Here is a 144,179-nt window from a genome sequence, read left to right as displayed (position 1 = left end):
GACAACAAGTTGTGATTGATATTACATCTTCTTGTTACACAACACAAATGTGACGTGCATAAGTGCTGTGAACGTACAGTTTTGGAAGAATGTTTCTTCTTTTTCTTGGACTTCTTATGTGACTGATAGGAGGAGGCCTGGGGAAGCTGGACAGGATGGTGGGAAATGGAAGCAGGATTAAAACCGCAGAATTAACTGCTCAATACTTCAGAGTTGTGAACATGCAGGTGAAGATTCAGACACAAAAATGTTACAGTCACGTGTGGTCATATCTGATAAAATCCAGAGTACAGACCACACCCCCTTCATTTGTAATGTTGAGGAAACAATTCAAAACTTGTTTAGCTGAAACACACCACAGTGCAAAAACAAAAACGTCTTGTGAACTCCATTATGTGCTCATTTTACTTTAACAGGAACCTGAAAATAATGACATAGCATTCGTGCCCAAAGAAACATTTCCCACCCTGAGATTCTTACCCCGCCGTAAGCACCCGCCGCATCCAAATCCAACTGCCCAGACAAACAAAACCACCATCAGTATGAAGAACATTTTGGACTGTTTTATAACCTTAGACAACACATAGCAAGCACACACTCATATACACCTGCACCAAACACTCTGACCAACAGCACAGAAGGTTTGAAAGAAACTATAGAGTTACACCGATACTGACCCGTATGTTGCTCCTGCTCCCCACTGACATCTGTTCTTCATCATCTGACACTTGATGGATGAGAAAAAAAGGTCAAATTAGATGGACTCCACATTCAGCAAGAGTTTAAAGACATAAAATTCACCACTATGCACATAAACAGCACATCAGTGTACAGTGAGCCCCAAAATAAGTCTGACTTAAAGTATTTGCATTTGGAATAAAAAAAAAACAAACTTGTTGTGAAGTGTTTTGCTAGAGAAGTATTTATGGAAGGTTTAGAAGGACAGACAGTTAAAAGAAAGAGATACAAACCGAAGCATGTCTCCGTGAGACACGTGTATATCGCTCACTGTCCTCCTGAGGAGAGGAGAGGAGAGGAGAGGAGAGGAGAGGAGAGGAGAGGAGAGAGAGGAGAGAGAGAAGGAGAAGGAGAAGGGAGAAGGAGAAGGAGAGGAGAGGAGAAGGAGAGGAGAGGAGGAGGAGAGGAGGAGGAAGGAGAGGAGAGAAGGAGAGGAGAGGAGAGGAGAGGAGCAGGAGAGGAGAGGAGAGAGGAGAGGAGAGGAGAGGCGAGGAAATGAGAGGAGAGGAGAGGAGAGGAAGGAGAGGAGAGCGAACGAGGAGAGGAGAGAGGAGAGGGAGAGGGAGAGGGAGAAGAGAGAGAGGAAAGAGAAGAAGAGAGAGAAGAGAAGAAGAGAAGAGAGAGAGAGAGAGAGAGAGAGAAGAAGAAGAGAAGAGAAGAGAAGAGAAGAGAAGAGAAGAGAAGAGAAGAGAAGAGAAGAGAAGGAATAAGCAAAGTTGAGCTGTGGCAGTGTATGCAAAGACAGCATGCAAATCAGTAATAACGGATGCAAGAGCAATTGTGTTAAAAACAGACAAACCAAAAACTCAAGACATAAAACAATGCACAATATTTTTTGTAAAATAACGTGAAAAGCTGTAATACATTGACATTCTTGGGGGTCAGTAAGATTTATTTTTACTTTTATTCAGCAATGATGCATTAAATTCATCAAATTGACAGTAAAGACATTTATAATGTTACAAAAGATTTCCTTTTTAAATCTATATTGTTCATTTGAACATATAAAATATAGTTTTAAACATTGCTATTAAGAAATGTTTCTTGAGCATTAAATCAGCATATTACTTCCTGAAGGATCATGTAATGTAACACTGAAAACTGGAGTAATGGCTGCTGTAATTAAATAGCTTTGCTATCACAAAATGACATTTTAAAATAATAATTAAAAAAAATAATTCTAATATTTCACAATATTTATTATATTATATATATATATATATATATATATATATATATATATATATATATATATATATATACATATATATATATATATATTTTTTTTTTTTTTTTTTTTTTTTTTTTTTTTTACCTTTTTTTTTTTACCTTTTTTTTTAAACAATAAATGCAGCCTTGGTAAGCATAACAAGATTTATTTCAAAATTATTTAAAACAATCTTATTGACCCCAAATTTTTTAATGTTAGGGTACATTAAAATATCTACAAATGGCAGTAAACAGATGAACAATGGCTTATTTCATTTGTTGACAACTTGTGAAAATGCAAATCAGCTATGCAGAGTTATTGACCTAGTGTTGAGACACGCAACCCTGATATCCAACATTAAAACTCTGTAAATTATTAACAAACAGAACATGAACGTGTCCTGCATGCAATGGATCCCTATCATGCCAAAAATCACATGCTGATGAATTTAGAGGTCTAGAAAAAAGCACAATCTCAACAGTGAATGTACCATCCACTGCTCAATGTCCCCCCATTTGTTGTCCAGGTTATCCAGTCCATAGTATTTCTGTAAAGAGAAATGCAGCAGAACCCAGGAGAGAAAAAATAAGGAAGTTCCGGTGACAAGAATAATATAAAGATAATTACATTAGACTAAGAGAATTTGATATTAGAAGGATACATTAATATAGATTAGTGATGTCCAGAGATTGTGAAAAAGAAAAAAGATGCTAAAACCTAAGAAAAAAAAATCATGAAAAGAACAGAAACAGCTAAATAAGCAACAACTAAAGGAAAGGAATTAAAATATGCCCAAAGAAATGCTACCACTGGGATGGTACCCTTTAGAGCAGGGGTGTCAAACTCAATTCCTGGAGGGTCGGAGACCTGCAGAGTTTTGTTCCAACCCTGCTCCAACACACATACCATGTAGTTTTTAAATAAGCCTGAATGACTTGATTAGCTAGATCAGGTGTGTTTAGATAGGGTTGAATCTAAATTCTGCAGGGCTCTGGCCCTCCATGAATTGAGTTTGACCCCCCCTCTCTGCTTTAGAGGTAAGTAAGGTACAAAGATGTACCATTTGAAAGGGTACTGCCCCAGTGACAGTTTTTGTACATGAGTCTGTAGAGTAGATCTTCAGCATCAGATGTCCTACCTTCTGCACCTGATAAATCTACATCACAGGAGGCCAGCAAAACAGGATCAGATGAGCAAAGGAAAGAAAGCCACCAGATGGGGAAAGGAAAGTGGGGAAAAAGAGGGATTTGATTATTTGACACGAAAGAGAACTAACCAAGTGGAAGATTGTGTACTCAAAGATAATGGAATGAAAAGGGAAAGCTGTTAAAGGTTTAGCAATCTGTCAGTTCAGTGTCATGTTACCTAGCCTTACAAGTAAGCTTACATTTAGAGAAAACAACAACAGTTCACACACTTGACTCAAAGAACACATGAAGGTCAAGTGGATCAACAAGCAGCAAAACTCAGTGGCATCACAGATAAAATCTAATTGTCAGCCAGGAATTTTAAAAATCACACTGCAAGTTTATAAAAGCATCTGAATTATGTCATGCAATAAATTGTTCAGATATCTGAGAACAAACTCAAGAGTTACAGAAGGTCATGTAATCTGGTTTATGGGGTAACAGGATTCTTTCCACTGAAGTTTAAGGTTTCATTTAGCCCACTAATGATCAAACCAATGAACAGCACTGGATTAGTATAGCAGTGCAACGTTTACACTAACACACTTGTATACTTGTTCTTGACCATTACGTTTTCACGAGTAATTACAACATCAGCAGATAAGCTGAAGATTCTTAAAACATCCAGCTACCAACAGCACACTATGGTCACCACAGTAAATTTTGATACTTAAAAATGCACTAACCTCCTGCTAATGACAAAGCTAAACACTGTAAATAGATAAAACCTAAACAAAAGCAGTTTTCTAGATATAAAAAGACATCTCTTTAACAGTTTGTTGTACATTTTAATAATTAAATCAAACATTTTAATCTAATTATTATACAGTATAAACAGTGCAGTAGTGAACACTTTCACTACTTACTGAAAAACCTACAGAATCTCACCTAACTGGTTTCCCCAAGTTTTGATGAGTGGTTTATTCATCCAACATTCCTGTAACAAAACCTCTTCCTTTAAATTACCTTTAACACCTTATATATCAATTTAGAGACTTTTGCACAACATCAATGCTCTTTTATTTTTGCAAAACTCTGCACTCTCACAGAATTAGCCAAAGAAACTACGAAATTGTTAGGGTATTAGAAGAAAAGTTACCATGTACTCCAAAAGGCACAAAAGAAAACTTTTTTTAAAAATAAATAACCATAGCATGCATAACTGCATCTGGCACAAAATAAATAAATACCCTTGGTAGAATCTACATTCAACCTTCTGACTAGCACATAACAGTTTTAGAAGTGTTCATTAAGTCGACAGGTCATTGTCAACAAATAAAACCTGGAAAAAAAAAAACACACTTAATCAGATCACCTGATAGTTAACTTGTATAGTTAAAAGGTATCAAATGCATCAATAAATCTGTTACTTAATTATTAACACATTAAGTCAGTATGCCTTATCTTTCCATGCTCATCTACAACCTCACCTTCCTCAGCAGAGGGGTCTGGGGTCTCCCATTGATCACTTTCCTAGCCCTTCTATGCACTAATTGCTTCCAAGCTGTCCTGATAGTCTCAGAGAGCCCCCATCTACCTCAGGACTAAGGGAGACAGAGACTTTCTATGACTCCAAAGACATAATCTGTCATAAAATCCAAACCACATAGCCTGTGTGCGCTAGCTCATCTTCACAAAGTCCGGATTAAACTATTTTTCATCCCAGCATGTTCAATCTTAAATCATTGTGTTTGCGATCAGCGTAATGATCACAGCCAGACAGTGAGAACTGAATGGGAACTAAATCTGTTAACCCGCTGCAGGTACGGCTGAAAGCTCATAATCTACTTTAAGACTTGACTGGAGTTTTAAAGCCACAAAACACACACCCTTAACATTCTCACACACCTCCTGTTCAGACCGGGCTTAACTCTGAATGCTAACTAATCTGTCAAGTGTGACCTGGGTATACTTAAAGAATGTGTTTATCTTCATGACATAAGTCTGTTGCTTCTAAGCTCAGGTATCACAGTGTGGGTTGTCTAGTGGCATCCGATGGACCCAGAGTAACTTCGTTCATATGCACTTAACCAAATATCCTTAAATATCTTAAGGAATCTTCAACTCTTTTAAATTCATACTACTGAACCATGCCATTCTTGTCCCATTTACTGTGTGAAGTCAGCTGTAGCAAACCAGCATCAACAGTCACAGTGCATTAACACTAATTACCCAGAATTAGCCATGCGCATATCCATGAGTTGGAACCAAATGTTATACCATTTCTTTAAATCCAGCTCTCTTAACTATGAGGAATGTTCAGGCAACGTACTATTATAGTACCAAAATCCTGACAAAAGAAATGAATATATCAACATCTATAAAGTCTTTAAAGGCTTACAGTAAATGTAATGTAACTGAGAATGACCTGTAATCTTTTGCCAAAATTAGGGGTAAAAGTACAAAACCAGCAGTAAAGCTGAAAGGTGCTACAACAAAATGAGCATAAAGAAAGTCCACGCCATTTCTTTTTCATGATTGTTAAAGCTATTTGAATATATTCCTCAAACAACCTAATCAAATTAAATAAAGTGTATGTTATTGTATTCCAATTAATTTTTCCAAAGTGGAGGATGAGCCAATATTATGCCACACATGCTGTCAATAATCAGACAGTTCATGCAAAAATGTAAATCATGTGGTTCCAAGTCTTTATTTGTTTATTTCTTCCGTGGAACACAAAAGAAGATATTTTGAAAAAAAAATTTTTTTTTTGGTCCATACAATGAAAGCGAATGAGGTGCTTTATGTAGGATTGACACTGAGTGGTTGAACTTGGTATTGCAGTCCAAATTCAAAATAATGGAGAGGGTTTTTTTCACCTGGGCCCTCCTCCTCAGACTCGACACACAAGCAGGTCTCCAGATTGATGACACAAACAGGAACGGGCGCGCTTGACGATGAATGAAATACGCTGTGTTTTCTGCCAACTGGCAACCCGGGGTGCCAAAATACAATTGGGTGAATTGGCAGTGGGCGGGTTTCACAAACCAAAACAAAGACCGACATTCCGGGCCGGAACGCACATTTTCAAAAGAGCATAACTAACTGTAACATTGTTTTTCAGATAAAAAAAAGTATGTTAACTTAGCATGTTTCTTAAATATCTGCAAACATTTTATGGCATGTTTATGCTTTAGTTGAGTCTGAATCTTACATACAGCACCTTTAAACAACATTGGACCCCACTGACTTCCATTGTATTGGCGGTTGAAACAATTTTTTCATAATATCTTCTTTTATGTACTGAAAAAAACTAAAAACAAAGGGTCATATTGATTTAAAATGTAAAAGACCATGTCAATTTTTGGATTACCTCTGTAAATTGTATTTAACATGTAATATTTTTAATTATGTTATTCTTTGTAAAGACCCCAAAGGGCTCATAATGTAACCTGTAATATTTCCTGTAAGTTCTAATGTGGCAGTTCAGAAGGGCTCTTAAGAGGTCATGACCCAGGGGGTGATTAATTGACCCTGATCCCCATTACCCAGCCAAAACATGCCCTTCTAAGCACGGGGCCCACAATCATGATGAAGATTAAACAAATTGAACATAATTGGCTGACAGTGTTGTGCAGGAGCAAGCCAACAAGTTTCAGTTTTGAGATGAGAATCAAGAAGGCATTTTCTGCTGCCAGTTCAGTAGGAAAACACCTAGAAAATTTTAAATGCACAGAGGCCAAGACTGGATAAATATTATCAGCAACAACATTTTCAAAAATATCAATGCAATTTTAAAGTCCTACAGCTCAACACACTCTTGAACTGTGTTGGAAGGTTCTCCTCCTGTGTTTCAACACATTGTGTAATGCAGATTATTTACTTTGTGAGATGCTTTCAGTTGCCTAACGTATGACTCCTGTTAGTAAGTGTTGTGATTATGACACCAGTGAAAGGAGACTGTGGCGAGGGGGGCGTGGTTCAGCGAGGTCTGCAGCAGGAGAGAGAGGCAGGAAATGAGTGGTGAGTAAGTAGGTCAAGTGCAAATGATAAACACCTGTGTCTCATTTCAGTAATTAGTGTAGAGAGGCCGGATAAAAGCCACCAGGAATCGGAAAGCAAAGGAGAGAGGACCAGGCCTGGACTTTATTTTGTGTTATGATTTTGTTTGTGCTTGACACTGAATGTTTGCCGGTTCCCGCTTCCTTCTTCCCGATCTAAGAAATTTGTTACATTGGTGCCGAAACCTGGGAGGAAGGAGGGACATGCTGCCAGAGATCCCTCGCTGCTGTGGTGAATCCGTGGAGCCATCCAGCATGGCAGAGCAGTCTCCCGCCATGGACGCTCGAGGCGGTGGGCTGGAGTGAGTTGCCGGGGCATGGGAGATAGTGGCTGTGGGCTGGCTTGGACGTGGAGTGACGGGTGGGGTCGGTTGGGGTGCGTGAGGGTGGGGATGAGTATGGGTCGTTGTCCTGAGGCTGGATCCATCCGCCATGATGGGGAGTAGCAGGGAATGGGGGACTCCTGCCGGCTGCCCGAACCCGGAGGAGCCGCCGCCGTCCACCGGGCGGTGGAGGAGTGTCGAGCCGTCCACCGAGGGCTATCCAGTGCCGCCGCCAGGCATCGCGGAAGAGTTTAGCCAGCTGGTGGAGGGCCGAGTGGCAGTGTTTCTGGGAACCAGAATAATTTTTCCCCTTCTCTCTATCCCTGTCTGTCTGTCCTTACCACCAGGTATGCCACGGCCACCATGATTGGCTCCCCCGGAAGGGTGAGTAGAGCGCAGTCTCGTGGGTACCCCCAGCCTGCGAGGGGCGATGGAGGTATGTGACGAGAGGGGCGGGGCCGAGACCCGTGGGAACGGAGCAAGGACGGTGGAGTAAATGCTAATGCTTGACACCTGCGCCACTCACCGGTCTCGAGTCCCACGGAGTTCCGGAAGGATAAAAGGAGTGATGACAGTGTTGGACAAGAGTTTTTTTTTAGGCTTTAATGTTAATGTTATCTGTATGCACCGGAGTCTGAGAGTAACGCAATTTCGATTCTCTGTATGTATGTACTGTACATGTGGAAATTGACAATAAAGCAGACTTGAAACTTGAAAAAAAAGAGAGGACCAGGCCTGGATTTTATTTTGTGTTTTGGTTCTGTTTGTGTGCGACAGTCGTCGGTGAGGGGCTGTCCCACTATTTTTGTGTTTATTTCATTATTAAAGTTTTATTTGAATGTTCCCACCTCCTTCTTCCCGAACTGTGTTACAGGGACATGAGACCTTTCCAGAAGTTAAACCTCTTTATATCTCGATCTTACGGCATGTTACTGGTGGGCATGTCAAAACATCTATGTACTGGAACAACACTGTCATGCTATAAACAAAATGTCTGCAAAGAATAATATATAAATAAACATATAAATAAATACAATTTCTGCAAAGACTTATACTAGGAGGAAGCATTCAAAGGAATATTATATTTTAGCATAGCCTACAGAATATTATAGCAGACTTGAAAAGCAACCATGTAAAAGTTAATACAGAATCAAGACCAACATAACATTTTGGCATATGAAAACATTTAACAACGCCAAGGCCTAAGTTTCAGCCCACAGTGACTGTGTGTTTCTTCACCTCTTTCTGTTGTCTTTCCAGTTCTCTCATTCTGATCTCACGAGCTTCTGCGCGGGCCGCCCTCTTAGCTGCCAAACGGGCTTCAGCCTGCAGGGGGCAGGTGGGGAAACAGAGAAAGAGAGAGAGGTCACGTCATTAAACCATTAACATGAGCAATGTAGTAAATGCAAAATAAATAAATAAATAAAATTAGAGGAAGTTAAATCAACACAAAAAAACACTTTTTATTACATTTCTTGTAATCTAAATTCAACAGGAGGTTCAAAGGACATATACATGTCCTATATTACATGAACATGTTTATGTACCTCCCTGTTGTAACTGTATACTTCTCAGACTGTTTGTTTGTTTACATAAGTATACGTGTGTATTTGTGAGTTTAGTTTTTTACACTTTGAAAGTCCTTTTAAGGAAGAGACTCCCTGTAAGGGGGAGAGAGAGAGGAGAGAGAGAGAGAGCACACTTCCTTCCTGTAGATGACGCCACAAAATGTGCAACAACCAAAAAAGGAGAGTAAGAAACCTTTACTCCAGTATTTCATCATAGACACTACCCTCCCATAGTGATGTCTGCAACTGAAATCTGCCCATTTTCCCCCCAATCCCATACTACAAGTAATCTTTACACTAGAGGCACGACTGTGACATGCGCACATTCCTGAAGAATAAGTGATATTTATGTTTTAACAGAGAAAAATAAGCGTCAAAACAGTGGAACTACTAATCAAAGGGGCATGCAAGCAAAGATGTCAAATGTATTCCTACGTTTGTTAGCTGATGGAGAAATCCATAATGACGTGTTCCTGAGTAAATCTCACATCATATCTTAATGTCTCAGACTGAGGCCTTCCATCCTGAACACACACAGTAACACAACTTTCCAAGGAAGCAGCCGTTTCTCACCACAAAGGTCTTGTGTCCCTTTGCCAACAACGAAGTTCAAGAAATAGTTAGCCAAAATAAATAATTTCACAGCTTCAACCACTACTTGTAGTTCTAGCAGAAAGTGATGGCCTATTTTTGCATTTAATTTTGGACAAACCTTTGTCTTTTTTTTTTTTTAGGAGTGAAGGACAAGCTTCTACACATTTCAATTTAATATATCCCTTGCTAAATAAAAGTATTCATTTCATTCATTCATTCAAAAAATATATAGCATGTAACTGAAACAATCACACTTGCAAAGATATTTTCCATGTTGGCAAATCACTGCACTACTCAAATGACCTCAAAGCAGCAGCACGGGACAAGAGAGGACAAATAAACTGGGAAAATGTAACCTTTCTTATCCTTACTGAGTGGTGCAGTGCAGCTGACATAAAACATCAGAAATTAAACATCCAAATCCATATGAAACATCTCCTTTATATCAAATATCACTACAGTTTGTAAAAAGGAAATGTGTGACCATGTTATGTTGGTACTGTTGTAATGAAGGCAGCTAATTGTATAGAAGAACTGCCAGGGAGAAGTTACTACAGCGAACCCCAGCTATTAAGCAGCTGGCCTAACATAACAGGTTCTCACTAATGTCAACATACGTTTTCGACGAGCACAGCAATACAGCTTTGCATACATGCTTTAAAATAACAGTTACTTATTACCCAACAGGGCTTTGACTGTGCTGAAAATGCTGAATAATATTTAATTTGCAATAATAATAATAAAAAAAACCCACAAACTAAATATCAAGAGTAATAGTGCCTTCAGAAAACGTTCAGGAATAAATGCACTTTATATGACTGTGCAACTAACAGGGTAACCAAAACTATGCCTTTTTTGACCATAGCAGGAAGTCAGAGGGCTGAGTCATTCACAATTGAGCCTGAATCACACCCTTCCTGCACTTTAGCAGAACCAACCACTGTACAAACACCCATCGCTGCTCGGCCCTAATGTGGAGGGCATGTACATATGCACACAATATGATTTACATGAACCGAAGATAATCATTCATATAACTGAACCAAACCTTTTGTAGTGTATGTCAGTCAGTGCTTTACAATTCTTACAATATACCTAAAAACAAGGGTTTTGACAAGAAAAAAATTCATAAAATGTGTATAGGCACCTAAAAGAAGCAAGTTAGCATCCTTGAAAACATGCACTTATTCATCCTCTAAACTGAACTAAAACAAGCTCTTTTATCATAACCGATTAAGGCCTACCTTCTTGCAATTATCAAAGTAGACCATGATGTCTGTCACGGTGAGCATATTATAGCCTGGGTCGTCTGCATTTCCCCCCATCATTAACATTTACACACTCCTATCGCAGAAGAAGAAAACAAACTGGCCTATTTCACACACCTCTCTCCTCTCACTCTCTCCTCAACAGCTATTTTTAATGACCCAAATGGAGCAGGTTCTATCAATAAACCCAAAATGCTCTAATTTAATGAAAGTTCTGTGACACGGATGTTCTCAATGGGAATGAAGAGCTAGTTTCATTGCTGTCTGGAGGTGATCTTTTTTTGGAACATAAATCTATTGTTTAATTGCTCTAATTGGCCACAGAGTACATTGCTTCACAACGTTATTGTCAGTAGTTACCAATTTGAGACTTAAATAACTGAAAGTTGCAATTTCAAGGTGTAATTTTTTTATGTAGTATGGCCCCATCTTGGATGTACACAGTCTGTTGTGTCACAAATGAGGCCCCCAAGAGTTTAACCAACAGAGTTGAAGAATTATTGTGTTTTTGGAATTTTTTCGGATACAACCATATTTGTCACAGATGATTGTGGACAGGTTTACTAAATCTCTTTGTTTGGTGCCTTTTAAGGTAGACATGAAGGACAAGCTTTTCATTCAGGAGTCCCTGGGAGTTTGATGTATGCCAGAACAATTTAAGCCCAGAGTTCTTTTCTGTTGACATAAATATCACAGAAGATGCCAAGCTGTCCAGGTCTCTCTCTCTCTCTCCCATGGCCTCTTGTACCAGCATGCCAGGCAGAGCATGTTAATCATCTGGACTACTAATAGACTAGCTGTAACAAAAAATGAAGGGTCCAAATGGAAGATACGAAACACAAATGACTGGAAGACCACAACTGTTTTTGGACAGTACTCTGGAAGCAAAATTTACTAAACATGTTGACATTTAAAAAATAGACATTATTAACTCCAGAAGTATGACTTATATAAACCAAAAGGCCAGTTTAATTCATCTAAATGTGGAAAGCTTGGTATTAAAAAAATGTGTATAATTTTGCCATTGGTGTACACTGGATTAACGGTCTCCAGTGTGAGACATAAACAGTCTTTCTCACTTGAGTACTAACGTAAGAGCCAGAGAGTGGAACATATGAGATCACAGGAGACGTCTGCCCATATTAACACCTACATAAATTGTGCCAGCCTTCCATCTATGACAAACATAAACCAAACAATGTCTGGTCTGTTTGTGATGGGTGCATATTTTAGCAGATCCCTGAGTTCTGTGGAAGAATTTAATATCAAAAGCGAGCTTGGGCAAAAAAAGAAATCACCATGTAGGGCTAAAAGAATTTAGGAACATAAATTTGGGTCATTCCGAGGATGGAGAAAATAATGAAAAAAGGGAAAGAAAATAAGGAAGAGAGATGATAAGATTAAAAGACCATTACTTAGTGGTAATACATCATATCTAATATAAACCTCAGACAATTAAAATATACATTTTCGAAGTTAAACTAATAGTTGACTGAAAAAGGTAAGATGTAAAATAGTAGGCTAAAATGGAAAAGAAGATATTTTGAAAAATGCCTCAGTGTTTTTTGTCCATACAGTTAAAGTAATTGGGGTCCTGTGTTGTTTTGCCTCCAAATTGACTTCCATTATATGTACAAAAACAGATGAAACAGCAAAATATTATCTAATGCGTTCTGAAATGGCATATGAGTTTTTAGAGTTTTTATTTTTTTATTTGTTGTTGAACTATCCCTTTAAATACTTTCCTATCCCAGTTTAAAGTGCAGAGGTAACTATAAGTAAGCCATTCATATTGACTATTCAAAGAAAGCAAACACAGTTGTTCTGTGGTACTCTCAAAACATCAGTATTTGTTTGAGCAGATCAACATGTCCTGTTCTGTCTCAACCAGTGATGTTTGCATCATTATTTTGGCAATCCCTTAAGATCCCACTAGTGGCTCAGAAATGCCACACTTCACCATTAAATCCTGAGAAACCTGAGGCAGGGTGATGTTTTGATGGATGCCAGTGGGCCTGTCTCAGATGACTGCACACAGAGGCAGCTCTTCACGGAAAGAGAAGGTCTAGTGAGCTTGGCCAACACAGAACACTTGCTTCACTGACCACAGAGTTACTTAAGAGCAAGAACAAGCCTGTGAGAGAAACTCCAGCTTGTTGAAAGGAGGGAATAAGAGAAAGCAGCAAGATGGTGATGAGTCGAAGGTTAACTAGTATCTCATCTACTGGTCTCTGGGTTCTGAAGACATTCAGTGTGCTCTCCGTCTAAAAATGCCTGGTTGAAGGTGAACAGGGTTTACCCTGCAGAATAGGTGATAATGCTGTAGATTTCCTGATGAGAGATTAACCTCCGGTTTCACAGACAAGGCTTAAGCCTAGTCCTAGACTAAAATGTAAATCAGCTCAACGAAACTTGCACTGACTGATCTTTAAAACATCTCAGTGCCTTTGTTTTGTCTTAAGATGAACACCAGTAATGCTTATTTCTAAGGTATATGAAAATTACTTAAATGTCCTAATTGAACTATGGCTTAATCCTGGTTTAGGCCAAGCCCTGTCTATGAAACTGGGCCAGAGTTGACAAATTCCACAATTTTGTAAATTGTAAATGTTGGTATTATCCTACATTTTTGTGATTTCTTAAATTCAAATAAAAGTATTTGGAATTAAAGACAGTTAAACCAAGTTCTTTTTGATATTACGGTTCTAAGTGTTTTTGAACTCGTTTTTTAAAATTTCAAATAACAATAACATTTCTATTTCAGCATCTTCTATGACCCATGTAACAGAGGTTTTGATAGGAGACATTTCACTGTGAAAACAGAAGATGAATTGTATTACTTCATACAGAGGAATGCGCAGTGTCCTTGCAACTTTACAGAATTTTTACACATTAAGCTGTTTCACACCTACATTTGTCAAATAAGCAAACAACTTGCACCAAATGGCTAATCGGAGACAAAAGCAAGAGTCTGTCTAAATGTGCATTCCTTTCACTTTAGCACAGTCTTATCAGAACAAAATCCACAACATGAACTTGTACGCCAAGTTAATAAATCATGAAAAAGGGAAAGTTTTCTCCCTGTGTGTATTTAATGTAACTTAATGGAACACAAGTTTAACATAAAAAAAAAAAAGTTGTATGTATTAAGATTTATGTATTTTAACTACATTTGTAGTAAACTTTATGTGACAGTGAGAGCATAGGTGAAATACAGAAAAGGAAAACTAAACATTACAGGAGTTATGCCTATACGTAGATAACACTGGCACCATTTTTCACTACAATCTACTTAGGCTTACGGTTTTTGGAAACACCGTCCTGGTGTCTAACATTTGATATCAACAGAAAGTGTAAAACAGTCTATGACAATATTTTTGTCATAAAACACATGACTAAATATTAAGCAGTTATCGCAATACCATGATTTATACACAAACACCCTGACCAATCAGCATCAAGAGCACTAGAAATCTGGACTCTGCATTATTCCTTCAAATGGGAAGCGTCCCAACAGCAGAGAATAAACAGGAAAGCAATTGTGATAACAATCTACAGGGGCCCATTGGTGACATCAGAAAAAGGAAGAAAACCCTTTCTGAATCCTTGTCCTTATATGGAGAGGTTCCATTCTTGGTGAAAGATGTCAGTATGTGAAAAAGATCTCTGACTTAAGTGTGCTTGAGTTTGCTATGCAGTGTCTTGCTTCAACTTGTATCAACAGCTCTGCAACAAGGCTCTTGAAGAAAAAGGAATAGGGTGTTGTTGAATACAATCATTGCAAGTTTAACCTTGAGTTGCTAAGAGATAATCCTAAGTGAGGCAGCTAAATATTATGATTGTCATGGACCAGTGATAAGCAGGTGTTAATGTGTCAATGTGCTGCTGTGCTCTGTATTCATAAAACCATTTATGCGTTAGGGCACATGATCACATATTTTCATATCAGGACTCTTCTTCTGAATGCTGAAATATAAAATCAATGCTCATGATAATGAGTTTACGATTAGCAGTCAGACAGCTCTCATCCAAAAACCCTGAGCCCTGATTAATCATCTAAACACCCTTCAGAGCAGAGTCTGGCATCCTATTCTGCTTCTATCCATCTCAGTCATTGGATCACACTGTAAACAGTGCCAGCGAATGTAACTGAGTTTGCTAGTAGCTTCCAGTGGAGACGTTTAGAACATCATCTTTGGAAATATTAAGACTGTTAGCAATGAGAAATGTAAAACACTACAGTTCACACTACAGTTCAAATGTTTGGGGTTGGTAAGATTCTCTTAGTCTCTTAGGCTTACCAAGGCTGCATTTATTTGATAAAAATACAGTAAGAAATATTAAGAATCATTTAAACATCAAGAACTGACCTTTTCTATTTGAATTTTTTTTTGCCACAACTTTGGCGTTATGTATAATGATTTATTTTCAGCTGAAAGCTGAATTTTCAGCAGTCCATTACTCCAGTCTTTAGTGTCACATCATCTGATCATTCTAATATTATTTCATATATGGTAAATATATCTGCTCTTCATTTTTTAACACAATAAGATGGAGAACACTGGTTCAGCCTGGCATAATGACACTCTGCCAACGGCTTGACCTATAAATGTCTTTTTTGTGACTTTTGGTAGTGACTGAGTATTTATATAATAATTATTATACTGTATACTTAAACAGTTTTAGCCAAGAGTTCCACAAGTGGTGCCATTGTAATCAGCATTTACAGTGACACAAGTTACAGAATTTATACTAAAACTGTGTTAAGAATACATATCATAGATCAACATGAATTATCATAGACCTTTTATAGATCATGAACTTTTTTTTAGCATGTGCCAAAACTTTGGAGTTATGTAGTAATGAACTAAACACACACAGCTGAAAACAATCTATTTATGTCATCAGTTTGTCTTAACAGATTCCACAACTTGCATCTGGGTAAGTAGAATGACAAATAGAACACTGAATCAAAGTGTTGAGCAGCCATTGTTGAATCTGTTTTTCAGGAAATCCTCCACTGACTCAAGTTCTACTGTGGCCCTATCTCACACTTTACAGCTTAGCTACAATAGAGAGCACCAGAAAAATATTTAATAGATACCCAAGTGGCAGAGGATTGCCCTTTTGTAAGTGGGCAGTTTGTTTTCTGTAGCACATGGAGTCGACCTCTTCTAAGTGAACGCATGGATAAAGAGAGATTCAGGTGAAACACACCCATGTTGTCAAATGTACAATCAGGAGGCTAAATTCAGTTTCACAATTTCAGTATGAATGCTAAAGGATTACTGATGCAGATATTATCAGAATGTGTTTCCACTGCATCCATTATCAGATGCCTCTGTTCCTACTTCTGCTCATTGTAATGGCCCCACGAAACTTCATGTCTGGTCTTGAAGCTGCACTAACAGCTGGTCTCTGTGGGCCTTCTATTTTTAGGCCCAACATACCAGCTTATCAGAGATCAAGCAAGTGTGGAACAGCTGGATATGAAGAATATATAAAAATAAATGCAGGTAAAACCAAGTAGCAATAAAAATAAAAATAAATGCAGGTACCGGGTGAGTAAAGGTGGCATAATGGAACACAGGGAGTAAGTACTGAAACAGAAAGAAAGAAAAAAGCTATAAACCCTATAAGTCAAAGGAACATGTAAATAAGTAACCAATTTATGAATGCATTCAAAACTTTACGGTTGCCTTGAAAATGACAAGCACTTAGTAATAAAAGGGTTAAAACCACAGTATCTTGACATCATCTAACTGAAACCAAACCTGCTCAGAGAGAAGCTCTATTAAGACCTTGTGTGATCTTGCTGTTTAAATTTGCAAAGCCACTTGGGACCTTTAGCATTCATACTGAAATCGTGAAACTGAATTTTGCCTCCTGATATACATTTGACAACATGGGTGTGTTTCACCTGAATCTCTCTTTATCCATGTGCTCACTCACAAGAGGTCGACTATGTGCTACAGAATACAAACTGCCCACTTACAAAAGGGCAATCCTCTGCCACTTGGGTATTTATTAAATATTTTACTTTATGGATTATGCATTCACATACCAAGTGTTTACTGCAATTCAGAAGTTCCCATAAAATCACTGCATTAAATAAATTTAATGAATAATGTAAACACAGAGACAGTTTTATGCATACACACTCCCGCTTCTCTGATCTATCAGAGAAGCATCTATCATGCTTCTCTGGCTGTATTTCACACTCTAAACTGAAGGCAGTTCATGCTGACGGTAGAGTGAGAAGGCCTCTCTCCTGCCAACCACTGAGCATGTGTCAAACAGAGACATGCTTACTATTAATAGAATGAAACACTTGCTACATATACAGTTTAACCGTCTTTGAAAACATGTGCACTTCACATACAGTCATGACTTTTCACTATAGGTGTGCAATGAAGAAACAACATATACATCTGTTGAAAATCTGACTGGGCCAAAATCACTTCCTAAGCAGTCAAGGTTTTGTCTACCATGAACCCAGCACCTGTTCCAGCACATCAAACCCTGCTTATGTTGCAGACTGGTGGCACTTTCAAATACATTAGCCTACTGCCATGCTACATTAAAATAACACCTTTGATCAACACAGCTCAGAAACTTGTAGTTAGGGTACAAAAAACAGAGACAGGAAGCATGACTAGGAGAGGAAATGATCTACAGCTTGTAAGTAGCTAATATATATGCAATGCAGGGCCAGATGAAGGCAAAACAGGAACTTTTCCTTAGTAAGCCTGTTGTAATGTTAATAAGATACTCGTGAAACTGTGTAAAGTTCTTTGGTTTAATAAACTAACTCAGGAGGTAGAACCATGTGATTGTCTTGTTTTTCTCTAGAGTTTAAGTTTGCACATCTGCAACTAAGAACTTTGCAGTAGTTTAACTCTTAAGAGATCAATTTACCTCTTTTGCGATTACATTGAGGGCATCTTCCTCACCGGTCAACCCATTTTTGCTGGGGGTTCTTTTACGTCCTGGCCCTTGAGACCCCATTGGTAACCTTTAATATCCTTCTGAGAAACACACGCTCCTTTACGCGTGAGAACCGATCCGTATGAGAATTATTCATTCAATAAAGGCATAAGAAAAAGAAAGCACGTTTCCGACTCTAACCAAAAAAAACAGCAACGCTAGTCGTGTCGTTCGCGACGCGGTTCATTGTGTTACATCCGTCTTTTTCTGCACTCTTCCTAGTGCTGTACTCTGAAAGACTGAAGAGTCACCGGTGCTGAGAGCGCAAACGCGTTTTCAGGACACACGTGTCGCCGCTGAGGAGCTGCCAAAATGGCTGTAAATGATCTAGAGTTTGTTTGCTCAGAGTTGGGTTGTTTAACAGTGTGATACTCAGTATAACGTCTGGGATAAAAGTTTTCTCGCTTTAGTTCACAGTTGGTGAGCTAATGGATTCGAGCGTCTGTTAGGGGAGTTTGAGGGCTCGCACACCCTCCTTGCTATTTTTAATCATGGGAGTCTGGTGCTAAAAACAGAAACCTTATCTTGAACTTCTTAAAGTCATACACATGTGCTTACGCACATTTCGTAACAATAATAAAATTTTACACTTCATTCTGAAGATAAATAAACTCCTGGAGGAAAATATAATAAACCGGACTATGGTTTAACTGGTCTCAGCCTAATCGTGTGCGGTTTATGTTCTCAAGCAGATCTTTCAAAATAACAAACTAGACCAAGACGAGGAGACAATACAGCTGTTAATTTAAAAAAAAAAAATATATATATATATATATATGTATGTATGTATCAGGTATATCATCTTTATCAGGTATTAAGTCTTGTATGGCTTTAGTTGCTGGTGCATGTTGACATCTAGTGGTAAAAACGTTAACTTGCCAGTCATAAAACGATGGAAGTTTGCATGTTTCATCTAGTGGTAAAAAACGTAAGATGTTGCAGTCAAAAAATCCAGTTAAAAGTTTTGCTTCGTTGAAAAATTTTGCCCCTTTAGTTGCTGGTGCATGTTGACATCTAGTGGTAAAAACGTTTGATTGAGATTTGTACGGGTGATTGTGACTTTAAAGCTCACAGTTCGGTTTGTGTTTAGTAGATGCTTTGAGACCTGTGGATGGAAAACATGAGTACGTCCTTTCTGTTTCTGCAATTTTTTTATGCGTTTTGTTTTGTTTATTTAGTCTCTTCTGTTAATATTATTTTTCAGCTGCAAAGACGGTGTTGATCGTGTACGCGCACCAGAGCGCCGGATCTTTCAATGCGGCTGTTAAGAATGCTGCTGTGGACGAGCTGAAGAAACAGGGCTGCCGCGTGCTTGTGTCTGACCTGTATGAAATGAAATTCAAGGCCACGGCAACAGAGGATGATATTAATGGTGTGGGAGGCAGTGTTTCGTTTGTTATAATAGTAAACTAAGAACTAGTCCCTTATCAGAGCTCAGTGGCAGTTATTGCACGAATTTGTTTCTCAGGAGCGGTGAAGAACCCGAAGCATTTCCGTTATGGAAACGAGACCATGTTGGCCTGGCAGGAGGGGCGACTAGCTTCTGATATCGTAGATGAGCACAATAAACTAAAAGAAGCAGATCTAGTTATTTTTCAGGTATGAAGGTTCTTTTTAGAAATTTGTGTGGGTGTCCCCCCTTTTTCTCCATGTAAGTCTTTGACCATTTTTATTGTCAATTTCTTTTAGTTTCCCATGTATTGGTTTTCTGTTCCTGCCATCATGAAAGGCTGGATGGACCGGGTTCTTACGCTTGGTTTTGCATACACCTTGGAAAAGCGCTACAGTGAGGGCATCTTCAGGGTGAGGCCTTCCCATCATAAACCTCAGACTTGCATTAATCACGAAAGATCATCAAATGTCTTTAATGAAATTAGAGTGGGCTGTTAATATTGGCATAATTTGATTTGTTTAATTTCATGTCAGAATAAGAAAGCCATGTTATCCTTCACCACTGGTTCCCATGAGACCATGTTCAGCTCCAATGGGATCAACGGAGACATGAATGTCACTCTGTGGCCAATTCAAGTAAGAATTTTTTTTTATTTTTATTTTTTTTTTTTTATGGTCCCTAGCCCCTTCATCCCTTTTATGCTCTCACTCTGTAGGGTAAACCCTTTGAAAGGATTAGGGCATGAGGATGAACCCTGGAACACAGCGTTAATTTTGAGTGTGTGACATACAAACCTGAGACTCCTGCACTGATGTTTCCTCTTTTTGTAGAATGGGGTCCTCAACTATTGTGGCTTCCAGGTCCTTGCTCCACAGATCTTCTGGGCACCCACACATCTCTCTTCTGAGGCTCGCGAGGGCCTGTTGAAAGGCTGGTGCACTCGTCTTCAAGGTCTCCTAAACGAGGCACCTCTCACCTTCCCACCTGCAGACATCTTTGACGAGGGGAAAGGCTTTCAACTGAAGCCTGAGGTCCGGGAGAAGCAGGCTGATTCCCCTTTTGGTCTCACTGTGGGTCACCACCTGGAGAAACCACTGCCACCCCAAAGCCAGATGAAAGCTGGGGTGTGAGACCTGGTGCAGTGCTGTCCCCATGTGGCCATGTCCTTGTTTAAGTCTCAAAGCTGAAATTTAGACCTGAATAAATTGTTCATGGTTTGAATGAGTATTAGAATTCATTTTTAGTCAACGTGTCTAAACCCACAATTTGCTCCTTGTCTCTTTAAAAAGCTAAAAAAATTAGTGCACCCAAAAATGAAAGTTGTCACTTGTTTCAAACCGATAAAACCATTTAATCTTCAAAAAACACTTAGATATTTTGAACGAAACTTGAGTTTAGGTAACCAAAATTCAAAAGGTTGTTTAGGCATTGTTAAACTAATCAATATGAATAGAGTAAAGGGATTCTTTATATGACGAGGAGATTTAATTTGGGCTTTTATACATCTAAACACGCATACCTGGAGCAAGTCACATATGGTAAACATGTAAGCTTGTGTATTTCACAAGGTTATGTCAATGAGGTTTGTTTTAGTATGTGAGGTGCACACTTTTATTTTTGATGTGTGTGTTTAAATGCGAGTAAAAACCTAAATTTAAATCTCTGTATCTTCAAAAGTCTTTGATTAACCGCTGAGTTCATATGGATTGCCTTTATAACCTTTTTGGATGTTTTCAGTTTTGGTTAACTGGACTTCTTAGAATTTGTTAAATATATAAATTTGTGTTTTGAAGACTAACCAAATTCTTATGGTTTTGGAACAAAATTGAGGGTGACTAAATAACAGTTTTAGGTTTTGGTGAACTATCTCTGAATCCTTTAAGAGTGGGTCGGTTAGAAACCAAGAGAGAAGGTAATTTTGTGCTGCTTAGTCAAGGATGTCCCTATACTCTATTTTTTTGCTCCTTCAGTGGTCTCCCCTAGGGGCTTTTATCCAAGCAATTCTAAGGCCCCAAATATCAAGAACAATTGTTTGCTCTGTTTCAGAACAAGCAGCACCTAAATATGGCACATTTATCCAAAGGGTATTTGTCCCAGCTGTGCACCGATTTCCCATTTCCTGTGGAAATTCCTCAGATGGATGTCCTTCTTTTTTTCGCAGCAAAACTCTTCTGCAGATAATGCTTTGAAATCCTGCTGCGTTTTTATGATGTATTAATCTAAAACAGATCTTAAATTGTAATCTGGAAACAGGTAGCCATGCAATCTCAGAAACTTTGAGTATATTACTTTTACTTTCTTTTTTTCTATATAATTATTTTTCTTGCTTCCAGCTAGAGTGGGAAGAATAAACCATATGAAAAATATAGCTTGTCTGATCAGACATTTTAAACAAAATTGATATAATTGAAAAGTACTAAAAGAATAAAATGTGCGAGATAATAGAATCATGTAATATCAGTGTAGCATATTACCAATGTATTTATATTTATTTTTTTATCGTTACATAGTGTGTTTGCTATTTCACATACTATTATAAAAAAAACTGAATACTGTGCAGTAAGCAGTTGGGTATTCTTTCACAAACATTCCTTATTAAACAGAGAAATTGCTCAGGCCTGCATAGTGACCTCTTGTGGTGACATTGAGGCTATGCTAAAATATCCCAGGTTCAAGGTGTGGTTGGTTAGCATGGTCTAATTACTGAAACTGAAAAAAATAAGCATTTGTGGTTTAGGTGACAGACTTGATGCACAGTCTCCTGGGCGTAGTGTAGTTTTTGCATTCACCACACCTTTCCTGACATGCCAGTCAATAACAGACACTTTCATCACTCTCACATGCAGACCACAAGCAAGTCCAGCATTTAAATGCATAGGATGTTTTCAGTGAGAACTGTGCAATAATAATAATAAATATTTATAATGACAGTTGAAGGCTTCTAGTTAGTTATAATACAGAACAGATATAACAATGGTTTGCATGTATATCCTTAAATTAAGGCTTAAACTTAAATTCAACTATATGCACCTGCATGTAAGGCTTTTTGTGAGCTCTTCAATGAACTGTCCTTTTTTTTTTTAAATCATGACATTTTTTTCATGAGACCACTAACAGAATTGAACTGATTGTCAAAATGTATCAATTATGTGGTGTTTGACAATGGATGAATTACATCTTGATTTAGATGTAAAGCACATGATAGGATTGTTCTGTTTTGTTTTTTCAGTGCGCAACCCATAAGGAATCGCTTGTATCATGTTTCCATGACTCAAAACAAGGACCCAATTAGAGACTTTAAAACGGCACACAGTATTCAGCCATGTGCTTGCGGTATATCAAAGGAGCTTCCTCAATAAAGAGACTGTCCTTCAGGGAAAAACGTGGACGCTTGACATGAATTTGGGCTCTGTCCTCAGGGTTCTTAGATAAAGTCATTTAAACTCATGCACGGCCTTTCATTCAATTGATCCTAACGGTGATTTTTAACTTTTAGAAAATCAAGTGACAACAGCCATACCAAATTTGTAATTTGGATTACTCAAAGGGCAAAAGATAAGAACATTTTTGACAAATAATGGAAACATTTCTTTCTAAACAAAGGAGTGTTAGTGTTGTTTTCAGTTATTTCAATTTTTCATTGTTTTCAGTACTATTAAAGGGATTATTCAAAATTATAATTCTGTCATCATTTACCCTCATGTTCCAAACCTATATGACTTTTTTCTTCTGTGGAACACAAAAAAATATATTTTGTGATTTTTATCCATACAATGGACTTCAATGGGAACCAAAATTTTAAATTTTATGTGGTCACAGCTGTTAACACAATAAGGGGGAGCTTTCATCTATAAGTTTCAGAGTGCATTATATATTTAATTACAGTGCAATGCATATTGAGTCAGGCAGAACAAAAATAGCCAGTTTTACATTTTAACACCAATAAGGATGGCGTTTCCATAAATAGCACAGAATGGGAGTCGCATAGATTCCTATCTCCAATACTCCAAAACTGTATCATTGAGTTAACATGAGCTCCTGATGTCAGATGTAGCGTTGGCCATCCCCCACTGCTTTCAGCCCTGCATGGCACTGAGGCTTGAAACTGGAACCACCTGGAACACAATGGCGTGTCCTGAAGTCTGTTTTCCTCACATGATGGCACTCACCACATGTGCATATTTCACAGCGTGCTTCTTTCTGGAGGCGAAAGATGTTTTTTGATGTACGCTCCATATGCGTGATCTTAGTTAATTTATGGAACAGCAACTCAGCTGCTGTAGTGTGCTGAAATACAGGATGTTTTTCCTTTACTGAGTGAAGAGATTAAGTTAATAAACTCCATTCATGCACATGCAACACTAAATATGTTTAAAAGAAACTTGAAATTTCTTTTTTTACACTACTATACAGATTAGGGTTGTTTTTAAAAGAAGTTTATGATGCTCATCAATGCTGCATTTATTAGATGAAAAGTTCAGTCATTAAAAAAAAAAAAGAAGTAAAATGTAATGAACTGCTGTGATGCAAAGCTGAATTTTCAGAAACTATTACTCCAATATTCCTCGACACATGATCCTTCAAAAATCATTCAAATATGCTAATGAATAGTTAATGCATCCTTACTGAATAAAGGTATTAATTATTAAAAAAAATAAATTGAATAGTAATGTGTGTGTTTATTTTTTATAAATTAAGGTTTGCAACAAAATAAAGTGTGTGTATAAACAGTAATGTGGAATTTAAATTTAGAGTTTTCCAACATCCCATGGAAAGTTAAATCATTAACTGAAGATTTGTTGTAGCAATGCTGAATGTTTTAGAAATGTAAATTATATTTAATTTTAAAACACACCGGTATCATGACTGGCCACCCTGCTTATTGTTTGTAATGCAAAAAGGGAAATTATTTCTGTAGGACTACCGCTGTGTAAGCTGTATAGAAAACGAATTCATGTTTCATGTCTGTTGGTTACACCCATTATTCTGTTTTTCCCTCTTTTTAGTCTCTGAAAGTCTCAGACATATTAAAAGCCAAATTAGAACCAAGCTCCCTCTGTTTGTCTTGTACCAGAAAAATGATTTTACACCTCGTAAAAACGTAATCCACTTTACCACATTCCTTACCAACTTACAGAATTAATTATAATGTACTTAGAAATAATATATTAAACAGCTTCTAGTAAAAATATAATAGATGTAAAATAGTTAATACACTAAGAAATAAAAGAATAAATACTTTTTAATTTGGCAAAAACAAGTACAAATATATAAACAGAGAGTTAAGAGGCCATTTTATATCCTGTTACACACTTAATTATATATATTTTTTCAAAGCTGTAAATAAAATAAAGATTATTGGTGTACCTTTATGTCTTATACTTAAATATTTCATGTTTAATTCAATGGTACTTGGCATTTCTTTATAGTTATTTGTGAAATTTACTAGCAATATACATTTAAAAGGGGAACCAATTTCAAAAAACAAACAATTACTGTACCTACATAAACCATTTACTAATTCTGTAACCCGATGCATATCAGTTATCTGCTTGCAAGAATGAGTTGTTCAAAAAGATGACATGATCTCCTGTTTCTGGCCTTGACCGTGCAGCAGAAGAGGACATAGCACAAATAACACCTTTGGACAAGTTTAACCAGAGCAATTCAGCCTTCAGCTGTCGCCACAAGTCTTCCAAGTTTATTGAGACATCTGTGGGATTAATATTAACACCAGAACCTTTAGTGCAGTCACAATGTTGCACTATATCAGTGGGGAAAATGATGTAGTATTCTTGAACATTAACCAAATTAAACTAATAAAACCTCCACTGCAGGAAGTTATAAAGGTCCTTTTTTCTCAAGCAGTGAGTCACTCATTTTACAACATTTGTTGCTTAGCAATGGAGGATAAGTGTATGTTTGAAAAGCAGACAGAGATGTTTTCCTCTGTTCCAGCAGCTTTGGACCCCTGCTCTCTTAATTCACCTCTTTCAGTCTCTGTTTCAAAGCCTTCGCCAAAAGGAGCCAAAAGGTCTCTGCCTCGCCTGCGTATGTAGAAGAAAGCGCACATAAAGAAGTTGGCACAAGTGTTAATGAGAACCAGGATGCTTATCAGTGACTTTTTGAAATCTGCTCTGATACTTTTGACAGCTGGGGACAATGGATATCCGTGCATGCTGAGGCTGCCCTTTCATGCAGGTTATCTTAATGGAAACAATCACTCCATCAATACATGTCCTTCATAAGGTCAGATAGGTTATCTTATTTGATACAATTGCTGATTAAATGAATTTTGATGTTTTATTTCCATTTAGGGAGACTGAGAATTGGTAAAGACGCCATGCCAGTCTTTGTTCTGTGGTTTTGTAGACTCTTCCTGCTGCTGCTGCCGGTTTTGACAGATTATTTTTGAAAACCTCAGGTTGTCGTTTTGGGTGGTTATGTTTCATAATGTGTAATCGGGCGTGGGAAATGAGGGCTCTGAGGTGCCAGAGAGGTGCTCCACAAAGTTATATTATGGTTAACTGTGTGCGTGTGGGTGTATACAAAAAATAAAAAAATAAAAAAAACCTTGCAGTGTTTTTCCTTTTTATGTATTAATTTTGTGTATTTTACATATATTTTATTAGTAGTTTTTATGATTTTTTTTGCTATTGGTTATATTAATTATTTTATTTATTTATGTATTTTTATTTTATATGCCTGGAATTATAAATAAAAAACGTACTTTTTTATTTAATAAAAAATTATACTGTAACTTTTTTTAGACTGGTGGTGCAACGGTACAATTCCACTCGTGGCATGCATTTAGTCAGCAGTGATGTGTCTGAGTGTGTTCAGACTGAGGTGCGTTCGGAGGCGCTATTGTCAGGCGCAGATGGGCGTCACCACTTTCATTCACTCTATTTAAACAACCTGAAGCACAAGCGCCAACGGAATCACTTCATCTCATCGGCGGACAAGAACGAAACCGTGGATTAATACTGCGCACTGACCAAACTTTAAAGTCAAAATGACAAAGGTAAGAAATATCTTTTTGTCCTAATGAACAAGCAAAAGACTTGAGACGAGTTTTAGTTGGCTATATTAGTCACAGCACTGCCTGTTTGAGACACCTGCACTACACTAGACGATTTGTTAACAGCAAAGCAAGAAAAGGTTTTGGCTATGTTTTTCATGGCGCTGAATGTTTGTTTGGTGTGCTGATCTATAATATAGAGATCAGTGGTTTGGTTTCAGAAGTAGCCTACTTAGCTTGATTGAGAACTTAAATCACGTAACCATTATATATATATATATATATATATATATATATATATATATGTATGTATGTATATGTGTGTGTATATGTGTATATGTATATGTATGTATGTACCTCTTATACTGTATCATGGATCTTCACATCAATGCTACGGAAAGTTATAAAGTTACTGTAGATTTTACTTTTGAGAAAAAGCTCACATATGTTAGGCATTTTCATCAGTTCATTATGTCCACGGTCTGGCTTTATACATACTTTCTGCTTTCTATTTGCTGCCAGTAATCCCAGTCTGTCATATTAGCTCATGCTTTCAGATTTACTCAGTGCTTCATTCTATTAAACTGTTTACATTTGTCGAAATCCATAACCTCAAAATAAATAAATTCATTCGAAACGCAAGATTAATTTAAGGTGCAGGAAGATGGAATGAATTTAATTTTAACTGAAAAGAAAGAAACATTTGCTGCATTTATGGCCCGGAGAACTTGCACAGCTAATGAACAGAAACTACAGAGTACTAAAAAATATTTTTAACCAGTAATTAATTGGATCTTTATGCCCATCGCTATTTCAAAGATAATTTTGAGCAAATCATCACTAAATATCCAACAACCTGTCATCTGTCAAGAGCAGTGTCACAGGTTCAAGGCCCTCAAGGGGTCTGTTGTCATAAAGCATTTGACCTTTGACACTCCAGTGTCTCCATTGTGTACTGCTGTAAGCCCAGGAACCATTCAGATGTCTGTGAGAGTTTAAACGGTCAGTTGCAGTGCTGTGGAGCATCTATTATAGATATTGACAATGACACAATTAGAGAGAAGGCAAAGAGTGTTTGCATGTGTTTCTCCACATGTTTCAGTCCCTAAAAGATACATCAATTACATTTTGTGCTACGAACTTCCTAAACTATTTCCTCCTATAGGGTTAAAGCATATAAACCATTCTTAAACAAACAAACCTAAAAGCTTTTATCAAACAACACTATTGTGTACTTACTAAATGGAAAACAATTAGATTTCACTTTGTAATGAACTTCAAACAGAATACAGGTGGAGCAACAGGAAATTTACTTTTGTAAGGGAAAATTATCCCCAGTTATAACATTTCAGTACATAAACACAGTCACACAATCTTTATAAGTCATATACAACATAACACTAGACAGACTTGTTATATATTTTTATAGATTTACTCTAATTCAGAACAGCATTATACTGACATTAATATCCTTTGTGGCAGCTCTGCTGGAGATTGAAAGGTTCCACTAAAAAAAGGATTTAGTGACCAGAGAAAAATCAAGGGTCAAGTGTCTGTGACCTCACCAACCACATAGCAACATGTCTTTTAGAACGGACCACTTAGATGTTTAAGATGCCGTGACAAAATCCATAAACGGAAATTACTTTGCTCATAGAAATCACTGTGAAGTCACTGAACTAAGTCACTTTGATTTTTAAAAAGCAGAACCAGCTTAAAGAGTACTTTAACATGACTTGCTTGAAGCCAAACAGCTTTGGCCTTTTGAAGTAGTGTCAACTTTCTAACACAGCTGAACCATGAAATGATAATAGCATGCTGTGACAATTTCACAAAAAAATGCAATGCTCTAGTGCCATAGACAGGTTTGTCTTCCATGATTGAGAGGTCTTATGTCAATTAAATATTAATATTAAAAAGTTTCAATGAATGAAATATGAAAAATTTGTAATATTATAAATGTCTTAACTGTCACTTTTGATCAATTTAGTGCATCCTTGCTAAATAAAAATAATAATTTTCTTTAAAAAGTAAGTTGTCACAAACTAACCAAAATTTTTTTCATGGTAGTGTAATATTAACAAATATTTGAAGCCCTTTTTTTTTGTAATAAACAGCCAAAAGTAATTAATAAACATATATTATGATAATATAACATGCATACTGTAATACATCATAATTTAGTAAATTATCATTAATAAATAATAAGTAATTTAAATATCTAGAAAAAATATTCTTAAAAATCAATCATTGATATTAAAATATATTTTATTATATTTCATTGTTACATTTTGCATATATATATATATATATAATATATATATATATATATATATATATATATGTATGTGTGTGTGTGTGTGTCCAGGTAATATTTTACCCCAAAATCAGTTGACTTCATTGATATTTAATAACCTAATGACATAAACCTTATGCTAATCATAACTGAACTACATGTTGATGGGTGTTTAACTTCCGTTTCTTCTCTTTCCACAGTTGCAGTCTTCACCACCAAACGAGAAGATGAGTCTTAGTGCCAGTGAACTGACTGAATTCTTCACCATGTGGGAAGAATTAAACTTCACAGACGCCAGTGACAACAACTCGGCGGTGGAAATGCAAATGTGCCCCACATCCTTCAACCGTTCTGCTCTCCTCCATGCTATGTGCACCCTCTATTCCTTCATTTTTGTTGTAGGCTTGGCCGCCAATGCACTAGTAGTGTGGGTCAACTTGCGCTCGGAGCGTCATAACCATGACACACACTTGTATATATTAAATCTAGCAGTGGCTGACCTGTGTGTGGTCGCTACTCTCCCGGTGTGGGTGAGCTCGCTGGCACAGGGCGGTCACTGGCCGTTTGGCCAAGCGGCTTGTAAGCTCACACATCTACTCTTCAGTGTCAACCTTTTCGCCAGCATCTTCTTCCTGGCCTGCATGAGTGTGGACCGGTATCTTTCGGTGGTCCGCTCGGGGGAGATTTCTCACAGACGAGGACGACAAATACGACGTTTAGTGTGTGTGGTAACATGGCTGCTTGCTTTATTCGCCTCAATACCTGACACATACTTCCTGCAGTCCATCAAATCACTACACAGTCATGTGACTTTGTGTCATCCTGTATATCCACAGGACAACTCTTTGCAGTGGATGGTGGGCATTCAGCTGAGTTTTGTGGTTCTTGGTTTTGTCATACCCTTCCCCGTTATAGCAGTGTCCTATGCACTGTTGGCAAACACTCTGGCTTCCTCTTCCTCTCATTCCCCTTCAAATGGCGACCAGGATCGCAGCGTGAGCAGGAAGGTCATCCTCATGTACATTGTGGTTTTCATAGCTTGCTGGGCACCATATCATGCTGTGCTGTTAGCCGATGCGCTAGCAGTGTTAGGTGTGCTGCCGCTGGGCTGCAGTTTAGAGAATGGCCTTTTTGTGGCGCTGCACCTTACGCAATGTCTGTCACTGCTGCACTGCTGTGTGAACCCTGTTGTCTACAGCTTCGCTCACCGTCACTACCGTTATGACCTCATGAAAGCTTTCATCTTCAAATACTCCAAACGTACAGGGCTGGCGCGGCTCATGGAGGGCTCTCAGGGCACCGAGACAGAGTATGCAATGGTGGAAAACACCTCTGCGACTGTGAGCTAGGACCCTCAAGACCGCCACCATCAAGCCATGCTCTGCACTGCTTCAAAACATGAACTCCTCTGACATGTTTTCCTGAAATTTAGATAAACTAAACTAAATTATTTTCATCAAAATTGCAGTAAATTCTCAACAGTGACTCCAAAGATTTTGAATAATTAATTTGAAATGTGCCAAAGACTGATGGGATTTTGTCAAATCAGAACCTCTTTGAGATGTTTTCCTGAAATTCAGGTAAAATTGACCACGTTCTGTCAAAATTGCAGCAAATGCTCAACAGTGACTCCAAAGATACTAATCAATTCATTTGGAATGTTCCAAAGACTGATAATATATTTTAACATCAGAACCATGAACACTGATACAATGAATTGATTCCAAATTAACTGGCAGCCTAAATTTTACAATTTTGAACCACTTTAGAGAAACATGATTTTAGGTATAGCATGTTACAGCTTGATGCTGTATCATTCCAAAAAGAGAATTCTCCATAATTGTCTAATAATGACAATAATGATTTATAATAAATAAATAAATATAAAAAAATACAATAAAATAAAGAAATTGAAGCTGTAAATAAAACAAAGATTATTGGAGTTAGTTTTACAAAAAAAATAAAATTTTAGTTTTCTACTTCTAAATTTCATGTTTAATACATGTTACTTGCTGTTTCATCTTAATTATTTGTGAAATTTACTAGCAATTTCTGAGTGAAAATGATTTCTGCAACCTTTTTTTTTTTTTTACTGTGTAAGGTCAACGAAGAATTAAAATTGTGATAAAGTTTATAAATTTTTTTTATTTATAACAGCGCTCCTTTAAGTAACATAACAGTATAGTGATGTAGGTCTAGTTCTTTTCTTAAATGTGTTCCTATTTAGCGTAATTGCTACTGATTTAATTGCTTAAAGCACTTTCTTTGATAAAAGAGGGGCTTTTGTGTCTGGCAGGAGAATTTGCATTACTTTTGTTTTTTGAACAGTCAGTGTTCTCTGCAATAGCACATTCCAACATGTTTTGAAGAATGGAACAGGTCAGAAAGAATTAATTTTCAACTGATTTTTTTTTTATGTGCAACTGTGTTTGCACTTCACGTGTGTATATGATGTTTTATGACTGGCTGTCACCTTGTAACAGAGCCTCATGTGTGTACTTGGAAGGGCATTTATTTTTGTCTCTGATAGATATGTGTATATTTTAAATATCTGAAAAGTAAGTTAAGTATGTTGTTATATTTATCTTTACTTGCATCATATATTTTTGTTATATATAAATTTATTTTTTAGTTCTGTTGGAACACTGAATACTTAAATGTGCTCGGAAATAAATAATTTGATTCACAGTGCTTATTAAATAGATCTTGTCTAAGTGTAACTTAAGAAACAATTAAACATCTAACTTGTCTTGTTTAAATGCTTTTTTTTCTCACACACTTGAATATATAGCTTCTCTATGGTATCTGTTGGAATATGAGCATGGTTGGGTTTAACCCATGCGTGAGCTGGAATTAATATGGATTAAATCTAGTCATGCCTTTTGATCTTTCATTATTTAAATCAATACTGTAGTATAACTGGTTCACCATTCTGTTCAACAGTGGTGGCCCCTTTTTATTTACACCCTAAAGGCATCATAAAAACTTAAAGGTAATGATTACAACATATGGTTTCAAACAACAGTGAAGGAAGTTTTTGGTTTAACTAAAAAACATCTCAAGATGTCATAACTATATTAACTTGCAGTCAAGAAACCTTAACCATATTCTGTACATTCAATGTAGCTTAAATGTTAAGAATATGTAAAACATTTTGTAAATGTAAAGGGATGTAACTGGAAATACATAAATGACTATGGAAATAAACATATTGTCTCTCTAATCTCTTCTTTTAGTATAAGACGCTGAAACTCAAAGAAGCTTAATAGAATGCAATGTTCATTATAAAAATAAGAGAACAATTCTCAAGATAAACCTATATCTAAATTGTTATTATTTTGTGTTGATTCTTCTTAGTGTATGAAATTTGTCCAACTAATAATTAAGAAACAATACAACAACACAATCAAGACTCTACAGTGAAACTTTATAAAACTCTTACCCTTTTGTTTTCCATTGGGTATTTTTAATAGAATTAAACTCTTTAAACATTTACCAGCTTTTAGACAAACCAAAACCAAGCAGTAAAGGTGTAGCATATTAAGTAGAACTCAACAGAACCCTTCTTACATTGAATATTTATTTATTTATTTCCATTTTAGCCAGCTAGTTCTGAGCAGCATTTCCACATCAAACAGATGCAGGGGCAGAACAAGGACACTAGAGTCTGATTTATGCTGACCTGAACTCCTTGTGCAATCAAAGTCAAGTCTATAACACTTTCAACACTTTCCTGTATTTGGACACCTGCAAGGCCTGTGCAAAAACCCAAAACCCCCAAAAAAGTTTGCATTAGTGGCTGGCTCTAAAAGAAAGTCTTCTGTACACAGTCCATGGTTGTTCAAAAGCTGCCTTTTTATACAACATAATCTAATGCCTGTTTTTCAAAACTTGCTTTATAAACCCAAGGTTTCTTATATTACTTTTTTAAAACCCTACATAATATGAAAGCATGGCTGGCTGCTTAAAGTTCAAAAAATAATAATTATATTGTTCTAATTATTTAATCTTTCATAAAGAGCCACAGTCTAGTTTGCATGATTATGGATTAAACGCAAAGCCTAACTAATTCATTCAGTATGTTCCACACTTTTGAGCATCAAAGAAGATTATTGTAGTATAGTTGAAGAGTTTTCCCATAATTAGCAGTTTGGTTAATTAGCTCAGTTTGACCCTTCTTGAACTCATTTAGTTTTCAGTTAGTCTCTAATCTGTTAGTTCCGTTCTCACGCCAGTGATGGTGTGACACATTTTCATCCCTAAACATCCCCTGTGTCTTTCTCAGCAGCTATTAATTTATTTTGTCATGTTCAAAGTCAAATGTTCATGTCTGGAAAATTACACCACAGCACAACAAAACTGTCAGGCACTTAGACAACACAGCCAAAACTTCAAAAACATCAAACATCATAAAAATGATGCTTTATAAAAATTTATTCTTTAAACTCACACAGAAAAAGAAAAGAGACAACCAGTTTTAAACAGGTCATGACTCACAGCAGTTTTGTTTCTGTTTTACAGGGTCTCTGTTTACAGGCTATCCAAGATAGAAAAATACATAGACTTAGACAGTATGGTGATGTCTAATTACATATGATATGATATGATATGATATGATATGATATGATATGATATGATATGATATGATATGATATGATATGATATGATATGATATGATCACTCAGTATTAACCTTTTGTTTATGGAACTGAATATTACACAACAACAATATTACTAGTCTAATGATATCATTTATCATGTAGACTTCTGCTATTTCGTCTTAGACCTTCATTATATTTCAGCTTGGGCAGAAACAGTCTTCAGAAGACAAATATTGTTTTTCATTTTGGTCTCCTCCTGTGGTTTGGCTGGTGCTCCAAAAGGGATTTGAGAGCAAGGCTAAGAGCCACTGGTTCGTGCGGCTGAATGAGCAGCCCAGGATGATGTGGAATGTGAACAGCTGGTATTTCTAAATGTTGATTTTACAACAACGCTAAAAAGATTTGTCTTTGAGTCAGCTGATACTGTTTGTGAATTTTGTGTCAATACATACTGCAGTTGCCAAAGATCTTTAATTGGAGTGATCCTGTAAAACACGGACATGCATGATCAAGAAGATAAATATTTATCCTGCAAACAAACATAATCAAAACATCTCAAAACTCTAGAATGGATATACACCCCAAGCACACACATTAAATGGCACATTACATTAAGTATAAACACAAACAATCGTGTATTCACATTCTTCATCTCTAGTGTAATCAAATTCATCTAAGCCCTGGATTCCTCAGTTACAGTATCTTTTTATGAACACAATATGACTTCAATATCCTTACAGATAAAGAGACAATCCTTTGATTCTTCTGCAGGAACTGATAAGAAAAGGTTCTGCTTTCTGGCATTGTTGTTTGATGTCAGTTCTCAAACTTTTTAATGATATTATAAATTTCACATCATAAACTACTGATTACATCCATTCATTTGTAAACCCACCAAATAAATGGCAAATGTTTTTAATATGCTTTGTGTGTATGGCAGATTTAGTTGTGTTTACATCTTATTAAATACAGCTGATGACAGCTTGTTTTTACAATGTTCGTCACACACACGCAAATTCACATTCTTGTGGTAGTTGTAACTTGTAGTTATGTACTGCAGCAACTTGTTAGTAACTTGCATATTTAACATACCTAATGGTATCAACATTTGCATTTGAGGTATGATTGTTATTTTGTAAAATAAAACTTTTTAATTAGTCCTTATTTTACTCCAGAATTGAAAACAGGCTAAAATCCCATAGCAAATTCATGAGGGAACCCATAGCTTATAAATGCCTTCCAGGATTTTTTGGACTGCAAACTTAACAGCTCTGTACAGCTGAATGATAGATATTGTCTCTCAAGAGTTGGGTGGTCTTATGTAGCTCTTTGCAGAGATGCTGACTATATAGTTAAAAGGTTCTTGAGCAAGCTTATAGGTTTTAGTGAGAGGAATGGAAGAGTTATGCTGCAAGATGCTTCTAACAAACTTAATTTTCTATGCATCTATGCAAAAATTGTCCATTTTTATCCTTTCTTATCGTGTACTGAAAACATTAGATCTGTAGATGCATGTGGTTATATTTCTAGCTTACATATTACACTTGCAAATGATTAGAGATTCAGGAGGAGAAGATAAGAAGAAGGAGATAAAGACTTGAACATTATTAAAGGTGACAGTTTTGGCAGTTATTAGGTGGAACTTTCTGAGAGTGTCTCACATCTCCTCCCTAACTGCTAGTGTCAAGGCACCAACCCTGAGGTAATGTTCTCTCTTTTCACTTTTGCTTTACAAATATTGATGTCTCACATTACTGCCATGTCATCTGTGAGTTATAGTTTATCACTGGGAAAAAAATATGTTATGATTTGGAAAGCTTTATGCCATTTTAGTCAGAGTACTGGATTAAAATGAATGAATATGACAATGTATTGACTAAATTTAAAGGATTGTCTAAAAACTGACAAAATAAATGCTAACAAACTGTCCCAGATTCTCAAAGTTTCCTCAGGCAAAATGTTTTTGCAGGAACAGATACAGTAGTTGGTAAGGATGACTGGAAGATCACATCTCTTTAATTTCTTTCGTGTTTTGACTGAAGGGTCGTTATGGCTGAATCCTTTTCCACCATCTCTCTATCACCTCTATCACAGATGCAGATATCGATTAGCGAGTCCACACATGTACAGATGCATCATTCATATTACACGGATATGTGACAGTGAACTAGAGCTGAACTTCTGTTCAAAGGAAAACAGTTCATTTTCAGAAGGACTCTGAATCTGACTGACCAAGTTCACTATACAACATCCTAGAGATCTGTTAGCATCAAATACATTTATATTCTAGAGTTTGTCACTTACTCTAATAAGTTAGAAGGAAAGGGTCACAAACTGTAGTTATGTAAGAGTAACAGATAAATCAATTTTTAAAGGACAGACCTTTTTTGAGATGGAAAGACTCACAAGTATCAGAGACCTAATGTTGTCACTTGGGTTCCAGCCAAAGATGTCATCACTGCGTCTTCATTTTCATGTGGAAACATTCAACCCCTATAAGGATTCTAGAGATAATACGTGCCATGTGCCTGTTCATGTGGACAGACCTAGTAACGTTTACTTGCATAGTTCTAAAGTAGACTAAAGTAGTTCTAAAGAATTCAGTGGATGACTTCAGACTATCATTATGAGTAATATATTATTGTTTTGTGAAAAGGTCTGTATACTATCTCCACAGAATAATGAACTTCTATTTCTTGTTAAAAGCCTGGTGGCACAGTTAAAATCTCTTTAAAATATTTTAAACCCTGGAAGGGGAGAGATGTATGAAATGGTGAATTTCTCAGTTCCTCCATCATTGTGACCTTGAGCAATTCATTAAGTGATGAATAACTGAACCCACAGTCTATGAGAAATCAGTGAGAGTCAAGTTTCTCTCTGGAGGTGGGTGTGTGTGTGTGTGTGTGTTCATGGGCACAGAGTCTTTTTTTCACTTCCCTGAAATGTCAGATGTTCTCTTATAGACAAAGCATTAATTCCCACGGGAACATCTGGTCTGCTTTGGTAAAGGGAGCAGAACAATCCTCTGCCCCTTTTCACATTTACCACAAAAAGCTCATACAATATTCTGAATCAAATGTGTATAGGATTGTGTTTCACATGGAAACTGTAGCTTGATTAGTAAACCAGGGAAGCAGGTTTTTCCCACCCACTATTCTATTCTATTCATCCGCATGTGTCCCAAAGCGGATCCCTGAATCAGACAAAGACCCCATGATAACTCTGTGACTCAGCAAAGTAAAAAATGCTGTTCCATGTTAGGAAGCTACAGCATTTTAGAATCATCTTTGTATTCACGTATTTTATATCACATTGACATTTGACTTCCTCCAATAGTCATGTTTTGTCTATGCTTTCTCTAGCAATGCCATAACTGTGTGACCCAGCACAACTCTCATACAAACACTTCAAACTGCCATATTTCAAAGAAACTTGAGTCATGTAAATAACAAATTCACCCCAACCAAAGTGTACTTTTCTAAAAGGATAGGCCTAATTTTTTTTATAATTTCCCCTTTACAAGCTACACATGTGTAAATCCAAGTCCGAATCATCCAAATAAATGTGTGATTTTGTATAAGGATAGGAATAATTTTTTTTTTTATTTCCCCTTATGTTTACACATACGAGGAATTTGTTTTCGTGACAGAAGCTCCGCAATGCAACAGAATGACAGCGACAGAACAAAAAACACACAATAAAAGAATAAAAAATACAAAAAATACAAATCAATAGGTAAGGAATGACAATATACAAATTGACAATTGTATGGCAGATATATTACGAGCAGTTATGTATGTACAGGTATATTATGTGCAAAAAAAAATAATAATATTTAAGTGTACACTAGGTATGTGTGTTAGATAATAAGTGTATGTGTCTGTAAATATAAATAGTGTAATGTGTTCCACAGTTATTATCAAGTGTTCATTAGATGGATTGCCTGAGGGAAGAAACTGTTCCTGTGTCTGGCCGTTCTGGTGCTCAGTGCTCTGTAGCGTCGACCAGATGGCAACAGTTCAAAGAGGGAGTGTGCTGGATGTGAGGGGTCCAGAGTGATTTTGCCAGCCCTTTTGCTCACTCTGGATAAGTAAAGTTCTTGAATAGATGGGAGGGTTGTACCAATGATTCTCTCTGCAGTCCGGACTACCCTCTGTAGTCTTCTGAGGTCAGATTTAGAAGCTGAGCTGAACCAGACAGTTACTGAAGTGCAGAGGACGGATTCAATGATGGCGGAGTAGAACTGTTTCAGCAGCTCCTGTGGCAGGTTAAACTTCCTCAGCTGGCGAAGGAAGTACAACCTCTGCTGGGGCTTTTTCACAATGGAGTCAATGTGAATGTCCCATTTCAGGTCCTGAGAGATGGTGGTGCCCAGGAACCTGAATTACTCCACTGCAGTCACAGTGCTGTTCATGATGGTGAGTGGGGGGGAGAGCAGGGGTGTTTCTCCTGAAGTCCACGATCATCTCCACTGTTTTGAGCGTGTTAAGCTCCAGGTTGTTGAGAGTACACCAGACAGCCAGCTCTTTAACCTCCTGTCTGTAAGCAGACTCGTCACCGTCCTGAATGAGACCGATGAGTGTGGTGTCGTCTGCAAACTTCAGGAGCTTGACAGAGGTGGTCCTTAGATGTGCAATCATTAGTGTACAGGGAGAAGAGCAGGGGGGAGAGAACACAGCCCTGGGGAGCTCCAGTGCTGATTGTACGGGTGCTGGATGTGTATTTTCCCAGCCTCACTAGCTGCTGCCTGTCTGTCAGGAAGCTGTTGATCCACTGACAGACGGAGGTGGGCACGGACAGCTGAGTTAGTTTGGGCAGGAGGAGGTTTGGGATGATCGTGTTAAAGGCCGAGCTGAAGTCCACAAACAGGATTCTCACATAAGTCCCTGGTCTGTCTAGGTGTTGCAGAACATAATGCAGTCCAATGTTTACTGCATCGTCCACAGACCTGTTTGCTCTGTAGGCAAACTGAAGAGGATCCAGTAAAGGTCCAGTAATGTCCTTCAGGTGGGCCAGCACCAGTTTTTCAAATGACTTCATGACCACAGACGTTAAAGCCACAGGCCTGTAGTCATTTAGTCCTGTAATTTTGGATTTTTTTGGGATGGGGATGATGGTGGAGCGTTTGAAGCATGAAGGGACTTCACACAGCTCCAGTGATCTGTTGAAGATCTGTGTGAAGATGGGGGCAAGCTGGTCAGCACAGGATTTCAGACAAGCTGGTGTTACACAGTCTGGGCCTGGTGCTTTGGTGCCCTTTTCTGCTTCCGGAAGACCTGGCGCACCGCATCCTCGCTTATCTGTATTGCAGGTGTGGGGGAGAGGGGGGATGCAGGAGGTGTGAATGGTGAGGGCCGTTGTTTGGAGAGGTGTTCAGGACAGGTTGCAAGAGTTGTGAATGGTGAGAACGGTTGTTTGGAGAGGCATTCAAGGTGGGTAGCAGGAGTGGTTGCAAGAGGTGAACGGTTGTTTGGAGAGGCATTCAAGGTGGGTAGCAGGAGTTGTGAATGGTGAGAACGGTTGTTTGGAGAGGCATTCAAGGTGGGTAGCAGGAGTTGTGAATGGTGTGAACGGTTGTGTGGAGAGGCGTTCAGGGCAGGTGATGGGGGTGTTTTTCTTTCAAACCTGCAGTAAAACTCGTTCAGATCGTCTGCCAGTCGTTGATTCTCCACAGTGCTGGGGGGGGGTGTCTTGTAATTGGTGATCTCTTTCAGACTTTTCCACACTGATGCTGAGTCGTTGGAAGTGAACTGAGTCCTTATTTTATCAGAATAATTCCTCTTTGCCACTTTGATCTCCTTTTCCAGTGTGTATTTAGCCTGTTTATACAAGACATTGTCCCCCTTCCTGTAAGCATCTTCTTTGGCCTGACGGAGCTGACTGAGAGTTTTGCAGTGAACCACGGTTTGTCATTGTTGTAAATTAGTTGAGTCCTGGTAGGAATACACATATCCTCACAGAAACTGATATAAGATGTTACAGTCTCTGTGAGTTCGTCCAGATCAGTGGCAGCAGCTTCAAAAACACTCCAATCAGTGAGGTCAAAACAAGATTGTAAATCCTGCTCTGCTTCATTAGTCCATCTTTTTACAGTCCTTACTACAGGTTTAGCTGATTTTAGTTTCTGCCTGTAGGTCGGTATAAGATGAACCAGACAGTGATCAGAACGTCCCAAAGCTGCTCGTGGAACAGAGTGATACGCATCCTTTATTGTGGTGTAACAGTGATCCAATATATTACTGTCTCTTGTGGGACATGTAACATGCTGTCTGTATTTTGGCAGTTCACGGGAGAGGTTGGCTTTATTAAAGTCCCCAAGAATGATTAAAACAGAGTCCGGGTGTTGTTGTTCTGTCTCTGTGATCTGATCAGCGAGTTTCTGTAAAGCCAGACTTACGTGCGCTTGCGGAGGGATGTAAACACTCACACAAGAATGAACGAGTGAAACTCCCGCGGCGAATAGAACGGCTTGCAGTTAATGAAGAGTGTTTCGAGATCTGAGCAGCACATCTTTTTTAACACAGTTACATCTGTACACCACCGTTCATTGATGTAAAAGCACGTCCCGCCGCCGCGCGATTTCCCCGTTGATTCTGTGTCGCGGTCCGCTCTGAACAGCTGAAAGCCCGGCAGATGGAGCGCGCTGTCCGGAATAGCGTCATGCAGCCAAGTTTCCGTGAAACACAGAGCAGCAGCAGAGTGTGAGAAATCCTTATTTGTCCGAGAGAGAAGAAGGAGTTCGTCCGTTTTGTTGGGGAGAGAGCGGAGATTTGCCAGATGGATGCTAGGCAACGGCGTTCGAAATCCGCGTTTTCTGAGTCTCACGAGCGCGCCAGCTCTTTTTCCCCGTCTGCGCGTCCTCTTGAAGCGTGTGATCAGCGCAGCTGCTCCACCAACAAAAATGTCCAGCAAAACATCAGAATAGTCGAAAACCGGTAATATATCGGGAGATGTGTGGTGCCGAATGTCCAGCAATTCGTCGCTGGTGAAACTGATTGCAGGAATATAACTAAAGACAGGACAAACTAACAAAAAACACAAAAACAACTGCAGAGCACGTCACGGAGGCAGCCATCCTGTACCGGCGCCAGCGATTATCCAAATCCAAATACAAGTTTTGCTTGTATTTACATCACTAAATGTCATGATTGAACAATTATCAAATATTCCCCCGAGAGTATTTTCATGATTATTACTTTTTAATAACCTGAGGAAAATATTGAACTATGGAAAACCCCTTTAAATTGTTCCTGAACAATTTTACTTAAATGATCACACTTTAGTTTGGGAACCAATTCTCACTGTTAACTAACTATGAACTATGACTTTTGCCTCAAAAAAACTCATAATTTGCTGTTAATTAATAGTCAGTAAGGTAGCTGTTAAGTCGGCCATGCAGAATAAAGCATTAATATGTGATTTATAAGTACAGCCAATATAGTAATGGAAATATTCATTAGAATAGATCTGTTTTTTGCTTACACATTTGTCAACCTTAATGGCCTTTCACATTGGTTGGTCCTTTATACTAAAACATTGAATGTTTCATTTGGCCTGTTTAGTACCCAGCTCCATTTACACTAATAAACAAACAGGTGACTGCAGTCTCCCTGGAGGCATCATTCATCACTGCAGCATAGCATGACATGTAAACTCTCCATGAGCAACATGATCCAAACCACAGCACCACAATACTAACCAATCAGAAAGTCTGCCTACAGCTACAAGCGTACGTCTGCAGATTTGACAACAAGAGAAGTTTGTTCAATAAATCTCAAAAAGCTTTATCAGCTGGTGCTTCAAAAGTAATTTAGCTAATACTTTTTATTATTTCACCTTACTGCACAGTATCTGTTATGATACAGATTATGATGGTAATCATTAGCAGTATATACATTTAATTTTAAGCATATAACAAAAATCATTATTTATAATGATTGTAAGAAACACATATGGAATATGTTACATATATGGACGTATATGGAAAGTTACATTATATATGACAACGAGCAGAAATGTACTTGACCCTTGTCTCATCTTATAAAAGTTCTAGTTTGTTGTGTTAATATCACAGAAATGTGAGAGTGAATGTGAGACATGTGTGCAAACTGAATTCTTCTATATAGACTTTAGCAGAAGAAAAATTTACACGATTTCTTAGAAAACATGCATTTTAGTATTTAGTCTGTTTTTCTTTGTTATGATGATATTTTGTAACAAAAACTGGGAGTAATGTAACTTTGTAAATCCATCCTCGATTCTCATATTTTTTTTACCATCCGTTCCTTCTGTTGGCTCAGAGATCGGGCCCCTGCAGAGCTAGTGCTGTCCTCTAATATGAGAAATTAGAGGAATGCAGCTGAGACAGTGTTTCTCACGTCAGAGCCGTTAGGAATGAGATAGGAGAAGCCAAGACTATTCCCAGAGGCAATGTACACCATCATTCCCTGCAGATACATAGCGGAAACCCTTCATAAAAGATTTTAGATGGCGCTCTAGCCAAAAAAAATAAAATAAATAATAATAATAAAAAAATTCTAAATCATGTGCTATGCAGAAAAGTGTTAAAACAAAGGATACATTTTCCCTATTTTGGTCATCATGGACCAGTTTTAGGGATCTCTGGTCTATGGTTTTTGTTACACTTTAGTAAGACAGATGCTTATTCCTTTTATTGTTCCGTTTATATTTTCACACAATTAGTGCATATAGTCCAAAACCTAGTTTTCCATCAAATGGAACTTGTAGAGATAGAAACAATCCCACAAACTGTATAACTGTGCTTATCTGGGGTGATAAGTCTTACATATACCAACTACTTTTCCAGCAATAAATGCATAAATGATGGAAATGTATTGTTTGGTTGTATATTGCTTAATGTAAGATTTTCTGAAAGCCCCCCTTTGTGCTTTGTATTTTGTACAGATGATTTTGTGTCTCCGATTTATAGATATTCTAATTTTATAAGCTCAGCGGGGTTTGTGCAGAGGTTTTCTTTTAAATATATACGGTCTGTTTGAGCTCATAAGTGTGAAATGCTCCATGAGCAACGCTGGTTTAATTAATGCCAGCATCTCTCTCTCTTAAACAGCATCCTGAACTAAGGACAAAAACAGTTAAAACAAACAGGACAACTAAAGTTGTTTACCTCTGTGGAGATGGAAGGATGGTGGAGGAGGAGATGGGAAAGGACATATCCGTCGCAGGCCGAGTTATCAGTCAGACTCAAAGGATCGGAAAGGAGAGGCTTTCAGGATGTCCTTTTGTAAACATTCAAGCTCGTCAGAGCCACTATACATCAGTGAAAGCAGTAAACCTAATTTATAACAACGTAAATCAAACCTTAACATGAAATCAACACCCTGCAGATCAAGGAAATCCTGACCTTTAGTTCACTTCACTGTAGGTCTGGTGGGGGTGGGGGGCGATGTATGTGTTCTGTGAAGTTTTAACAAGCTAACAAACTAACTGACAACGTTTTGATTTTACATTAATTATTTTTTAACCTTTATCTGCCAATTAGACAACACACAGAAGCTCCCAGCAGCAGCATTACAGGGGTTAGTGGCTTCCCCCCACTTTTCAGGGAGGAAAAATAAGACACATCATCAATGTCAATGACTGAGTCTTTTAGGTTCAAATATGAGACGGCTTTCTTTTTCAAATCGCGCCACCTCTTGGCGATAATGAGATGACGCAGGACTTTTGTTTTGAACGGCGCGTGTGAATAGCGGAAGTGTGCAGCAGAGGCAGGCAGCGGTAGCATGGTGTACACGGCGAAAGTAGGACCGTCTATTCTGAGCAGCGATCTGTCGCAGCTCGGGAGGGAATGTGAGCGAATGATGGAGTGCGGTGCTGATTATCTGCACCTTGACGTTATGGATGGGTGAGGAATAAAGTTTGCAATTTTCAACGAGTTTCTCACCCAGTGTTGACCTGCAGGCACTGATCGCGATCATATGACCCAGAGAACCATACCATGTTACTTTCTAAAGTCATTTTAATGAGCAAGAACATTGTTATCCCACATTTTGGCACAGGAATGATACAGCATGAATTCACCCTCGTTACAAACAAAGTATGTCACAAATTTAAGTTACAAGAAAGAATTCATACACAGCTTGGCATTGCAGTGAGATAATTACCTTATTTCCCTTTCATTCCCCCCCCCACAAAGTTTAGGGTTTACTGTGCACCCAAATTATTGTATGCAATATACATAACGTTACAACACACACACACACACACACACACACACACACACACACACACACACACACACACACACACACACACACGATTGAAAAGGTTGGGTTTGGTAAATAAATAAATTAAGGTTTTTAAAAGAAATCTCTTGTGCTCACTATGCCTGCATTTATTTGATTAAAAAATACAGAAGACAGTAAGTTTTTGAAATATTACAATTTAAAATGTTATTTATTCTTGTGAAGCTGAAGTTTCAGCTGAAATTACTCCGGTCTTCAGTGTCACATGATCCTTCAGCATTCATTCAAATATGCTGATTTAGTGCTCAAGAAACTTTTTTTTATTATTATTATTGTCAATGTTGAAAACAGTTGTGGTGCTTAATATTTTTGTCAGGATTTTTAATTTTTTTGTTCAGAAATTAAGACATCTAACTCTGCCTTTTTCAATCTCTTCCCTTCATCCTTAAATTTGCTGAGCATTTTGTTCCGAACATCACATTTGGACATCCTATGGTGGAATGTTTACGACGCTGTATCGGACCTGATCCTTTTTTTGGTGAGTTCCAGTCATTGCAAAATTGCATCTAATCTAGTTTCTGTTTCATTTGAGCATTTGAGTCCTCTTTGTTGGGACAGTTTTGTTAGTAATCCGCTCAAGTAGACACCATGGGGTCTTTCACATTTTCATTCTCTCTCAGTATTCTTAAATAAATATTGCCTCTAGGATAAACCAGATAAGTAAAACATTGCAGTGTTTACTCTGTCTAGGTTTGGAGGCTTTGCTTACCCTTTGCCTTATTACAGATATGCATATGATGGTGTCCAGGCCAGAGCAATGGGTGAAGCCCATGGCAGCAGCGGGAGCCAATCAGTACACTTTCCATCTAGAAGCCACGACCAACCCTGGCAACCTCATCAAGGAAATCAGGGAGAGCGGCATGAAGGTCTGTGAAAAAGGGAGGAATGGACATAATATATATATATATATATATATATATTATATATATATATATATATATATATATATATATATATATAAATATATAGATATATATACATATTTGCTGTTCCTTCACTAATTTGTAAAGCACAAAGAAGTATATAAAATATAAAATTAGCATATCATATAAAAATACGAATAAAATTATAAAATTCATTTAATAATTGATTTTTTGGGGGCATATGTATGATATTATATATATATATATATATATATATATATATATATATATATATTAGTGCTGTCAAATGATTAATCACGATTAATCACATCCAAAATAAAAGTTTTTTTTTTACATAATATATGCGTGTATGCTGTGTATATTTATTATGTATATATAATTACAAAGACATGCATGTATACATTTAAGAAAAATATGTTATGTTTATATATTAAATATAATAATATATTTATATATAATATAAAATATAAGAATATAAATATATAAATGTATATACATGTAAATATTTTCAAAATATTTACTGTATGTGTATGTTTTTATATATACATAATAAATATACACAGTACACATACATATAGTATGTAAACAAAAACTTTTATTTTGGGTGCGATTAATCGCGATTAATCATTTGACAGCACTAATATATATATATATATATATATATATATATGTATATATATGCAGGTTATTTGTTGATGATTGCCATGGCCTTATGGCGCCCTCTGCTGACTAATAATATAATTTGTTTTTTACTTTGTTTAAGGCATGTTATATTTGTAAGAATTTGATTTGGGCAGAACAGAAGTAATTTAACTGGTTTAAAGGAGGTGTTAGTAAACTCTGATTTTGAAGTATACATCTGTCTAGAAGTAAAGAAAATCTTATATTCTGGACTAGACCAAGCATTGCTAAAAGTATGAATTGTAAGAACATTCTTATGATGCAGGTTGGTCTTGCCATTAAACCTGGAACAACTGTTGAGGAACTAGCACCGTGGGCTGGGCAGATCGATATGGCTCTTGTCATGACTGTAGAGCCTGGCTTTGGTGGTCAGAAGTTCATGGAAGATATGATGCCAAAGGTACGCAAGTATACTGTCTATTAGTCTCATTTAGACTCAGACAACAGACACTGAAGATGCATGTGTCTCTGCAGGTGAGCTGGCTCAGGAGTCAGTTCCCTTCTCTGGACATTGAAGTGGATGGAGGAGTTGGCCCAGACAGCATCCACAGATGTGCTGAGGTATAGCTGTCCTTTAGTGCACACATATTCATTTGTATGAATAAAGAAGTGAGATATTATTTGAAGAAGTGCATTACTCATCTTTATTCATTTCTCCAACATTCTTAGGCTGGAGCCAACATGATCGTGTCGGGCAGTGCTGTAGTGAGCAGTGATGACCCTCGTTCTGTAATCGCCCTCCTCAAAAACGCTGTTATTGAGGCGATCCAGAAACGTTCTTTGGACCGCTGAGCATTTTGAGTTTTTACCTCAGCTCTGTTTTTGACCACCACTGAAAGTCATTCCTGCAGATTCTGAGAGTCTGTTTCAATGTATAAATTCGTTATTGAATGCTCAGTGGTGCTTGTGAAAGGACATGACCCATTGCTGGATGTGTTGAGGGTGCATTTGGGCATAACAGAACACGAGAACTGTCTTTGCCAAGACTCTTGTATGGATTCATCTGGAGTTTTCAAATTCATATGGTCTTTCGAGAATTTCAAGTTGATAGAACAGACAGATTCTATCTACAGTGACGTCATTCTGACAATTCTGATAATTCTGTTTTTTTTCCAACATTCCGCCAGCCTGTCTTTCTAGAACACTGAAATGATAAAAGTTTAAATCAAGAGACCTCTTGTATTTTTTTCTCTGAGTGTAGCATTAACACAGCAAGTAGATTCAGACAGTGAAGTCACCAAGTAAGGCTACATCTGTTAACAGTTTATTATCTAAACAAATACAATGACACATTTTAAAGTCAGCGTGAAATGAAAATTCTCTGATCTGCTTCCATTCAACTACATTTTTTTCCTTTATCACTAATTCCTTTCACTCAGATGTACATCACAATACCAAAAAAAAAAAAAAAAGATCTATTATTTATAATTCATTATGATTTTACCCATACATTAATGTGTTATTTTGAAACAAAATGTATTGGAGTGAAAGGGATATTGAAATAAGTTTTCACAGAACAAATGAAAATCAGTTTATGGAATTCATAATTAAGTCGTCAGTCCACAGTCAGGACCTCAGGATAGCACAACCCGTTTTCAAAATATGATCCTTCACCTTTCTGTGCCATTCTTCGGCCAAGTCTCCCAACAGGTTGTATTCCTCTGCCTTTATACCACACTGCATCAATGTTTGGATCTACAGAGAAATAATAGTATAAAGAATATGAAGTATTAGGAATCTGATTTTTTTTATAGTGTTAATTCAAAGGCAAGTTAAATTTTAGATTTTGTTTTTCAGGTAAGTAAAATTATACCTCTTATCTCCATTGAGCATAACGGTAGATCATCATTAGGTTTTGGCTGGGTAAAACATGCTAACAGCATAAGGATACAGAGCGAAACACGCAGATTTACAGCCATGGCTTAGTGTCTGTCAGCAGACACACTCTCAGAAAAAAAGGTACAAAAGTTGTCACTGGGGCGGTACCTTTTCAAAAGATACACCTTCAGTCTTCAGTCAGTCTTTCCGGAAGAAGAGGAAGGAAAAAAAATATTTTTACAGATACTAAGAACATATTTGTGGAAAAATAAATGACAAAATATGGCCTAAACTAATACACTATTTGTAGATTAGCACAAAATAATAAGTCTTTTAGTTAGTTTAATTTAGTTTTTTTATTTGGTAATTTAATATTAATGTCTTCTATTTGAGGCTGCTAAATTTTCTCAAGTATATACAGTAATTTCACAGGATTTTTAATTGGAAATAATTACTTTAGTAAAATAGAATTCACCATACTATGTAAATTACATTTACAGGATGTTATATATATCGATACTTACAGGATGTTGTAAGCTGTTCGCTTCTTGGTATCTTATTCTGTGAGCGTCAGCTGTCAGATAAAATGATCCTTTAGTGCAGAGGAAGCATGTATGTGTCTTGTCCTCAAAGTAGCAGTTTTTCTGAGGATTTGTGATCTTATAGTCTTGTCATAGCTGTGAGTATAAGAAAACTTCTGAGCATCTTTCTTGAGTCATTCTCTGAGGTTGAGGATATTCTCGTCTGGATCCACTGATAGACTGATCACCAATTTATACCCCCTCTGGCGGAGGGTGAAGACTGCACAGCTTACATGTACTCAAACACATCCTAAATATGCACACTAAATATACAAATGATGTGGTAATTTGGATATGGAGAATGTGATAATCCAGCATATGTCAGCAATGTGCCAGTGTTGACTGATTCCTTTATACATAACTGACATCGAAGACAAAGTTATGAAAAATTAAATTGTGTAGTTTAAGATATTTATTTAGCAGAAAAACAAAAATGTAATATATGAAAAATATATCAGACACAATATTTCAAGAAATATACCAAAGAAACTACATAGAAATCTGAATTTAGATATGAAATATTGACTACTGTATGTTATAAATATTGAGTTTTTATTAAAAAAACAGCAGTTAATAAGTGTAATGTAGACAAACAATTTCTATTGTGTGCATATTAAAAAAAATCATATTCTAAAAAACAGCACATGCTACAAGGTGAGACTCTCATTTTTCAGAATAATCTGACACTCATCTACTGAAAGATTAAAGCAAGTATTCATTATATATTATTAAGATGGGAATTTTATTAACAAATTAAATATGCTTGATGTGTATACCATCATGGACTTCTAAAAATATGTGAAAGAGTGTTAGCTTGCTGAAGTTGCTTCACATGACCAGCTTCTGGAAAGATCTTGCTTCATTGCTGCCTCCTTCAGAGAAAGCAAAAAGAACATCAGTACATGAGACATGTTTCTTCATGTTGTTACTTACATTACATGAATATTGAGTGAATTTTGATTAGAAACTTAGAAAAGGCAATCTGTTAAGCAATTCAATTTCATTACAGCTCACATCCTAACCAAACAGAAAATTTTCCACAGGCTCTTTCATGACCAAAGGATGTGGATAGTCAATTTGTTCCAGAAGCCGATCAGGGGGTCTGATTGCTATCAGTTTAATGCATTAAAATCACTGCACTGTGAAATAAAACTAGGTTAAATGTCTAATTGTGGTTTACAAATATTGGGATTTGTATCTGGGAACAATCTATAATCTGAAACCAGACAAACGGCCTTTAGTGAAATGTTTTGTTTAAAAAAAAACATCTGCTATTTTTTAAATAAATGCATTTGGTTTAATATTTTGATATATAATTGCAAAGACATTTATACAAAATTAAGTGCAAAGGAAGATTTTTTTTTTTTAGCTTTTATCTTTTATACAGCACAAAGATGATTGTGGGAAATAATTGTAAATGTTATTGAATATGCAGTACAAAGCTTTGCACTTACTAATTGGAAATTCATGCAATGTTCTTGATGGCTGAGGAGTCTGAATGAAAAAGGGAAGAACAAAACCATATTTAGCCTCTTTCTGAACTTGGCACAAAGAGCTGTTTTAATCACAACAGAATTTAGCTCACAATGTGTCAAAAATACTTTTTTTTTTTCTCTGAAAGTTTCAGTACATGCTCCTGTACAGCCATAGTTCTGGAAAAATGAAACAGGAATATTTGACTCTGAGCAGCTCTACTGCTACATACCCGTCTGCGGGACGTCTCCACAGTCATCCCTGCAGCACTCAAAGCAGCGATTCTTTTCTGAATATCTGTAACCTTTACATGAAGAACAGAGCAATGGTTAACGATCAGTTAAGGCAAGATATGAAGAGTTACTGCTTTGTTGGACGAAGAAATGTGGAGTAAATTTTAATGTTTAGACTGAGTGGCATACTCCACTTTGAGTGCTCTGGACGCTGGCCACTGCCTGTGCAACTTTACCCTCCAGTTGCGACAGCTCACAGCTGGTTGTGTTGCTAAACTCAAAAGACCTCACCCTCTTCTGCTTCTTTAAGGATTTAGGTACAGTTGGCTTTGCTTTCTAAAGTATACAATTAGAAACATAAAATTAAACATTAAATATATTTTTTTATATTAAATAATATAAGCAGTGTGCATTCAAACAAAGTATGCTAAACTCAAGCATTTGTAAGAAACACAAATAAATACGAACTCTTTATGTTTAACTGCTAATTTCTTAATCTTACCCACTCAACCTCAAGAGGCCATGCGTGTCTGACATTTCCAAGTCCAGCTGAATCTCCTCTCATAGCTGGAGCATAATAAACTGCCCCTTTCTTTGGAGAGTCTTCTGAAGGTTTCACTGCATCCTCCTCATCAGATGAGCCTTTGTCACTTATTTTTTCAGTAAGTTCATCAAGCTTTTTCCTGAGCTCAAGCTCCTCTAAGTCAGCTGGAGACAGATCCTCCTCTTTCTGCTCAACCGAAAGAGAGACAAGAAAAACTAAATTAGGATTTAAAATCAGGAGGGTCTCCATGTGATTTTTTATAAACTGCATCCTATCGATAAAAGTGTTTCAGAGATGCTGAATAAACTTTTATGGACTATCCTGAAATGTTGATATGTTTATCTTTTTTTGAGGGTAAAGTCAATATAGGATTCTGCTACAGATTTTTTTCTGAGTAGTAATGAAGTAAATAAGTACCATTCAAGTGTTTTTTTTTTTTTTTTTTAAGAAATTAATACTTTAATTCAGCAAGAATGCGTTAAATTGATCAAACAGTAAAGCCTTTTATATTCTTACATAAACATTCCATTTCAAATAAATGTTCTTCTTTTGAATTTTCTGTTGAATCCTGAAATTTTGAATATTTCTAATGAAACCTGAAAAAAGCAGGAGCACAACTTTTTCCAGCATTGATAATAATAAGAAATGTTGCTTGAGCACCAAATCAGCATATTATAATAATTTCTGAAAGATCATGTGACACTGAATAATATTTCACAGTAATACAGTCTTTACTGTATTTTTGATCAAATAAATGCAGTCTTGGTGAGCATAAGAAACTTCTTTCAAAAACAGTAACAAAAAACTTATTGTACAGTAGTGTACTTAAAGCATTTCATTTATAGACCTAAAATAATAACCTGGAGGTTGTGAAGATTTACTTCAACTTACTTGTTCTGCCTCAATTACAGGTAAGGTCAGTTTCTGCTCCAAACGGCTCAGAAGAGTCTCAATTTCTAACATGCGCTTGTTGAGCTCAATAATCTAGTGTCAGAGAGATACAAAATGTATGTTTTGCATGAACTGTATTTAAAGGAGGTCGAATGACTTCGGTCTCAGCTTTAAATTTGAACAAAGACATTATGACAAAATGTTATATCAATTTTACAAGTCATAATTTCCACAGATTTCGTCGTGACTTTTTGACTTTACCTGTGAAGGAACCTCATCTGGTGAGTGCTCCCTATGTGGGGCAGGACTATAAAAGACATGTATCTCAGATTCATCATCATCATCTGAATCTTCCAGGCTGTAAGAAGGCTCGCGGTGGAGGTGATAATTGGAGCTGCCAGCTGAAGAGACGCTCATCTTGGAGAGGGAATGACATTTTGTCATCCTCTGTAGATGTGGTATACAGTCATCTACAGAGTGCAAACAAAACACTGACTGATCCTGTATAATGTAAATACTGAAATGAAGTAAAAAGGAATTTCTGAGTCTATCCAAATAGTCTGGAATGGATTTTGTCACGTCAGCAATTAAGTTTGATTAATGTAATTCTTCTGTAGTGTTTTTTAACAATAATTATTGTGTTTATAGTGCATTAGGTTTACATTCCCAGCACAAATTAGCCTAAATCTTGCTGAAAGTAGGAAAAAACATTGGCTGGCCCGAAGGAGGAACCCATTCACCTCTACAGAGTCTTGGGAAAAAAAAAATCCTCAAAAATCTGTAAGGGAAATTGAAGTGGACAGCACATCTTACCAAAATGAGAGGGTTTGTCCAGGCTTCTCTGGCTGATTTGCAACATGTCCTTCATCTCATCAACTCTATCATGAGTTCCATTCTCCGGGATCTGCTTAAAGGTTGTGGACCAGTCGTCTTCGGTTATTGAGTCCTTAATCTGGGCAACTTTCTCTTGGCTACCTGAATACTTTAAATTAATAAATAAATGTTCACATATTGCATGGACCTTATACCTGAAATCATGTGCTTAAACTAAATTTTTAAAAATATTTTAATTAAAAATAAATATTGTCTAGTATAACAATTCAGTAGGAGTCTGTACAGAAAAGAAAACAAACCATGACGCTGTTACTCTAGCACTGGCATGACTCATTTTGTGATGATTTGCTTCAGTGAGGAAATAATCAAGTCTTATTACTGTAAGCAGTCAGAAAAAGCTCAATGGGACCTCTTCACATAGTTTGTTTACACAATGGGTGGATGAATCCCAAATTTTTCACACCACTGCAAACCATGTATTCTTTATTGCTGATCTAATGCATTTTCAAAGCAGCTGGCACTGCCATTGAAGGAACTTTTTGGGGTAGTTTTTTTTGCACGCTTCAGTTTTTCAGTGTTTGCCGTATTATATATTTCCATTTACTTATTTGTGACATCAGATGTGTAAGAACACAAACATACGAACCAGAAGTAAGGGAGGTCGAGAATAAGCAGAGTTCTCAATGCCAAGATTAAAATCAAGAGGATCAACAGGGAGTAGCCGTCTGCCTTTTCTCATCTTAAAGGAGAAAAAAATGTTAGTTTTAATCGTCTAGAACTCAAATATCTATCTATCTATCTATCTATCTATCTATCTATCTATCTATCTATCTATCTATCTATCTATCTATCTATCTATCTATCTATCTATCTATCTATCTATCTATCTAATAAAGGTAGCTTAACTACAAAATCTCATACTGGAGGCATATACAATCACTTTGGCAAACCCTGTTTTAAAATTCAAAGCCAAGTGGGTTGTAAATGTGCTCCTGCAGTTTCAAATCATGTCCAAATCCTGCTCGCTCTTCAATTTCCTGTTTATTCTAAGAGGCCCATACAACTAAACAAAGGGCTGAGTCACAGACAGATTTAGACAAGGACTGAGCATAGCCTTCAAACTGGTATTCTGGCTAAAATTATAGCCTGTTTACATGTGGTCTTTAAAACCACCTCCAGGTGACAATGTGAGGAATCATAATCATATAATAAGAACAAGGGGGAACAAGAACAAAATTAATCTGTTAAAACTAAAATAAGACTTGAACACCAGAGGACGAGGACTGCTAACAAACTGATGCTCCGGTCAAGCCCTTGGTTTTCACCTTACCCTATATAACTTCAGTTTCTGACGTTTTAAGGGATGGTACATTACCAGGCTGAAGTGGTGTCTATCGGACCTCTCAGACTGCTCATCTTCCTGGCTATACACAGAACCAGCTGTGTGGATGACAAGAGTTACAAACATGATCTCAGACAAGAGAGGCTGTAGTGATTAACAAGTCTGACTGTTCGAACACATTTTACTAATATAAATTCAAAATTATGTTTTTAACTTTGTGGAGGTTTTAAACAAGTTATTTTGGATCTGTCATTAAAAATTTAACAACAAAATGAATTTTCTTTTCTTTCTTTCTTTTTTTTTTACTAAATGGTTTTCTCTCTCACAGCTCCAAATGTAGAAGGTTGTGTCCAAAACTAAAGAACTGTTTAAATATGTTTTTTAAGGTACCATACCATTATCTAGCTAGCTAATTGATATTGATAATGATGAATTAAATCCTGAAAGCATAATTTAGAATGGGTTTCTAAATTATAAATAAATAGACAGGAATGTTTTGCCCCATGACATAATTTTCAAGCAAAAATGTAGTATAGTTTAAAGCAATGTCATAAAATCCTTTGTAAAACTTCACAGCTATGTTTTAGGCCATGCTTCTGTGTTCAGTTCTTTCATGGCTATGTTAGGTGTTTTTCTTCCACAGACATTTTCTTCTCCATGTTCCTTGGCATATTAAATTAAAGTTTTAATGTGAGTGCAGATGGCCGCTGTATTGTTTGGACAGATGAAAAACATTCACTGATTACTTTAAAATCTTGTATGACATCAGTGTTCAAAATGCCTATATCACAAAGGAACAGGACTGTTTTTTTTTACTCACTGTGAACTTCAGGCATGCTGTGTGTGTCATCATCTCGGGGCTCTATGTGAAGGGGGGTGGGGGGGTTGGGGCAGTTAGGGAGAAACAGCAAGAGATGAAAACTTAAACATAAGAAGACGAGAGACAGAAAGTGTGCTGTGATTGGTTGCAGGAAGCAACCACTGTTAAAAACAACAATAGTGGAATTAAACAGTGGCTACAGCTAAAGCTAGTTTACGCTGCCTCAACAAACAAAATTCCAATGGCTGTTAACCACGTTGGTGTTTTTGGTGCAGTGTGAACAAGACAGTTAGTCTACATTTCCCAACATTTCAGCTCCAACAGCCACGCTGGTGTTTGTTGCCATTTATTCACCATTGTGATCAACCCTTAAATATTATGTACATTATTAAAACATCTTTTTGTATTTTTTTTTTTTAATCTTATTTGAACTAAACAACAATGTTCATTCTCTGACCTCTGTAATTAGGACAGAAAGAGCTTGAAAATTGGATAAAAGAGACACACTCAGGTCCAGGCACACAGAGAACGAAGACATGTGACTGTGTAAAGGAGTAAATCACATGGATGATTCAGAGCAGCCAGTTCTCTCCCTCTCTCCTCCCTCTGGATCCCTCACTAAATCCTTCAAAGTCATGAGGGCCTCTCTAATCTAAGCTCTGCCTTCATTGTCCTCATTTCTTAATAACTAACTGACGGATAGTAGCTATTCCTGTTAGAAATGAACAAATACAATGCAGTTTGCTAACCTAAATGTTTGGAACAGGGTCCAGCTGAATGCTCTTTACAACAAGAGTTTTTTTTTCCTAAGGTTTGAAAGTGGAAACCTTTATGTATTCGTATTGCAGAACCACCATTTTTTATTGTTATTTTACTTAGTTTAACCACAAAAAATGTATGTTTATTACAATTTTGCACATTCTTGCTCCCTTAGACTTAAAATTTAAGTCCAAATATAATGATCAAGATTGCTCAGGGTTCAATTTTTAGGGTCAGTTTATGATGGGAAGGATGCAAGTCTCACCCCTAATTGTTTTTTAGGTAATATAGTGTGTATAGTTTGCAAATTAAAAATGGCCAAGCAACCAACATTACAATTTTTAAGTAGATATAAGATTGAATAACTCTTGCTCAATTAAATAGGCTTTTGAAGTCTACCTCTGAGGTCAGTTTGAGAACAGGCACGGTCACTGTTCAGCCTTTTGAAAAGTGAATTCATGACCTTTGCGCTGCCAAACCCCTTGAAACGAGAGCGTACATTCTCATGGAACCATTCCAGAGTCCCAATCTTAAGGATTCTATAAGAACAAAGACAAACACAAGAAGGACAAAATGATTATTCAGACAAATCCAACTCTCATGAGAAAACGCAACTGTTTTACAAGGGGGTGATAATCTATGAATTTGTCTGATGTGATTTGCACTGATATGTACAATTTAAAACAAATAAAATAAAAAAATAACCCTAAACATAACCATTAGGGGGGGTGTAAGAAGAATGTACAAAAACATACAAATTCTCCCAAATTAGCCAGCAATTCACCAAAACATAAAATAGTTGTTTATATTGAAGTGATTTAATTTCTACCTGGTGTTTATGTTGCTTCTACATAAAATATCATTTAAAACATAAGGAGTCATGCTATACTGTGAACATAGTCTACACAAAACTAATTAGGCTAATGTAAGAATAAAGGCTGTTGGTGGATCACCCACAATGGCCGACAATATGCATAGTTCCACAGTGTTTCAATAGAGTGCTAGAGTAGTACAGAGCAGAAGTAAAAATGCATAAATGTATTTTTTTTAAAACAGTTTGTTTACAGGAACTGACATTTGTTTGGGGTTGTGGTTTATGTACTATAAGTGCATGGTGAAGATGAATCATCAATGCAAAGCATTGGAATAATAAGTAAAACAGTCTCAAACATGGGCCTTATTCATGAAACATGAGATGAATCGTTCAGAAACAATTCTTACATAAATTGTCCCGTTGAATTAAATTTGACAATTTACAACAAGAATTGTTTTCCGTGTTATTTAGAAGGAAATTATGTTTGTGTTTTATTTCATTTCTCTTTATGTTGTTCCTTTGAAGCGTCATATAAGGATATAAATCACACTCACGTGTCTGTCAGGTGCTCACCTGGCCATGTGGCATGGATCACAAACCCAGCCACTATCCTTTTTATTAAAACGGCTGCAGGACTTGCAGACAAATAGTTTGCAGTCCAGACACTGGCGCTTGTTGTTGACAAGGAATTTGAAAGGCTGCAGACAGCGGATGCAGAGGGAATCACTGAGTTTAGTTTGGTATTCCAGTAGCTCTCTCTTGGTGTCCTCTTTCATTATTTTCGTCTTGAGTTCCCTGTGTGAATAATAAAAATCAGTTTCACTGTCTTGAATGCTGATTGTTTTTATGAGTGATGTGTAAAACTCAGTTGTGGCCTCTTGTTCCAACCGGAACCACTTAAAAATAATGAAGAAAAACGTATATCGTTTGACAACACTGCTAGAATATGGATGCTTGGTTTTATAGACATACAGCAGCGTGGACGCACAGGAGATCCCCATTACCGGGGGGCGCAGGCGGTGGTGTAGAAAGTTTACTCTGAACATTTATTTGTTTTATGAAAATTATCAGAACGAAATAATAATATCTATAAACAGTTTAAAAATATTTTTTTTCACTCTGAAACAGTTTTTTTTTTTTTTTTGTCTATTGTAGCGCTTCAAACTAAAAATGTTTAGGTCGTAGCCCCATAGAAATGTATAGGCTTAGCCCTCTAGTGGTCAATGCAATTAAGAATTTAGCAGCACTGTTTGATGGCATCACATGCTACCTGAGGATGGCTAAATGGTATGGCTCAGAATCGATTGATTGATCTGTAGGTCATCTGTACATCTGCTCAATCTATGAATCGGCTAGACGGAGAGAGAGAGAGAAAGAGAGAGAGAGAATTTTGCTATCCAGGATCAAGTAAGGTATTTTACAACTGCTGTTTTTTTTCCCCAAAGCAACACTGAATTGGATTGGACTGGTTTACTCAAATTCACATACAATTATTTACACATTACCCAAATCCAGACTACCAGTGCTCTAAAAGGGACTGATTCACATCACAATGTGGACAACTACAGTATAAAGAAAAACAGGCAACAAATAGCATTTACATTTACATTTAATCATTTAGCAGACGCTTTTATCCAAAGCGACTTACAAATGAGAACAGTAGAAACAATCAGATCAACAAGAGAACAACAACGGTATACAAGTGCTATGACAAGTCTCAGTTAGTCTAGTACAGAACACGTAGCCAGGGCCTGTTTTTTTTTTTTTTTTTTTTAAATGAATATGATAGAAAAGAAAAAGAAAAGGTAAGTACTAGAATTAGTTGGTTAAGTGCAGGCGAAAAAGATGAGTCTTTAGATGTTTTTTGAAAATGAGTAAAGACTCAGCTGTTCGAATTGAGATCGGGAGGTCATTCCACCAGCTGGGCGCAGTCCAGGAAAATTAATTAAGGCTACAATGATAAATGACAGTTAAATTAAATTTATTAAATGTATTATTTTTGTTTTATATTGACAACTGGTGGGGTATTATATATATATATATATATATATATATATATATATATATATATATATATATATATATATATATATATATATATATATATATATATATATATATATATATATAGATGTACGCACAGGTAAAGCTACCTGCTAGGCATTTCTGCCAAATGCACTTCCGCCAGTGCCATCCAGGGTCATCAGCCTGGAGCCACCCATCCTTGATGTTTCGCTCCTTTAATCCCGGAACATCTCTAGGTGGTGGTATACTGCAGCTGCCCTAGGATCTGTCTCTCCTCCAAGCCTTGTCTTTCCTGTGTAGCCAGAGCCAAAATCTTCCCTGCTCAGCCTCCTCTGCCAGGTCTTTCAGGGCCTTCTGCAGCTTGGTGCCTCTGACACTGAGAGTCTTAAGGAAACGCTGCGTGGAGGTTCCGGTGAAGCCTCTGCAACCAACCTCCACTGGAAAGGTATATGCTCTCCACCCAGCTTGCGTGCATGCGGATGCAAGCTCTCCATACTTCTCCCTTTTCCTCTCAAATGCTGCCTCAATCCCATCTTCCCATGGCACAGTTAGCTCGGCCATGATGACAGTCTTCGTGAAGGTGGACCAGATTACAATGTCAGGTCGAAGAGATGTTATGACAATCTGCTGTGGTAACTTCAATTGAGCCGTCTCAGGTTCCATTCACCTCCTGGTGACAAAAGGGACCTCTCCCGTACGAAGCTGCTTAGTGCCTCTTCCCCTTGCCTGACAAATTGGATAGACTGGTATGATGTTGATATGCTGGCTTTGTTCACTTCGAGTCTGCGTGCTTCAATGACCTCTGCTAGCTTCCGCAGGAGGCGGTCGTGGCACCACCCATACCGGCCCTGAGTCAGAGCAGTCTTACAGCCAGAGAGGATGTGTTGAAGGCTGGGACTCTAGTGGCCACAGAGCTGGCTAAACTCTTCTGTGCTGTACCAGCGGTGCAGGTTCTGGGGGCTTGGGAGGGTATCATACGTGGCCCTGATCAAGAAACCTTACCTTGCTTGGGGCAGCTTCCACAGGTCGGCCCATGTGATGGTCCTGTCGATTACGGCCTCCCAGGCTGTCCATTTCCCTTGCTGGGAATGGCTCACAGCTTTGACCCTATAGCTTTCCCCTTCCTCCTTCATGATCTCCTGAACAATCAGTCTTTTCCTCTCTATCTTTGTGGCTTTAGACCACATGCTGGTTGATGTTGTCCATCCGAAGCCTGCCATGCTGTGTCAATCCCACTACTTCTTGGTGTTTCAGAAGAGTTATGGTCTGATTCACTGCTTGCTGCACATCCCATTTTCTTCGGGTACGAACTTGGGCATTAGCATTTTGTACTACTGGGTCAGGAGAGTTTTTCAGCTCTAAAAGCAGCCACACCTTTTCCAGTTTATAACCCAAGCTGATGGTTTTCATCAGAAGCCTCAAGGTGTTCTTCCCAAACAGAGCTGAAGTGGACAGGCATCGGGGAAGGCCGAGCCACTTCCGGATGTAATTATTTGCCTTTGTGTCCATCTTCAGGACTGTTGATGAGGTGATCTCACATAACTTCAAGGGCCACAGCAAGCGATGGTATAAGGTAAACTGGTAACACTAGACCTTGAATTTGCCTGGTAGTGGGCTTTCGTCTATCTTTTTTAAACCACCAGTTAGTTGTGTGATTACAGAGAAAGCCACGTGTTTGTCTGATAGGTCAGCAGTGAAGAGCCTTCCCAGGATTTTCACTGGTTGGTCTATCAAGCATGGAATCCTCTCACCACTCACTGAGAAGGAGATGTTGTCTTTCCTGGCTCCTTTCTGGATGGAAAGGCTGCGTGACTTGGATGGTTTTATCTTCATCCGGGCCCATGAGAACAGGTCTTCGAGCCTTTTCAGAAGCCTGTTGGTGCATGCCGCTGTCTGAAGGAGAGTGGTGACGTCATCCATGTAGCTCTGTAGAGCAGAGAGTCGCTGACCTGATGGGGATCTGACTCCTCGGACTGTCTGTCTTCCTCCAATAAGAATGACCTTGAAAGCTGTTGTGAAGAGTATGTGAGAAATGGAGCATCCCATGGCAATTCCTTTCTCCACTTGATGCCACCCAGTAATAAATCCAAGATACTCTGAATACATGGTGGGATATGGTAGAAGTTCAGGGCAAACCTAATGAGCTGGTGAGGGACAGACCCATATGCATTTGCGAGATCTAACCACACAACATGGAGATCTGATTTATTGCGCTTGGCTGTCTGAATCTGCTCCCAAATCATCACGGAGTGCTCCACACAGCCTGGAATTCCTGGGATGCCTGCCTTCTGGCAACTGGTGTCAATATATTTATTTGCTAGGAGGTAACTGGTCATGCGTATTGCCATCACTGAGAAAAAGATCTTCCCTTCCACATTCAGAAGCACAATGCCTCTGAATTGGCTGATGTTGCAGGAGTCTTTCTCTTTTGGGATGAATATGGTGACTGCCCTACACCATGCTGTAGGAATGGCTTTGGTTTTCCAGGCAACACACATCAGCCTCCACAGCAGTTTCAGGACTGTGGGGCAGTTCTTGTAGACTTTGTAAGGAACGCCATTTGGTCCGGTTGCTGATGCACTTCTTGGTCGCTTTACAACTTGGCTGACCTCAGACCATTTTGGAGGGGTGGTATCAAACTGTGAGGATGTCTCTGGCGGCTGAGGGATGTACCCTGGTGGACCAAGAGGACTTTCGCAGAGGCTGTCACTGCTCTGGGTTTTGATGTGTTTTTCCAGCTCCTGCTTGGTAGTATACAGAGTCCCAGTCTTTTTCTCTTCCAATAGACTGCGGGCATACTTAAAAGGGTCCCCGTGGAAGCTTGACCTTGCTTTTTCCTTTCGGCTTCTTCGTTTCCTGATCCTCTCTGCTCTCCTCAGATGTGAAAGCCTATCTCTAATCTGGTTCCACAGGTTCTTTAGGCCCTCCTTTTCATGATCTTTGGCTTTTCTCCACAACTTTTGGAGGCAGCGACATTCCTTTACTAGCTGCAGGATCTCCTTCTCCCGTCTCCCACTCTGTTTAGGAGGGACCTTTCTCTGTTGCAGCTCTCCAAATCTTTCGCTGCTTTCGCTGTAGATGATGACTCCGATGATGTCTAACTTGGTGATTATGCTGCCTCTCAGGGAGCTATGAAGAATTATTTGTAGGCTCTGATCGAAGCTTCTCAATTCATCCTTTCTCACTAGCTTTCGGAAATTTAATCTTGGCTTTCCAGCTTTGCATCTCAGCTGTGGGTCTTGCAGGTTCCCTGCAAACTGTTGCATTGGAAAGAACTAGCTGTGGGTGTTAGGAATCGACGCGAGTCCTCTTGTAGGGGCTGCTCTTGCTCCTTTCCACTAGGTGCAATGTTGGGCTCAGTAGCACTGTGGTGCTAACCTGGTTTAGGGTTCCTCCTTGTCTGACCTGCTGTTGCAGTGCAAGCTTGCACCTGGGTGTTGTTGCAGCATTTTGCTTTCCCCTGGTGGATTCGCAAACCCTGGTATGTTGTAACTTTGGACCACCCGCAGCTACATTCTCTTAGGATCCTTTCTTTACATGTCTTGTTCGTTCCAGTCATTACCATGTCATCTGTCCTGTTTGGTCCATTTTCCATCCCGCCTCTCGGTGGACCACTGGGCTGTTTTCTTTTTGATCTGCTTGTAGTTAGGTAGGGAGTCTGTGAGGCTTCCTGCTTCACAGACATGTGGATAGGGTAACTAGCCCCTCCACCCCTGGTGTAGTCTTTCCTGCTGTCAGCCGGACTTCCCCGGCAGCCCTCCAGTCTTTCCTGGACGCCAACTGCCCTATTCACAGTAGTCACTGGAAGCCAGATTAACTAGATGTACGCACAGGTAAAGCTACCTGCTAGGCATTTCTGCCAGACACACTTCCGCCAGTGCCGGTTGGGCAGCTGCAGGGTCGTCAACCGTGAGCCACCAATTCTTGATGTGTCGCTCCTTTAACTCTGACGTCTCCCTGCCACCCCCTGCAGCTGCCCTAGGATATGTCTCTCCCCCAAGCCTTTTCTTTTCAGCGTATATATATATATATATTACTTCTACTTCTTTTCTGTTCAAACTTTTCTGTACTCAAAGGCCACTTATTTGACCAGTTTTAAAGTTTTATTACATTTTGTTCCTGTAATCAACCCTGTATACACCATTCTGTTAGGACCAGGATAATTTTTTTTTTTTTTTTTTTTTTTGATCAAAGGTATCCTAATCTTACTACAAAGTTAGAACAACATATAATGGAAGTTTAATCCAGATCAAAACCAATGACTGGATTACATGATCTGATCCATTTTCCTTTTTTCCCTTTTTTTTCTTTCTTTCTTTTTTTTTTACAACCCATTTTCAAGAGTTGAGCCAATCTGATGGCTGAAATCTGATCAATTTTCTTTTTGAACAACTGGGTCCAGATTGCTTTGGACCATCAGCACAAATCAGTATAATAGAGAGGGGAAATGACTCCACATTTTCTTCCATGGTCTTCCTTTCTAGTCTTTTCTCAAAAACCTCCATTCTTAATGTGCCAATTTCTCAAGATTTATGGCCCATTGATGGCCTTCTAGCACAATGACCCCTCTGTGTCACAGCTGTGCAGCATTTAAAATGGCATATACAAGTAATTTCTGCTAAATCTGCTCTTCTCAAGGGGGGAAAAAACTGCTAAGAGCTTTCCTCCACATATTGTATGATTGTGTGCCTGCATCTCTTTCAACTTTTATTTGGCAAAGGTTGAAAGCACTTCAGCATAAGCCCAAGTGTAAGTAGGTTGAAAGCACTTCAGCATAAGCCCAAGTGTAAGTCAAATATCTCACATTACAGCATAATCAATTAATAAAGGACATATGAAAGAAGATTTGGGAAAAACGCTTTTACACTTGGTCACTCACGTTTTGAAACATAGAAAAAATTCACTTTCCAAAACTAAATTTTTTATAATGTTATTGATGTACCATTTTTTTGCAATGTCTTTAAAGGATGAATTTTTTTAAGTTTTCAGTTGAATATCTGAATTATTTCTAAAGTGTGATTGAGAAAAAAGGCAACGAGAAGACTCTCCTCATTTCACACCTTGTCATATCATACTTTTCCTACATAATTTTCTAACAAAAAACATTGGTAAAATATCTATTTAGGAGTCATAGACCTTTCCAACGATATAAAGTGTGTCATGATTTTGATTTAGTGAAGTAAACGTATATACGGGCCGTGGTTAACAGGTTAAGCCATAGTGCTTGAACATGTAAGAACAGTAGCTGACTACATAGCATTTATAATTCATAATTATTTTGAAAGTTCCAATTGTTTTAAATGATTCATTTGGCTGACTTGCAGATCACCTGCTAGCAATAGCACTTGTTTTTTTCCTCTCAGACTTTCACTGAAATTGTCTGCAATGCGAATGCAACATAATGTCACATTACCGCATCATATTTCCAAGGAAAGAACTTCTTTGTTTTTATCATCATCTCAAATCTTCACCACATTACAACAAAGTCTCCACAGGACTATTTTGAACTAGCTTCATTCCAACGGTGAGAGAATCGAGAGAAAATGTCAGTCATGTGATGTTATTCAATATTCTGAGACAAATCCTATTACCTCCTTTAAAATGACTGGAATTTAGACATACATGGGCTCGGCCTGTTGATAAAGTGTCTGAAGAGTTAAAAGCTTAACAACTCTGGTGGGACAAATAAAGAAATATCTGGTGGAAAAGGAAATATATATGTAAAGGACATCAAATTAGGGTTCATATGGTCATTTTTGTTTTGTTTGTTTGTCAGCTTTCAATTGTTTCTGAAAACCTCAAAAAAAAAAAAAGTAGACAACTAACAACTTAAAGTAGAAACATCCCAATAAATGAAAGTCAGCACAGAAATGAACATCAGCCCTCTTATACAGGAACTGATTTTTACATGCGCGTTACTTCTTCGCTGCATACAAGGCTAGTACTTGACAGTGCTAAGACATGCAAGTGTTGTGAACAAGTAGTACCACATGTCTGTAAGCATGACTGTGGGCTTCATCCATGACCTTATTACTTAATGGATTAAAGAAAGCAGATGGTAATGGTCCAGGCGTTAGGCACACAATGTATGATTATATAACCACAATGTCCTGCATTCACAAGACATTTTCTTTGCTTGCTGAGTCATTAAGCCGTTCCTTCAAAGAGATCAGATGTTGGAAAATATTTTTTAGGTTCCCATTTAGGAACATATGACAGTTAATGCCATGTAAATGTGGTCAAGAGTGTCTCACCCTAGTCTATTCTCTTCTTTCTTTCGCAGGTGGAAATCTCTCTGGATCACCTGCCAAACATGCTTGGCTTCGTCATCTGTCAGCCTGGAGAGATCCAAATTCTTCCCATTACTGCTGTTGGGCATCATCTTAAATCTCATCCGGTAGAATGAGGAAGCCTGTCAACAAAATTATAGTGCCACTTTCTTACCAAACATGTAGCGTTGTTTTAACATACCGTACAATTAATGGTTCAGCCTGATTCATTGCAAGCTGGCACCCAGCTAGTCTGAAGTATTTTACTCCTCCCAGGTCAAACAGTTTATTAAAGCACATTTTCTTGAGAATAAATTACCACTTCAAAGGTTTAATATAAAACAACATTTGGGATTGACCTTATTTGTAAACAAAATGGTAATGTAGCATTTTCCATTCTGTCATAAGACTGGCATCCATTCATACTTAGGCTGAATCTTTTACAGTGGGTATAGAAAAGAATCACCCCCTTTAAAATAATCACATTTTGTTGCTTTGCAGCCTGAAATGAAGACAGACACAGTTTTTGTTTTATTCAGCTGTATTTACTCAGTGCAGCTTATAACAACCAAGTGAAAGATATAACACTAACATGTCAGAAAAAAATGAAATAAATAAACAGAATCACTGAGTTGGAAAAAGGATCAGTCCCTTGTGACAGTAAATTTTGTTGAACTGCCTTTTGCTTTAATTACAGCCTTTAGTTTCTGTCTCTACTAACTTTGCACATCCAGACTTTGCAATATTTGCCCACTCTTTGTTTGCAGAACTGCTCAAGTTCAGTTCAATTTGATGGTAGGCGTTTGTGGACTGCAGTCTTCAAGTCATTCCACAGATCTTCAGTGGGATTTAAGTCTGGGCTCTGACTAAGCCCTTGCAAGGACATTCACCTTTTTCTCCTTCAAACACTGTGTGCTCAGTTTTGCTGTGTGGTTTGGGTCATTGTCATGTTGGAAAGTAAACCTTCTTCCCATTGACATCTTTCTGGCAGAGAGCATCAGATTTTTCTCAAGAATTTGACAGTATTGCCCCATCCATTTTTCCTTCTATCCTGACAGGTGCTCCTGTCCCTGCTGCAGAGAAACACCCCATAACAGGATATAACCACCTCATGCTTTACTGTAGGGATGGGGTTATTTGGATGGTGAGCTGTATTGGATTTCCAACAGACATATAATTTGGTGCTGAGGCCAAATAATTACATTTTAGTCTCATCTGCCTCAGAATCTTTAAGGTGTGTTTTGGCTCACCCTTACGAAAAAGAAGTTTATTCAAGTGTGCTATTAGTATACTTCTTTTAAACTAAAAATAGGAAAGTATGCTTTTAGTTTACTTTTTATGTACTTCTCAGAAATGGGCTTTATGTACTTCTCAGAAATACTTGAATTTTACTTAAGTATACTTAATAAAATAAACTTGAAGTATACTACTTTTTGGTAAGGGCAGTTATGACTACATGTGGCCTTTCTTGAGCAGTAACTTTTTTCTTGCAACCTTCCTATACAAGCCACATCTGTGGAGAATTTGTGATATTGTTGTCACATGCACACAATGATATTTGTGGTGAATTTGTGATTTTGGTTCAGAGTTGCTGTCGGCCTCTTGGTCGCCTCTCTGACCAGTTTCCTTCTGTCATTTTCATCCAGTTTGGAGCGATGTCCTGATCCAGGAAGGGTTTGTGTTGTACCAAATACCTTCCACTTATTACTAACATACTTTACTGTGCTTATAGGCATTGATAAAGCCTTTGAAATTGTTTTATATCTCCTGAGTGGTGCCTGTCCACAACTTTATCCCAGAGATCTTTTGACAGTGTCTTGCCTCCCATAGTTGATTGTTTGCTTCAGTTGCACTACCAAGGACTGCAAGGACATGCACCAGAAAATCTCTTTTCATGCTGAGTTGATCAAAATGACCACAGCTGATCACAGTTGAAAGTCAAATGGCTTTGTGTGAAATTGAGAAGGTGATTACCTACACCTAATTTAGTTTCCAAGTCATTTTTAGGAGTGGGTGATCCTTTTTCCAACTCAGTGATTCTGATTTTTATTAAAAAAAAATTCTGACATGTTGGTGTTATATCTTTTACTTGGATGTTATGAGTTGCACTGAGTAAATACAGCGGGATAAAACAAAAACTGTGTCCTTCTTCATTTCTGGCTGCAAAGCAACAAAATGTGATTATTTTAAAGGGGGGATATGCCCACTGTTTATTGATATTAAAAATCAACATTTTCAAAATGTAATTTTCTAATCTTTTTATCATCTTATTTTCATCATGAGACCCACTTATGTTAGTCAAAAAAAGTACTTATTTTATTATTTTTATTTATTCATTTATTTATTTATTACTGCTTTACTTCTAAGACTAATATGCAAATTGTGGGTGCCTGGTCAAAAAGTGTCATCCACTGTTTATTTGCAGATAAAGAGATGTTTTCTCCAAAAAGAAAACATCAATATTTTTAATGGTATAAACAAATTAGCCAATTAGAATCAGTAATTAAATTTTTCTTTCAGTTGAATAGGCATATAGAGACCCATGTGACTAGCTGTTGAAAAGCTGCTAAAAGGATTTTTAAGCTCTTATTTAAGTTCCTTTGGTCAAACCCCATGACATCATTATCTGAAAATTGTGTCTATCTTCCCTTCATAAAGACACAGTTATACAATGTTTATTCAAAGATTCACTATTTCCTTCTCAACTGCAAAAGGGCAACTAATCAGCGGTGCTCTAACAAGTTATACTGTTTTCAAGTTTCTTCCTTTACATTTGAAAAGAGTGAAATTACTTCAAAGGCTTTTTATTAGGGAAATTATTTAAAAAAAGAGAGAATTTTATATGAATTCAGAGGTGCTGTAGATTAATTTTGTAACATTGTAAAAACTAAAATTAGTATTTGTTTATTTATTGGAATTGGTTCATATCTGCCATTGCACTCAACATCTGTGCTTAAGATCTTATATCCTACAACTGACCCTTAAGGTCTTTATGTAACGGAAAACTGGTGGATTGTTAAGCAATAAAAGGTAATGCTGCAGCACTCTAGGCATGTTATTTCATTCATAAATAACAGAAGAAGACTAAAAATACTAACTGATGCACAGCTATGGCAAGCTTTTCTTCAAGTAAGTGGCATTTAAGGATTTAGAGAATTATTTGTTGTGAAATAATTGACATAATAAAAATTGCAAAAAAGAAAAAGTAATAATTTTACACATTTTACATACGTAGGACCTCTTCTTAGCTTTAGCTATTATATAGCCTAATAACTAGCATCCAGTAAAAATGTTTACCTGGTCTTGATTCAGCAGCCTTCAGTGGTAGTCCTGTGGGATTTCAGCTGACCATTTTCAGACAGAAAATCAAACTGCTGTGTTTATCACATGTCCAGTTAACTATGGGGTCGGGAAGGGCCACTGAAATATTTAAGCCCCACCTCAAAGTTCTCGTTAAAACAACATCTGATTTAATCTTGTAAATTAGCTGAAGCAAAAGCTGTACAATACATAGAGCATAATTACAGCCTAATTCAGTGTAATGGTCACAGTTTTCAAGACTGGGTGCCAAGTTGGCTTGAATAGCATAGGCTACTTAAATTATCTAAATTTGCATCACATAAGCTTTCTCCAGTAACAAAATAACCACTATAGGCTATCTGCCTGCATTGCACTGATTACCACTAAGGGCGTAGTGCTTTTTTTTCCGTATTTTTTTTAATTCCAGGTAGTGCAGCTGGTTTAGTTTATTTTAAGTTATGAATAAAACAAAAATCACTGATACTCCTCTCCTTTGTGTGTATGTTTTTAAACCTTATAGCATAATGTAGTGTTGCTTTTGCTTTGAGTCTGTTATTTTACTGGGATGTGACGAACTATCTATTTGTCCATGCTATTTATATTCTGCTATATGTGTGAACAGAGAAGATTTACAAAATTCCATGTAGTTATTCAACTTAGAGACCCCTCAGTAGACGTTAAAATTATCTGGTTGACACATTTTAATTGATTTTCTACAGAATAAGTGTTGCTGTTCAAAGCAAGTTATTGCATTTGCCTGACCAATTAGGGTAAAAGCACCTACCACATGACTTTATTTCATCCGGCAGGAAAAAAATACAAAATTCATTCTAGGCTGGTGACTCTGATTAAGTTTGTCCAAGTTAGATTCTTTTGCAATGCATGAAAAATGTTTCAACCATTTGCATTTTCTTAATACAGGGGCATCTATTCATGACTGTGGGAAAATTACAAATCCCAAGCTACAGCTGTGTTCAGAAAGTTACTGAATATCTTCTACTTGTGAGTTTCTAAAATGCCTCACATCCTGAAGCTTGGTTTGTTCCCCTGTTGTGAGAATAAAACTTAAATATAGTGGAAGTGCAGACTTTTATCTTAACAAGATTGAGTTTGATTGATAATCTATAAGGTTTATGTAATCTGACACTTGTGGTGAATGCACTGATAAATCATACTATTTATTTGTACCAGGTATAGTAAATGCAAATAAACATGTAAGAAAACCCAGCTACAGTACACATTGTGCTAATTAGCCCAAATAAAATATAAAATGTACTATCAGCAGAAAAAGGCAGTTAGCAAGAACAGCCCCATCTGCCGTCAAGAAAAGAAATAACATCTTTAATGGGTTCTGAAATATCATCAGATGGCATTTTTAATTTTAAAGTACAATGAGGTTTAAAATTATAGACTGTTCAATGGGTTGTATTGTATTATAAGGTCCTTAGGCTGCATCTAATTTTCACAGCCCATAATTTCCGAAGTCGTGTGCCCTCTGAAAATGTTCTGAAGATGTGCGACCCATTGAAGCCACCTTTGTCTATACCTCACAGTGTTGTTTGTGTCAAATTTAATATTTTAATTAAATATGCCATTTAAATATCAGTCTATTCTATCTATTCAACTAGCCTATCTACTCTAAGTTCCAAGGCCTCTATCCGAATTTTAAAAAAATCGACATCACATCACATCATTGGTAGCTTTTTACTTACTGTCTGAAATAAATATCTTGCATCATATGAATTTAATTGTGCTCTGGGATGTTCAAGCAGGAAATTTTATGTTTTTGGTTTACTTGGCACAGACAAAAAAGGACACCTATATCAGTTTTAGACAAAACAAAAGGAAATGGCATCATTCCTTTCTGACCCATATGAGCTCATTGAACTTTACATTGAGAGCATTTTTGCTGATGGGTTTTGTAGATTAGGATATGAAATGCAAGGTAATCATAAAATAATACTTCACTTTGTTTTCAAAATGTATCTTGTTCAAATTATGATGAATACAAAAAAAAAAAAAATCACCATTTGGATTTAAATAAACAAATACTACAGAGTTTAGGATTGGATCATTACTGTAGTGATTACAGGTTTTCTCAATTGCTATCACACAATTCATGAAACAATTCACCATTTTCTCACAACTATAAACACAATCTCAAAACTGCACACCAACTTGTTCAAACTTCAAACTTCCAGGTCAGAATCAAATACTTTAGTCAAAAACATGTTCTCTTTTGTCAGACTCAAACTTTGGCCTCAGATGACACACAAACCTGCCAAATAAACACACTTCTTCACTGGCTAGAGAACACTAGTGAGATCAGTTCAAAACATTGTTACAAAAACCTCCTTTTGGGAAATAGTAATTCTTTTGCTAGTCATTGACTGTTACTGTATAGAGCAAATAGAGGGGTGCGGATAACGTAAAATTCAGCAATAAACTTCAAGAAACGTTTACTGTCATTACACTGTTGTAAACAGATCTTACAATAAATGAAAAGCACTACAAGAGAAAAGTTCAAAGATCAAACAACTGAATATACAGTAAACACACATTGGAATATGCTGTCAGTTACTTTACAGAAATAAATAAATAATGAATGGATAAATATATAAATACATAATTAAATAAATTCATTCATTCATTCAGCATCCTCTGCCAATTTGCATTACAGTATTTGTAGTATCCTTATTTGTTATAGCAGTTTCTTAGTCTTCTGACAAAATACTTTTTTGCCTCCCCTAGACAGTCGTCTCTCAGTTCTGCACAAATACAGTACATACTTGTATACATACAGTGATAAGGAATCATTTTCTTGTATGAATTGGCCACCACAGATTCCTGAGTTTATCTCTATTGCAAGTCTTTAGGATGTGCTGCAGAAAACTTTACACAGTTTGACTCTCCCACTGTCAACACAAGATCACAGCCAAACATTTATGCAACTCTTGATGGAAATAAATGCTGTGATGTTGCATGACGTTGTCTAAAAATGCTACAATTAATGTGCAATTTAATCAAAGCTTTAGGCAGTCCAATGAAATATTGAAGTGTGCAACGTTTTGCAGGCAGTGTATATGTAATGAGCAATATTCTTAATGTTCCTATCACTGTAATGATTTTTATAAATCTTAGCTTGCTCATCTTGAATAGCACAGAGTAAGAGAGAATTATGATCTCTACTGCTCACCATTTTCTAAAGCTTCACTTTGCTTGCAATTTTTTAAGACACCCAGATGATTAACCATTAGGAGTACACTACTCCTCCAATGTAGTTTCTTTACTGTACTTCTCCTCTCTTTTTTCTTTAATCTCAGTTTACACAAAAACCTTTTCCGTTTGTGCTAGACGTGAGTCGAGGGAAATGGTAAGCCTAATGAATATGATGCTTCCCAAAAAAACATGATTAATTTTAATAATGGAAATTCGAATTTCCAGCCTCAGTGAATATGAACAGCATGGGAAAAATTTGAATGATTTTCAAGCACCCTTTTTCAAAAGCACATGTTCAGTAGGTTATTCATGTTAAACAGTACATTCAAGTTCCATCACACCCAGTTTCACTAAATTTCCAGCCATAAATACTGTATGCATTGTGAGGCATTAGTCATTGTGGCCTTGTAGTCATGGTTACTAGGTTCAGAATTTTAAAATAGCAGCTGTCGGTATGGGACACCCAGTGAGATTTCAATCGAGTTCATTGTTCAGATAAAGTAGTGAGTCAATGAAGCAACAAATAAAAAGGGAGGGTTAAAACTGGGGCTGCTGCTGGCAGCTAGAACGGGGGATTTGATTCATGGTGAGCAAAGGCCAAGGACTTTAACACTGGATCTTTTTTATTCCAGATTGTTAGTCCAGTAGCCAGAAGTAAAAATAAATAACTAAATAAATAATAACAAAAAAATTCTAGTTGATGTTGCTTGAAGAAACCTATTCTAAGTCAGACTGGGTTGTGTGTGTGTGTGGGGGGGGGGGTGTCTTTACAAAGGTTTAAATGTTATCTATTCATCTTTCTTTTCAAATCTGATTTTTGCTCACTTCTGACATAGATCGGAAATTGTTGGACACGTCTAAACCATAGACTGTATAAAAACAGGTCTAAAATTAAGATCCAATTTGTTCCACATCCGATCTGACCCACTTCAGTGTTTACACTGTACAGATTCAATCTTTTGACCATATCCAATTTTTTTGGCCGGCTAACATTCACCGCCCGTCTGTGATCGCTTTACTATGCACACGGTAGTAGGCCCTCAGGTTTCAAATGGCTGTGCTATTAAAATGATTTAAATCACATCGAGTAGACATGATTATTTGCCAGCATGGACAACAGCTGTCAAGGATGTTAACAAAATCTGACCGGACGGATAAAGTCCGGGAAAATAAAGGTCACTTTCATTTGTTATTTTATCTACAACTCCTTAGATGTAGAATTCTGAAGTGAAATGAAGTAGTACTGTAAGATTATATTTAGCCTATTTCAATGAATTCGAATGAATTAACGAGAGAGAGAGAGAGAGAGAGAGAGAGAGAGAGAGAGAGAGTAGCCTAATTGTGGAGCTTGTTGGTATTTCCATGGGGTGCTACTGTATAAAAAGAACATGGGTACAACTTCCTGTGAGGTGGCGAAAGCAGTATATATCAATGGTATTTTATAGGGATGCACTGAAATTTTGGCCGCTGAAAATGGCATTTTTGGTTTTTGGCCAAAAGAGAACAATGGCCAAAAATATATGGCGCGCTGCACTGCCAGCAGTGTTCAGCCCTCAGGTTTCACTCTCCCTCGCAGCTGTCACTGTGACTGCAATATAAACAACATTTATGTCACAGTTGTTATCAGATTTCTTTGGTGATTTCAAATATGAAATTTAATCGCAAACCAAGTGAACAGTTTTGTAGAATTTGATGTTCCCCATTCAAAGAGATAGGAGTTGCTTTTAGATGCCCGAGAGGCATTTGAAAGATGGCCACCGAGTGACATGACTTGTCTTAAAGGGACTTTGGTTCCACTCATGCTCACTGAAAAAGCAAAGTCCGCTCAACGCGCCGGCACGAAATTTCTATGTAGTAAATTTGTTCCTGTTTGCAGTAGTGATGCTGTATGTAACATGTTACATGGTGTAGTACAGCTGTACTGGGCAACGCATGTAAAATGACGCTACCCTCTCATTCACTGATCTTCTCCACACTATGCTCTGCTCACATGCTCTGATAATACTGAATAATAAAAAAAAGGTTGATATTTAATATTAATTTATTTTCTGTCAAATTTTTGTGTTACTTTCATTAAAAGTCTTACAAAACTACTTTATATTATTTAATAAAATAATAATTAATTATTACAAATCATTTTCGGTTTTCAATCAAGTACATCCATAATTTTCATTTCGGTGCATCCCTAGTACTTTGTGTGCTAATTTTATCATCCAACAATCTTAGACTAAAGATTTTAAGTGAGGGCTACTGTGAAGCAGCATATGCAGAACATGAATGACACAGAGTAAACATTTCAGTTTAGTGCATCTATTAGTTAATTCATAATTCAGAAAAATGTTGTGCCCTTAATTGTCCTTACTTTACTGATCTTCCACAAAAGCGCTGCTGCATGACTACAAGAGCTTCCTGGCCCTGCAGTACATCATCTTATCTGTCACTGATGCTAGCACCCAAGCCTTATGATGTGATACGAGTAGGCTCTGGATCGGCTCAGTGTCCACTTTCAGAATCATAAGGTCGTTTCCAACATCCTTAACACCCGACCAACTTTATCACTGTGTAGATACTGATATTCCTCTAAGCTTTTCAAATTGTTCATCGACTTACCATCACAGGCTAAGTTAATATTACTGAATCTACAAAAAAGTTAAAAATGCGACTGTACATGATACAAGGCCATCCTCCCAACCATCTACCAGTAAAGGTACTATTATTTTACTCTTTTTAAGTTTGTAGAAGTTGTGTTCCCACATCGTTAGCAAGTTTGGATCGCTAAATCTTGAATGACTGACTGTCAACTGTTGAATGAATGAGTGTCACGTCATGCTTGTTTACTTCGAAACGAAAGACCTGGGAGCCACTTTTGAGGCAAGGCCTCATGGGGCGTAGAAAACTTGTGGATAAAAAAAATAAAAAACAGCTAATATCACCTCATTGCTTAGAAATATGATTTAGCCAACCTTTTAGTAACGCTGTTGTATTTATAAAATTAACAGGGCAGGGGTTGAAAACCAGCTTCTAAATGTTGCACAGCTTATTACTTTATTACACTATTATATATGTATATATATATATATATATATATATATATATACACACACACACACACACACACACACACACACACACATATATATATATATATATATATATATATATATATATATATATATATATATATATATTTTTTTTTTTTTACAGCAGTAACCAAGGAAAAGCTTGCTGTTCCATAAGCACCACCTGCTGTCAGAGAGTGATTCACATTCTAATTAAGCCCGTCAGCTATTTTTGTTTCATGCAGAGGTTTTATGTAGCATCATTTCACAAAGCTAAAGTCAGACCATTCTGTTTTTGCTTCATACTGTATTTTGAAATTAAACAATTTAATTTACAGTAAATCAGAAACTGATCATGCTAGGCCTACATGGCTGTAAGCATCTTTGTTTGCATCACGATTAAATTGCAGTGGTTACCTCTAATTTGAAATGCTTGCAGATAGTTCTGCCTGAAAATCAAATAAACAGTTTGTCCATGTACACATATTTTCATTCTTTCCATTCTCTTGCTTAAAAATAAAATAAATATAAAAACATCTAAACTGATTTATGACATCAAAAAAAAAAAAAAAAAATCTAAACATGTCTATAAAGCAGTGTAAAATCTATCGTATATGGGTATATATTGTGGTAAAAATACAACTATATAATAATATGACATTGCAACCCAAAACATGAAAGATAACTTAAAAAGATGTGCTAATTATTATTTAATTTTTTTGGAATAGTGACAGTCTGTAGACTTTAATTGTATCATTCAACCTATATTACATGGTCAAAAGTTAAAAAAAGCACATAAATATAACAATAGATAGCAATATCGAATTGCAGTTGTAGAATTGCAGTTCTTAAAAACCACAATACATATAGTATCAGCACCCAAGTGTCATGACGGTATTGAATCGGGAGAAAGGTATATCGTCCCAGCCCTAATTCTAAGATGTTAGTGGCAAATGGGTAAATAATGGTCTGATTGTAGATTTTCATTGGTAGCGAAAAAGAAAATTTAATGGTGCAATAGAACTTATGATCATAAAACCTATTTTATTTTCATAGTACTAGTGATATTAATTAATGATTGTATTTGTAATAGATTTGCCGGAGTACCAATGGTCACGACTTAGGTTAGTCAAATATGTGACCGCAGCTTCTGCTCTCATCAATAACGTGTAATCCTGATTCTTTATTTGTGTTTTTTTTATCCCCTAAAGCTTTGGATGTGCAGGTTTGTTTGGTGCCAGCTTTTTTGTCTTTAGGCTGCAACACCACAGGAAGAATCTTAAAATGCTGAAGTCAAATTCAAAACAGAAATACCCCTGAAAAACTGTCCAGAGAGAGAAAAGGGAAAAGATTATGGTGAAAGGGCTACTTTAGAAATGTGTTTTCCACATGCTATGCACAGCTGCCAAAAATCCTATAAAAAAAACTATAAAAATCCATTTCATCTGATTTAGAGTCTTCTCACAGAAATTAAAGAGACAGAGGCTGCATCCAAAAACTCTAAAATGCTGCCTTCGGAGGAAGCATTCCAGGGCAGGAAGGCATCAAGGCACGTTCGAATCCAAATTCTGCTTTACTTTCAGTCTCCAGAGGTACCTTCTTCTGATCAAATTTTGAAGGCAGCATAGATGTATCCTGTCACTGCCGTTGATATCCCAAAATCCTGTGCATTCCATTCTGTGATGGTTGAACTAAAAAAAAAAAAAAAAAAGATGGGGTCTGAAAGTTGCATTTGGTGGTCAGTTTGTGTGTAAATGTATATTCCTGTCGTGCAAAAACGCTGCCTGCAAAGTCATTGCCTGATACAGCAGTGAGGTAGCAAGTCAGCTGCCCAAGTTTTTGGATTGCAGCCAGAGAGTTTGGATACCAGCACAATTAGATGATCAGCTGTGATCTATGTGAACATTCTGTTTTGCAAACACTTTGCTTACAATAGTGTCACCCTACACTGTAAAAAATGACCTCACATTTTAGTTGTTTCAGTTATTTTTTGACACAACTTGCAACTTTTCAGTTTGTTCATTCAACTTAACATTTTAAGTTTTCACTGTCTATGAAGCCTCAAAATGCACGAGGTTCCACAATATTTTCCACATTAATATTATAATAAATATTCTCTAATGCGGTACTGAGCTGAATTTATCTGGAGACGATAAAAAAAACAGTTTGATCTATATATATATATATATATATATATATATATGTGTGTGTGTGTGTGTGTGTGTGTGTGTGTGTGTGTGTGTGTGTGTGTGTGTGTGTGTTGTGTGTGTGTTTTAAACAGTATGATTTTTTATTTTTTATAAATAATTGTCTTCTGCTCACCAAGCCTGCTTTTATTTGATCCAAAATACAGCAAAAGCAGTAAGTTAATACTGTGAAATATTTTTACTATACAAAATAACTGCTTTCCATCTGAATATATTTTAAAATGCAGTTTATTCCTGTGATCAAAGCAAAATTTGTATTAACATGCAAGATTTCTAATTCTTTCCTTTTATTTGCAGAATTATACATCAAAGCTTCCAGTTTCTGTGTCCAGACTAAGAAGCTCTGGTTTACTGGATAGGTGAGGTTTGTTTGTATATTTGTGGTTCGTCGAGTAGTTTGTACCATTACATCGCTGTGTGTAAGCTCTTTGGTCACAGTATTTCTAATGCTAAAATACTGTATAATTATTTTTTGTTATCCATACATTTTTCACATTTACAAATTAGTCCCTGCCTCCATTTTAAGCGCTTTATATTGTTGCTAGTTATATAATTGCAATTATACAATGCCATTGCTATCCATTTATATTAGCACATACATATTTTTGTGTAGTTTATGAAATGCAAAGTAAATGACATGTCTTTATGTCTAATAAAATCACTCGCCTAAGTTCAAAAGACCTCATGAAGTCGTTTCTGTCGGGTTTGGACCAATATACACCCAGATTTCTTCAGATGTTCAGAGCAAAGATGAGCAGCATTTCACAATTAGAAAGTCTTTTGAGCAAGATCGACAGTTGATGGGAGTATTTTATTTGTGTGCTTGTTCAAATTAAAACATGCTTGTTGTTATTGTTTTTTATAAGAGTCACACATCATACAGGGCTCAACACACTGAACCCTGTTGATCCCTGTTTAACTGCATTATATGGAGAAAAACCCTGGATTATTTTCCTTAAAAAACTTTATTTATTTTTCAAGTTAAGAAAGGCAGGCATTATTTATCTTGGATGACGGTGGGTGGGACTCAGGCTTCTAAAGGGATATTTTGTGCATTTTAAAGTTAAACACTTTAGACTAGAGACTAAAGCAGTTACATTTTTGTCAGTCTTACCCTAAATCAATCTAATAATTTTTTCTTTTATTTAGGAATTCCATGTCAATGAAAAGGGCTGTTGTTCTTCAGGACCTTCCGCATTACCTCAGTGAGGATCCATCAGATTTGAACTCAGCGGAGGTAGACTTGCATGTTAATACCTTTGCTTAAAATAATGGTCTGTATATGTCTAATCATGACCCTGTCTGTGAAATCTAGGATTGTTTCACAATCTAATTATAAGATAACAAATGCCAAAGTTTGATTTTAGCTGGTAATATCACTGTGATTTCACCCATTTCATATGGCCTTGGTCAGTATTAAAGATAAAGTTATATTTTCATAGAATCTTCTTTACATTACATAGGATGATTTAATGTAGAAAACAGTAAATTACAAAAAAGACTTTAGCATTTTGCAAGCAGGGTCTCAGAATTAACTCCCTACATAATTTTCTGCTAAAAATTGGGTTATACACTTTATCAATAAAATATCTGACATTGTGTAAATATTTTGATAATACAATCACTGTAGGAAACAGACATTGAAGACCGTGTGACGGCAGGAATGGATGTGGACATTTTCCTAATGCCTGATGGAGATGATGCCTTTTCAACTACTATGTGGTGCTGGAGGAACAGATTGTCCTGAGAGATGTCAAAGACCTTCCTCATGCTGTAGCTGTACTAGTCGGGCTGATTTTTGCACATAATATTGATTACCCCAAAAAACTATGCTACACATTTGAAGTCATTCAAAAGATTTACCTTGGAGGTGATCAATGGTTCTGTGAAGGTGCATGGGCTGAAAATAGACTCTTTCACAAAACTATGCAGTGTTCTAACTGAAAAGTGTATGATGTGCACCTTCTTGTTTTTGAATTTCTGGTTATTTTTTTTTATTTTTTTAATCATGAATATTCAATTATTTTTTTCTTGATCTGGTGCTTTATGCAGTACCAATGTATGCAAAATATCTTGTTTGATTTTAGACACTTACACTGTTTATACAGTATTATTGTTAATGCAGTACATTACTGTATGTTTGTACAGTATTGTTGTTCTTGCAGTACATTACTTTGTATTTTACGCATTATTATTGTTTATGCAGTACATCAATCGTTGTTAATGAATTGAACTTGTTTTAGAGGAAAAATAAAATTCAAATGATTAAACTTAAATTATGTTTATTGCACTTGTATTATAAAGTCCTGTCAACTTTATCCTCAGTTAAGACAACATCACAATTTAAGTTAACATAACTTAAAATTTTAAGGCAGCATGAACACTTTTTTAAGTTGAAACAACATTTTTTTTTTTTTTTTTTACAGTGTATGAGGACAGCTGGTGCCTTTTTGAACCTCTGCTTCAGTAATTTAGATGTTTTGGTTCAGCAAAAGTTCTGCTACTGTATATACAGTAAAACATGATATAAATGAATGCTTGGATAAATAATATGTGAATGTGTTATTTATAATTATTTTGAATTCATTTCACAGGTACATTAGAGTGTAGCAGTTCCTTTAAGAATAAACTTCCACTGAGTTTGTAGCTTGTGTTGCCCAGGCTCAGCCTGTGTCCAGCTGGAACTAATCTGGCATCTGTGAATCATCTTTATTGACGGTCTGTGCCCACCTGGCCTTGTGTAAAACGCTAGAAAACCACAGCTCATGTTAAAGAACAAGTGATTTAGACTCAGAGTTTAGTTAGTGAAACTTGCTGAACATTTAGCTTCATATTTTTGCTTTGCTTTTTGATGTTTTAAAATACAAAAGAGTTAGTGGATTTCGGAGTACACTGAAAGCAGTTCTTAGCTGGAAGAATACTGGAAAATTTAATGGTGCAAGCCAACACTGCTTGGAAAACAAGCTAGGTGTTTGCAAATGTTTAGCAATGATCTTTTAGCATTTACTTTTTATTTTCATTGGATCTTGCCGACCATAATAATTCAGAACCAAAAACGTAGTTCCACCTGGCTCCTTTTCAGCGTAGTAGCAGAATGGTCAAACAACTGCTACCATTAATAGTTCTTGATTTTAATAATAGAATAAATGTATTTTTATAATATTATTATTATAGCGTTTAACTATAAAAATAAATGTACATTGTTACTGCAATTGTGCATGTATCTTTATTACTTCCTCAAAAAGCAGAATGCACAATATGTCAAAACATGCATATTGCTGATTAAAGATTTAGATAAAATGCATTTATACAATGTAAAGGAGCAGAAAAGACTTACAGACTAGGATGCATTTGGCTATTGGCATTTGTTGTGGCAAAAACTATACCAAAAGTATGTGCACTTAAATGCTGATTCAAACTCAAAGAATGATTTTGGGACTGGCTCTCATAATTTCTTCTTCTCCTGTTTCCCCTCTGATGTACCTTTTTAAATAAAAATGGAGAAAAGGCCCAAAAATAACACCATACATCACTCTAGTTTCATCTAGTTTTACGTCTAACAGGCCGGTTTGTGATTCAGCATCTTCCATGACTAAACAGAGGAAACTCTGATCAGGTACAGTTTTGGGAAATCCACTGAACTCCACAATATCCACCCGGTTACCCATGGAAACTCTTGGACAGCAAATAACTTTTCCATGAAAAGGTAAATGGTGGTTTAAACCCACCAATAAAATGTTATAACACAAGCATGTAAGCCAAGCAATATTTCCAACACTCAGATCAGTCCAGTGCACCAAAACCACAATATAACCCAAACCATTATGTTTTAACATTTAGTGCCATTTTGCTGCTTTAAGAAATATATGAAACAAACCATATGCTCTTTCTATTCAATTGATATCTTCTAAATAACTGAGTCTACATACACTAAAGATGCATCTGAGACATGGATTTACAATGTAGGTCCTAAAATACAGTGCTTTTTTCATCAGATTATTACTGACTGCCTTAATTCCAATTATTTTATTAAAAGAGTGTGGTCATCATACCTATGGCAATATGTGTTTCAATTATATGTATATATATATATATATATATATATATATATATATATATATATATATATATATATATATATATATATATACATACATATATCAATTATTTGTATGAGCTTCAATGCATTTCAAGTTTAATTGTTTAATTTTTTTTTTTTTTTTTTCTGGACCAACGACTAATTTTAAGCACAATTAGTGAATTAAGCAAGCTTTTAAAAGTAAATAATAACAATAATAATAATTGCTATTAGATTGTTTCATTTCTAAAAATAGTGAGGCTTATCTATACAAAGGCTTTGACCACAAAGTTAGAAGTGTTCTGTCTAAAAGAATATCCAGTAAACAGGATTTTTTTGTCTGTTTCTTCGAGCATTAATAGTTCAGTATAACAGTTGACCCTGGTGAACAGAGGAAAGGAAAGCATTAAAAGGCAATAGGCTGTATTTTTCTAAAGAATGACTACTCTTTTAAAAACTATACTTGTGAATTGTCTTTGTCTCTGTGTAACAAGTTGATACAGATAGCAAAACTCTTGTTCTTCTCAAAATCAACAGACTGCATCATTTCTCCATAATTTACATGTTTAATTTCTTTAATTCGACATTGATCTATTAAAATTGCACACAGTGGAGCAGAATTTGTCAACACATCTCTTGTTTGTTTTGGTAATCACTGCACTGAATCATGGGCATCAGTTGTTTATTCTCAAGGATTCTGACATAATTCAGAGCACAGTGAGGCTAGTTAAATCACCACTGAGATACAGAAACAGGTGTTTTCTGTGCTGAATTAAATGCGTATTATAATATTACTTTTCAGATTTAACACAACAGTAAACGTCTGATCTCTCAGGATTGACACCTCACTTTGATCCACCCATCTTAAGTCAGCTTGTTCTCATTGTGTGAAATGCCAGAGAACTTGTTTTATAGTTTTCACGTCACATGTATCATGTAACATTTAAACTTGTTAATAATTATCTGAATATGTTTTCTGATTTTGTTGCTATTGAAACAGATGTAACCCATTTATAAGTATTTGTGTGCTTTTTTATTCATACAATAAATGCAAAAATATGATCTTTATAGTTCTTGATTCATCTCTTCAGAATTTGAAACAAATGTCCCCATCCAGAACCTTGTTTGTCATAGTTATCTAAACAAGTCCAATCCAAAAATATATATACTAAAGAGGCTTGCAAGAATGTTCATATTGTGTTTGTGATTCTTCCTTCAGTAGGTAACCAAGGATACAATTTGAGTTGAAGGAGTATAAGGAGAAAAAAAATCTTGCTTTGGTTTGCTACATCACCTTCCCAAAAAGGAACAGCCAAACCAAATACAGCCATGGGTCTGTTTCTCATTTATGACTCTCCCACTCTCTTTTTTCCCCTCTTTGTGCTTTTTCCTTCTTCTCTATGCAGAGGAAAGTAAGAGGCGTGGAAATATTGGGTGGCTTTTCTCCAGGATTATCTGAGTTGTGTGTTCTGTCCCAGGCTGGAGTGAGTGGCACTGCTCCTCTGGAGAGCACACAGTCAGCTCAACGGACGAGAGTCTCACAGTAGAGCTCCGGTACGTGAGCTTATCAGTTTAACCAATCCAGAACAGTTCTCAGAAGGGAAATACCAGGAAGACAATGACCTAAGAGTTGTGTTTTTGCAGTCATTTTAAATTTCATTGAAAGATTGTGGAATACAGCACTCTGCATTCTTTATTTCAGAGGTAAGTTGTTTGGTTATATATGAGTCATGCAAATATGTCTTTGTAAGAGGAGCATTTAAGTGCATGAGTGAGAATCATCAAGATGGTGTGGTTTTTGGTGTATTTGGATGCGTGCATTCTAAAAATATGCTAAAATCCATTTTTACTCAAATTTGCTGTGTATGCACCCTTTTTACCGTAAAGTCTGGTTTATTTGTGTGACTTTTCCAACTCACACAATGTGAAGGCGGTTTTATTTAATTATAGTTTTAATGTTAAGAATTCACTGGGTACACTAAATTTCAAAGCTTTGGGAGAAAGAATGATTTTTTCTTGCACCACAGGAAGAGGCATTGCAGAAGAGGCAGAGCAAAGTGCTCTGATAAGTATAATACTTGAGGAGGGGCTCAGTGTTAAGAGTGAACAATTTAGCAGGAAAGTTTTTGAGACCACTGTTACCGTCATGTGTTTGTGATATGGTTACACATAACCTCAATGATTCTGTTATGTAAAAGTGTAAAATAAACATTTTTCTATAAAGGATATATTGCAGAATTTTCCTCTTAACTGTCTGGTTTAGTTGTTATGCCGATTTTTGTTTTCATCAAGATGATATTCAACCCGGATGAGAATAATATTGATTATGAGCTTGTTTAAACAGAAGCAAGAAGCAGAACAAGTCAGGAAGCTTTGTTGCACTTTTCTACCACTATAGACACTATTCAAATTGCACAGTAAAGACAGTGATGTGAAACATTTTTTCCACTGTCTTTGCCAGAGGGACAAAGAATGCTGGGAGAGTTAGAGCTGAGGCATTACATTTAAGTGGAGCAGAAACAGATGTGGACCCTTGACAACGCCAGAAAATCTAAATCCATTGCAATACTTTCCCATTGACTTGCATACATACAGGCAAACATGTAACTGTCACCACAAACACAGAATTGTAGGGTACTGATATTTACCCTTTAGGGGAAGATAAGGTGTACATTTGATGGTAGCCTGCTACTCCAGTGACAAGATAAAGTTAAAATTTGTACACGGTTTTTTTTTTTTTTTTTTTGAGAGTGTGGGCATTAGAATTCCTCTGTTGGGCCAGCTTTTAGAAACACTGACAAGGAGAAGCAGTTATCCCAATTTAAAACACTAGAGGTCAATGTTGACACCTTGTATTACTCATTTGGTGCTTAAGGCATTTAGACTGAGGTTGGTACAAACATGTTTTTATCCCATTATTGTTGCTTGGGCATTAAAACATTGAAAATGTTACATGTCATGTTACATTAAATATTACAAATTTACTTGTAATACATGTAAATGTAATACCATTGTGTGCTGAAATTTGAAAATGATTTAATAATTGTTTTCTGCATCCAAATGAAATAAATGCCAACCGACACAATTTCAACTCATAAAGTAATTTTGTGTAAGGAACTCTCTCTAGAACTCTCCTATTTTTATTTTTATTATTATTTATTTTTAATCATATTTGCATATATGGTAACATGGCAACCCAAACTATACCGTGATTCAATGCGTCCAGAAACTCTGAGAATGATGTGATGGAAAGTTTTGAATATGTGCCTTCCACTCTAAAAGTTTTCACAGTCGAACCTTTCAGTGTGATTCTGAGTTCAACAGGGAGGGGGCATTCTGTGTTGTGGCATATCGAAGGGTTGCCACCCGTCCCTTGAAACACGGAATCGTCCCGTAGCTATTTAAAGGTAAAATGACGCGTCCCGTATCAAATCAATACGGTACGCGATTTGTCCCGTATTTTACAAGGCCAACAAGCTGAATCAACAAATAAGTATTTTGCACCGTTTATAATGCTAATAGCAATTATAATTAAATTAATTTCTTAAGAAGTTAGAGAAGCTCATTTTGGTGTCTTTGTTTCCATGGCAATGATGGAGTCTCCAGAACGCGCGCAGTTAAAGCTCTTTCACGCGAGCGCACTATTTGCTAAACCTGCGCGCCGCGGTTTAAATCATCGAGGAGCTCACGTCCGCGCTTTTGACACAAGACTATCCAGATGTAGAGCTGAACGAGAAAGTTATCAATGTGTCTGTCCAGTAACTAATGATGAACGCGCAGTTTGCAGAGAAGCATATGCTCACGGTGGACCGTGGACTGTACATTTTTCGCTATTCACCGCACGCCAGCGACCACTACTCCGTTGTTGAAAGACAGACAAGCAAGATCATTCTCTGGGGGAATACCTATTATACGGTCCACACTTTGATTGATGTCTTTAGGACCAATAGTTTTTGAGAACAGTGGGTAAAAGTACCTCCTCCGCCAGTGTGGTGAAGATGATAAAGGTTAACGGTGTTCCGTACAGGCGCGTAACTTGATTTTATCGGCGAAAATGGACATTTAACTGATTAATTGTGAACTGTTTATTTATTTTAACTGAAGAAAACATTATTTAAATGAATATGAAAGATGAGTACCTTTTTATTTTGGTTCAAATGTAAAGGACCATGCGAGTTAGGCATGATGGTGTCGTGATATTAATTATGGCATGCGAGTTAAGCATGAACCATGTGAAACGTTAGTGACTACCATTTCCATATCTTTCTAAAGACAAGAAGGTCAAACAATTTGAACTGATTAATACAAAAAAAAAAAAAAAAAATCAACTAATGTGAAAACTTCATAGCATAAATGATCAGGATGCGTGTGTTTACAGCTATTTAACATTTGACACTAAACTGATTAAAAAAACCATTACTAGGAATTAACGTGTTCATTTTCTGTGTGCACTATTTACATTGTGTGTCTGGGCGTCTGTAATGTGTTTTTATGTGGACAGACAACATTACTTTTTTAATGAAAAGTTGGCTTTGAAAAAACACAATCAACTGAGTTATAGTAATTTGTTAAAGAATGAAAATTTAAAATGTTAGAATATTCAAATCATGTAATGCTAACTTAATTGACCCCTTATCAATATAAACACGATCACTGCACGCAGGATGTTGGGCAAACAGTGTCTGCAGCATGTGCTGCCTGTCTCAGGTGAGGGTGGCGCTAAGTGGTCATCGCCCGCAATCGATGTTTAAAAATTGCCTTCGGCCTCTGCTCACTCAAGGCCGCGGTGTATGACGCTTTTTCGTTGAGAAATTTAAACTGTTTTTGCCTTCCAAAAGAAGACATGACTAGAAACCATGTTTATATCATGTTTATAATGGCTTTTATGTTTATGTCTCATCGCTCCGGCCGGACAGGGCATCACAATATGTTAAGAGGCGTAACATTTCTGTCTCACGCTTGAGGCATTCGGCCAACCACAACAGGCTGGATAGCTGGCCAATCACAGCACACCTTGCTTTTCAGTAAATTTTTTTTTTATTTATTTTTTTTAAATCGACACATTTCAGAAGGCGGGGCATGGAGGAGAAACAATAATGTACAGTATGTGGAAAATAATGTATTTTTTTAACCTTAAACCGCATAAACACATTTCATTACACCAAATAATGTTATTTTTAGCAACATCATATGACCCCTTTAAAAGACAAGGCGTTAAAATGCAAACACTGCTAATTCAATGCATTATTTTTTCAGTTATTGCAATTCAACATGCTTTTTTTGTTTCAAAGACATTTGTCATTAATTTTCTTTCATAGGACCAGCAGCTACCCACATTCTTCAAAGTATCTTCTTTTGTGTTCAGCAGGAGAAAGAACTTTATGCAGGATTTGAACAACCTGGGTAAATTATGACAGAATTTTTATTTTTGGGTGAACCATACCTATAAAGTGACAGACACATCTATGTTTCAAAAGGTATAACCCAATTGTTTTATTAAAATCTCGATAGTCTGTTATAGCTTGATAGACATTATATTTTTAGACATTATTAGACAGATTAATTAATAGATTATAATTTATGTTAGACCCTATTTATTAATTAATAATTTATATTGACCATATAAATATATGAATATATGAATGGGTGTCCAACCCTAGGTAAACCCTGTCTGCATGTTATGGAGTTTTTGTTTGTGTCCAGTACTCTAGATGTTTTTGTTTTTTTCCTGAGTATGAACTGCGTAGTGCTTAGTGGTTTTTACTGGCAAGTGAGGAACATTGATGTGGGAAGAAAACCTTTTAAAATCCTGAAATCTGACAGCTGTGTGGATTTGGCTCACGGGGTGGAAACAGGTCAAATAAATCTCACTGTGCCGTCAAAACTTTTCCTCTCCTCCTAAAAATAAGCATAAACAGCCCAGAGGTATTTCAGAGAATATTTATGTTATATTTTATGAGATAAGATGAGAACGCAAACAACCCAATAAAGGATTATATTTAGAATATTGATCATTTGATACCTATAATTTGATGGCAAAACTGTGGATGAACAGCAGTCATATGTGTTTGTGCCATTGCAAGTAAGTTTAACAGAAATAAAGGGATGTTCTGTAAGAATTTCCATATATATATATATATATATAGATATATATATATATATACACAGTATATGGTATGCTGTACTCTTTCCCAAAAACTTAAAAGCAGTTTTGTTGTTTTTTTCCCCCAGCAGTCTATTCCATACGCTTTTGTGGACAATGGGGAAGAGCCGGTTATTACTGTTTGCCCTCTGGGGTGTAATGGTTTTTGGCCTATTCCCAAATCTTGAAGCTCAGGATGGTAAGTTTAGTCCATTATTTTTTATATGTATATACAAAATTATATTTATTTATTTATTTTTACCTCTCCAGGCTTCTTTGAGATGTAAACATCATTCTATGGGTGAAAACATGTTCATTTTACTGTGCTACGTTCCCTTGACTGGGAAGTGACTTTAAAATTAGGTATCTTGTTTTATTGTTAAATATTAAGCTCTATTGTTAAATATTAAGTTTAAATACATCTACTTGTACAACAGTAAGTAAAATAGGAGCATTACAGGGTGATTTTAGAAGACCCCATCAATGCTGCTCACTTTTGTTAAAACTTTGAAATTTCATATTCAAGACTGTGAAGAGAAACAGCTACAATTTACTGATTTAAATACTTTGAAACCATTCAGAGCAGTTTGATGTCGTTTGTTTAGAATCCCTAATGAACAAAAACAATTCAAAGGATAATTGAATTTTAAGCTTACACCTACAACCCTGACGGGTCTCAAGAGCTACTGTCAGCGTCGGGAACGGCCACAGCCAGTTAATATTGACTATAGGTAACTCATGAAAAATTAAACTAGAAACAACCCAATTAACAATTCCCCCACTGTTAACATGACTAGTTTTGTCACAGTCACATTTTCTGCATGCTGTGACTCCTCTTGTGCTGTTTAAGTGCATTTGAAACAAATAGACATGAGACAATGGATTTTAGTTGTAACGGAATTTCAAAACTTTAAACATCCATCCAACCATCTTTCTGTCTCTCTGCCATTATCCATTCACTTATTTATCCATCCATTCCTCTACTAAATTCTTGGAAAAAGGTAGATTCACTTCAGAAATGTATGCCTAAATTCTTTAGACGACAAGGTATCACTAATTTATGTCTTTGAGACTTTAGAGATCATCAGCAGCTGATAATGGTTAACCATCCAGCACAGCTTATGTCTTGAGAGCTTAATGTCTGATTCTTATGTGTTTGTGTGCTGACTGTCTTCACTGTGTAACCATTTAAGTAAAAAAAGTGTTCCTCCACAATTGATACAGTGATGAATCCATATGTTCTCATCTTTGAATTGTTTACTAAACAAAGAGCATATTTCACTGAATTTTCAATATTAAAGACCCCATGAATTGCATTTGTGTCTATGTAGGTTTGCCTTTAGCCATCAATGGTATTTTGTAGTGTGCTCCTAAATGATGACAAACTGCACTTTTAGCAGATCACTGTATTCATTTTAAATTTACAGCCTCTCTCTTCTAGAAAATAAAGCTAAAAGTATTGATGAATCATCACATGCTGTCTAGAAAATTAATGTCCCTTCCCTAATATCATCTGCAGTCGATTATCAAGGAGTAAACCATGGCTCATATTTGTGACATAAAGCTTATTGGCTATTTAAAAATGGGACAAACCTTTCAATATATCCTGGCTAAACAATTTGTTTCATTAGATACTGTTATCATAAGAAATAAAACCACGACTGTGGAGTGATTTCAATCCACAATCAAATATGTGAAAAATGCCAGTAAAGAAGTGACAGTAAAAATATATATGAAGGTCCAAAGATGAGACAGAATGGTCATGACTGGTGCTTTTATCACTGTATACTGTAACATGAGTCTGCATGGTCTGACTGAACACAAGAAGATAAGATTAAATTGCCCAAGCAGCCTCTACAGGGGCCCAAACACATATACAATACAGAAACTTCATAATGTAAACACAATTGCTCACAGATTACAATTAAATACACTGTAAAATAAAACCCTACAACATAATTCTACACTATTTAGAGTATGAAAATGAGAAAGTTGCAGAGCATCTTCCTTGTTTCAGCAGACATGCAGTATAATGTCTTTGTGTTGTGTTTTAATGATGGATTGTAATTATCCATGATTATGTTTTATGCGTGCACCCCTCCCCTTTCACCCTCCCTCTTTTTTTAACTCACACATTTTGCACTATATTTTCTTTTTCTCTCTGTCCTCTCTCCACTTCTCCTTCAAAGTCCCTGCAACAGCCGACCTTGTACTCTTAATTGACGGATCAGAGAGCATTGGAGCTGACAACTTCCACCTCGTCAGTGATTTGGTGATCCAAGTGATTGAGGGGCTTGACATTGGCAGGGATGCAATCCGTGTAGCCCTCATGGTTTATAGTGCCGACCCTGAAATTCAGTTCTATCTCAATAACTTTGACAACAAAGAGAGTGTCCTCAGTTATATTCGGGGGCTTAAGTACCCTGGCGGTTATGAGGCAAACCTGGGGGCCGCTTTGGAGGAGGTGGCAGACAGTCTGTTGGGCCAAGATGCAGGAGGCAGGGCAGAGGAAGGGGTACCCCAGGTGCTGGTGGTGATCAGTGCTGGGAAGTCCACTGATGATGTCAGTCAAGGCGAGAGGGCCCTAAAGCTGGCCAGTGTGTACACATTTGGCATTGCTGTGGGTGATTCTGCTACTGCCCAACTGGAAGCTATTGCTACAGACAAAAGCTTTGTTCTGTCTGCTCCTGATGCCAGAACAGTGGCAAGCATGGGTGACCAGATACTGCCATACATTAATGGCGTCACCCAGCGCACCATTGTGATTCAAACAGATTTCACAGAAGGTATGTAATTACTGTATGAGGGGGATTCCATAGCGAAACTGAAGAACGGGAAATAATAACTGTACTCATCACGGACGTGGACCACCACTCTGCACATTTTGTGTCTCACTTATTTAAAACACCTGATTCAGTTCATCAGCCCATCAGGTTAGAGCTCCATGAACTGCACGGAGCGTGTCAGATGAGACATACAAAATGTGCAGAGTGGTGGGTCCCCAGGACCAGGATTAAAAACCAGTGCTGTAAACAACATATGCTGTTTGTTAATTAAGGGTGAAATGCAAACTATGGTTCACTGCTCTTGTCATGGATTGTGTTCTCTCTAAAATAACAATATTTACACTCAATCAAAAGTGTAGCACAGCTTTCAAGTGGAGAGATAACTCTTGTTAACAATTTTTGTATGTTTATATTCAGGATTGTATAAAATTTTGGTCATAGCAAATGTCCATGTTTTGAAATGAATTATCACTTAATGCTAATTAATTTTCATTGTTTTACTACATACAGGTCCTTCTCAAAAAATTAGCATATTGTGATAAAAGTTCATTATTTTCCATAATGTAATGATAAAATTAAACTTTCATATATTTTAGATTCATTGCACACCAACTGAAATATTTCAGGTATTTTATTGTTTTAATACTGATGATTTTGGCATACAGCTCATGAAAACCCCAAAATTCCTATCTCAGAAAATTAGCATATCATGAAAAGGTTCTCTAAACGAGCTATTAACCTAATCATCTGAATCAACTAATTATTAACTCTAAACACCTGCAAAAGATTCCTGAGGCTTTTAAAAACTCCCAGCCTGGTTCGTTACTCAAAACCGCAATCATGGGTAAGACTGCCGACCTGACTGCTGTCCAGAAGGCCATCATTGACACCCTCAAGTGAGAGGGTAAGACACAGAAAGAAATTTCTGAACGTATAGGGTGTTCCCAGAGTACTGTATCAAGGCACCTCAGTGGGAAGTCTGTGGGAAGGAAAAAGTGTGGCAAAAAACGCTGCACAACGAGAAGAGGTGACCGGACCCTGAGGAAGATTGTGGAGTAGGAACGATTCCAGACCTTGGGGGACCTGCGGAAAGCAGTGGACTGAGTCTGGAGTAGAAACATCCAGAGCCACCGTGCACAGGCGTGTGCTTTTGAACCAGAAAACAGCGGCAGAAGCGCCTGACCTGGGCTACAGAGAAGCAGCACTGGACTGTTGCTCAGTGGTCCAAAGTACTTTTTTTCGGATGAAAGCAAATTTTGCGTGTCATTCGGAAATCAAGGTGCCAGAGTCTGGAGGAAGAAGACTGGGGAGAAGGAAATGCCAAAATGCCGTGATGTCCAGTGTAAAGTACCCACAGTCAGTGATGGTCTGGGGTGCCATGTCAGCTGCTGGTGTTGGTCCACTGTGTTTTATCAAGGGCAGGGTCAATGCAGCTAGCTATCAGGAGATTTTGGAGCACTTCATGCTTCCATCTGCTGAAAAGCTTTATGGAGATGGAGATTTCGTTTTACAGCATGACCTGGCACCTGCTCACAGTGCCAAAACCACTGGTAAATGGTTTACTGACCATGGTATTACTGTGCTCAATTGGCCTGCCAACTCTCCTGACCTGAACCCCATAGAGAATCTGTGGGATATTGTGAAGAGAAAGTTGAGAGACGCAAGACCCAACACTCTGGATGAGCTTAAGGCCGCTATCGAAGCATCCTGGGCCTCCATAACACCTCAGCAGTGCCACAGGCTGATTGCCTCCATGCCACGCCGCATTGAAGCAGTCATTTCTGCAAAAGGATTCCGACCAAGTATTGAGTGCATAACTGAACATAATTATTTGAAGGTTGACTTTTTTTGTATTAAAAACACTTTTCTTTTATTGGTCGGATGAAATATGCTAATTTTTTGAGATAGGAATTTTGGGTGTTTTCATGAGCTGTATGCCAAAATCATCAGTATTAAAACAATAAAAGACCTGAAATATTTCAGTTGGTGTGCAATGAATCTAAAATATATGAAAGTTTAATTTTTATCATTACATTATGGAAAATAATGAACTTTTATCACAATATGCTAATTTTTTGAGAAGGACCTGTATATGATTTATCTATGCCAGCTTTATGTCAAGTAAAATAATGGTGATAGTTAATACATTGTATTTGTAAAAACCTTCAAGCTAAACCTTAATTATTCATTTTAAATAAATGATGAGAGCTAACTGTTTCATAGGTTGCTTGATTTTGGTTAGAATTTGCAGAAGGACTAAGCAGAATTCTTCTTTTTTTCTCCCCTTTTAGCTTTGGCTGTTGGGAAGAGAGATATAATTTTCCTCATTGACAGTAGCATGGGTACCGTCATAATCAATGCAGTGCGAGAATTCATCAAAAGGTTTATTGACATCATGCCAATTGGTCCTGATCAGGTGCAGGTCGGAGTGGCCATGTTTTCCACCACCCCAAGAATGGATCAACCTCAACTCATTAGTTCAATTCAGGAATCACTACTCTGCCCTCACAAGAATAAAACCCAAACCATCGGTTGAAGTCAACATTGGTGCTGCCTTGAATTTTGTGAGGACCAACATGCTCACAGCTGAGAGTGGGAGCCGCATTCAAGATCAAGTGCCACAGCTTGTGTTGCTCCTGACCAGTAAAAAATCTAAAGACAGTGTCCAACAACCGGCTGATGCTCTTCGTCAAATGGGTGTTCTGACTTTGGCTGCAGGCTCCAGGGCTGCCGATGAAGCTGAGCTCAAGCAAATAGCTTTTGATGACAGTGTTGTTTTCTTGCTGAAGGACTTCAGGATGTTGCTGCGCAACCCCAGAGAAATTATCTCCCCTCTCTCTACATTGTCTGGTGTTGTTGTAACAGAGATTCCAACTGAAACAGGTAATATTTAGAGTTCAAACATGCTAATTTTGTTTATAAAATAGCAGATTGTATTCTTCATAAGTATTAGTTATGTATATAGATAGATATTTAAATTAATAAGATAAATAAAGATTAATAAAATACTTCACAAAACCATGTATCTTTTCTTATGCATTTTTGCCCATTGATACTGTCTTATAGCACAAATAGAAATAATTGAACTTCATTTAAACGATACTTAGATATCTAAAATTGTGGTATGTAAAATCTTCTAGGCCCATTTGTGGATGTTACTACAGTCCACACCCAAAGAGTTGTCCGAGACATTGTCTTCTTGGTGGATGGATCTAACTATGTTGGAAATAACCTGCAACCTGTACTGGACTTCATTACTGAAGTGGTGAACAGACTAGATGTTCGACCGGAGCGAGTGGTGCGTGTGGGTCTGATTAATGCTTTTTTGTGAGGGGGAGTGTAGAGTTTCATCTGAACACTCACAGCACCAAACAGGATGTGCTCTCTGCCATCGCTCAGCTGAGATTGATGGGAGGACGTGCACTGAACACTGGTGCAGCCCTACAATATGCCCTAACCAACCACTTCCAGCCCGAATTTGGGTCTCGTAGGAGAGAGGGGATCCAGCAGGTCCTGGTTTTAATAACAGGAGGACCATCTCAAGACGAGGTCAAGGGGATTGCAGACCGTGTAGCTTTAGAGGGTGTTTTGACTTTTGCTGTTGGAGCTGGCCAAGTGGAAGATCGTTTCTTGAAAACTGTTGCTTTTGTTGAAAATTTGGCATACTATAAAAGAAATTTTGCTGACTTGTCAAGTGTTGTTGATGAAATTATGACACCACTGGTCACTGTTGTTGGGGAGACTGATACTCCAGTAGGTAAGCTGAAGCACATTTTCATAAAAAAGTAATTAAATAATTAATTTGTTGAGGTGATGAGTATCACTATTAAGTTCAAGAATACATCATATTAGTCAACATAAATTATTTTTTGCACCATTTTATTTATTTATTTTTATTACCTACATTGCTTTTATATTCAGAAATTAACTTTAATGTTGTAGATATTTAAGCATTTTTTGGTACTTAATTCACATGCTCTCTTTTTAAAATCTTTCACAGTGACTGAAAAACCAAGTCCCTCTGGTGGAGAAAGGGATGTTGCATTCTTGATTGATGGGTCTGATGATGTGAGAAGTGACTTTCCCTATATCCGTGACTTCATTTCCAAAGTCATTGATCCTCTGGATATAGGCTTTGATAAAGTACGAGTTTCTGTGGTCCAGCATAGTGAAAGACCAAGTCCTAACTTCTACTTGAACACTTACCAAACCAAAGATGAGGTGCTGAGAGCTGTAAGTGGACTCACTCTGGCAGGTGGCAGAAGTTTAAATACTGGAGCTGCCTTGACTTTCATGAAAAACACCATTTTGTCACCAGCAAACGGTGGTCGAGCCAGTAAAAATGTTCCCCAATTTTTGATCGTTTTGACTGGGGGAAGATCTAGAGACAGTGTCAGAGAACCTGCAGTTGCCCTAAAGACTGAAGGAGTTGTTCCTTTTGGTGTTGGAGTGAAAAATGCAGACCCTAAACAGATTGAGGACATCTCTCACAATCCATCATTTGCTTTCAATGTGAAGGAATTCAGCCAGCTCAGCACTGTGCAGGAAAGGCTCAAGAACTATGTGAACCTTCCAGATCAAGATCTGAAGATCATTCTAGAAATAGGTAAGAAAATCTTAGCTGTCTGTGTTGCTGTGGTCTTCTGTATGCTTGCAAAAGCAGCAGTGTGTGTTAGTGGTTTATTTTTTGGGTACTGTGCTATTCTTTGTTTCTAAATATTTCTCGTTGGTGTACTATGTCTTAGCCAATGCCGAAGATGTAGCAAAAGGTGTTGTGTTCATCTTGGATGGTTCTGGTGGTACTAAAAGTGGATTTGGTGAAGTTTGTGATTTTGTTCAAAGAGTTGTTGAGATACTTAATGTGAAGGAGAGTAAATGTAGAATATCTGTGGTTCAGTACAGTGACGATCCAGTGGTTCACTTCTTTCTTAAAATTTACTCAACAAAGGCGGAGGTTCTAAATCCCATAAAGGTCCTGACACAAAAAGGTGGACAAGCAGCTAACACTGGTGCAGCCCTCCAGTTTGTGAGGCACCAGGATTTCACTTTTTCATCTGGGAGTAGACAACTTTATGGAATTTTTCAAATACTAATATTGTTGAGTAGCAGACCATTTAGTGATGAAATAGTAGGGCCTGGCATTGCCCTTAAATATCTTGAAATAGGGACAGTGAGCACTGGTATGGAAAATACAGATTCAAATGAGCTGAAAACTCAGTCTCAATTCACACATTATATTGATCCATTTGATGACCTTCCTTTTAATAGAGCCAAAAATAGTTTAACATTAAAGAATATCTAAAAAGAATCTGAAGAAATTCCTAAAACTGAAGTTCCAAACTCAGCTGGTTCACTATAAGCAATCATTAAACAATTATTTGTGTTTTAGTTTTCAGAATTTATACAGTCTATGCATTTTTAAGTCACCATGGGTAAGAGCATCTGCTAAATGACTTAAATGTTAAAGAAATTGTTAAATGTTATAGAAATATATCAACACATATATGGGTTCACATTCTAGGATGGGTGAAACTGAAAATTCTTTTTTTCTTAAATCTTTCTTCTTGAATATTTTCGCATGTTTTCCATGTCTTTACTTTACATCTTTTGCACATAAAGATGTTCATTCCATGGGATTGTTTTTAAACTCTATTTCACTTGCAAGAGCTTTTTCTTATTCAACGCTATTCACATCCTGACCCACAAAATAATTTTTGAGGGTTCGATGTCATTGATATTCTTTGATTTACTTGCATTTTGAAACAGTTTTTTGCTTTTGTACACTTTTAGCTTTTGCTATTCAATTTATACATTGAATGAGTCAGATGTATTCCAATATCATTTTCTTTTTCTTTTCTTGGTAACTTGCCTGTTACAGGAATTAACAAACGGGATATAGTTTTTCTCCTTGATGGCTCCGATGACTCCAAAAATGGACTTCTTGCCATCCGTGAGTTTATTCGGAGAATGGCAGAGGATCTTGACATTGACCAGAACATTGTTCGAGTTGCTGTAATACAGTACAGCGAAGATGCTTTGACTTATTTCCTGCTTAATACGTACAGTAGTAAGAAAGCTGTAATTTATGCCATTAATGGCCTTACAGCAAAAGGTGGAAGAAACCTAAATACTGGGGCAGCACTACAGTATGTCAGGGACCATGTTTTCACTGCTGCTTCTGGAAGTAGACACCAGCTAGGAGTACCTCAGCTGTTGATTGTTATGACTGGTGGAGGGTCCAGTGATGACGTGGCTGGTCCTGCTGAAGATCTCAAAAATAGTGGGGTTCTGTCCATTGCCATTGGAATAAAGAATGCTGTAGAAGCAGAGCTCCAAAGCATAGCATTTTCACCTAGATTTATTTTTAATCTTTCAGCCTTTGGTGAACTTTTAAATATACAGCCTGATATCCTCTCCTTTATCAAATCCAAAATGGGAATAGAACCCCCTACTATCATTGGTAAGAATAATGACACATGGCATATTCCTCAGATTCAAACTTTTTCTTTTGACTTTGGGCATTTGATAGTTTGGATATGAACCTTCATCCAAATCTACTTTCTTCACTAAACTGCTTGCTTTAACCATGAGGGCATTTATTGATAGATTCAGCTTTCTTAACATATAATAAAGAATGGAAAATAATGGCCTTTGCCACTAAATATTTACCTGTTCTGCTCTTCTTTTGCGTTGTCCATCAGATAACTTCCATGGTTTTCCACGGGTTCTCTTAACCATGGAAGAGTCTTACTACTCATGGAGATTCCCCTTCAGTTTAAGCTCTTGTTTGAGCCAATGATTTCTCAATCATTGATGGTATTTCAAATCCTTGTTCTTCCCTTTTTCTATTCTGATTGCTTAATTGATCTTAGTCAGTTGAGCATGAAAATACAATGATATCATTTTATAATGGACATTTTTCTTTGTTTCAAATATTGCCGGCATATTCTTAAAAACACAAATATAGCCAAATGTATATAGATTGTAAATTTGTCTTTAAATTGTTTGTTCAGGTTTAATTTGTATTGTTAATACTTTGAAAAGATCACTACATGCAGTAATGTGCTTGATGTATTTAGTGTGTTGATGTTTTGTCTTACATTTTTATAAGAGTGCGCTTTACTAAAGCCATTCAATTTTCATCCAGTTGAATTGGATGCAGCTCAAAGAGACATTGTCTTTGTTCTGGATGGGTCTGATGACACCAGGGATTCATTTAAACCAATGTGTCAGTTTGTTCAAAGAGTGGTGGACAAACTCAATATTGGGCCAAGTAGAGACCGAGTGTCTGTAGTTCAATACAGCAGAGAGCCACAGGTCCATTTTTACCTCAACACACATGCCACAAAGCAAGACATTCACAATTCAATTGAGAGTCTGAAACACCAGGGAGGAAGTCCCCTCAACACTGGAAGAGCCCTTGACTATACCAAAAAGAACATGTTCGTTGCCTCTTCTGGGAGCAGAATCCTAGAGGGAGTTCCTCAGGTGCTTGTGCTTGTGACTGGCGGAAGGTCTCAGGATGATGTTAGAGCTCCAGCTGCTGCTCTGAAAATTGATCAAATTGTAACATTCAGTATTGGCAATCAAAATGCAGATGCTATTCAACTCCAGGCAATGTCATATACTCCTGGTCATACTCTTACTGTTCCTCAGTTTGATGACCTTCAAACCATTGAACAGAAACTTGTATCATATGTCAGAAGGGTTCCTCAGCAGCCCAGGAGGCTTACAACAACTACAACAGGTAAGAATGATTATTATTTCTTTTTTTTTTTTTTTTTTTTGGAATGTGGTTAATTTAAAGGAGTAATGGGCTAGTGATATAACTATATATTTATGCTCATTGCAACAGATGCTGGAAAGAGAGATGTTGTGTTTTTAATCAATGGCACTGATGAAACAAAGGGAAGTTTCTCAAGAATGCAAAACTTTGTTCAGACCCTGGTTCAGAAACTGAATGTTGCACCAAATAAAGATCGTGTTTCAGTAGTCCAGTACAGTGATGATGCAGCCATTGAGTTTCTTTTGAATACATATTCATCATCAGATGATGTTATAAATTATGTGAAACGTTTAATTCATAAAGGAGGAAGGCTGCGTCACATTGGGGCAGCCCTACAATATGTTAAGGACAACCTGTTTACTGCTGCTGCAGGGAGTAGACTTTTGGAGGGGGTGCCACAGGTTCTAATTCTACTGAACTCTGGAAGGTCTAACAATGATATATACGTGATCAAGTCAAAGTTTTGAAAGACATTGGTGTCATTTCATTTAGTATTGGTACCACAAATGCTGACACACTTGAGTTACAAGCAATATCCCATCAGCCCAACTACTTTTTCATGTCTGATTCTGAGAGCATTTTTGATGTTCAAGAGAATATTTTAGCATTAATAAACAGGGTATCTTACCAACGGCTACCAACAATGACACCTCAGGTCTCTGGTAAGAAAAAAAGGATTAATTTCTTAATGTATGTGTGCACACCAGCCACTGACAGGTCTCCCATGAATTATAGCACTTGATAGCATAAAGATCGCTTTAAATTAGTCTAAACACATGATTTACTCTTAAAGTACTTTGTTATAGTTAATAAAGTCATTTAATTTATTTATTACAGAATTTGTCAAAAGGGATGTTGCATTGCTTATTGATGGATCTGATGATTCTAAAATTGGTTTTGAGGGAATTCGCAATTTTATCCAGAGGTTAGTTGAGAGTCTAAATGTGGAGGAAGATCTTGATAGGGTGGCTGTTGTTCAGTACAGTCGAGATCCCACAGCTAATTTTTATCTCAACTCATATGCAACCAAAACAGAGGTACTTATTTCCATTCGTTCTATGAGGCACAAAAGTGGAAGGTCACTGAATACTGGAGCTGCTCTGCTGTTTATTAAAGAAAATATATTTACACAGTTCTTTGGGAGCAGACGTCATGAGGGAGTACCTCAGATTCTGTACATATTTAGTGGTGGTAGATCTGGTGATGATGTCAGAACCTTTCACAGAATTTAAGAGAAAACAACATAAAAGTCATTTCAATTAAGTAACTCACACACTTGAGTTACAGACAATGTCCACCACACCAGTGTATGCTTTCTCTGTTCCTGACTTCACCTCCATCAACAGCATTGTCCAAAGAGTTGCCTCTGTTTTGATAAGTGGTGATGAAATTCCTGAGTAATTTCCAACTCCTGGGGGTAAGAACTTTGATTACGGATGTCTTTGTTGAACATGCTGTTAAAGTATGTTAAATTAAGAAGAGACGTGAAGATGCAGACAGATTAGCCACTGTATGTACTGTGTATCTACAGATTGTTGTTTAAATACTTTTGTCTTTCCTTTATGGAAATATTCTTTCTTTAATTTATTGTAGGACAGACTTTGGATGCAGCAAGAAATATTGTGTATCTTATTGACGGATCGGATGATGCTACTGATAGATTCACAGCTATACGAGAATTTGTGGCCAGTTTGGCAGAGACATTTGATGTTGGTCAAGAAAAAGATCAAATTGCTGTTGTGCAGTTCAGTAATACTGCAGCTTTACTCTCAGTGCATAGTCATCCATTTCTGAGGTGGCTGATGCTGTACGCAACCTCAAACCAAAAGCCATGTTAGTCAAAATCTTGTGCTTGTGGCTGGTGGCAGATCAAGAGATTCTCCTCGTGGACCAGCTAACAAATTAAAGAGAATGGGAGTGATCATTTATGCCATTGGGTCAAGGTTGACAGATCCCATTGAAATGGAAGCCATTTCATCGCAGACAGATTATGCCATTCCTGTTTCTGATTTTCATGATTTAAAAAATGTACGTCAAAGCCTCTTGACAAAACTTATGGGTGGAAGACAAAAAGGAGAAGGAGTTGTTGGTGGTATTTTTTAAATATAATAAATTGTTTTTTTTTAAGAAATATACTGTATTATTTTACAGATATTTTCAGTTTTTTTAAACATTACGTGTAAATGTCATGAAAATACAGAAAAAAACTTTTATTAAAAACATTAACCATAAAATAAAAGTAATAATGTGTAAATTCATATAATGAGAAATTATAGGCTTTTTTACAGGATTATTCTTTTGTTTAATTGGCTTGAATGTTAAATTACATTAAATTCTATGTAAAAAGACAAGAAAATTCACATATTTAAAATTAAGACAACTATGTGTTTTTTTTTACTGTGAAACCTTAAATTTAAGGTAAATGCATTTAAAAAAAACAATCGTAAAAAAAACGGTAAAAAGTCTGGCAGCAAAGTTGCCAAACACTTACCGTCAAATTACAGTAAAAAACCTTAAGTTATTCTACGGAATAATTCTGTTTTTTAAATACAGATATTTACTGTAAACATTTTCTGTATTTTTACCGTTCCACTGCGAAAGAATGAAAAGAAAAATCTCATTTAAAAATGTCTGTAGAATGTTAAACAAATGAATAAATCTGCATATAAACTGGAGATTATTGTAGAAATGCCTTAAAATTATACAATTAATTAAAGTCTTCTGTTTTTACACAGTATTCTTTGGTAAATTCGTAACATTATAAATTACATCCACAAGAATTCCCTGTCAAAGTACCAGATTTTTAGATGTAAAAACACACAAAAATTACATAACATTACTTAAAATACCGTATTTTAAAAGCTTTAGGTTTTTATTTTATGGGATTATCAAATATATTAATATTATATTAAATTCCTGTTAAATTTAGTTTTTGAACTGTAGAAAAAATAAGATCACATTATAATAGCTTGCAAAGCCATATTTTTTTATAGTCATTACTTTATATAAACAATATTTGACAGTAATTACAAGCAACTATCCAATATATTTACATACTTTCCCCATTTATGTATGGGGTTTACTTTGAATAAACATACTTTTATAGTAATTAAAAGCAACTATACAATATATTTACAGACTTTTCTCTATTAATGTATGGGTTTATTTTAAATAAACTCACTTTTATAGTAATTAAACGCAACTATCCAATTTATATACATTCTTCTCCCATTAATGTATAGGGTTACTTTATATAAACATTGTTTTATAATACTTAAAAGCAACTATCCAATATATCTACATACTGTTTCCATAAATTCATGGAGTTCACTTTATATAAAAAAAAATGTTTATAGTAATTAAAAGCAATTATCCAATACATTTACATACCTTTCCCATTAATTTATGGAGTTCACTTATATAAACTTTGTTTTATAATACTAAAAGAAAGCAACTATCCAATATATCTACAAACTTTTCCCAATAATTCATAGTTCACTTTATATAAACTTTGTTTTAATTTAAAGCAGCTATCCGATATATCTACATACTTTTCCTATTACTGTATGGAGTTTACATTGTTTTATAGTAAATAAAAGAAACTATGTATCCAATATATCTATAGACTTCTGCCATTAATGTATGAGGTATATTTTCCAAAAGCATTTTTGATAGTAATTGAAATTAACGATCCAAGACATACATGTCAGACACTCTTCAATTTGGTCTCATATGTGCTGTGTTGGAATTGCTGTCAAACTATCTCTGAATGCAAATTCTAGAACTAAGTTTTGTATTAGCTTGTAATTTGCAGTTATTTCTAAATATATATATATATATATATATATATATATATATATATATATATATATATATATATATATATATATATATATATAAATAATATATAATGTAACACACTGAATTAAAATCAGAATTTAATTAAATCCTTTTCATTTTCACATTTCATTTTAAACAATGTCTAGAAAAATTACACTCCAAGTGTAAAGTGTTACACATGCTATTGCTGTTCAAATTTTACATTATGGGGTATTTAACACCTCTGCTGTTGTTTTAAGCGTAATTAATAATGTCCTCTTTTCAGTGCAAACAAAAAAAAATAATGTTAATTATGTTAAAAATAAAGTTAATGTAAAAGGATAGAAATAAAATCAGGAAAGTCTTCAGACAGATGTATACATTTCAACATTTATTGAACAAATGGGCAAAGTGGCAACTTTAAAGCATATACCAGATGTGTAGAGGTTAATTAGTCAGTCACATTCATTAAGTGTTGCACAGAAACAAAGTAATTAATAAAACACAAAATCATCAAATTTACCTAGACATGAACAAATATGACGTGTAGATTTGAGTTGTGTAGCATCCATGAATGATGTTCCTCACTGTCCCATCAGTGAGCGTGTGTATGGCTGTGTGGTCTCTTCTCTGCAATCAAGCTGTTCTTGTTAGTGCCTGCAGATAAAAGACAAAAGTAACACTCAAGGTCAGCTCTCCAACTGTTTTTTTTTTTTTTTAATATTAAATGTGTTTTTCATATACAACCCATTTGGCAATATTTTTAGGCAGACAATAGGTATTGACAGAAATGTCCAAATGTACCTTTTTGAAGATGTTTTTCAGCTTGACAGGATGACATTTTTCCAGATCCCTTGCAGCCTTGTAATGATGGTGGAATCAAATGAAGTAGGAGACCAATTGAAGCAATATAACTGTCCCATTCTAAATAACAGATATGACAAATTCAGCAAAAAACTGCATGAACACAGAATATAGATACAACATGAATATAGATATTCTTATTCTGAAATATAGCCTAAACTTAGACAATCTGTTTCATACTTCTTAACAGCTGATTCAGAGGTCAACTGGATCCTTGAAGGTCTTCTGAGGCTTTTAAAAAAAAAGAAAAGAAAAACAATTAATGACAACATCTCTCTCAGGAACCATTCTGCTAAGTTGATTGTGTCACACAGTGGCTCTGTTCACAACCTGACATTAGCAAGCATCTAGGGTGACACATATGGCCATATACTTTTATTACAGGATTCGTAAAATATTAAAAGTTCATCAGTTTACTCAGCCAAGACTTTTGTTATCTTTGAAACACAACTGAAGATTTACAGTTTCACCTAGCTTTAACTCACATTCATACGCAGCCCCGCACGTCACTTGTAGGAGAAAAACATACAATCCGTCCCGTCAGTTTATAAACCGAGACTTTTTGTTAAACCGAGGGAACGGTTTAAGAATTCGTGAGTACGGTTTACAAACTGACGGGACGGATTGTATGTTTTTCTCCTACAAGTGACGTGCGGGGCTGCGTACTTTCACGATACTTGCATAAACGAAACGTTACTTGTCATAAGAAACACTTCACGGAAGCGCGTTTGTGTTTTGACGCAGATATGACGACACGATAGACATGATATTCAGCTCTGAGAACAAGCAATGCAAGACAGTAGCGAATAGAAGTTTTTAAACGTGCTCTAATTTCAGACTTTTGCATTAGATAACGTCAATCAAATTTTTGGTAAATGTTCCTCGTTATAGCAGCTCTGTCTGCAGAAAGACTGCACATCTGCAGCGGCGAGACGGACACTTCTACACGGTGTTGTGCGTCACAAAAAAGATGTTAGCGCGTAATGTTTAACACTCACACTATTACCGTTTCAAAGCATGGAAACATCGAAATGCCGCACTCAATGCTTTCAAAAACAAATGCATTTACCATTTGATGAATTCTCTCATTTTAGTAGTAAACCTACCGAATATAACGTTAGCAGCTTCAGTCTTCAGCGCCAGATTCGCAGTAACCCCAGGCCGAGGAGGGAACAGAGGCGAGAGGACGACCAACTAAAAATAAAAGAAGCGTAAAGCATTCGTTATAACATAAATTAACGAACGAACTTAACACTGAACCTGACAAAACACTCGCGGTTAGTAATTTCTAAATGTGTTCACCACCAAATCATATTTCGAGTTAAATTATCAACAAAAATGTTTTTCCAGTGTACTTTTATCAAGAGAAAAGCAGTCCAGCTTACCGTCTCGGTCGCTCGAAGAAAAGATGGCGTTGTCGCTTCGGGAGGCAGCAGTCACTGAAGGGCGGAGTCCAGACAATTCGGCGGGTCTTTTATTTCGCACTTTTAGTGTAAAAGTGAAATTACACCATATAACAACACTGAACACGAGTACTGTTTAACACTGTGGATTGTTAATTCAAATCTTTGGGAATTAATAACTTTTAACACTGCAAATATTACACTGCTGATTTTACTGCCCTGTTACGTGCTATGACTTAGTATTGCAAATTGATATTGAAAGAAAGACGAATGTATGCAATTGCCAATCCTGTTTGACACAAACACCTGGGACTGGACCTTAACCTTTAAAGGAAAAAAATTTATAAGCGAACCGAATGTAATGCAATTATTAACATTTTACATAGCCATATTAACAAATTAATACACTGACATATTGGCTGGCTTCCTGTTTTCACAAATCATCCTGTTGCTGTATCTGGATCTCTCTATATTGTACCTTATAAAAACCTTGTTACCTTAGACTTAGACTTAGAAAACTTTAATGTCCTCAGAGAGGCATAAATTGCCTGTCATCATTATAAACAGAGCTACTGTTAAGAGTAAGTGCGATTAGGTGCGTAAAACGTAAAGCTTATTGCTAGCTTATGAAAAAATAGCATAACAGCATTTGCTAACCTAACGAAGTTTTTTTTTTTTTGCCCAAAGATTATTTTTTTTTTTTTTATAGATTTATTTTTTTTTTTTTTTTCACCTAAAAATTGGTGCAGAGAAAACATTGATTTGATGTATCTGTTTTAGTCCAATAGTGCATGGTGCACATGCCCAAGTCTGTGATAAACTCATCAGTGAGTGTTTGTTGTTGTTGCCCAAGTCTGTGTATGATCATCATGTTTTTGGTCAGAGGAATGATTTGGCAAAAGTACAATGCAGCCAGTTCACATCATGCATAGGCCCACTCCCCTAACATAGCCTAAATACAGAATGACAATTCCAGTACACAGAGGGCATTTAGAACAGAGACAGCCAGAGAGAGCAGACAGCCTGAATGGAGTAAAACAAGCTTGCACTACCCTGACATGTTAGAAGTCTTTGACTTCAGTCATTAATGGCCATCTTGCGATCTTCATCCCACTTTTCACGGAGTCCATGGGCCCATGAGCCCCAAAGTCTATTACAGATGCTGGCCTGGGGCTCTTTTTCCCAGTACCTACTTTGCTGGTGTCTGTATTGTCTTATCAACTCTGGCTTCTGATGTAAGTTACATGGCATGCAGACAGGAATGAAATTAGCACCTCACACCTATCAAATACAGGGTAAATTTAAAACTTCCAAGTCCCCTGCCACCAATGCAGAAATATACAATTAAGAAATATTATTTTTCAGAAGCAAAGATAAACTTTGCTGGCCACTTCAGCTTAAGATTCAACAAGTGCAGATACAAGAGTGATAGATAAAAAATATATATGTAAAATAAAAATAAAAAAACAGCTATGTAGGCCACCTTTCATGCAGATATGCTGTAAATAAAAATTGAACAATAATTACTGTGTGTTATACTACAGACACAGATCTAAAATATTGCCTTGAAAGATGGATGAATACAGCAGGAGGTATTGTTGCAGTGTAACTAAATATACAGTTATTGTACAGGAAATAATTGCACAGCTTAAGTTTAATATAAATTCTTAAATCAAGAATAGTCAGTGATTGTTTATGCATCATATATCCAGTGTTTCTACTGTCAGGCGCTTACTCAGTTTTTACAATTCTGAAGTGTTCTGTAAAAATTTCATAAGTGGCAGAGAAAAAATTGAGTGGCAACATTTTCAGCCCCCACCCGTGGACTGTTTCAGCTGCTGCTGTCTGGCAAGTGGTGCTGCAGCCTCAAATCTCTGATCATCATGCTTTGGGACAGTTTTTCCGCAAGACAACCAGGCTCAAGAATGCTGGACACTAATATATTTATTCTTGTATTAATGTTGTTTTGTGTTGTGTGTTTGCTGGGGTGTGCTGATATGTCCTCTTTTGGCTTGGCTTTTAAGGACATTGTCCTTTTTGTCTGTTTGAAATGCTGCCCTGACAGTGTTTTTTTCTGTTATCCTATTGACCATAGACTATATTGACACATGTCCACTTTAAAAACGTTGAAGCATTAAGACACAAAATCAGTCTATATTCAAAAAAATTCAAGGCCCTCACTGCAGTGAAATCATTAGGCCTCGGTTGATGGGAACAAACAGCCACACTATGAATAAAGCTTTACAATGGGGCGCTATATATTTTTAATTTACAATAGGTGAGCAATGTGTGATAGACTAGGAATTTATTCTGGGGCTCAACAGTTCAACTAAGGCTCTTGTAGCATAAACTTGAGCTTTGGTAAACTGGGGGTGAAGGAATTGTAGACATTAAAATGGTTGAAACATTACACAACCGTGTAAACAAACATCGAAATTGTTTTTCTAGTCTCTGTGCTTTAGATATCACTAAAGGTAATTTAATATATTTACCCAACCGGCACATGACCTACCTTCAACGTTGAAATATGATTGAAATAATTTCAGTTGTTGTTTCAACGTTGAAACAATGTTGAAATAACATTTAATGCTACATCATGGTTGAAAAAGGTTAACAAAAACACTTCTAAATCAACGTTGAATTTTTTACAAGATCTGTACGTTGAAATAACATAATGTTTTCAACAACATACAACATAAATATAGATAGGTTATGTTGTTGTTGAAAACATTATGTTGACGTACAGATCTTGTAAAAAATTCAACGTTGATTTAGAAGTGTTTCTGCCTTTTAACGTATTATTATGATAATTAATTAGCATTTAATGATTTTTTGATCATAACAGCTCTTCAATGTATATTTTAAAATATAATTATTATCATTATTAACAATAATAGTTTAACCCTCAAGAGAGCAGTGCAGCAGAAACCTTTTGCCTTATGTGATTTTTGTGTGAATTTACAATTTTGTCCGCTTGCCTAACAGTTTACATTGCATTATTACATTTGTATTCATACACTGTCATGGTCATTTGACCAATTAATTAAATAATAATACAGACTGCAAATAAAACTTAATACACAGCTGTCTGTTAACTCGCGCAAACTATTGCTATTGTTATTGGTTGTTTCGCCGTTTTACTTTGAGCATGATTGGTTAATCTGTCTGTTTTACAGGAAACTGTCCAATGAGAATGTGCGCGGCTCTGCGCGCCTATTTTAAATTTGAAAATATGTCCGTTACTCTCGGTCGGAGCAGCTGCTTTGCGTTGATTACTCGGTCAGACCTGGATTATTTTATATCTGCCTGTTGAATTCTTACATTTTGAGCGAATTTTAGTTGATATGACAATGAAGATCAAAAGCTGGAATGTGAACAGAGGAAGGGGTCGTACGTGGTCTGTAAATACTGGCGATATCAGGTAAGAAAACATTTTTCAGTCCTTAACAGTCTAACATTAACGTTTAGGGACACGGGTAATTTGGTAAGAATCTTAACGTTTACTGCAGCCTCGTAAGATAAATAAGTTATCTGTGTGTGTTTTTGTACTGCTTCACTATTAGCGTAGCGTTATTAGCACGTATTTCATGTGTTAGTACCATCTGACATTGCTGTGTTTTGTTGTTGGTAAGTTAACGTTATGTGTTTATGTTGTCAGCTAACGTTAGTTTAAAACTCAAACGCATGAGACGTAAAAAAAGCGTGGGAATGTGCAAAGTGATAAAACCGTAATTTATTCTTTAGAAGTATGTTTACATAACCTCTTCAAACACTGATAACGATACTGAAAAGATATTTGTTTATACTTTTTTTTTTAGATCAAGCTTTGTAATAAGATTTTTATCGGGGGAGAACACCCAACAGAAAGACCCATGATTCACCAACGTAAGTCAATTTTACCCACGTACTGTTCGAAAACCTACACTAGCGTAGTATTAAGTATGATTTTCATAATGTTACTGATAGAAAATCTGAGTAACTTTCTGTCCTTTTGTCTTTCTTCTGCTGAAGTGGCGCACTGAAAGGGGAGATTCATGTCACCTTCATCAGTCCTTTCTTTAATCACTGGACACCATTAAGGGAAAGACCCTCAGACGTGTCATAATAGGATAAATGCGGCTGCAGGTAAAATTATTTGATGGGGTTAGGGTTATTTGATTTTGGTGTACCAATTGGCTTTTTTTTTGTGTGCTTCCCTTGCTATGATACACATTTCTGATGGGATTGCCATGCTTTAAGTGTATGTTTACATTTTTAATCATGTAATAACTAACAGTCTCAAAGATGACATTACTCAGTTCATGTTGTGTGAATGTAATAATGGCAAACGTTTTTACAATTTAAATCAATTTCATATAAATAATATATATATTTATATGTTTCCTCACAATGTCAAAAGTGCTTGTTAAGTGCGGCAGCTTTTTTTTAAAATACATTTTACAATTTTAATATGTAAGTTAACATTATGTCGAGTCAGCAGGGCTAACGTTAAAACTCGCCGTTTGTAACGTTATGTTATGTATTAACCTTATAAAAGTCTGTCTAGCTTTAGCAAATGTAACATCATGCCGGTCCTAATAAAGTTAAAACGTTATTAACGTTAGCCCTGAATGTGAAACATGCATCAGCCATCATAACATTAACGTTAAATACCTGTGGTTGACTAACATTAATTTAATAACGTTAGCTGTTAACTTAACGTTACATCTTACAAGTTACTGTTGCCTCTTGCAAACAAGTAACAGTTAAGTTAACGTTAAATAAAAGGCTATTGCAGGTTGGAACCTTGTTTTATACAGTCTATGGTTTAACTTAGTTAACGTAATGTTAAGTTAGGACCTGACAAAGACTTGTCTCAGTGGCAGTTTGTTTTTAACTTAACGTTAGCAGTGGCACATTCAGTCAGTTAACATTAACGTTAGTTTGATACGAATACTATTAATCTAGGAAACTTTATAACGCTACGTTGCTCCTACCATTAAAGTAACGTTAAATTACTGGTAACGTAAATACTTTACCTGTAACCTGCGCGTAACGTAACGTTACCTCCTAGTTATACACATGCCTGGATTTTAACTTTCTCAGCTGACTAAGTTTGTTCTCCTTTATAGTGAACCAGACTCATCGTGAGTGAAAATAACGATTTAACATGAACTTTCATGTCCTCCTTATCCATAGTTTTTGACAGATTGGACTAGTTAACTTACTTCAACAACTTCTGGGTGAGTGTTTGACAAGTAAGTCGCTGAATTAGTTCTCGGCGGTTTTTTTTAAAAATATGCCGGTTTTTCCGGTTTATGACTTTTTTTTTTTTTTTTTTTTCATGCATAGTCAGGTGTTCAATGCATTTTCTACTGGTTGAGAGAGGAATTACTGCAGTAAATTGACCTAGAATGGTCTACTTTACTGTCATTATTGAATATTGTAGATAGGGCTGGACTAGAATATTCATTCAGTGGGTTGGTATTCGATTTGAAAATTTGACATTCGAATATTCTTTTTTTTTTTTTCTGCTGTATTTGTTTTCTCGAAACGGTTCTCTCATTCGTGCTTGAATATACAATATAGTTTACACTATTAAATCTGGCGAAATACAATACTCTTTTGGCCATTTTTAATAGGATGGACAGTCGAAGGAACCTAACCTCGTTATACTTAATACATTTATTTGCTTCTTCTTGGCCTATTAAAGTGTTCCTGGAGTAATCTCTGACTAGAGCGCAGAACAGCGGAGTTTGTATGGACAGAAGTGCATGCCATCAATACTTAAAGGGATAACTATTTTGATAATAGTAATTCCTCATGTAAAACATTTGTTGGTTCCAGCTTAATACATGTGAAGATTATTTTACCTTTTCTACTCTTTAATTTACTTTATAAACTCTGCAATAATAACAAACTGTTCCATTTGACAATGAATGAAAATTCGAAAATCATGACCCATCTCTAAATTCAATAATTGTACTGCGAGTCAGAATAATTAAACTCAGTCTCTTGCCAAAGGTTTGTGCCAAAATCACACTTGATTACAGTCAGTTTTTACAAGTGGTTTTAAGATTTTGTTGATCACATTTACACAGCAGCTTGAACCCTTTTAAGAAATTTTAACCCCTTAATGTTCCTGCATTAGAAGCAGTAATAGAGGCAAAGTTTGTTCATGCTCAATTTTCATTCAAGTTCCAAACTGCAATTATTGTTAAGCGGCAACCTAATGGCTCTTCTCTGCCGATGAAAACAAAACAATGTGGCCACTGTTGATGTGTAGGAATTTTTACAAGCATGATACATCTTATCTATTTTTCAGGACAAGGCCTGGTGAGAGTCACTACAGAGGATCATAGCCATTGTTGGAATTCTGAAAGGATGTGGGTGAATATCAATCTGCCAAATGAACATTCACATCTGTATATTAATACTGATTATATATGAACTTGTTTGTTTGTAACTGGAAAGAACTTAGCTTCTATTGTTTTTGACTGAAGGACTTGACCGTGTTTTAAGCCTATGTGCATTTTCTATTACCAGTACCTGCTCTGGCCGTGCTCCATTTTCCATTGCAGATCATACCCAGAGATAGTACCCCTCAATGCTGCTGGTCAGCATAGCAAGGCCACACACAACTGCCGCGATGTACTGTTCAATGCGACACACACACCTGCGACCCACATACAGCTGTCTCTTGATTTAAGTTAAAACGTTTCAGCATTACTCAGAATGTAAAGACAGATACTTAAAGGTGCTCTTAGCGATGCCGGGAGTCGTAACTTCTTGTTGACGTTCGAATTGTTGTCAAACAAAACAGAGGCTAGCTAGACCCTCCCTCGTTTTAGTATGTGCACTAAGCCCCCCAAACCCCAGCCCCAAATCTTTCTTGTCGGTTATTGGCTGTAACAGTTTGTTATGTTTCGTGGTGCGGGTGTGCCCAGTTTGTTTTTCTTGTTGTTTGTGGAGCCTGTGGTGTCTAGAGAGACCGTGTTTTTTTACAGTGTGTTCAGGGGACAGGCAGCTAGCGGATAGTGAGGAGATGTTTGCAGGATGTGACAAAAGATGTTTTGGCCTAAAAAACGTGTGACATCACTTAGAGCACCTTTAATTAATATAACATTTAATTTAACTAAAACAAATATCAAATACATGTCTAATACTTCATCAACGCGTCATACTCCTGGAAAAGACCCACATAAAGCGCACATTTTAAAATGATTAATATCCACATCACTGCTGTATTTTTCAGATGTCAGATCAAATTGAGGGGAACAAGCCTGCATCCCAATGTGCACACTATCCATCCTAAATAGTATATAAGAAAATACAGTATATATTTTTTGTACGATAGTTGATTTTATAGAAAATCTCTGCAGTGAATGTTTTTGTTTAAATAATTCCAAGGATATGAAGTAGATTATTATTTTAACGTTATTACATTGCATTTCTACGTAGGCCTATATTTGATGGCTTTTTTTTTATTCTGATGCGAGTGATGTACCGTTTTTACACACTTATCTCATTAAAAGGGGAAAAGTCTGTCCATCTTCATTTCTGAAAATGTGTAACATTTGAGACCCCAGCTCGGTCACATTTATATTTCATTAATGTTAATTAAATAACTTGAAGTTCAGAAAGGAGTTAGAACTACCACTTGAGGTGTAGGAAACACTGGGACATGCCATTATGTACAGTAATAGTACGATTTGATTTGACATTTGAACTTAAATTGAAGTGTTCAAGCCATTAAAGGGTTAGTTCACCCAAAAATGAAAATTCTGTCAGTAATTACTCACCCTCATGTTGTTCCAACCCCGTAAGACCTTCGTTCAACTTCGGAACACAAATTAAGATATTTTTGATTAAATCTGAGAGCTGGATCACTCCACCATAGACTTCTATAGACGTTATAACTTGCTGGCCCAGAAAATGTATTAAATACATCATTAATATAGTCCAAGTGACTACAGTGGCTCAATCTTAAGTTTATAAAGCGACAAGAATACTTTTTGTGCAAAAAAAAAAAAAAAAAAAAAAAGAACTTTATTCCACTATTAATTTCCTTCTCTCTGGGCCTCGAGTCTTTTCACGTAGTGTGATAGCGCAGCGCGTCTGTGTTGTAGAGTCTTTTCACGTAGTGTGAGTAGGCTCACTATTGGCCGACACTGGTCATGTGTGTGGTGCGGGTGACGTACAACACAGACGTGCTGCGCTATCGCACTACGTGAAAACATTCGAGGCCCAGAGAGAAGGGAATGAATAGTGGAATAAAGTCGTTATTTTTATTTTTTTTACTTTTTGTGCACAAAAAGTATTCTCGTCGCTTTATAAACTTAAGATTGAGCCACTGTAGTCACTTGGAAAATATTAAAGATGGCTTTAATACATTTTCTGGGCCAGCAAGTTATAACGTCTATAGAAGTCTATGGTGGAGTGATCCAGCTCTCAGATTTGATCAAAAATATCTTAATTTGTGTTCCGAAGATGAACGAAGGTCTTACGGGGTTGGAACAACATGAGGGTGAGTAATTACTGACAGAATTTTCATTTTTGGGTTAACTAACCCTTTAAACAAATTAAACAAACATCTTCCCACCATGTATTTTTTTCCTCTTCCACGGTCGGTGATGCAGGGAGTCTTGTGATCGATTGTCAAGCCAGCCAATCACAATTTAGCAGCCTCATCTCTGATTGGCTGGAATTATGGCATATTGTAACGCTGGGTTGTGTTGAGCAAGCGAGCTGTCTGCGCTTAGAGAGCACTCAGGGCTGGTATGAGAGGAGCAAGAAAGTAAAACTTTGCACATGCGAAGGAGAACATCTGCACACATCCAAATACTTATTTTAAAAGCAAAATTGATTTTTGTACGCTCGAAATATTTTATTATCTGAGAGACAGATATTTCTCCGCAAAACTCGGTTCACACACGTGCGAAATGCCCATTCGCATGCTCAAAATGTGATCTTGCGCACGCAGAATTGTGACCGAAATCTAACCCCATAAACTTTTTGGGCATTTATCCTTATTCTGTTGTGAACATGAGCTACTCTCTCCCAAAGCCACAAACTAGAGAAGACTCAAACTGTGATGTTATCACGTGTAAAATCTGGAGCCGCTTGTTAAAGGAGAACTCCGGTCAATTTTAACATTGAGCTAATTTTTTTTGTAAATTTGGAGTGCTGTCAGTACAGAGAACAACGACAAAAATTGGTGTTGCCTACACTGTGTTATCCTCTTTTTAAAATTTGCACCCTGTTGACTTAAATGGGGCAAGTTTTAAACCTGCTTTTAGCCTCTTAACATCCTTGATGTGTCATTACAAGTGCCCAGCCATGTGAGTGATTCCTTTCAGAGTAAACACGGTGAATCTGACTGCAGTAGATGTGAAAGATATGAATAAAAGTGATGTTAATTCAGCCAGCGCACATATTAGGGCTGGGCGATATATCTAACGATATGATCATGCGCATCTAGTCAGTAAATCTGGTTCCGTGATTACCGCTAAATCGCCATCACCTGCTTTCAAATGGAGCGGCATTTAATAGACAGAGCCGTAGTTCACTGACAAGGTACGCAATATCGCGTTGATTATCGAAGGCGATACATCTGGGATAATGAATGCGATATTGCGTAGCTTGTCAGTGATCTACGGCTCTGTCTATTAAATGCCGCTCCATTTGAAAGCAGGTGATGGCGATTTAGCGGTAATCACGGAACCAGATTTACTGACTAGATGCGCATGATCCATATTGTTGGATATATCGCCCAGCCCTAGCACATACCTGTATTTACTTCCTGTCGAAGTACACAGAAGTCGATTGTCGAGTTCACACGCGTGATCATAAGTAACTAAGCAACAGTGGAGAACTCGACAATTGACTACTGTGGACTTCGACCGAAAATAGGAAGTAAATACAGGTATGTGCGCTGGCTGAATTAACATCACTTTTATTCAAACTTTCACATTTACTGCAGTCAGATTCACTGTGTTCACTCTGAAAGGAATCACTCACATGACTTAACATTTTTCTTTCGAGGGGAAATATACATCTCAAATGGGGATCTGCAATGAAAGGATGGGACATTGCTGTAAAATGTCAGAAAAATGTATGTATTTAGTGAAAAAGTTGTTGATGCAAATGCTCTTAACATAGACCTTCCGGTTTTTGTACATTCAAAACACCATATACTAATAGGGAATGTGTGGACATAAACTGGAATGTTGCTTGTAATTGCTGTCAAATAATGTTTATATTAAGTAAATCCCATGCACTAATAAGAAAAGTCTGTAGATATATTGGAGTTGCTTGTTATTACTGTCAAATTATGTTCATATAAAGTTGTTAGTCCCATGCACTTATAAGGAAGGTCTGTATATATCGGAGTTGCTTGTTATTACTGTGAAACAGTGGTTATATAAAGTAAACCCCATGCCGTAATGGAAAAAGTATGTACATATATTGGACAGTTGCTTGTAATTGCTATCAAATATTGTTTACATAAAATAAACATGTGTATTTTTACATATATTGGAGAATTGCTTGTAATTACTGTCCATTAATGTTTATATAAAGTGAACCCATACATTGAGTAAATGTCATGTTGATATATTGGAAAGTTGATTTTAATTAGTATAAAGCAATGTTTATATAAAATATACCTCATGCATTGATGGTATAAAAGTATATAGATTTATTGGATAGTTGCCTTTAATCACTATAATATGTTGTTTAAAGTAAACCCTTGTACATTAATGGTAAAAGCATGTAAAGTTATTGGAGATGGTGTTTGTAATTACTGTCAAATATTGGTTATATAAGGTAAACCCCCATATATTAATGGTAAACGTATGTAGATATATAGATATATTGGGAAGTTGCTTATAATTACCATAATAAAAATGTTTTTATAAGGTAAAGCCCCATACATTAAAGGTACAAATATGTAGAAATATTGGAGGGTTGCTTGTAATTACTACAAATAATGTTTATATAAGGTAATCCCCTGTACGTAAATGGTTAAAGTGTGTAGAAATATTGGAGAGTTGCTTGTTATTACTGTCAAATAATATTTATATAAAGTAAACCTCCGTATTTAAATGGTAATAGTATTTATAAATATTGGAGAGTTACTTGTAATTACTGTCAAATAATGTTTATATAAAGTAAACTACCGTATTTAAATGGTAATAGTATTTAGAAATATTGGAGAGTTACTTGTAATTACTGTCAAATAATGTTTATATAAAGTAAACTACCGTATTTAAATGGTAATAGTATTTAGAAATATTGGAGAGTTACTTGTAATTACTGTCAAATAATGTTTATATAAAGTAAAAACTACCGTATTTAAATGGTAATAGTATTTAGAAATATTGGAGAGTTACTTGTAATTACTGTCAAATAATGTTTATATAAAGTAAACTACCGTATTTAAATGGTAATAGTATTTAGAAATATTGGAGAGTTACTTGTAATTACTGTCAAATAATGTTTATATAAAGTAAACTACCGTATTTAAATGGTAATAGTATTTAGAAATATTGGAGAGTTACTTGTTATTACTGTCAAATAATGTTTATATAAAGTAAACCCCCGTATTTAAATGGTAAAAATATGTAGAAATATTGGAGAGTTGCTTGTTATTACCGTCAAATAATGTTTATATAAAGCAATAGAAGTTAAAAATATGTTTCCGAAACTTAATATCACAAGATCTTGTTTTTTTTGTACAGGATAAAACCAATATTTAACAGGAATTTACTGTAAATAGATTGAATAATGACATAAAATTAAAGTTTAAATCGATCAATATACTGGTATTGGGCTTTAAATTAAGGTATCTGAAGGTAATTATACGACATTTTCTATGTGTTTTACATAGAAAAGTCTTTACTTTGACAAGGAGTTCTTGTAGAAGGATTGGATTATCTTAAAAATATATCAAATAATACTGTATTAATACAGAAGTCTTTGTTTTAATTATGTAATTTTAAGGTATTTCTGCAATATTTTTAAGTTTTTATACAGATTTATACATTCGTTTAACATTCAACCGAGATTTTTTTATGAGATTTTTTTTTTCTTTCTACAGCAGTTTGACTGTAAAAATACAGAAAATGTTTACGGTAAATATCCGTTTTCAAAAAACAAAATTTTTCTGTAAAATAATTTAAGGTTGTTTACTGAAGGAACAACAACATGTTTTATTTTTTTTATTTATTATTTTTACATTGCTATTGAAAATAGAATGTATCATGCTTCCCGATTTCTTCAATATTTTTTCATAGCTGAGAGTGATAGACGGAGAAGAGATGTTGTCTTCCTAATGGATGGATCAGAAGGAAATAAGAATGGGTTCCCAGCTATGAAAGAGTTTGTGCAAAGAATGGTGGAGAGATTGGACATTACTGAGAATAGAGATCGCGTTTCTGTGGTCCAGTACAGTAGAGACGCAGAGGTCCATTTCTATCTGAACACATACACGACAAAGGAAGACAGTCTCGACGGTGTCAGAGGTCTGCGGCGCAAAGGAGGCAGAACCCTCTACACGGGGGCAGCTATCCAATATGTCAGAGACAATGTCTTTACTGCCTCCTCTGGCAGCAGGGGGCTGGAGGGTGTGCCGCAGATACTGGTTTTGCTTAGCGGGGGAAGGTCATCTGACAGTGTCGATGCAGCAGCCTCCTCTCTGAAAGAGCTTGGCGTCTTGACCTTTGGAATAGGATCCAGGGGTTCAGATACACACCCAGAAAGGACGTAGTTTTTCTTCTGGATGGTTCAGATGGCACTAGGAATTCTTTCCCAGCAATGCGTGACTTTGTGCAACTATTGACTAAAAGTAGTGACTAAAAGTTGACTAAAATGCAATGACTTTTCGTCGACTAAAACTAGACTAAAACTATAAAATGTAAGACTATTAAGCATTTTCGTCTCAAGACTAAGACTAAATCAAAAATGCCTGCCAAAATTAACACTTGTTTGTTCGCTCTTTGGTATGTTTAAAGTAAGGTTTTTGTCTTTTGACCAATATACCCTTCAAATTTTGACCTTATTTCACGGCCTCGTATTAATTAAATGTAGGCAGTTTTATTCTGACCAAAATTAGGTATAATTATAGCAGACAGGACTAAAATTTGGCCATTGGATTTGTTGTAAAATGACTTAAAGGACAGGAGAGCTGTCTCCCGCTTGCAGTTGCCGACCAGAGCATACATACACCTACAGACAACATCAAATGCCGATTGCTCACGTGACTTTGTGTTCCATTTCATCACCCCGTAGCTGAGCGAAGGAGGGATGTAGTGTTCCTGCTGGATGGCTCAGATTCCACTAGGAGCTCTTTCCCTGCGATGCGCGGCTTTGTTGAAAGGATGCTGGAGAGACTGAATGTTTCTGAGAACAGAGACCGTGTGTCCGTGGTCCAGTACAGCAGAGATCCAGAGGCCCATTTCTATCTTAACACGTACTCACGTAAGGAGGACATGCTTGACACGGTCAGGGGTCTGAGGCACAAAGGAGGGAGACCCCTCAACACAGGGGCAGCTCTGCAGTATGTGAGGGACAATGTCTTCACTTCCTCCTCTGGAAGCAGACGTGTAGAAGGTGTGCCTCAGTTACTGATTCTGCTGAGTGGTGGAAGGTCATTTGATAATGTTGACACACCGGCCTCATCCCTGAAGGAGCTGGGAGTGCTTATCTCTGGGATAGGGTCAAGGAGCTCAGAAAGCAGGGAACTCCAGAGGATCTCGCATGAGCCTAGTTATGCACTCAAAGTGAGTGACTTTGCTGACCTTCCCAGTGTCCAACAGCAGCTTTTCAGCAACATTGACATGGCCTTTGTAGAGGGCACGTCTATCCCTACCACAATGAAATTATTTCTTCCTGAGTTGTAAAACATAATGGTAGGTGACATGATATCGAAAAAGACAGAAAGCAAGATTAATAACAAAGTACCAACTGTGTAATGCAATATGCTTCTTTTTTTCCTTACAATGTCCCCCATCTGACCCATGAATTTTATTTCTTAGCTGAGGGCCGTAGGCAGAGGAGAGATGTTGTCTTCCTGCTGGATGGATCGGATGGCACTAGGAATTGGTTCCCAGCAATGAAAAAGTTTGTGCAAAGAATGGTGGAGAGATTGGACATTACTGAGAATAGAGATCGCGTTTCTGTGGTCCAGTACAGCAGAGACGCAGGGGTCCATTTCTATCTGAAAACATACACGACAAAGTAAGACATTCTCGACGGCGTCACAGGTCTGCAGCACAAAGGAGGCAGAACCCTTTACATAGGGCCAGCTCTTCAGTACGTCAGAGACAATGTCTTTACTGCCTCCTCCGGCAGCAGGCAGCTGGAGGGTGTGCCGCAGATACTGGTTTTGCTTAGCAGGGGAAGGGCATCTGACAGTGGCGATGCAGCAGCCTCCTCTCTGAAAGAGCTTGGCGTCTTGACCTTTGGAATAGGATCCAGGGGTTCAGATAGCAGAGAATTGCAGAGAATTTCATACAACACTGATTATGCTTTGACTGTGTCCGACTTCAGTGAGCTTCCAAATGTCCAAGAGCAGCTTCTGGCCTCTGTCCAGGCTGTTGCAATTCCTGTCACTCCAACTTCACCAACTTTTACCGGTATGTGCATGGCAGAACTTTAAAGTAAGTTGTGTCTCGTCTTTCTACTTAATGCTCCCACTTTTTTTTTGTTTTGTGGAGCTGTGGGACCGTTAGCCAGAGCTTAGACTGTTAATGAGTTGGTAAACTGATATGACATTCTGAAGGTTAATGAATGTTATCGACATTCCGTGGCGTTAATGATGCTGCCCCACCCCCAGCTGATTACACCACACCCAGAAAGGACATGGTTTTTCTGCTGGATGGTTCAGATGGCACTAGGAATTATTTCCCAGAAATGCGTAATTTTGTGCAAAAAGTATTGGAGCAATTTAACATAGAGGCCAACAAAGACTGTGTGTCCGTGGTCCAGTACAGCAGAGGTCCAGAGGTCCATTTCTATCTGAACACGTACTCACGTAAAGAGGACATGCTTGACACAGTTAGGGGTCTGAGGCACAAAGGAGGGAGACCTCTCAACACAGGGGCAGCTCTGCAGTATGTGAGGGACAATGTCTTCACTTCCTCCTCTGGAAGCAGACATGTAGAAGGTGTGCCTCAGTTACTGATTCTGCTAAGTGGTGGAAGGTCAATTGATAATGTTGACACACCGGCCTCATCCCTGAAGGAGCTGGGAGTGCTTATCTTTGGGATAGGGTCAAGGAGCTCAGACAGCAGGGAACTCCAGAGGATCTCTCATGAGCCTAGTTATGCACTCTCAGTGAGTGACTTTGCTGACCTTCCCAGTGTCCAACAGCAGCTTTTCACTAACATTAACACTGTACATTTAGAGCGCACTCAACTCAGTACTTGTATAGAGCACGCCCACAGTACTTGTAGAGCGCACGCCCATCCCTTGTAAGTTTTATGCTGTCTGCTAAGGTAAGTATCTCCAGAAGTGTTTAATTTTTTTTTGCATAGTTTATGCTTTACCATGGTAAAACCTGAATTTTACCTAAAAGTTTGTGGCTTGTTTAAGGAGATACTGTTCTCTTTTGGTTCAACAAAATGAGCCAGACTCTATCTAGTCTATCACTAATGGATGGCCCAACATTGTATGGTCCATAATATCATAGAGACATTGGTATGGTTCTTTTACTTCAGTCACAAAGAACCATTATACAGCTTCCTTGCAGCACCTTGACAACCACCCTGTGAATGTATGACCTGAGTGAACATATGACAGTGTACTTCTTTTGGAACATCAAAAATCCTCATACCAGTGGCTGTTGTGTAGCACATTTTACATGTATTTCTTTATTCATTTCTTTTCTTCCTTTAATATGCACAGTGGTTTGTAGTTTGTGTAATTCTTTTCTTGCAATTACTGAAATTTTAGTGCTTTTTGAGACATCAGATTTTATATTAAAAGTGTGTACCTCAGTCTGTTTTTCAGATTTTTATTTATTTATTTATTTTAAAATTTTCATGTTTTGTTTCTTTATTTCTAGAATTTCTAATAGTTGTCTATAACGTATTTAAGATTCATTAAGGCAAATCAGGAGTGGGGGATGTGAATAAGCACCCCAATTTGCCTGCCTTCCCCCATTCGAAAAATAGATAAATAATTTATATATATATGAAAGTTAAAGTGACGTGACAAACAGCCAAGTATGGTGACCCATACTCAGAATTCATGCTCTGCATTTAACCCATCCAAAGTGCACACACACAGCAGTGAACACACACACACCGTGAACACACCCCCGGAGCAGTGGGCAGCCATTTATGCTGCGGCGCCCGGGGAGCAGTTGGGGTTTCGTTGCCTTGCTCAAGGAAACCTCAGTCATGGTATTGCTGGCCCGAGACTCGAACCCACAACCTTAGGGTCAGGAGTCGAACTCTCTAACCACTAGGCCACGACTTCCCCAAAAATATACATATATATATACATATATACATATATATACATATACATATACATATACATATACATACATACATACATATATATATATATATATATGAAAATGAAAATCTGAAAACATTTGAAGTGGCTGGCAAATTAATTTGTTAGAATTGCATTGCAAAATCTTTGTGCTACTATGGTTGCTTTCCAAGGCTACAATGTATCATGGTTGCAGTGTTTTCAAATTCAGTTGAAAATGACACCTTGCACATCTGGGAATTCCAGGTGGAAACAAAATACAGAATGATGATACAAAACTTTCTGATACAATTACCTTGTGGTGGAATCAAGTGTTCACCGATCAAGTATTCACCGATCAGGAACAAAGGATTGTACTGTTTGTAATTATATTCATATCTTCTTGTTGTTGGGTTTGTTTTACAGATTTGCCCTCATCCAGCCAGCAGCATTTTATATTAAATCAGATCTTTTTTATTTTTGTTTTAGCAGAGTCTAAAGGACCTAAGAAGGACATCATCTTTGTGATTGATGGCTCTGAAGGTGTTGGTAGAGAGTTCCCAATTATCCAGGAGTTTGTGCGTAGAGTTGTGGAGAACCTCAATGTCGGCGAGAACAAAATCCGAGTAGGTGTGGTGCAGTATGGAGATTCACCATATGCAGACATATACCTCAACTCACACAGGACCAAAGAAGGTGTCCTAAATGGCATTAAGGAACTCAGACAGCGAGGGGGGAGACAGCGTAACCTTGGACAGGCCATTGACTTTGTTAGTCGTGAAGTTCTGACTTCTGGACGTGGTGGAAGGAAACAGGAGGGAGTTCCACAATTTGTTGTTGTAGTTTCAGGAGGAAAAGCAACAGACAATATAAGACCATATGCAACAGCACTGAAACAGTCAGGAGTCGTCCCCCTTAGCATAGGAACAAGAGACGTGGACACTCAAGAATTGCAAGTGACATCCTATGTCCCCAGATTTGCCTACACAGTTGATGACTTGCCTGGACTATATACAATTCAGGACACACTCATCACCACTCTGACAGAGCTATCTAGTGAGGAGCTAGCCAAATTGCGCCCTGTGTACCCTACAGGTAACTGCAGTCATTTCATAATTGGGTTTCTGGTTGATGTGGTAATGCTGCTGAAAAGCCCAGCATAATTTCCATTCCCAACTTATTTTTTGATAATGCTGGTCCAGCTGGTGGTTAAACTTAGTTCTCTTTAACTTTTAAGTTTGTGAAATTGGTTATCCAGCATGGTCTGTAACTGCTGGTTGACCAAGGAAGTCTTGCTGTTGTTAACCTAATTAAGAAAGTTGCTAGAAACACTAGCATGCTATGCAGGGAATAGCATCTAAAATGCGCAATGTATATCACCAGCTATGTTGGTCTTTTCAACAGTGATAGCATAAAAATATGCCTGTGAAGGTTTGAAAGTGTTTATGACATGTTTTATTGTATTCCTTAAAGTCTGTCTATATTCACTCTTTTCATCATAAACAGTTATAATTTAGTAATACTTGACCATTCTCCACAGTCTCTAACCATATGAATAAAATGCTCAGTTTTGCTGCTGCCTTTTATTTAAGACTTCAACTTTCACTGTTATGACTGGCTAACATTTTTGCATAGTCTGTGAAAAAGTCTGTGTCCTTATTCTTGCTGCTCTTAGAAAGTGTTTATATCATCCTGTCAAGTGTAAAGTAACTCAGAGAAGCAAAACATCTTCAGTTGATAAAGTCCTTTTTAAAACTAATTAAATATATATGACATTCTGTAGAAACAATAATTAAAGAATTGAGAATTTGGTATAAAATTTGCACCAGTTTGTGAATCCTGTGGTCAGATTGTAAGGTACATTTGTGTATTAATTAATATCTATTTATTATTGTTATGGTTATTGTTATATTTATTTTTATATATTTTGTAATTTTCATCTCTTTATTTCAAAACATAGAGACTGTAATTCCAGTACCTCGCGGAGATAAAAGGGATGTTGTTTTCCTTATTGATGGCACAACAAGGATGCGCACTGAGTTCCCTGCCATAAGAGACATGGTTTATCGAGTGGTGGAGAAGTTAGATGTGGGTCTCGACAATGTGAGAGTCTCAGTTGTGCAGTACAGTGATGATCCCAAACTGGAGTTTCTTCTCAATGAGCACTCCACTAAAGAGGAAGTTCACCAGGCAATACGAAGAATGAGAAGCAAAGGTGGCAATCAGCTGAACACTGGCCAAGCCCTGGAATATGCTTCAAAGACCATCTTTCAAAGATCAGCTGGAAGCCGTGTAGAAGAGGGTGTGCCCCAGTTTCTCATCTTGGTAACTGGAGGAAAGTCAAATGATGATGTGTCTGGCCCTGCTAACCAGCTGAAGTCAAGCCGCGTTGCTCCCTTAGCAATTGGAGCTCATAATGCCGATGAAGAGGAGCTAAAATTAATTTCTCTTAGTCCAGAACTAACATACACCATTACAGACTTCCAGCAACTACCAAGAGTGGAGCAAAGGCTATTAACAAAAGTCAGTACAATGAACATTGATGAAATTTCAGCCCCCACTGTGCCTAAAGGTATGCCACATTTTCTGGTTGTGTTAAAAACATTATTTCAGGTTAATCCAAATTAGCAGAGCATTTGATGCCAAATTTAGTCATGTCATGTTTACTTTTATACACGCACATAGCTTTAATAGATCATGCAAAGATTTATTAGAAAATGTATTCATTTTTATTTCTTACCAGTCCCACTCAATCTTGGAAGAAAGGACATCATCTTCCTCATTGATGGCTCTGACAGTGTTGGACAAAGCGGTGTTGCTCACGTTCGTGACTTTATCTTGAAAGTAGTTGATCAGCTTGATGTACGACCTGACCAAGTTCGCGTGGCTCTGGTACAGTATGGTGAAAGACCTCAAACTGAATTCTCTTTGAACTCCCACGACAACAAGCAATCTGTCATCTCTGCCATTAAGAGACTGCGTCACATGGGTGGACGTGGTGCTGACCTAGCTGAGGCGATAAAGTATGTCATTCAAAATGAGCTCCAGGCAACTGCTGGAGTACGTCTTGCACAAGCTTCCCAGCATTTAGTTGTGCTAACTGGTGGAAGATCAACCTCTGATGTATCTATTTATGGCCCAATTCTCAAAGGCTCTCGAATCAATTGTATAGGAATTGGTGCAGAAAATGCAGACCCAAGACAGCTGGAACAAATTTCTACCACTTCTGATGACGTCCTGAAGGTGGCTACTTTCCCAAATCTTCCAAACATACAGAGCAAATTTATAGCCAGACTTAATGGAACGATTATAGAGGACCTTCCCACTGAATTTGAGGAGACAGGTACGTGGAGCTTTAATGTCATCGTTATGTTAGACATACTTTACATGATGGGTGTATAATAATAGGCCATAAATATTGGTTGGTTAGTTGGTTTGGCCTGATTTATTTTCTCTGATTTCCCCTAGATCCTGAACTCCCACAGTCCAAGGCTGCTGACATTGTGTTTTTGGTTGATGGCTCAATCAATCTTGGCAGGGACAATTTTAAAGAGGTTATGGAATTCATTCTCAATTTAATTGACCTGTTCTTCACTGAGAGAGACAATCTTCGGATTGGTCTAGCACATTATGCTACAGATGTGACCGATGTGTTCTACCTCAATACTTACAAAAATAAGGATGACATTATCAATGCCATAACTCGAGCAGAGTACAAGGGAGGTCGGGAAATTAAAACAGGCAATGCCATTCGCCATGTTCAGAAAACACACTTTGTAAAAGCAAGAGGAAGTCGGAAAGATGAGGGAATTCCACAGATCCTGATGGTAGTCACTGGTGGGCGGTCAAGGGATGACAGCAAATCAGCGGCACTAGCTCTCAAAGCCAATGGCGTGCGCATCTATGCTGTTGGAGTGGGTGACTTTGAGGACGAGCTTAATAATTTGGGCAGTGAAGCTACTACAGTGGCCCGAGCCAGCACCTTCCAAGAGCTCTCTGAACTGAATGAGCAGATTTTGCAAGCACTGGATGATGACATACAAGGAATAGGACTGTGCACTGGAGTAAAGGATGCTACAAGAGGTTTGGTTTTTGAGTTTTATTTTTTTTTTTTTTATAAAGTGAAAGTATATTTTAAGTGCTCTGAACAGAGATTTACTCTTAATTTTTATTCATTCCTATCTGTAACTCCTCCCTGGCAGAATGCAAGTTGGATGTTCTTGTCGGGTTTGATGTGGCTTCACAGAACATCTTTGCTGCTCAAAGGTCATTAGAGACGAAAGTGACTTCTATTCTCCAACGCATTACCCAGATGCAGCCCATCAGCTGCACTTCTGGTCAGGTTCCCTCAATACAAGTGGGCATGCTAGCGATGGACTCTGCCTCTGAACCTGTTCAGCTGGACTTCACCAACAGATACACAGAGCTTCTTGAGCCCTTCAAGGCCCTCCGAAACCGTGGACCTTTTGTTCTAAACGGTGCAACAATGAAAGCTTATGCTGATAGATTCAAGAGTCAGCCTTCAGATAGTGTCAAGGTACACCCTTTTCATTCATGGAAACTTTTAACCTCAAAATCCAACCATATTGTATATGTTGTATGTACTATATATATATGTATATGTATGTATATATATATATATATATATATATATATATATATATATATATATATATATATATATATATATATATATATATATATATGAATATTTATGAACAATTATTTGTATTTAAAAATGAAATTAATTGCCGTTTTACACCCATAAAGGTTGTGATCCACTTAACTGATGGATTAGATGCCCAGTATAACATCCTGAAAGAGCGAGTTAATCTGATGCGTTCAGCTGGTAGGAATAATCATGATTATAGATATGAAATGTCTGATGAATTTCATTACTCAAATATACACTCAAATATCTATAGGTTGTATGTTCAGTTTCTTTATTTCCCTGTTCACCAATACTTTTGGAAAGTTTGTTGTTGATGATGATGATTCAGACATCTCACAATATGTTACCAAACACATTTTAATATTTCTTTTTCTTAAGGTGTCAGTAGTTTCATTCTTGTTGGCCTGGAGAAAGTGCCACAATTTGAGGATGCAGTTCTCTTGGAATTTGGCCGTGGCTTTAGGTACACACGACCTCTGCGTGTCAACCTCATGGACTTGGATTATGAACTTCTGGAAGAACTGGTAAGAATTGTCCTCGTTACTGTCCTCATTAAATTTGCAAACTAAGGAATAACCTACTTTATATGTAGGGATAACAAAAAGAGATGGATGTGTTTTTCTAATATGATTGTGGTTGTCTTTTTTTTTTTTTTTTGTTAAGATAACATCGCTGAGCGGGAATGCTGTTCTGTTCCATGCAAGTGTAATGGCCAGAGAGGGGACAGAGGAGCTGTTGGTGTTCCTGGACCAAAGGTCAAATTCATTCTTCGAGAAACAACATATTTTAGGCTAGAACACAGGTGAAAATTATATAATTTATCAGTGTTTGCTCATGTCAATGTTTAATTGTCTATAGGGTCAGCCTGGTGGTCAAGGCTTCAGTGGACATCCTGGTGATGAAGGTGGTCCGGTGAGCATCTACTAATTATCTACTATGAATATGTACAAGGATTTAAAAGGCATATTTTTCACTCACATTTGTCTGTGACACAACATCTAGCTTCTCATTAGTTTCTAATTGCCCACCTTATCACTACACATAAAGTTACATTTATTTTCCAGCATACACTAATAATTAGACAGATCCTATACAGTACATACATTTGCACAATGTTGTGGTAGCATCTTATAAAATGCATGTTAAATAATCAGATGTGTACGTTTTTGAATTTAAACCATAACACTGGAGTTTCTTTTCTATTTATGTAATGATTTTGCTCACAAATACCAAAAAAAAAAAAAAAAAACATTTATCATAAACACAAGAATTCATCATGAACAACCTGAAACTTCGCTGTTGTCATTTTAACAAAAAATGCAACATTTGTGCATGTGTCATTTTGTTTCTCAAGACTGAGATAATCCATATTTTCTCAGGGAGAGAGAGGTCCACCTGGTGTAAATGGAACTCAAGGATTCCAAGGATGTCCAGGTCAAAGAGGTGTTAAAGTAAGTTGAACTAATTTCAACTACAGAGGCACTTTATGGTTAAAATATATTATGTGACTAATCCAATGTATTTGCTTTTCTTTTATTTAGGGATCTCGAGGATACGGTGGTGAAAAGGTAAGAACTCCTTATATAAATAACACTTTTGTAATCATTTCATAATAAATAATAATATATTATCATTATTAACTGTAACATTTAAATTTCAATATATGTTTAATTGATACCATTTGTTTTCTTTTAGGGTGAAATTGGAGATATTGGTTTAGATGGAATCAATGGAGAGGAGGTCAGCTATTTATAATTTTTCAGTGATCAGTTTTACAATGGTTTGTACAAATCTTTGTGTATGCCAGTTCAAATTTGTTGTTGTCTTTCAGGGAACAAGTGGTATTGCTGGCCCTCCAGGAGATAGAGGAAACCCTGGCCAAAGGGTAAGTCATGTAGAATATTGTCATGGTTTGAGATGTGGAATATATTCAAAATAAATTAATTTGGTTTATCTTTTTTGTGTGTTTATAGGGGCCTAAAGGGGCCAAAGGCCAGGCAGGAGATGTTGGTCAGGCTGGAATCCATGGTGATCCAGTATGTATAACATAAATAGTCAGATATGTCTGCTTTCTTATTTACTTAAAGATTTGACTTAATTTAGAATGAGTATATCTTCCTTCAATAAGTAAGGTTGATGCTGTTGTTGTTGTTTTAGGGCATCCCCGGAAGAGACAACAACCAGGGGGGGCCAAAAGGTGATCCAGGCGATGCTGGCCCACCGGTATGGTAAATTTTTTTAAGGGGTCATATGATGCGATTTCAATTTATCCATTCTCTTTAGAGTGTTGCAAGCTCTTGGTGCATAAAGAAGATCTATAAAGTTGCAAAGACTAAAGTCTCAAATCCAAAGAGATATTCTTTATAAAAGTTAAGACTCGTCCACGCCCTCCTAAAATGCCTTGTTTAAACACGCCCCCATATGTCTATGTTACTGTGTGGGAAGATTTGCATAACGCCGCCCAAATGTTCACGTAAAGAAAGAAGGCATAACTTTTATTCTCGCTGTAGTATTGTTGTTGCCGCTATGTTGTGGAGATGCTGTGTTTCGTTGTGAAAGCGAAACTACTTTGTTTGGCCTTCCAAAAGAGGACAATATCCGCTTCATCATGCCTAGAGCTGATCCGTGCTTGTCGCTGAGGAAATACATCAACTTCGCGCTGTGGATCGCCAGATCGGCTTTCACCGTGGACGAAGCAGAGTCCAGGCCGGGGTTGTCACATGTGTCCTTTGTTGAATCCGCTGGCCGTTCCTTACTCAAGACCGCATTTTATGGAGGTTTCCTGAATCTGCAGACTAGCCTACAATGGGTCTGTGATCAAAGGCTGTTCTATAAATTGGGGCAGTTATAACTTTGCGAGGACAGTCTGGTGATTCTGACTCACAGCCTGTAATTACATGCTTTATATTTAAAGAATTTGCCACCGATGATTCAAAAACAAGTTTTGAGCAGTGAAGAATAGCGCTCCTTGTTTGTCGTTTCTCTGATCACAAATGCAGACATGGTTTTATGTTTACACGGCACGATACGTAACGCAAAAAAAAAGACAGTATAAGTCATCATAATCTTTTTTTTAAAAATTAAGTCCCCACTGGATGCAACAAATGCCTCATTTGTAATGGGTTTTATTGGTTTTGTCTGGTTGTGCTGGGAGAAGCCATCACATGTGTTAAGGGGCGTAACATTTCCGTCAGACACTTGAGGAATTCAGCCAATCACAACACACTGGATAGCTGGCCAATCAGTGTACACCTCGCTTTTCAGAACGGTGAGCTTTGTAAAAATCGAGGCATTTCAGAAAGGCGGGGAATAGAGGAGAACCAATAATGTACATTATGTGGAAAATAATGTGTTTTTTGAACCTTAAACAGCAAAAACACATTGCATTACACCAAATACACAACATAATGTTCTTTTTAGCAGCATCATATGACCCCTTTAACCTAGTTGATACTGCATGTCATTCTGGTGGATTCCATTTATTTGATTGTGTCTGGTCAGGACTGTAGCACATGTTCATGGATCAGTTTTGTAAAATACCAAGCTTCATCCCAACTTCATTTATAGTTCTGCACTATAATAATCTCATAAAAAAATCATAGAAGTTGTTTTATTAATTATTTCTCATTGGATTAAACTATTATAATAGTTACTACACATTTTGTTAGTGTGTACTATTAAATCTGTGTTTGTGTCAATGTGAATAAAATCCACAAATGTAATGCGACCTTGAAGTTCATTAAAGTGTTTTCTTTAGGGAGAGCCAGGGGTGGACGGAAATAAGGGAGGTCCTGGTGAACCAGGCAGACGGGTATGTTTCCCGAGACCAAAGAGAATGTCTTTTCAAACTTACCCAGCAGTACTGAATAGGATAAGATTATTTCAGTCAGTTCATAAATAATCTCTTAAAGCCCCAAAACAGCTCAATCAAATGTTTAGAATCTAAAGAGTCTAAAGAAATGTGTACACTGATATGAGATAAAAATACATTTTTAATTTGGCTTTGATAACTTTTCAGATTAGAACTTATCTCAATTTTAATGTTATCTATGGCAATACATTTATTTGAAATGTTATGTGTAAGATCCATTAAATGTTGAATGACAGATGTTCTGTTCATAATCTTATTCACCTTCTTCTCTTTTGAAAAAGGGCCCTGATGGTAGAAGAGGGCCTCCTGGTCAAGCTGTGAGTAGACATTTCATGCCATTGATGGACATAAACATTATTTTAATACTCACATAGAGATCCATCAAAAGCTGTTGTTTATGGGTTCAACAGTTTATTAAATTAATTTGAATTTGTTGAAGGTTTAATAATGGCCCTGTTTGCATTTTTAGGGTGCTCCTGGACGGCCTGGAAGTGATGGTTCACCAGGAGAGACAGGAATTGGGGGATCTCGGGTAAATTAAAATAGTTGTAAAAAGAAGTTGTGAAAGGTCCTATAACATGTTGTGCATGTGTACATAATGGTTAAATCTGGTTTATAGTCTGGATACATTTATTTATTTTGTATGCACAAATTTGCACACCTGCCTTGCTATAAAATGTTCAATATTATTATCAAATAGAAAATATATAATACATAATATAAACATTGTTCATCTGTACTTGATAAAGGGTCCTGCTGGACCAGTTGGAGCACCTGGTATTAGAGGAGAGGAAGGAAACTCTGGTCCAAGGGTAGGAGGAGTTCAAGCATGTTCTTTTTCTTGTTTTCTCTGCTATTAAAACAATAATTGAATAAATGATTATGACAATTTCTGTGCAGACAAAATGTTTAATACCTAATGTTTAATGCTCTCTCTCTATCTCACACACACACATAAAATAATTTTTTGGGTTTATGACTCAATAAAAGAAAAGAAAAAAATATCCTGGTTTATATGAGGAAAGCATTCCTCTTATTTTATATATATATATTTTTAGGGGCCAGGAGGACTGCCAGGACCTGCTGGAGAAAAGGGTAGAAGAGGTGCTGTTGGCCGTAAGGTACTGGTTACTTTAGCAACATTTATCAATTCATTGCCAGGCAATTGTGCTCTCATGTTCCATTAACTATTGGCAAGCTTAAGAATTTTTTTTAAAGAAAACATCTTAATGTCAATTTAAAGCAAAGCTTCTAGGGAGTTTGTACTTGTACAATTTGGGATTATGTAACATTTTTGTTTCAATGCATTAGTTTGAGAAGTAGGGCACTCTTTCAGCTGTTAAATGTATAACCATTGCACCTTCTATACATTATTATTTATAAAACTGTGATTCACATTTTCTCATTCACTCTAAAGGGTGAACCAGGGGAGCCAGGACCTAAAGGTGTCGTTGGACCCCTGGGACCCCGCGGGGAGCCTGTAAGAGAGGAGTCATAGTCTGCACCAATCACACCAAATACATTTCATACATTGTAACAAAAAAGATAATGTCCATCAGCATTATTTTATGAGACATTTACAAATAGATTGGATAATTATAAACATTAGTTCCATATTTAAACATATAGCACATTGTTAATTTATCAGATCACTCTACTGTATATCAGCCTAGATCAAACTAAGGAGTTTCCTGTGTATACAGGGTGAGGACGGACGAGATGGGTTTGGTATACCTGGTCCCAAAGGAAGAAAGGTGAGTGTGTGTATAAAGTTTAAGTAAAAGTAAATAAATGTTTTTCATGCTTTTTCAATGAACCATAAATAATTATTGCACATGTACCTGTGGAACATCCCAGAGTTTACAGGCGTATGCAATTAAAGTCAAATTTACAATAACTTGAAACATTAACGAGACCTGCCCAGGGTCCCTGCTCACCTGCTTGAATGTGCAATAGTTCTGCTGCAGGGAGGCATGAGGACTGCAGATAAACTAAATATGGCCAGAGCAATAAACTGCAATATCCGTAGTGAAAGATACCTAAGACAGTGCTACAGGGACACAGGAGGGACAATTGAAGGTCTGTGCAGTGGCAAACCACGTGTAACCCTCAAACATGTTCTAGAGCTTGCCTTAGTGGACAAATGGAGTAACATCTCACAGCAAGAACTGTCAAATCTGGTGCCGTCCCCAAGGATGAAATGCAGTGTGGTACTTAATGCAGCTGGTGGCCGCATAAGAAACTCACTACAACTTTTGATATAGACCCCCCTTTGTTTAAGGACTCATTATTCCACTTCTGTTTATCAAATGTCTGTGAAACTTGTTCAGTTTATGTCTCAGTTGTTGAATATTTTTATGTTCATACAAATGCTAACAGATTTTTTAAGAGATTTTCTTAAAAGCAGTTCAATGTGAGCAGATATTTATTTTTATTTTTTTCTTTCCTTTTCTTTTCTGCTGAGTATATACCTATCAAAATGTATTTAACACTGAACACTCTTTAATGTTATTTGGGTGATGAAGGTTTCCCTGGTTTCCCAGGTCCAAAGGTGAGATTATTGAAGTTGTCTGCACCCTTGAATGTTTTACAGTATATACAGTACCTTTTCTACTAATGCACTCCCTTTAAATTCTGCTGTGCAAAACAATGGAAGTAGCTAAATGTTAAAACTGAATTGATTCAAAGGGTGAAGCGGGTGACCCTGGTTCAAAGGGAGGACCTGGACCTAGAGGAAACAACGGCCAGAGGGTGAGTAATGTTGATTTAACAACTTTAAATAAGGTCTTCATATCCATACTGCCGGTAATCGCTGATAATATGTTTGTGCAGGGTACCTCAGGGGAATCTGGTGGACCTGGACAAAAGGGAGATACTGGATACCCAGGGCCCTATGTAAGCACCATACTTTAATATAATATGCAACAAAAATACTAATTTGTTACAAATCTTTAAATACAGGAATGATGACTTGAATTAAGGTGACTAAGTTGAGGCATGACTAGGGATGTTCTTTCTTACAAAGTCTACAATTCTCTCTGCAAATCATGAGCTTGGATTTACTCAAGCTGTTACCTTTTTTTAACTAGTGAGGGACATTAGTTTGGCACACAAAACTGCTCAGTGGAATAAATCCAGATGTGTTCAGCTGTTGAGAAAGTGTTAATTTTATTTTATTTTTTATTTTTTTGTCTGTTGTCAAAAACAGGGCCTAAAAGGATCCAGAGGAACTAGTCCGGTGGTATGTACTTTTTGCTTTCTTTCACTATACAAGTGTCTTTAGTGTTTAGTCCTAATTAACATGCTTGGAACATTAATGTCAAATTTTCTTTTTTTTTTTTTTTTTTTTTGCCCTCACAGCCATGTGATCTGGTCAAGAAAATTAGGGATAACTGTCGTAAGTATAGTGATTGTCCAGTGTTTAATTATACCAGGGGTCGGCAACCTTTTCGGCCTGACGTGCCATTTTACATTTTTCTGGTTAACCACTGTGCCAACCCCCCCCCCCCTTTTTAATGCATTCTGTATTATACAGTATGCATTAATGCTTTGTACAGCACACACACCACTGGCACACAGATCTGAGATTGCGCTGTGCAAAAAGTAACATTCAGAATCTCATAAACTTGTGCTGCCACGTGACATTTATTAATCGATGCTGAAACGCTTATATTTCTCAGCAAGGAGGGGTGTAAATTCGCTGTTTTTAAGTAACTAAACTCGGCTTCATATTTTTGTAGAGAGAGACAGATGCAGACAATTTACACATCTCTCTCTTTCTCGCTTGCTCTCAAAATGGCCATATTTGAGAAATAAAATAAATCCGAATAGTTTGCGTGACTGGATATAGCTGTCGGTCATTTAACATTTCTATCATAAACATATCGTTAAAAGTTGACTAATATTAAATGATTTGCAGCTTCATCTTACCTCACTCTCTTTAATGTTAAACTGACGCTTCACGCTCTGCTTCTGTGAACAGTAAACCCCGCCTACTTTGATTTGATTGGCCATCTCAGTCATTTTGACATTGACGAGCGTTGTTAGACCACTGAGGCTTTGATCTGAAGCGCCTAGTATGTGCAGCGGTGGCGCGCGCATCCGTATACTGGGGCAATTTAATTCTCACACTTTAATAGTATTTATAACTCCTAACAGGCTGTGTGACTATGAGAAGTTACTACCTCAAAATATACGCAAGTATGCAGTTTTCCTTATTGCTCGCGTACCAGCGATTATCCCTCTGTGTGCCACTGTTGGCACGCATGCCATAGATTGCTGACCCCTGAAGTATACTGTCTTTCTTGTAGTTTGAGTTATGTCTTTATATGCTTTTTTATATGATTTTTTATATGCTCTTTTTTTTAGCCTGCTGCTATGGTAAGTGAATAGTGAACAATCTCTGCATTTGCACTGTACTTTTAGGGTCACAGTTTAAGCACTCATTGCATAGCTTTTTCATTCAACTTTTGAGTTTCTAATTCCTCAGGTGCTCAGGAATGTCCCCTATACCCTACTGAGTTGGCCTTTGCCCTGGATGCATCAGATGGTGTATCACGCCCTGCTTTCAACAACATGCGGGACACTGTTCTCCGCCTGGTCAGTGACATCACTATTGCTGAGAGCAACTGTCCCCGAGGTGCCCGTGTTGCTTTAGCGCTCTACAACAATGAGGTGACTACTGAGATCCGCTTTGCAGATACCCAGAAGAAGCGAGCACTTGTTGAGCGAGTTCAAGGGCTCCAGACTCAGCAAACCCGTAAGAAGCGCAGCTTGGAGACAGCCATGAACGCTGTCGCACAGAACATCTTCAAAAGAGTTCGCAGTGGGTTCCTTGTGCGCAAGGTTGCTGTTTTCTTTGTCAACGGCCCTGTCACAATCACACAAGAAACCAGAGCTGCAGCTCTACGCCTCTATGATGCACGAATTTCCTCTGTATTCCTCCTTAACCGTGAAGATCGCCAACTCACAAGAGCCTTGCAGGTAGGGGCAGTAGAAGGGCAAATATTGTAATTTATGTCTGTAAGAATAAGAACTAGTTTTTTTTTTTTCATTTACATTACTGTTGGTAAAGGTTTTTATTCATGCAGTATGCTTCCTTACTCATCTGTGGTTTCATCAGCTGGACTTTGTCCTTACACATCAGTTTAGAAAGTCAACTCATGTCAACACTTCATAACACAAAACATTAGTTTTGTGCCCTAAAATTTTGTTGGGCTTAAAATTTTCAAATTATTGCTTCATATACAATAAAATTGGTATATTAACAACAACTGTGATTTTGAATAAAGTTTTAAGTAATTTAATGCCTTCATTGAGGTAACATCCAAATCAATTTGCAGCTCAGGTAAATTTTAAGTGTTTGAAGTTAAATCGAGGAAAATGTCAAACACTTAGACAAATGAACTGTAATTAACTCTACACAAACTCTATCTGACAGGTTTCATTAGTGTTTTAGTAAACCAGTAGTAAATTAAGTTAAAACCTGACACAGCTGATTCAATTTGGCATAAAAGAAAGCATACCTTTAAGTGTTACATTTACTGTTTCAGCTTAACAGCACTACTTTAGCCCAGATTATCGTCCTACCCTCACCTGGAAGTGCTGAATACAACAATGTCATCAAGAAGATCATGACCTGCCATATCTGCCTGGGTAAAGCTATGTCATAATGTACAACAGAGTTCAGCAAACAAGAAAAGCCACCAAACTTTTTAAAATGGCAAAACAGTAGCAACAGAGAATGTTTGAATGTCAGTTTTCTTCTTTAACATTTTTTTTTTCAGACTTCTGTGCCCCGGATCAGACGTGTGATTATGTCCCACCACGTGGAGTCCGAGATCGAAGGGATCCCACAACTGACTTGGACATCGACATGGCCTTCGTTCTTGATAGTTCAGAGAGCACCTGGCCTTCTGTCTTCACAGAGATAAAGCAATATGTGGCTTTAATGACAGAACAGCTAGAGATGTCCCCTGAGCCGGCCAGCACTACCCATCATGCTCGAGTAGCACTTGTTCAGCATGCACCTTATGAATACTTACACAATGGCAGTGGCATTCCCATCAGCGTGACCTTTGGTTTGACAGATCACAATTCACCAAACAGTGTCCGAAGCTTCCTACAGGATAAGGTGCACCAGCTTGAAGGAGGACGGGCCCTTGCAGATGCTCTTGCAGGCACTGTTGAGCATGTGTTTGAGAAGGCGCCACATCCCCGCCATTTGAAGGTATTAGTTCTGTTGGTGACTGGACCAGTTGAACTGCATGAGGAGAGGATAATAAGGGCTGCCACTGAGGTTAAATGCAAAGGATACTTCATAGTGGTGATGGCAGTTGGAAAGCTGTTCAGTGCAGGTGATGTCCGTGTCCTGGCCCAAGTGGCAAGTGAGCCTTCAGATGTATTCTTTAAGAGGGTGGATAGACCTTCAGGCTTCTATGACGACCATATTCAGACATTTGCCAGACTGTTGCCCAAGTACCTTGGCCGTGAGTCAGAGGATTTTTTTAACATTCTCAAAATGTCCATTGATGTATTAGCCATTATTAGTCATTTCATACCAGGTTTTCTCTGGTAACTGTTATTGACAGTTTCTTCATTCTTTCTGTATAGTTGAAAATGCTTTCTACTTGTCACCTGAAGTCTCTGAGAAGTGTCAGTTGTATCAGAGTGACCAGCCACACAAATTCCCATTCAATTTGCCACGAACAGAGTGAGTATATATATGAGCAACGTGTTCTGTAAACCGCAAACAGTATGTGCATTTTAGATGTTGCTTCTGCATAGACCAAAAACAATTCACAAGACAGTATCGCTAGAGTCGCTTAATAATTTCATTCACTATGATGTATTTTCCCAGGAAACACCAGAAGCATCATGGACAGCAGGAGGTTCATGACAGAAAACATATAGGTACTGACAGTATGCATCGTAGGTTGTGGGTATTTGTTTATAGAGAAATGTTTGGGGTTGAAATCTGGTCACACTGTGTATGTTTGTGTCCAGAAACAGGTATGGAGAAAATGCATCTGGTTAATGTCACCTCAAGCGGATTCGCCCTACAGTGGTTGAGTGGCGATTCAAAGGCCACCCATGAAGTTACTGTGACTCGCCTGAAGGATCATAGTCTAGTGCTGAGGAAAAATTTGACCGGCAGCCATCTCTCCATTTCTGAGTTGGAGGCAGCCGAAACCTATCACGTAGTGGTCAACACTCACAGTGTCAATGGTCATGTTGCCAGCACCTACAAAGGCATTGTTCCCACAAGTAAGCTCATGTTTTTTCACATGATAACTCTGTGTGATTATGAATTCAAGTAACATGTTTTGTAGTTGCGATTATAAGTATGAATTAATAAGTAATGAAATGGAAAAAGTATTAAATGAACAGCTAAAAAATCTTTCATCTACTTCACTTTTTTGTATTTCAGTGGAACACACAACTTGTTATTTAGCAGAATGTCCAGATTGTTCTTTTCTATACATTGATTAATTTAGAATTTATTTAAATTGCTTGTGGTACATTTATGATAGATGATACTGTGCAAGAGCTTCCTCATTTTCATACATCAGGAAACAGTGTACCTAATTCAACAAAAGGAAAAGAAACTACACTTAAAGGGTTAGTTCACCCCCCCCCAAAAAAATAATTAATTATGCACCCTCATGTCGTTCCACACCCCTTTGAACTTCATTCATATTCAGAACACAAATTAAGATATTTTTGATCAAATCTGATAGCTCAGAGAAGCCTCCATTGACAGCAATGCCACCCAAACTCTCAAGATCCGTAAAGATACTAAAGACGTCTTTAAAACAGTTGACGTGACTACAGTGGTTCTACAGTAATTTTATGAAGCAACAAGAACACTTTTTGTGTGCAAAAACAAAACAAAAATAACTCTTCTCTTCCCTTTCATTATCCTTAACGGTTAATGCAGTAAGCACAGTGAAGGCTTCCGTGTTCTACGTCCGAACAATGGCTCATTATTGGCCAAAGCTGCACATGTGAGCAGCGTTATGCATGCGTGTGATGCAGATGCAGGAGCCGTCCAAAAATGAGGTAGACCCTGGAAGCGCTGGAAGCAAACAACATAAGAGAATGACACAGAAGAGAAGAGATTGTTGAATAAAGTCATTATATTTGTTTTGTTTTTGACTGTTTTAACAACGTCTTTAGTACCTTTATGGATTTTGAGAGTTTGGGTGGCATTGCTGTCAATGGAGGCCTCTCTGAGCCATTGGATTTGATCAAAAATATCTTAATTTGTGTTCTGAAGATGAATGAAGTCTTAGGGGTGTGGAACGACATGAGGGTGAGTAATTAATGATAGAATTTAAATTTTTGGGTGAACTAACCCTTTAAACCTTATTTGATTAGTGAAGGTGATTTGAGACCTGTTCTGGATTTTTAGTTTTTTTGTTTTTAGTGTTTTATTTTGTTTTTATAATGAAGTTATTGGGTTTTGACTTACAGAGTGGACTACTTTTGGTGCTTTTTTTTCCCTTCTTTTTGAAGATGGTTAGCCCTAGTTCTTATTTTCTAGTTCAAAAAGACATTCTAGACTGGATGTCCTAGCATATTTCATGTTTTCTGATTTTGAAATTTGATCGTTTCAACATTCATGAATCAGTGACGATATTAATTAATTAATTCATTCATTCATCCATTCATTCATTCACAAGCTGTTCTTTTAATGTTGGTCAGTGCAGGACGCTTTAACTTTATATTCATTCTTCTGAACAGAATCAGCACATCTGAAAGTCCTTACTGTAAATGACGTGATGGGTATTGTGCCCACTGCACCTTTGAGTAAACCAGAAACAAGTAAGTGAAAGAGAATTTACTTCACAGATTATGTCAGATTTATTTATTTATTTATTGCATATTTGATGTACTGTAGTATAACACATCTATGTGTTTTTCTATGACTTCCATATTGTTACATAGAGATAGTACAGAATATGAATGCTTTGAATCTTGCCAGAAAACTATGAGCATGGCCAGATCTGGCTAACCTCAAATGTGTCTTTTTAATCAGAATCGGCAGAACAAAAAATTCTTAATGTCAGTGAAATGCTGGGGATGATTTCCACTGCACCCTTGAGTAAACCAGAAATTAGTAAGTGACAGAATATATCACCAGGAGACTTTTTAGAAACTTTCTATAAATAAATAGAAACGAAAATTAATCATTAATTGTATAAATTTACAAATATTTTTTAGAAATTAATCCAAATCCCGTATTAATACATTTTTATTAAATAACTGTATTTTTCAATAAAGTATAACATGCAAAGTGGAGTAAATACTGTTTTGATAGACCTTGTACACAAGTACATAGTTGAGAGTTTGGTAATGAATAATTTATTATGACCAAAAACTATGATTTCTGCAGGATCTTGTTAACCTCAGATTTCTTTTGAACAGAATCAGCAGAACAGAAGGTTCTTACTCCAAGTGAGGTGATGGGGATTGCACCCTCTGCACCCTTAAGTGAACCAGAAATTAGTAAGTGACAGAATATATGACCAGGAGATTTTTTCTGAATATGGGATAATGCTGAGGATTAACCCTACAGTCTATATCAGCAAACGGATATCTGCATGTTAAAAATAGCTGAATTTGAAAAGTTGCATGAAAAGTTGCATGCACATGCATCAGCTCAGTTTTTTTTTTGTTTGTGAGCAGTCAAGTTTTCTATTTGATTTTTTATAAAACATCTTGATTAAATTAAAAGCAGCATTGTGGGTGCTTTGGTATTTAAAAAACGTCATTAGGGGTTTCTTGTGTTTTAGAAAAGTCAAAAATAAAATGTCTGCATATACAATATATTTTTACTGAATGTTTAAAAGACAAAATAATAGATCAATTTGTACATTTACAAGTCAGATATTAAAGGGTGTTTATTAGAGTTTTGGAGAACCTGTGCTGTAAATGATTTTCTTAATTCTGTTAGGACAGAGGCCTTCAGCATTGCAAAACAATGAGATCATTGTTTTTAGTAGCTGGTAATAGGGAACCCTATTTAATTTTGGGAAGTTTAACTTTTAACATAAATGCATCTACAAAAACGAATAAACTAACCTAAATTGTATTGAATTGTTTGACTTGATAACCGACTAACAAAGTGTAACACTTACTTTGAAGGGGGAAAATGGTTGTTTCACATAAAAGGTAGGTTTATTCTGTAGGGGTTGTGAGATGGCCACAGCACAGACACAGTAAATGAGACTGCCTTCACAGTAATTACCTGCAGATGACTAAAGTATTGCACATAAATCAAATGTGTTTCAAAGTGCTTTTGCAAACAAGGTCTCTGATTTTTCTTGTGGTGCTTTGGTCCAGTGACCAGCTATTTGGACTGAAAGTGCTGATAATACTAATGAATGCATTTAGAAACTTGATTACTGTATGTACTCTATTACTAGATGATCCAAAGATATTTAAAAAGGTCATAATGTCTTTGTAAATAGCAAACTATATGTTTTGACTACCTTTGCAGATATAACGTACAACAACATTTTAGTATTACAGTTTGAATTCTAGCTTGATTTAAAAATGACACGATTTGCATAATCTTAATCCAGCTAACCCATCAAAATAATAAACTTTAATTCCTTTAAATGAGCTATAATCACCTAATTTTTACTGACTATATGCTCATTATACTGACAACACTAACTGACTTTGTCTTTCCTCTTTCATCGTAAACCCTCTTTGTTTGTTTGCATGTTTCAGTTAACAATCTTATGGACCCATGTTCACTTGACTTTGACTCTGGACTGCCGTGCAAAGATTACCAAGCTAAGTGGTACTTTGACAGAAAGAATGGATTCTGTACACAGTTCTGGTATGGAGGTTGTGGAGGAAATGACAATAGGTTTGAGACTGAGGCTGACTGCCTCAAACACTGCATGAAGACAGGTATGTGCGCCCTTTGACCCCTTGACCCAAGCACTGCAGCGACTGATTTGTCCTGTTATTTCTATTTCGAAAACTTCATGATTGAACAATAAAATTGTGAATTAATATAATCCATTAAAGCTGAGTAGAGGTTGCAGTACTCAAGGTCTTAAACTCTTAAATCCCAAAACAGGTTTTAACTGAAACAATCTATAGCTAAATACTAAGATTAATTATCAATCAGATGATTAATTTAATCTAAAGCATTTACAGCACACTAAATGCAGTGCCTTGCTCAATGGTATCACTGATGTATATAATTGTATGATTCACTTACTAACTATCCTGCATACAAATATAACCTTTGTTGTATTACTAGCATAGAGACTTGGCTATTTGTGGCTACTACCAAGCACCCTTAAAAGGAAGTACAATAAAATGAAAGATAGCAAAATCTTAGAAATAATTTTTTTTTTTTTTCTGACTACCACAGTGGCTGAACCTAAAGCAAGTGAAGAGCATGTCAAAGCTGTTCTCCCCCCAGCACCAGCCCCAGGTCAGTCACCGGTTACAGTAACCTCTAGAAACCTTTTCCTAAGTGTTTTTCAAGTCATGAAGTCTTTAAATTCTGTTACAAGACCACTTTTAAAAATGCTGTATTGGGAGCAATATATTTTAAATTCAGAAGAAATTATTTGTGTTAATTTTCAAGTCACCTTTATTTTTATATAGGTTTATAACAATAGAGATTCTTTCAAAGCTGTTTCACAATATTAAACTGTAAATTCACAGAATCACTGATGCAAACTTCACAAAAAAAGGCAAATCCAAATTCTGCTATAGCAGCTGTAGCAAGACAATAGTGTTATTATTCAGCTCCAAGTAAGTTCAGTGTTGGTTCAGTTCAACAACTGTGTACATTTTTTTATTATTATGAAACAAGTTCAATTTAGCAGTAAACAGCTACAGTATACTGAATACAGTAATGTTGTTATTCAACTTGGATGATGCCTGATGCATGTGCATTGTAGATATGAACGAGATTAAACACGACACACACACACACACACACACACACACACACACACACACACACACACACACACACACACACACACACACACACAAAACATCCTTTCATGGATAATAATGTGTAAAATATAGCCCATACCACTTTTTAATGATTCCTTTAAATAATTGCGCCTGATTCATTGTGTAAATGTTATGTCAAGTGAACTGAAAGATTTATATAGCTATAGAAATTTTTAGGGCAAAATATGTTGTTGCAAGGAATCGTGCTGAAGATGCCATAACATGAAATGCTAATGTTCAGAGATGATAAACTTCACTGCAATTATCAATATCCAATTATCTGAAAAGCTTTTGCAAGTAATTATAGATATTCAATTAAAATTCTGTCACTTTTCTCATCCTCACTATACCCTCTAACAGCTGCCCTGCACTCCAGAGTGGATATCTGCAAGCTACCAAAAGAAGAGGGCTCCTGTGCTAAATTTGTGCTTAAATGGCATTATGACCCGCTTAGTGGAAACTGTACCCGCTTCTGGTACGGAGGATGTGGAGGGAACCAGAATCGCTTTGATACACAAGATGAGTGTGAGAAGGCTTGTGGAAAAGCAGGTGTGTTTAGTTATAAAATAGCATGTCAGTGTGATTTTAGTGTAAGGATTGATTGATTGATAAAGAAGGCCTTACTTTAACATTGTTTGTTTTTAACTGCAGCTGTTAAACAAGGGATCTTCGCTGCGGTTAAAACATAGGAACTAATGAAGACTGTGCACTAACAACTGACAGCACTCAGAGGATATAGCACCTAAAACAAGAAGCACAGCCACAGCCAAGATGCCTGCACTGGACCTTGCCAGAGGATTGATCCAAAGAAAACCTTGAAGTAGTATTTTCCAGTATTTTTGTTTTGTGCTAGTGCTACATTTAGTTTGTATCTGTTTTTTTTTTCTGTTTTTTTCTTGTGTGTGTGGGTTTGAACAAAACCCACTCTAAATGTCCAGGGAATTTGTTTTTGAATGTTGTTTTAATCATGTGCTTGTGGAAATATTTTGATCAAAACATAGCAATAAATATTTGTAGTTATGAGACAAGTTCATGACAATTTAGTTCCATTTTAGTAAATTTTGCTGAATTACTGCAGTCCCTTTTCCCCTTTTCTCTTTTCTTGTCCTTTTTTTTTTTTTTTTTTACTGCTTGAGAGGAAGAATTTTAATTGCTCTTTCTGGTCATACCGCTGGAGATGTCCACTGACTCTAACAACCCCCCCCCCCTCTTTTTTTCTTCTTTTTTTCTGATGTTTGATAAAATGCAAAACAATCATCCAAAACCAGTGTCATTTCTTTTAATTAAAAATGCATTTTTGGAACCATTGCCTTACACACAAGTTTTCGTTTCAAAAACCAAATGGAATGTATTTTTGATTTTATTTTTTACTATGTATTTGGACAAATGGACAGATATAAATAAATTAGTCTTTATATAAAACTATGATTTTGATTGTGCTTTATTTTTTATTTTTGTAATGCATTAGATGCATACCACATTTAAAAGTGATTTTAGTCTTACTGTGAGTCATGCTGAGACGATATATCATTTTCTGACTCTGATCATTCCCTCCGAGTACTGCAATGAGAGAAAAGGAAATAAACAGATGTGACCTTTGCAAGCTCAAATGAAAGCAGTGTTTAATTCAGGACATACTGCATTGACAGCTTATTTTTTAGAGTTACAATAACAAGATTGTCTCTTTTTTTTAACCCACACACATACATAACTTGACACATGGTTCAGACTTTGAAAAATAAGATCAAATGAATCAGCTTGTTGAAAGTGCAGGAACCTGTGTATCCGATAAAAGAGGTAAGCTTCTGATTTCCTTTGTCCCATCAGATCTTATATTTCCTTTCTCTCCTGTGTACAGTTAAACTTTTTTTTAATAACACTGGAAATTACCCCAAATCAAGACTCTTTGGGGAGGACAGGCAGCTTCATCAGCAGATGTTTTATTAATCAAGTTCTATGGCAACTAGAGATAACAAACTCTGAGAAACACTCACTGTGAACTCTAAGTGACCCACGTTAGAAAGATTACAATTTAGAAAAATCGATTTCATAGTAGCACTTCCTCATGAAACTTTCCAAAACCAGTTCCAGTCACAAAATAAAGTTATGAACTGCTTAAAAGTGTATAATCTCCATTAACAGTAGAGTCAATAATGTATGAATTATCCATCTTTCCATTCTTAAACTGCACAGTATGTCAGTCGACACATCTTATAAACACTCTACAAAGAACCTCTTTCTGATTTGTAATGCATGTGTTGTTTTTTTTTTTTTTTTTTTTGCTGCCAGTCTGTTTGTAAATCAATCACAGCAGCATATTCGCATTATCATGTTCAATCCTGAAAAATCTGCACATGGCTGTGTGGGTTTTGCAGCGGTCCCTGTGGCCCCCTTCCCATGCCGAGGTTAACTGTATGAGAAATGCATCAGTGCTCAAGTCATACCAATAGTTTCCTCCAGAGCTTAATGCCAGATTTGTTCAATGCTGTTGTATTTTACCATTTCAAAGAGTTTTTTGATTTTATGTTATTTTTTTTATTCCTGGATTTATGCAATGATTCACAGTGATGGCAAGATGATGTTCTCCACATCATCAATGTCTCATGTTTCAGTTGCTCTCGCTAGTGTATGTTTGGTAACACTTTCGATTAGATCACACATAATTACTATGAACTAAGTGTTTTCCCTCAGTTAACTCCTTATGTGCTGATTTTTAATACTTAGCAAGGTAGTTATGTTTAGGTTTTGGATTGGGTTAGATTAGATGATCTAGAATATGGTTATTGTTTCTTGTGTACTACTGGAATAATAAACTGTACTGTTGACAGTGCCAAATCAACAGTGTACTGTATTGATATTTTTCATAAGATTTTGGCACTCTCCTGCATCCTTTTATTATAGGTCTTACATGATAATGTATCCATTAAAAAATAAATAAATAAAAATAATAACTAGGCTGAAAATAACTGCCACAGGCATACCAAATAAATTTCACAATACTCAGAATTTTCAAGAATATAGCATATTTATATTTAAAGGTGCTTCAGAGATGGTTAATACATTTACATTTCATGCATATATTATTTTTCTAACACTGACCTTTCAAAATGTCATTACTGATTCAGGATTTTTTATTTATTTTTTTAATCTAGAGATTTATATTCATTTCTCAACAACTACCTTAAAGTGTCAAGTTCAAAAAAGGAGTGGAAAAAAGGGAAGGATTCATGTGTACACAAAGTGGGGAAAAGAGCTAAAGCAGTTTAAAGCAGCTATGACTACACTCTGAATGTCAACAAAACTGGGATTGCAAAAGGTCAGAACAGTTCAGATGTCTGTGTAAGTAACAGGGTATGCATATAGTTCGCCTGGTTCTTTTCAATATAATTCAGATGAGAAGTTCAAGCTCCTTTGCTCTGTGACATTGTGCTTTGAGTTTATCCCAGGCTCATTGTATGACTCATTGTAATGGCAGTTTGGCTTTCCACTGGTACAATAAAAACAAAAACCAACCATATTATTTCAAATCATGAGAGGGCTCACCATAAGTCCAATTCATTTATCTGCAAGCAGCGTCAGAAGGGAAAGCTGTCTCCATTTGTCTGATCGTGGAAGCCAAGCATTTCATGGCACTGACACCACATCTGTCTCCAAGGTCATTGGCATCTTAGCGTAACGTGACCCGTCTGCAATTTGTTATGCATTTTTGCTTTGTGTTTGGTGTGAAGAGGCACCAACAAATGAAACAGTAAGGGAAAAAAATAATTTAAAAAATCTATTTGCTGTATATTCTAAGTATAAAAAAAATAATTTTGACAATGAATTGTAATCTAATAATTGTAGTTACTAATTTGATAGGCTACATTTTATAGAACAGGAAATTCTATTGGTAAATTGTATTTACCCAAAAGTTAAAAATTCAGTTTGACGATCAACATGAAGGTTAGAGCAAAAATAAATAAGTAAAAATAAGATTACAGTTTTGGCCTTACCTCATTTCCTTTCCCTCTGAATGGTAAAATGTTTTGAGGGGAAACGGTCTTTGATCATAATTAAGATAAACATATGTTTGAATTCAGAAATGACAGCAGATTGCTTGTTTGCTTCTCCTCTGAAAGACAAAGTATCTTATTTATACTGTAATAAACATTACTTCATGAGTGCACAAACATTAGGTATATCAAGACGTAGATGTATATCTGCATTTTTAATGTTTAGAAGAAAATTAATTGAGCATTTAGGCTCGTGTGGCATGCTGTACATCACAATCAGTCTTTCTGAACATCCTGCTGTCAGAATGGTATAATATGAACCAAAGTTTAATATTTAGAGCTAGGTTGTTATTAAATTAATATTAATAAATGAATATTTAGCTTTTTTTTTTTTTTTTTAAACAGCTGTACATAACTGTCCATTTATTTAGTGAACAACATCATGTCCAGCTCAACATAACCAAAATCGCATCCCACACTCATCTTCAGACTTCTACCCCCGGGACACTGATTAGCCCTCAACCCACAGACATCCCCTTGCTCCAGATGAAAGATGGGAAATGGCTTTTTCCACTGACTAGTAATATCCTGATGCTTCTCATCTGCCTCCGTTTTGGGTCTGGAAAAAATTGCAAGTCAGCCAGCAATAAGACACCAAATGCTACCATTCTCTAGTCCAAGATCACCTCAGACAGGGTGAAGCAGGCCAGAATGATTTTCTCCATGGATATCTGTATTTTTCACATGCAAGTATGGACATTTCTGGTTAAACATTTTGAAATATATACTTTCTTGTGCTACTGATTATTCTAAATGACCCACTCTCTCTCAGGAATTTCAATGGAAAAGTAACAAGCAAATGATAAAAAAAACTAATTATGATGAGAACTCTGGCTGCTTTGGCTGAGTGGTAAGCACATCTGCCTTTCCATATTCTGACAAACTTCATCTTCTAGAGAATATTATGTAATTGCTTGGCCTGTATATTAAGTTAACTTGTTAAGGTTTGAAGCCCATGGAAAAATACTCTAAACTTTGTAGAGTAGTGCCAATTTGAAATAACAAACAATCTCTCAGTGA

The 144,179-nt window shown here is 36.9% G+C and overlaps 7 protein-coding genes, 2 long non-coding RNA genes and 1 pseudogene across 48 annotated transcripts in view; 7 read left to right on the top strand and 3 right to left on the bottom strand.

The window, feature by feature from the left end:
* LOC109092039 (leucine-rich repeat flightless-interacting protein 2-like) overlaps positions 1–18,366 on the bottom strand; it is a 31,878-nt gene extending 13,512 nt beyond the window's left edge. For 5 of the 31 annotated variants that reach the window (XM_042763668.1, XM_042763662.1, XM_042763664.1 and 2 more), the window contains exons 1-8: positions 17,811–18,351; positions 8,702–8,788; positions 3,087–3,104; positions 2,439–2,495; positions 971–1,016; positions 678–727; positions 481–513; positions 78–146 (exon numbers count right to left, since the gene is read on the bottom strand). In XM_042763668.1, coding sequence (XP_042619602.1) covers positions 78–146; positions 481–513; positions 678–727; positions 971–1,016; positions 2,439–2,495; positions 3,087–3,104; positions 8,702–8,788; positions 17,811–17,900 — 450 coding nt within the window. In that variant the 5' untranslated portion in view covers positions 17,901–18,351. Of the gene's footprint in view, positions 1–77; positions 147–480; positions 514–677; positions 729–970; positions 1,017–2,438; positions 2,496–3,086; positions 3,105–8,701; positions 8,789–10,868; positions 11,336–17,810 lie in introns of those variants that run through there. The other 26 variants (XM_042763659.1, XM_042763666.1, XM_042763671.1 and 23 more) reach the window with 24 other exon arrangements.
* A 544-nt stretch (positions 18,367–18,910) lies between these two features.
* Positions 18,911–20,493, top strand: LOC122146119 (ribosyldihydronicotinamide dehydrogenase [quinone]-like). Its single transcript, XM_042763654.1, has 6 exons — positions 18,911–19,003; positions 19,084–19,251; positions 19,348–19,478; positions 19,569–19,682; positions 19,806–19,907; positions 20,103–20,493. The coding sequence occupies exons 1-6, from the start codon at positions 18,991–18,993 to the stop codon at positions 20,400–20,402; spliced, it is 828 nt and encodes a 275-aa protein (XP_042619588.1). The 5' UTR covers positions 18,911–18,990; the 3' UTR covers positions 20,403–20,493.
* Positions 20,494–26,156: 5,663 nt separating this feature from the next.
* Positions 26,157–30,521, top strand: LOC109066623 (atypical chemokine receptor 3-like). The gene is made up of 2 exons (XM_042763653.1): positions 26,157–26,296; positions 28,790–30,521. Exons 1-2 carry the CDS (start codon positions 26,288–26,290, stop codon positions 29,936–29,938), a joined length of 1,158 nt encoding a protein of 385 aa, XP_042619587.1. The 5' UTR covers positions 26,157–26,287; the 3' UTR covers positions 29,939–30,521.
* A 12,384-nt stretch (positions 30,522–42,905) lies between these two features.
* On the top strand, positions 42,906–46,211 carry LOC109094766 (ribulose-phosphate 3-epimerase-like). The gene is made up of 6 exons (XM_042763652.1): positions 42,906–43,075; positions 43,874–43,953; positions 44,202–44,341; positions 45,306–45,440; positions 45,515–45,601; positions 45,710–46,211. Exons 1-6 carry the CDS (start codon positions 42,954–42,956, stop codon positions 45,830–45,832), a joined length of 687 nt encoding a protein of 228 aa, XP_042619586.1. The 5' UTR covers positions 42,906–42,953; the 3' UTR covers positions 45,833–46,211.
* Positions 46,212–47,975: 1,764 nt separating this feature from the next.
* LOC109094765 (melanophilin-like) lies at positions 47,976–66,861 on the bottom strand. Of its 4 annotated transcripts, none has more exons than XM_042763650.1 (15): positions 66,741–66,861; positions 63,429–63,586; positions 55,723–55,944; positions 54,735–54,874; positions 53,577–53,618; positions 52,790–52,854; positions 52,061–52,153; positions 51,394–51,562; positions 50,842–51,050; positions 50,581–50,673; positions 49,648–49,884; positions 49,340–49,481; positions 49,145–49,216; positions 48,894–48,933; positions 47,978–48,311 (listed from the first exon to the last, which is right to left on the bottom strand). In XM_042763650.1, the coding sequence occupies exons 2-14, from the start codon at positions 63,566–63,568 to the stop codon at positions 48,905–48,907; spliced, it is 1,653 nt and encodes a 550-aa protein (XP_042619584.1). In that variant the 5' UTR covers positions 63,569–63,586; positions 66,741–66,861; the 3' UTR covers positions 47,978–48,311; positions 48,894–48,904. The 4 variants fall into 4 exon arrangements, with proteins under 4 accessions (XP_042619585.1, XP_042619584.1, XP_042619581.1 ...); XM_042763647.1 differs by having other exon boundaries at positions 47,979–48,311; positions 49,335–49,481; XM_042763649.1 differs by having other exon boundaries at positions 47,979–48,311; positions 49,335–49,481; positions 49,648–49,875.
* Positions 66,862–80,731: 13,870 nt separating this feature from the next.
* LOC109062490 (collagen alpha-3(VI) chain-like) lies at positions 80,732–140,529 on the top strand. The gene is given in 49 exon segments (XM_042763642.1): positions 80,732–81,010; positions 85,538–85,647; positions 87,638–88,234; positions 90,526–90,733; positions 90,735–91,117; positions 91,375–91,553; positions 91,556–91,991; positions 92,235–92,840; positions 119,057–119,662; positions 120,528–121,139; positions 121,311–121,910; positions 122,036–122,650; positions 122,770–123,104; positions 123,338–123,416; positions 123,618–123,763; positions 123,902–123,994; positions 124,098–124,151; positions 124,619–124,690; positions 124,781–124,807; positions 124,935–124,979; positions 125,071–125,124; positions 125,213–125,275; positions 125,397–125,462; positions 126,997–127,050; positions 127,392–127,427; positions 127,580–127,642; positions 127,860–127,922; positions 128,169–128,231; positions 128,528–128,590; positions 128,814–128,864; positions 129,626–129,661; positions 129,799–129,861; positions 129,943–130,005; positions 130,319–130,351; positions 130,471–130,507; positions 131,479–131,490; positions 131,600–132,093; positions 132,663–132,765; positions 132,897–133,598; positions 133,723–133,822; positions 133,970–134,022; positions 134,116–134,376; positions 135,856–135,936; positions 136,151–136,231; positions 136,540–136,620; positions 137,851–138,036; positions 138,509–138,571; positions 139,468–139,656; positions 139,759–140,529. Coding segments are annotated over 48 exon segments (9,027 nt in total). The 5' UTR covers positions 80,732–81,010; positions 85,538–85,565; the 3' UTR covers positions 139,797–140,529.
* Positions 100,441–102,341, bottom strand: LOC122146118. Its single transcript, XR_006160803.1, has 5 exons — positions 102,089–102,341; positions 101,810–101,897; positions 100,884–100,934; positions 100,644–100,763; positions 100,441–100,496 (listed from the first exon to the last, which is right to left on the bottom strand). It is a non-coding gene; the product is annotated as an uncharacterized LOC122146118 (long non-coding RNA).
* On the top strand, positions 105,202–108,923 carry LOC109108908. 7 transcript variants are annotated; one of them, XR_006160807.1, is made up of 5 exons: positions 105,202–105,527; positions 105,925–105,991; positions 106,118–106,231; positions 107,285–107,328; positions 108,411–108,923. It is a non-coding gene; the product is annotated as an uncharacterized LOC109108908 (long non-coding RNA). The 7 variants fall into 7 exon arrangements; XR_006160810.1 differs by having other exon boundaries at positions 107,285–107,343; XR_006160805.1 differs by lacking the exon at positions 107,285–107,328.
* LOC122146117 (collagen alpha-3(VI) chain-like) lies at positions 115,444–115,986 on the top strand. The gene has a single exon (XM_042763646.1). The coding sequence runs from the start codon at positions 115,444–115,446 to the stop codon at positions 115,984–115,986; it is 543 nt and encodes a 180-aa protein (XP_042619580.1).
* On the top strand, positions 116,058–116,744 carry LOC122146116 (annotated as a pseudogene).
* Positions 140,530–144,179: the final 3,650 nt, after the last annotated feature.

The sequence above is a fragment of the Cyprinus carpio genome, chromosome A9 (assembly GCF_018340385.1).
Source record: "Cyprinus carpio isolate SPL01 chromosome A9, ASM1834038v1, whole genome shotgun sequence".
NCBI lineage: Eukaryota > Metazoa > Chordata > Actinopteri > Cypriniformes > Cyprinidae > Cyprinus > Cyprinus carpio.
The sequence above is the reverse complement of the archived record's forward strand: the minus strand, read 5'-3'. Positions and strand labels throughout refer to the sequence as shown.

What these genes read in the sequence shown, in the direction of transcription:
- LOC122146119 (XM_042763654.1), top strand. An exon ending in CAGATCTAGTTATTTTTCAG is followed by an intron (nt 19,479 to 19,568) that starts GTATGAAGGTTC and finishes AATTTCTTTTAG; the next exon opens with TTTCCCATGTATTGGTTTTC. An exon ending in ACAGTGAGGGCATCTTCAGG is followed by an intron (nt 19,683 to 19,805) that starts GTGAGGCCTTCC and finishes ATTTCATGTCAG; the next exon opens with AATAAGAAAGCCATGTTATC.
- LOC109094766 (XM_042763652.1), top strand. Translation starts at nt 42,954, where the DNA reads ATGGTGTACACGGCGAAAGTAGGACCGTCTATTCTGAGCAGCGATCTG. An exon ending in CACCTTGACGTTATGGATGG is followed by an intron (nt 43,076 to 43,873) that starts GTGAGGAATAAA and finishes TAAATTTGCTGA; the next exon opens with GCATTTTGTTCCGAACATCA. An exon ending in TCAGGGAGAGCGGCATGAAG is followed by an intron (nt 44,342 to 45,305) that starts GTCTGTGAAAAA and finishes CTTATGATGCAG; the next exon opens with GTTGGTCTTGCCATTAAACC.
- LOC109094765 (XM_042763647.1), bottom strand. Translation starts at nt 63,568, where the DNA reads ATGAGATTTAAGATGATGCCCAACAGCAGTAATGGGAAGAATTTGGAT. An exon ending in CAGATGAGGTTCCTTCACAG is followed by an intron (nt 50,674 to 50,841) that starts GTAAAGTCAAAA and finishes CTCTGACACTAG; the next exon opens with ATTATTGAGCTCAACAAGCG. An exon ending in CTGTAATTGAGGCAGAACAA is followed by an intron (nt 49,885 to 50,580) that starts GTAAGTTGAAGT and finishes GTCTCTCTTTCG; the next exon opens with GTTGAGCAGAAAGAGGAGGA.
- LOC122146117 (XM_042763646.1), top strand. Translation starts at nt 115,444, where the DNA reads ATGCGCGGCTTTGTTGAAAGGATGCTGGAGAGACTGAATGTTTCTGAG.